General features: G+C 39.3%; 6 protein-coding genes across 17 annotated transcripts in view; 1 reads left to right on the forward strand and 5 right to left on the reverse strand.

Annotated features, from left to right (window-relative positions):
* Positions 1-491, forward strand: part of mest — a 6905-nt gene extending 6414 nt beyond the window's left edge. For both annotated transcript variants that reach the window (XM_044185810.1, XM_044185809.1), the window contains one exon: positions 1-491. This exon is cut by the window's left edge and continues 129 nt beyond it. The gene's annotated coding sequence lies outside the window, so the exon portion shown is untranslated.
* Positions 492-514: 23 nt separating this feature from the next.
* On the reverse strand, positions 515-9631 carry copg2 (COPI coat complex subunit gamma 2). The gene is made up of 24 exons (XM_044185808.1): positions 9486-9631; positions 8811-8863; positions 8607-8687; positions 8418-8489; positions 8181-8260; positions 7774-7849; positions 7512-7604; positions 7255-7341; positions 6949-7106; positions 6616-6749; positions 6425-6492; positions 5945-6133; positions 5330-5425; positions 4622-4865; positions 3825-3900; positions 3504-3607; positions 3169-3294; positions 2979-3047; positions 2661-2842; positions 2371-2500; positions 2056-2153; positions 1759-1897; positions 1371-1469; positions 515-938 (listed from the first exon to the last, which is right to left on the reverse strand). The coding sequence occupies exons 1-24, from the start codon at positions 9520-9522 to the stop codon at positions 808-810; spliced, it is 2622 nt and encodes an 873-aa protein (XP_044041743.1). The 5' UTR covers positions 9523-9631; the 3' UTR covers positions 515-807.
* Positions 9632-10811: 1180 nt separating this feature from the next.
* ucn3l (urocortin 3, like) lies at positions 10812-15668 on the reverse strand. 2 transcript variants are annotated; one of them, XM_044185813.1, is made up of 2 exons: positions 12878-15668; positions 10812-12402 (listed from the first exon to the last, which is right to left on the reverse strand). In XM_044185813.1, the coding sequence occupies exon 2, from the start codon at positions 12383-12385 to the stop codon at positions 11906-11908; it is 480 nt and encodes a 159-aa protein (XP_044041748.1). In that variant the 5' UTR covers positions 12386-12402; positions 12878-15668; the 3' UTR covers positions 10812-11905. The 2 variants fall into 2 exon arrangements, with proteins under 2 accessions (XP_044041748.1, XP_044041747.1); XM_044185812.1 differs by having other exon boundaries at positions 10812-12395; positions 12878-15276.
* A 451-nt stretch (positions 15669-16119) lies between these two features.
* Positions 16120-81629, reverse strand: col7a1l (collagen type VII alpha 1-like). 4 transcript variants are annotated; one of them, XM_044185805.1, is made up of 110 exons: positions 81291-81628; positions 75730-75924; positions 72430-72610; positions 71984-72143; positions 70215-70308; positions 68693-68866; positions 68217-68380; positions 66806-66935; positions 66568-66684; positions 66155-66310; positions 65457-65573; positions 65107-65253; positions 64854-64973; positions 64164-64322; positions 63221-63334; positions 62969-63118; positions 62284-62421; positions 61541-61687; positions 61080-61199; positions 60339-60485; positions 58929-59201; positions 58646-58785; positions 58104-58227; positions 57431-57574; positions 56543-56730; positions 56246-56326; positions 55901-55918; positions 55773-55799; positions 55546-55611; positions 54145-54225; positions 54020-54046; positions 52878-52922; positions 52682-52756; positions 52500-52595; positions 52265-52291; positions 52014-52067; positions 51735-51806; positions 51577-51636; positions 51326-51361; positions 51162-51206; positions 50949-50984; positions 50671-50715; positions 49678-49749; positions 49559-49591; positions 47835-47906; positions 47635-47694; positions 47480-47515; positions 46671-46751; positions 46349-46384; positions 46156-46200; positions 45219-45290; positions 44963-44998; positions 44684-44710; positions 44420-44458; positions 44252-44314; positions 43583-43621; positions 43418-43471; positions 43264-43296; positions 41812-41877; positions 41542-41586; positions 41331-41366; positions 41222-41248; positions 41056-41127; positions 40759-40821; positions 40479-40496; positions 40356-40391; positions 40227-40265; positions 40108-40143; positions 39882-40016; positions 39472-39570; positions 38496-38699; positions 37791-37898; positions 36740-36784; positions 36219-36290; positions 35809-35865; positions 35655-35699; positions 35382-35489; positions 34585-34638; positions 34405-34461; positions 32996-33049; positions 32866-32919; positions 32683-32721; positions 32078-32584; positions 31895-31930; positions 30270-30296; positions 30076-30135; positions 29559-29684; positions 29336-29407; positions 29015-29050; positions 28705-28764; positions 28378-28422; positions 28242-28277; positions 27009-27044; positions 26684-26740; positions 26267-26338; positions 25981-26052; positions 25839-25874; positions 25639-25719; positions 25482-25535; positions 25262-25315; positions 25080-25142; positions 24928-24990; positions 24629-24745; positions 22295-22372; positions 21204-21257; positions 21058-21106; positions 19475-19711; positions 17809-17880; positions 16501-16738; positions 16120-16379 (listed from the first exon to the last, which is right to left on the reverse strand). In XM_044185805.1, exons 2-109 carry the CDS (start codon positions 75803-75805, stop codon positions 16530-16532), a joined length of 9147 nt encoding a protein of 3048 aa, XP_044041740.1. In that variant the 5' UTR covers positions 75806-75924; positions 81291-81628; the 3' UTR covers positions 16120-16379; positions 16501-16529. The 4 variants fall into 4 exon arrangements, with proteins under 4 accessions (XP_044041740.1, XP_044041739.1, XP_044041742.1 ...); XM_044185804.1 differs by having other exon boundaries at positions 16120-16738; XM_044185807.1 differs by lacking the exon at positions 36740-36784 and having other exon boundaries at positions 16120-16738; positions 81291-81629.
* Positions 81630-94530: 12901 nt separating this feature from the next.
* On the reverse strand, positions 94531-111713 carry lrguk (leucine-rich repeats and guanylate kinase domain containing). 7 transcript variants are annotated; one of them, XM_044186674.1, is made up of 21 exons: positions 111442-111713; positions 111188-111196; positions 110763-110864; positions 110480-110561; positions 110199-110299; positions 109843-109924; positions 109484-109608; positions 108065-108208; positions 107369-107449; positions 106955-107041; positions 106620-106726; positions 105324-105446; positions 104969-105065; positions 102621-102734; positions 101163-101364; positions 100282-100395; positions 99456-99619; positions 99062-99150; positions 98648-98716; positions 96762-96880; positions 94531-96391 (listed from the first exon to the last, which is right to left on the reverse strand). In XM_044186674.1, the coding sequence occupies exons 1-21, from the start codon at positions 111568-111570 to the stop codon at positions 96180-96182; spliced, it is 2352 nt and encodes a 783-aa protein (XP_044042609.1). In that variant the 5' UTR covers positions 111571-111713; the 3' UTR covers positions 94531-96179. The 7 variants fall into 7 exon arrangements, with proteins under 7 accessions (XP_044042609.1, XP_044042608.1, XP_044042607.1 ...); XM_044186673.1 differs by having other exon boundaries at positions 105324-105443; positions 111143-111196; XM_044186672.1 differs by having other exon boundaries at positions 111143-111196.
* A 780-nt stretch (positions 111714-112493) lies between these two features.
* exoc4 (exocyst complex component 4) overlaps positions 112494-144179 on the reverse strand; it is a 114722-nt gene continuing 83036 nt past the window's right edge. Inside the window, exons 14-20 of the mRNA XM_044185814.1 lie at positions 141617-141753; positions 140445-140600; positions 138485-138663; positions 129426-129570; positions 127392-127570; positions 126992-127151; positions 112494-114757 (exon numbers count right to left, since the gene is read on the reverse strand). Of these exons, the coding sequence (XP_044041749.1) occupies positions 114520-114757; positions 126992-127151; positions 127392-127570; positions 129426-129570; positions 138485-138663; positions 140445-140600; positions 141617-141753 (1194 nt within the window). The 3' untranslated portion in view covers positions 112494-114519. The remainder of the gene's footprint in view (positions 114758-126991; positions 127152-127391; positions 127571-129425; positions 129571-138484; positions 138664-140444; positions 140601-141616; positions 141754-144179) is intronic.

Genomic DNA, 144179 nt, shown 5'->3' on the forward strand with positions numbered 1-144179 from the left:
ACGCAACGTCCGTGTTCAAGAATGAATTCAGAACCTGTACAAGCTGTATGGTACTTTTGCAACACTTCAAAGTGATAACTGGTGACATGTGGTGCAAAGACCTTTCCCGATGATTGTGACCAGGAGAAATGCAGCATCAGTTAGAGATTTAATCAGGAATGATGGGCTAATTTACTAATTATTGCCACTGGAAGACATCAAATGTGAGCCAGAAACATGATTAATTGTGCTTAATGCCACTGACTAATCTGATGGTGACCGTGTTAATATATGAACCCTCAGAGGAAGCATGATACTTAGTTATGTTTGGGTGTGTGATTATTGAACTTATCTGTGGGACACTATTTTGATTCCCTCCGTTATCTGTTGTTGATTCCTGCAATCAGCTGCACTATGAATGAATTTTGATATGATTTTCTACATTTCTCTATGTCAATGAAAAAACTGTCAACTTTTCTTCAAATAAAACTAGTTTTGTAAAAAAAAAAAAAGTCAAACAATGAAAGAAACCTGATGCACTTTGACAGTCAGAATTTATTGAAGATTTGACAGAAGAATATGCATATGAACTGCAAAGAAAACATGAGAACCAGCAGACGGTAAAATAGTATAAACAGGGAAGAAACACTTTAGTTCTCATACTAGAAGTAATAAAACATTTATTCGTTTTTCAGGTTGGATGGTGTCAGCATAATAATCACATTATTATACTTTTTAGAGCTGTGGAAAAGAACAAAGTGATGTCTCAGACAGTTTGTCGTGCAGAGATGAAAGGTTTTGTTGGCACGAAGCTGCACCGTGAGCACTTTAGCCCACAGACGCCAGGATGACGTCAACGACCGTCTCTTCACTGCTGCGAACCGTCACCTGCATGGTGACGCCGTCAGCCAGTGCCAGGCGAGCACGAACCAGAACGTCATGACCCCCCCGAAACACACCTGAGAGGAATGAAATCACACGTCAGAACCTTGATTCACCAGGCATGTCAAATAAGAAGGTATTTTTTCTATACAATGTGAATAGAGTATGTGTTTAACAGAGTTAAGTTATTTAAGTTTTATAGAAAAGGTATCTAAATGAGAGAGTATGTTCTTAAACACAACTTAAAATGATTCTGGAGGTAAATGATAACATCCTCATTGCGGTATTGTTAATTGAACTTCATACAATATTCTACAAAATTTGGAATCCACTCAAATCTAAACTCTATCTGCTTATTTAAAGTTATGGCATTTGGTGTCCAAAAACATCTTAAAAAGTTATATGAGAGACAACTTAATCTTGCATAAAAGGTTAAATTTCAAGAGATTACATTTATAAAGGAAGCAATCTGTATATTTAAAAAAGACTAAACTGTGACCAAAACCCACCAGCGAGGAAGAGGACATGAGAGTTCTTGTTTTCGGGAACTTTGTCTGAGCGCTCACATGGCTGCATTCCCAGGAAGCTGATGATGTTACCCACTGCCTCTGTACAAGAAAACCACAGATTAGTCACATAACACTGGGTGTCAGTTATTGCATAAACCAAAAATGACATTGTTTAACATATTGTGTAAATCTCTGGAAGCAGATAAGTGCAAAAATATACAAAAAGTAATGTGAACTATTAGTGAGTGCTGAAAATTCACTAAAACTACTAAACTAAAACTAAAAGAAACCTTGCATCTATTTAAAGAAATAAACCTCTGTACTTTCATCTTGATCTTTGCATTTTGAATAAGTACATAAAATGATTTCAGCTTAAATCTCTGCATACCGTCTAGAGTCCGTACTGACGCCAGGGCAAAAGTCTCTTCCTTCTCAAATTCATCTCCCACTTCTTCCCATGCTGCTCCAAAGTTTGGTTTCAAAACCTTCTGGATGTGGTCGGCAACCGTCACCTCCAGATCCTCCAGCTAAGAAAGAGCGAAGGACGAGGAGAGAAGAGTTGGAGGCAAAGAGGGCAAAAACAAAAGATGACAAAGAGGAAACAAAAGATCATTTACGTTGATGAAAATACACAAAACTCATTCTCCTTGTTGTGATAGTTTGTGGATGTGCTGTGTTTACGTACCACATATTCATCATCATAACCGTCATCGTCAGGCTCTCCTGTGTTTGGGTCGCAGTCTCTCACCAGGTACTTCATAGTACAACTGAACGTACAAGATACTGTGGACAGATGGGAGACATCTAAACACAATTTTCTTAAATTGTCTTAAATACAGTCAACGCTGTTTAACTCTCTCTCACAGTTTGCTGCAAGTTATTCTTTTGGACCTTGTACATGCATCAGGTAGTCACAAACTCAGTTTCTTTGACAATCCATTCAAACCCTTCTTTTACTGTCACGGCTCCCATGAGCCCAATAACATCCCAGTGTTCCTACCAGCGGTGGGGTCGTCATCGGGCAGGCGGACCAGAGTGTAGCAGGAACCAGGCTGACTGTAGGCGAGGTTGGGGGCCGGAACGTAGTGTATCACCTCATAGGCCTCTGATGGCTCCATCTGCACTAGAACCTGACACAAAGAGCCACAAGATACATGGTTAAGTTTAACTACTGCTGTATTTGAAATCCTGAAACAATTTTAAATACTGTGTCACTTTATAGAATCTCAAAAAAACAAAAACAAAATCATGAAACAAAATCCCCGCTACAAATCCCCTCTCAGCTGGTACCTTCTGCAGGAGCTGGTCATTCAGAGTGTTTGTGCAGTCGAACTGGAACACCATGTGCCTGGTGAAGGTATGTTTGATGCAGCGCACCACGTATTCTGTCTCAGCCTCCGTCAGCTGCACTGTGTCGGAAGACTTAAAGAGCGGGCCGAGACCCTGGAACTCTGGGATGGATGCCAGTTGTTCTGTCAGAAGGAATGGAAAGCAGAGACAGATTAACACAAAGACAAGACTGGCATTTTATCAATTATATCAGGCCAGACGGTGAATATCAGTGTCTAATAAAATCTGATGATGGACAGACACTGTTTCCAATCGTACCCTGATAAATGTCCTGACGCGATGGGGCCAACTTTTCTGGCAGTTTGCTGGTGGCAACAGGGGCGATTTCTGGTAAGAGGAAAAAACAACATGAACAGAAACTCCTTAACTATCTGATTCCTGACCATGATAGTTTCTCAGTGGAGTATAAAAATAAAGGGTTTCTCCTTCGCAGATGATGTGGTTGTACCTGTTTTCTGTTCTGTGATAGGAGTGGTGGCCAGAGGGACAGACTTCATGTCGAAAGGTTTCTCTGAGGGCTCCAAAGTGTACTGGTGGAGGGACTTCTCCAGGCCGGGAATGGAAACAGACAGACCTGAGAGCAACACACAGAAGAGGAGACGTTAACACTTGACATTTTTGACATCATCTGCTGAGAGTTTGCCCTACGAACTTCCTGGCAGGAGCCCATGCACGGCGCGCTTAGCATATATGGTTTGTACATTTTGACCAGCAGGCAATATGAACCACAGACACACAGTCATTTACTCATCAAAATCCCTGACAGTGTGTGTGTGTCTTTACCGTTGAAGATGTAGGCAGCATTCAGAGCCTTCTGCTTCTGCTGTAGCACGTTCATGTAGAAAGTAGCTCTGTCGCGCACTTCATCATCACTGTCCATCATGCACCTATGAGAACGGACACGCGTGTTAAAGTCACACATCACATATTCATTCAAACACCAATGTATAGTACAGGGTATGTATTACATTTAAGGAGTCTCACAATCATATTACATAAAATTTAACAAGTGCTTTCTTTGTATTTTCCACAGAAAGATGAAATGCGGGGAAACACAATCACACCAGAAAAAAAAAAAACGAACAAATGAAAGTAAATGAGTACCTCTGCATGAGAACCAGGACGCTCGGCAGCAGATCATCATTCTGTGCTCCAAATTTAGCCAAAGCGCTGACTGCAGCTGAGGGTGGAAGAAGAAACAAATGTTTCAGCTGGTTCTAAAATGCCATGAAAATAGTGAATGTTAATCAATAAACTGGATGTCATGTCAAGAGTAGTGCTGACATAAGGTGTTTTTGGACCAGAGGAACTTTTTCATAGTTCTAAGTGGGGGGAGGGATCTCAGTTGGAGATCCCCCTCATTTTTATTGTGTCCACACTGATCGATCGTAGTTCTTAAAACGCTGTTTTGAGGGACTTTTTTAGCTCCTACTTCAGAGTAGGTGACGTAAGTGTACAGTGATTGGTCCAGACGTAAGTGTATGTTGATTGGTCGAATACATGAGCCAATACAGCACTGGCAACCGCCATTTTAAAAAACCTGTGTAAAACGTTAGCCATGTAAACAGCAGCTCATAATGGTAGCCTTAAGAAATTAAACAAAAACACAAACAAATGGACTGACATTGAAGTCACGCAGAAGTGATGTTGCTATACCAACCACCAGCCGTCTTGCATCACTTCAGCGTTCCTATTGGCGGTGCGAATGCAAACAGAAAAAAAAGCCCTTGAACGTATGTAGTATGTAGGCAGTTCCTCTCAGGGAGTCCCCAGAACGGTTTGGTCCGAAAACGCCTTAAGACACATGGCTTGCATGTTAGAGGTCGTCCTCTGGAGTCGTCAAAGGTTGAGATGAAATAAATGCAATTACTAAAAATTCAATGTCTCCCGCTCTGTCTCACCTGCACGAACAGCCTCGCTCTCCAGCACCACTCGGTTGAAGATGAAGCGGATGTACTTGGAGGGTTGGGGGGTGCGTGGGCCCTCTTTGCCCAGTAGGTGCAGGATCTTTGTGGCCAGCACCGTGTGCTCGCAGTCCTCAATGAACTCGCACAAGTGGGCCAAGCCCGTCTCTTTGCTCTCTGGGTTCTCCTCGATGATGCTGATGATGCAGTCCACGATGGCCCGCTTGTACTCAAAACCACCCTGCAGGGAGACGAGAGACTGTCACTGCAAGTCTTTTCTGTGAGCTCAATTTAGAACGTAAACACAACTGCAACATACACTGTAGGCCTTAAGTAAATAACAGGCCTACTAATCTGAACATGGACAGTAGTATGATGTCATCTATGTTACAAATTTCAATCTTATTTATCTGTGACAACTACTCAACATTCATGTATAACTTGATCATCCGTTAAAACATGTCTTGTCTATTGGATATCTGTCTTCTAACATGTCAGCACATATAAACCAGACTTAAGTAATCTCAATACTTATAAAACATATAGAAAAGCATGCAAGCTCCCAAAATACCAACTGTGATGACAACATTAGTTTTTCTAGCAAGTTTTCTGTATAGATGAGGGTATCACTGGTAAGGAAGCTCTCCAGTAAGGCAAAGACCAAAGTGTGAAGGATAGTCAGTGGTCTGTTAATGATCAACTTGCATCATCTCTGAGCATGTTGGACAAGAAGTTCATCATGACGCTGTGCTTCCTTGGATACTTCTGGCACAAAGCGCTAATGGCCTGCACCACCACCACCTGGAGTAAACAAGCATCAGGGAGAGATTTAGGACAATAGAAAATAGAACAAAAATAATAGGATTTAAAAATGGAGGCAAAGCAGCAAATCTCATATTGGGAATTAATCTTTGTGGCCACAGAAGCTGAAATCCTGGGTGATAAGAAACCTCATTATGACACATTCTCACACTTTCAACAAGTATTGTGTTACAATGCCAATTCAACATTCTGGCATTGATGCATTTGCAACTTAAAGTTCTGCCTGGCCTTCATTTCCAAAAGTGTATTTGATAGCTTTTCTGATTTAAAGCAAGATAGATTGTTTATCCGTGGAAAAAATATCTATTTTATCTATCTATTACTCAATTACAGATTACAACTCATAGGGTTTTAATGTCCTACCTGAGGATATTTCAGCAACTTCTAAATGTGATTGCTTAAGTAGACACTCATTATAACACCCCAACACCTTATGTGTATGGATGTAGTGGTACCGCGTTATCAAACACATGATCAAACCAAACAAAAGTGTCTGACCTTGAACTCGTCTGAGATCTCTGAGACAAACGAGGAGATCTGTTTCATGAGTCGGTCCACGCTGCTCTCACTGCCGGTCTTGAGCAGAGTGGTAATGGCCAATGTGGCGATGCTGCGGTTCGAGTCAGTGATCAGGTTCTCCAGGTCCAGGTTGCACGCAGTCACAGCCGACGGATGCTTCATGGCCACCTGGTGGACACAGGAAATGTCATTGTAGTTCAGACAGTATTACGATCTGTTTTTAGCAAACATTTAAGTGTAAACAGTGTGTTGTCAAGAGAGAGAAATAATAAAGTACTGCAATGTATGTATCGAGCTGAGAAATCAAAAAGGACCTACAACCACTTTTATACTGCCATAATACATATGCAATGTCTGAATAGCTCAGCAAAATGACTAACACTTGACTAATTACAGTTTTCTATGCTTAAACATAATAAAACAAGCCATGTGAGGGAGGGATGGCGAGTGAAGCTGTACCTTGTTGAGGGTCCTGACTGCAGCGTATCTCAAGGCTGCTTTGGGAGAGCTGCAGAAGAGCTGCAGCACTGCAGGAAGACAAATACATTCACAACGAGACGGGCAATATCATAAGGACAGCTCATTTTACAGTCAAACTTAACAATACAGATAGAAATGAAAAATGAATGAGGTGTGAGTAAACTACTGACCAGACACAGCAGGGGCCAGCTCCCTGGCTGTACAGTTGGGCATATGGACGATGGCAGAGGCAGCCTCATACACCACCATCTCATTCTTGTTCCTCAGGCAGCTCTCAATGAAGTCGAACAAGGGGCTGTCGTGACTGAAAGCAGAAAGACAGAATACAGTGCTATAAACAACCTGACAACAAGACCCTGCAGTTTGCGCCATGTATTTAGTCCTACACACACACATACCATAGATGACAACTGATAATTTATCAGTGGGGAATCAGCTGTACTTTGTACCCAATGTCCTTATGTGTCTCTACTAGAGCATCAAATTGCTGCAGGTCTACTCACCCTCCTTCTGTCTCGTCCAGCAGTTTGCTGGCAATCCTGATGAGCATGCAGTAGGCGAAGGGAGACTTGAGACCAGACTTGGTGAATTTGTTGAGCATCTTGGTGACAGCAAGACGGTCGTTCTTCCTGAGATGATACAACAGGCCCAGGGCGTGGTACTGGAAGACAGGACACACACAAACAACAGCTCTGAAAATAAACTCCGGTAGAGCCACCCCTACACACACACACACACACACACACACACAATAGATGGTTCAAAATAACATGAATTCCCAAGTCTTCATGCAAGTTGGTACTACCCACCTGGACCATGATATTGTCACTGGAAGCAGCCTCCTGGGCTTCATTCACCCAACGCTTCACCACATCGTAGCTCATCTTCACCATGTGCTGAAACACACACAAACAGACAGGACCGCATTACCCTACAGCAATGATATGATATACAATTACACAACTTTATCTCAATCATACAGAAGCACAAAATACCCAGAGAATAAAATCTGAAATCCAGATCCAACTTAAAGATTTATATGTGAAATATGAAACTGTGCCATTACCAGTGAGGAGACCAGGGCTGAACTGGACACACTGGGCACCTTGTCAACAATAGCCTGCTTCATGTATCTCTCAATGGCCTGCAGCATGGTGGTCTGTGGAAAAGACAGGGAACAAATGATGCTTCAGTTTCTTATTGATAATAATTAAATAATATATACAGGATGTTTAAACAGGATGTTTTCTTTCTTGCGTGAGATGACACGATTAAGGAAGAGATGAGGAGACACGACAAGGAAGAAAACAAAATGAAACAGCACTCACATCGGTAATCCTGCAGAGGGCTCTGATAGCAGGTCCTCGGTATACATCTTCCTTCCCTGTCATGTCTTTGGTCAGGCTGTAAAACACCACACAAGGAATAATTAAAGACTGTGACCTCAAAAGAAAACAAACACATTACAACAGTTACAAAAATACATTTACAAAGAGTTGCTCTCCTCTGTAATAATTTAAATATTCAAACAGATCTCGTCTATTTACCAGATTTCATAACAACATGAGAAAAATCTAGTTTTTGTACATCCAGATCTGTCACTTTATGTATCCTAGTGTTACTGGATAGTAACAGTTGCAAATGTGAACAAACACTGGAAAAACAACACTTGCTGGGGGAGATCATTACCTGCATGCAGGTGATACTCAAAGCCATTTAACATCATGGTACAAACCTGCTAGTGACAATGATGACATCCTCTGAGATGTTGGCCATTTCTTTGATGGTTAGGTAGCACATCCTCCTCAGGGTTTGCTGAGAGACACAGAAAGAGTATAAACTCATATTTCTCTTTGAACACATTACAGACTGATGCCATGTGGCTTGAGCTAAAATGGAATCTAAATTTTAAAGAAATTAAGTATCTAAACCATTTACTAATGAATGAATGAATGAATGGATGATATCTTACATCATTGGACTGAAAGAGCCTGGTCATCGCAAAGAAGGCCTCCGTGGCCTCTGTGGTCCCAAAATGCTCTCCCTAAACAAACAAAGACATGGGAATGAGAGAAAGTTAAGATGTTAAGATGGGTGCAGACACCAACTAAACATTTACCAATAAAGAGCTACTTTATGTGTTTGTGAAACAACTTTTCACCTGGTTGAGGAGGTAGATAATCTTGGTGAGAATGTGGAGGCACCTTCTTGGGTTGATAGGGGTCTCATTGAAGATACGTGCCTGTGAACAAGGAGGGACACCGTATTTCATTGAGGTGGTTCAGGATATTGTTTCTTTTGCTCATACTTTTTGTCTCATATAAGTGCAGAACATGTTTTAAGCAATAACAGGTGTAGACTTTACCTCCTGCAACACGGCACTCTTCTCCAGATGCTGGAAAGGGTTCGACCCACTTCCTAAATGTCAGAACAGTAGAGTCAGACGTGTGCAATTAAACCTTGTCTTATTACTTTATTAAACTTCATTCAAAGCCAACACACGTAAATGACACAGAGCTGACGACAGCTTGTGCTACAAATATTCAATACACATGGATCAAGAACTAAAAAACACATGTACACCTTCAGACAGATCTTTAAATTAAGGCATCACTGCAGCAAGTTTAATTAATCTATATTTTAAGCTCATGTTCAGAGAGGACACGTCTATTAACGAGCAAAACTAACATCATAACACCCAGCTGACACCGCCTAGCTTGAAATGCTAACGCTAAACTTAGGACTGGTATTGATATTATTGTGACATCAAATAATAGCGGTTACAATGTTTAATGCAATTGCAAATCGGTTTATGACTGACATTAAATACATGCTACATAAATATAAATTAACCTGCAAGCCACGATTAACAGCCAGGTTAATTTAACATCACAGCTATCGTTAACTTTAGCTAGTCGGCTAACTATAACAGGCTAGCCTCGCGTTAGCTTCCAAAGCGTCCAACATCTTGTCAGTCCAGACACAATTTAAATTTTTTCAAACGCTGTCACTATTTCGAGAAATAACTCTCCAATCTTACCAGACTCCTCGTCCTTCTTATCAAACTTTTTAATCATTATGTCGGAATGAAGCTGACGGACGAGGGCAAAAGATGCTCTCAGTCTCGATCCTGAGAGAAGCTACTTCCACGTAGCCAAAATGAAAACTCTCTTCCGGTTGAAACGTCCACGTCAACGGAACAAACGTCAAAACCATCCCGCGTCATGGCCAGCAGGGGGCGCTGCTGACAATTGCAGTGCAGTTTACATTAGATTTACCATCACAAATGTTCAGTAAGTCCTTTATTAGAATTGGTGACAATTATTAAAACACAATTTATCAGGAAAGAATTCATCAGGATTTAGAAATAATGATCCCGATATAATATCTGTATATACAGTCTAGTCATTATATTTTTTTTCGAGAGCTCCAGAAATCAACCCCTACTGCTATGCTGCAATACATCCCTTAGTTTGTGGTAATGTGGTCAAACACAAATGTATTTAGGAATATGCAACATGTGAGCACATCCGCTAAAACAATAAGAAGTTTTATAGTTTGACACAAGATAAGGCAGATGGGAGATTTTTTATTTCAACCTTCTGACCCCTGATTTTTTTGGGCCCACTTTGCCTGGTTGGTAATTCAACCTTTTGGAGGACAGTATAGGCATGAGAAGGTTATCAAGACATTCACTGATGTTTATACACCAGATCAGCAGAGTGACCTGTGGGATGCGCGCCTGCAGAGCTGACTCACCAGCCCCCTGGTGTTTTTAGGTCAAATGGCCACAAGATGTCGACATTGTTCTGTGTCTCGAGTCTTGTCTCAGGCAGGTGAACTGCATGCCCCCAGCTATAAACCCAAATAGCTGCTAAAAGTGTTTAGTTTGGTGGAATAACCAAACATCTCATCCACTGCAATTAAACAGCATTTGACTGGTGACATTTCAACTATCTACATTATACGAACTAAAATCAACGTGATTTAAGTTAATGATGACAGATCCCTCGAAGTGCCTTTTAGCACCTTTTCTGAAAATATTTGTTTACATCATAATGTACACAGAGCCTGACTGATGCTGATATTGATATTTGATATAGGCTCACTATTCTGTTTTTCATCATATACACATAACAAACATTTCTGTACTGTAATTTCTTGCTACTTAACGGCGAACATTTACATTCGTACATATATACTGTATATATGACAAGCTTAAATTGGCCAGCAATACTGGACATGCTGATGTGTCAGTCAGGCTTTAGTATTAAATGGACAGTAAAGTAGTAAAGGAATAATAATTCATAGGAATATTTTATGGATCCCATTTTCAAAATGCTGTATATAAAAAAGGCAAATGTAGTTAGTTACATCTGCTTTATTTGAGGAAAAATAATTTTGAGTATAAAAATAACAGACATCTGATGAACACATACATTCCCATGCATCTGCATTTTACTGTATTTCATGATCTTGCAGTTGGTTAGTACAGTGTTTCAGTGTCAGTGTTGTGTTTTTGCCTCTGTCCATGTTTCACGCTAGAATCTGGAATCATTATAGGCTCCATGTGAACTTCTGAACAGCAAACCTCTTAGTAGATAAATACATTAAGCAGCAAAGAGAGAAAAAACATCATAATATCAAATCAAATGTTATGATTATGCAATAGAATTACAAAACATGTCATTGGTCTTTTGCTAAGGATGTAAGAATTGATCATCACAACTGCTTTGTTCTTCTCTTTAGTTCAAGATTTAAAATTTGATGAGTCTGGGGCAAACTAAGCACATTCAACATTAATTTTACTGAAAAAGAAAACCTAAGGGCCAAAGAGTGAGACAATTTCACCTGTTTCCAATGCAAAACATGTTTTCTTGCCTGAAATGACCAATCATCTTGATACAAGTAACATAACTTTGTCCTTATTGTTCATGACTTTGACCTGCTGTCTTGATTTAAGATAGTGACACTGTTGCTACAAAATGTCTGATAGTGCACAAGAAACACATGGATTATTCTCACCACGAAGGCATGATTTTAACTCAAACTGCAGTTTTATTAAATTTATCAGCCATATGTGTCATTTATGAGTTTGAAGCTGAGTTGTGCAAAAACAAAAAATCAAGAATCATCATCCAACTTTTCGTCACAAAGTTTCATTAGTTCACATTTATTGTCCCTAATGGAGGTTTCCCCTGTGTTTTGATTGGAGCAACAACAACAAGAAAAAGAGATTTTGATTCCATGGACCTTTCACATGAGAGCAACCAAATTATATTAGAAATGCTTCTTTTACCTGTAATGTGAGTAGAAAGAAAATAGGCCTACCCTTCCCCTTGAGAAACAAATCAATACAATTACTTTAAAAGTGAATAAGAAGTAAGTCATTACATTTGAGTAACGAGGAGGCCAACACTGGTCATGGCTGTCTGTTAGATCTAAGTTTGTCCAACATGTTCACTTTCTCCGTCCAATCTGAGCCAGCATGCGCGCGTTCTCGGCCGCCTTGGCTCGCAGGTTTTTGGCCTTGGCCACATCAAAGAGGACGTTCATGATGTTGGTCGGGACGTCCAGGGACAGGGTCAGCCTGCTCCTCCGGTCCCCTTTGCTGCTGTTGCGGAGCATCTGCCCTCTGAGCTTCGTCCGGCTCATGAAGCGGTAGTTTGCGGGACTTGAAGTCCTTTTTTCCCGGCTGGACTCGGCAGAAGAGGAGGAGGAGGAAGAGGAGGAGGAGGTGAGATACTCCGCGGACTGCAGGAGGGACCCCCAGCCTTCCATGGGGGAGTAACCCGGCTCGTCCTCGTCGCTCCGGACCCCGATTGCGATCTGGTCGTCGCACAGGAGGTTGGTGCGGGTCTGGTAGAGGCGGAGGCACAGGCTGGAGGTCGGTGTGCACAGGACCGAGAGCAGCAGCAGGGTCTTCAGGGACGGCAGCATGCTGTGTCCTCTGGGACCAACACAGGTGAAGAGGGACAAAAATGTTTACTTCATGCCATTTAGTCTTTACAACATCTCATTGTCTATCTTAACATGATATTTCCTTTTGTACAATCCTTAAGTGTATTAATCTTAACGCAAGTGACGAAAAAAGGGGTTAAGAATGAAGGGGGTCTTAAAATACGGTGTAATTAGTCTTAACATTGCTTACACAAGTACTGTCGTCTCGATGTAGTCAACCAAAAATGTTAATTTACATTGAAAAAGAACGAAATAGACTCCTCCACACTATAATACCTCCCTTCTCTTATTAAAAATAGGACTTTAGATTTTGTTTTAAGATCGATAATTCAGAGCAAGTTCAGCTTGAGTCTTCAGAAAAGTCTTTAAGTCTTTGCACAAGAGCATTGAATATCTATTCTGGACCACAAGGCATTGATTTAAAGGCATTTGGGTCACAAACATGAAAGCAATAATTTTCGCACAACTTACCACTCGTGTCCTTTAATAAAGAATACAGTTAGAGAGATCAACCAACACGTATTTCTACAAAGAAAAAACAAACAGGCAAAAATCGTTACAAATAAAAAATGTATAAGAAATCCTGTTAAATTGATAATGTGTGCGGAGGTCAGCAGTGCGCACTGTCTGACCAGCAGTGTGTCTTGCTCGTCCATTCCCACTGCGTTCATTTAGTAGGAGACATCAAACTGCAGCCCTACGCCAGCAACAACGTCATCCCGTTGACATTTTGGTTTGCTGTGAAGTATCCCATTGGCTGTGATGCAGTGATGTAGAAATAAAAAATAAAAAATAAAGTTGGTAAATGTGACCTCCTGTCGGTGAACACGAGACATCACGACCACAGTAACAAAGGAAACACTTTTTTTCATGCAGTCTTTTGTGTGTTTTACATGCAGTTGAAGTGTTTTTACCCTTCACATGATTATTGACCACAGTACGCCTTAAATTAACACTTTGCCAGCCAATTAAAAACATTTTTAGAATTGAAGACATGTTTCATGGCAGGTCTGTAAGATTGCTAGTTCAGGACCACGGGCAGTTCCCGTTCAGGACCAGGGACAGCCCCCATTCATGTCCAGGGACAGTTCCCATTCAGGTCCAGGGACAGTTCCCATTCAGAACCAGGGACAGCCCCCATTCAGGACCAAGGATAGCTTCATCATTCAAACAACACTTTCTAAAACCAGAAGCATATAACATATAAAGCAGAAGAATGCTACTCAGTGTCATACATAAGTCACTGAAAACTGAATTTCGCTTCTCTGTGAAAGATACATTATTTAATGATATATTGTGACATTTGTTATATAAAGGTCTCCTCAAGTGTAGGTCCCTTTAATACATCACAAGGCCTCTTAATAGCATAATACTCCTGATATTACTCACTCATGCATGGCATTTCAGACAGTGAAATATATAAGATACATTGTCCCCTCTTTCAGTATGTGACACATATAAAAGGTGTTTCCCATCAGATTTCTTCATTGACAACTTGAGGTTATGGACTCAAGTGAATGACACCACGCAAACTGTGTTTGATATTAGTACCCAGTATGTATGATTTAAATGCTTTATATATGGCAATTTAATTTCAAAAGAAGACTGATATCTGAGATCTGGTGAACATTGTGTTTTACATGCAACACACACCGTGGGGACCACCTGCAGTGATGTACATTACCATTTCAAAACAAAGAGAGAGCATAGAAGGAGTGAGAGGAGCTGGTCAGCTTTATTGTAGGATTAATATGACTGTAAATCTTCACAGCTGGAGTAATCAGTCAGTGACACGGTGCAATAAGATGTCCTCCCACTCTCGCTTCTGCCCTGCAATTGATCTCTGAAATAGAGTAACTTGCTCCTCTTCAACTTCAATGGAAAAATCACACTTTCATTACTATGCTGGTTTATGTTGTTGTTAGTCACTTGAAATAGGATGTGTTGAGAACTCATCTGGTTTAAGGCCTTTTGCTCAGCTTAGGTGTGAAGGTCTACTGACCATACATTTTTTAGCCTGGTATTGAGTCTTTATTTTAAATGTCTAAACATTTTCATTGTCCCGAGGCTAGTGAATTTCAAGATATTATCACAGGCAAAAAGAAAGAAAAAGGTGATTTCATGTGTTTCCGTTCACCAATCAAAATTTAGCAACACCCTCACAATCCTCATAAACAGATTAGCAGAGTTTTTGAGTGTTCTTAACTCTTAACAAATAAAAACTAAGAACGTTTTTTTTCTCCACAAATTTTCAATGTTATAAAGAAATACTTAAAGGTATCATGTGGAGTTTCTGACCACTAGTAGCGCTATAGAGCAATGTTTTTATGAGTGGGTTCACATTTTGTTCTTATTTGCAGTTTTATTTTGTAGTAGCCTTATAATTTTTACTTAATGTAATCCTGTTGATCTTGCCTTGAGTTTTCAAGAGAGGTCTTTGTAAGCTTCTAAGCTTTTAACTTCCTAACTCTGCTGCACAGAATTTTGTTATGTATATGTATATCTGAGCAGGTGTAAGTGTGTCTGTATATATGTACGTGAATGTCTTTGTATACACTTTTTTGTGCAAATAAATAAACACGCAGGCGGCATAATTCACATCCTGATGTTAGTTTCACGCCATTCCGCTAATCAACAGTTGATGGCGGTAACGGCCCAAAAAAACGTAACAATGGGTCAACAAAGGTAGTGAAGAAGCCTGCTAGCAAGCAAATATGGATGTAGACAATACAAGATTTAAATCTGACTTTGCAGATGTTTTAGGAGGAAGGAAACACATTTGTTAGACCTCAAAGATAAACACAATGCATTTTGGTGAGTAACACTGACTGTAAGCTTGTAAACTTGTTTACAAGAAAACTCCACAGGGCACTTTTTAAGATCTGAAACCACGTTTTCAGAGAAAATTATTTAATTTCTATTTTATTTGGAAATAAGTGATATTATTTCAATACTATCTTAGGTCTTGACTAGTTGTGGTTGGCAGGGGGTGTGGTTCAGCGAGAACAGCTTGTCACTGTAGACTGTGTTACCATATCTCACAGATCTAAGCATCTTAGCATGTGGGAGTATATTGCAGTGCAGAATCGTGACTAATATGACGAAATTCTCTGGAGGCTTGTTGGTCAAAGACTCATCTGTCACTTTGATGGAATTTCTGCTTTAAATACTGATTATTGTTAGTGAGCAACCCTTTGAGGAACTGATTTCAGTTTAAGAAACCTGGTGGTGGAGCTGGTGCAGCATGTTGCCATGTTGACATGAGAATTCAGCTCCAACTTAAAAACTAACATTACAGTATTCTCTTTAAAATATCAACCAATAACAACCTGAAAATTGTGTCGTGTATTTTCATGTGTCACACTGCCAGAAAAAAAAAACTTTGAACGCGTGCTGCCCCCACATCAACACCCACGCAGGAATCCCCTGCTACTGCTGCGTCGGTCTGATGGAGAGTCCTCTAAAACAGTCCCTGCGTGATCTCCCTCACTGGGCCCCTGTTGGCCCCTCATCTGGCTCCCAGCCTGACCCATAACACCCCCTGCCAAAGGAACATATGTAGTGGTGGAGGTGGCAGCAGGCAATCAGCTACCAGCTTCTTATTTTTCATATCGCACAGGATGCAGGGCAATTGACAAAACATAAGAAAGGTGACTGAACGTTACATAAAGAGACTCGAGAGATGGACAGAAGAGACAAGCACGACAAAGACATATCACAAAAGAAAAGACGGATTTAATTTTTCAGTAGTAAACTCAAGTCTAATCACAGTCTATTTCAGAAATATATATCAAAAATGACAAAATTAACACATTTTTAATAATTAATTTTGATTTGACACTGTCCATAAAACAAATCAAGAAACAGCTGTTAAACTATATAAATAAATACAATATAAAACATTTTAAACAGTTATGTACAAAACTGATCTTTCTTGTTTGGGGTTGCTAGTTTGATCTCCAGGGTTCAGTACCTGTGGAAGTGTAAATCCGTTTTTTATCACTATGATAAAGGTGAACAGAATATTTAACTGCCCCTAGTATCCTCCCATTCATACTGTACAACCAAAACCCTTTTAAAGAAGAATTTCTTACTTATCTGATTAGCTGTTACAATGTGTATTTCATCTGTGATCTGGTTGGTACCTCCTACCACTTCTTTCCATCCCACACCAACTCTGGCACTCTTGTCTTGAGGAGAATCGGTTTCTGTTGCCACCACAGCCCCCATACACAAATGGCCTGCATTCCCCTGAGCGAGGGTGGAAGTACCAGAGCAGAACATATTCTGAACAGGCCCCCTCTGACATCGGCTCCAGGCAGTGGTCTGTTGCTGGAATTGCATGTGAGGTGGCAAAGGGGTTAAAATAAAATGGTTAAAAATACTGTATTTCCCCATATTCCAGGTGTTGGATATGCTGCAAAAATTAGGAAAATGTTTCAGTATGTTTGAAGAGTGGAATCACTGACTTTAATCTACATTATTCTTTCACACTTCAAACAGATGCCACTTGAGGCCACTAGTTTGCAAAATGCCTGGTACAGCTATGGTTAAAAGAGGGGTTGTAAGGACTCCAGGAGATATTAGAGTACGTCTGACAAGATTTCGCAACTTAGATGATAAAAACCTGCTGTACCATTGAGCTGAGTGTATGTGTAAAAGGAATACTTGCTTATTTGCTTTCTTGAATGAGAATAAAACAGCTAGTTTACAATACATAGAATAAATAAGCTGTATTACTGAGTTGTCACACATCGTATTTCTGTATTTAACACATGCCAAAATTAGAAACAAGCAGCCAGCTTATGCATCACAGCCATTTCTTACTACTTACATACAACATACAACATGTAAGATTAGAGTTGCTGAAAACCAGAACGTTGAAACTTTTGACTTCCTGTTTCCCCCAGTTTCCGTCTTTGTGCTAAGCTAGGCTAAGTGCTCGTCATTAACGCCTGAGATTAAACTGATATTGATCTTCTCATGTAACCCTTAGGAAGACAGAAAATAAGTGAACTTCCCAAATTGTCACACTATTCCTTTAATATGAGTGAGTAACTATAAACTGAGTTGCTGGATGCTATCAATGTGTTTATCTTTTCTGACTTACGCACATTACGTCACCACATTCTTCACACTTCAGATCTTCCTTTTCACTGCATATTGTTATTCATAAATTTCCTCATGAAATTTAGCACAGGCTGTCAAACAATCATGGATTAAGTTTTGGTCTTATCATTCTCTCCCACCTTGTGCTTTTAACAATTTCAAGCAACTCATTACTCATAGATCATGAAAATATGAGACACAGACAGAAACATAGATATAAGGAGCAAGTAAACAAGAGAGAACAGAGGGAATGCAGAAAGATAAGAAGAAAATCAGTTGTCTTGGCCACGCACCAGCAGTGTTTGTTCCAAATACCCTTCTTTTCTTCCTCTGTCCCCACTCTGCAGTCCCTCCCTCAAGAGAATCTGAAGGAAAACAACATAAATGAGAAGTCTTACATGTTGGTGGATTCGATCATCAGAAACCATAAAGAGAAGGACCTACTTTGACTGGACCAACACTCAATGAAAGCCAGTGGTGTTTTGACTCATCTTAAATCCAACTGAGAGTGGTCATTGTTTCTCCAAGTAGTTGAGCATCATAGAGGATTCACTGATAGTCTTTTTGATCTCTTTGTGCAAACTTTCTGTAAATCTGCAACACTACAGACTTAGTTTGAGGGTATTACAGTTACACAATCACACAATTCAAATCCTGCTAACGTTAAAACCAGGGATGAAAGAGGAAATCCAAAAATATCATTAAAAAGTCATTGAAAGAGCTGGAAGAAACAAGTTTAGAGGTACACAGCAGCAAGCACAGTTTCTAGTTCTTTGTTCTATTAAGTTTGCTGTGATCTCTTTTCATCTGATTTGATCAAACAACATCACTAACAACAAACTCTCAGTTGAGTCAGAGACACGCGTCAAGGAATTGACCATTTATAGCAAACAATTATACAGTTAGAAAAGACTCTGCACTTCACGGGAGTTCTCTTTGAGTGAGAACTAATCCCATCCTAATATAAAGTAAGTAAAAAGGAACACTAGTCAGCTTCCTTTCTGTGCTGTGAAACAATACAGCAGATTTCTTGCAACAACTTGGAGCCACAGATGGTTAAAAGCAGTAAAGTCTCCAAATGAAAGTGTAAATATTGAACTGTGGCCCATGGTGCTTGTGCACTTTCATTATTTTGTACACAGAATGAGCTAAATGTCACTGTTTTACATCTAATGATTGTAATTTATGAATTAACATGCTGACATTGACTATAGGCAATGACAGGCTCATTCCTTGATTAATTTTCTGGTTATGTTTACCTAAAGCAAGAATTAAAATAAATTGGGATGCAGAAAGCTATTCTTACCGGGGGACTGTATTCGCTAATGAGCTTCATGAAATATTTTTGCTGCTTTTTTATCTTAATGCTGAGGGCCTCAGTAATAGCAGCACTAGAGGAGCTAAACAGTTATGTGCTGTATATTTAAAACAATTTTTTTTGGGATACTAGACAGTGTAGAAATAGACAGAAAGATAGAGATAAACTGACTACAAACAGATGTATAAAAAATGGATGAGACTGATGACAAACACAACCTCTTCTTTTCTTTAGTAAATGACCATGATAGAAGCATGATAATATACTCTGAGGTGTCCCAATATAAGAAAACAATAGATGAGATGGAGGTGATGATTTCGGTGATAATAGTGTCCCAATATTTTCTTTATCTGAACACCTCAGAGTCCATTATTACTGTTGCAAAGTCTCCATAATCTCAACTAACACACCAGAAAAATGGCCTACATCACAGCTGTTACACATAAGTATGACATGCAGTATGTGACCATTTAGCTATGACACACACTTGGTCACACGCTATAAATTTGTTGTGGGTACAACTGAGCAATTTCGAAAATTATGATATCTCAGGCATCTGTGTGTTTGGCCCATGGGCTCAGACAACAATCCGACAGCAAACAGTTTGTGTTGATGTGTAACATTGAAATAATTATTATTACCAGTGTGGTTTGGTAGGATCCATTTTTCCGCGAGGATCTCAGGGGCAGGACTGGTCATTTCTCCCACTTGGTCACCATATTCTTTCTCTTCCACTTCTTCACCTTCTTCTTGCATCCCTTCTTCATGAAGGTCACTGTTGAGGGACACCACTACATCATCTGGCACATTTTTCTTCTCAGTGACTGAGGTTGTTCCATCTGGATCCACAGACTTTACCATGAACTTGTATTCCAGCCCTGTAGTGATGCAAACATGATACACACACAATGACTTACATGCATGAACACCAAATAAGGCTGTTTTTCCTATTTTTTTTATCTTGTTATATACATCAACAAACTTTTGAAATAATAGAATATTCAGTGGCAAAGTTTAAGACCATTAAATCATAATTTCAGATATTTTAAACCTGGGCTTTATGCCCTCCAAACCACGTTGTTTATTATTTCATACTTCACTGTAGAGCTCTTTCTACTTGCAGTTTGCTGGAAGCGCCACTGCCTAATAAAAAGCAACGGCAGTGAAACACAAAAAGTGATTAAAATACATATTTTCACCAAATATATTGTGGTATTAGACATGTGGTTTTAATAAGCAACTATTAGGCGGCAAGCAGAACATTCATGCGCTGATATTTTGTGCTGACATCATATATGTTTTTCTGCAAGTATGAATGCATTTTCACACCAACCTCTTCTAGGTAATTACAAGTATTTGAAAAGCAAAAGTGTGTGGTAAACATAGCAGAGAAGCAAGCCTTGTCAAAGGTGCAAAGGACAGTCATATGAACTCATATATCTATAATATTATGTATTAAGTACATAAATACTTGAGAAATATCTGCTGGAGTTTAACTAGAGATGATTTTAAACACTTAAAGAAACTCTACACTGAATTATAAGCACAGTTGTCATAATAGTAAAAGTAAGAAAGTAAAACTTTATATATAGCACTTTTTAAAATCAGGGCTACTGCTTTACAGTTACAAAAAAAGACATTAAAAAGCATTGAATAAATATTTTCAAAGACAAGCAAAAATTGTTAAAGAATAAGAACAAATCAGGGCAAGGGAGCATCAATAAAATTAATTTAATTTAATAAATCAGTTTTGAGATGAGATTTAAAACACTGTGAAAAAGGTCTATTGCAGAAAGGTTGACAAAACGCAGAATTATCCTTTAAGTTTCTTGTAAGTGTGTAGTGGATTCTTGGTGAGGCGTCCCACTTAATGGCAGTCTCATGTTTGTGAATGGCTCTACTGTTTCTGGCACCATGGTGTGTGTTCCTCTGAGAGAACATAACAGATGGCACAACACACACGGGTGCCATGCTGCTGCCACGGGAGCTCTACAACAAACAACCACACACACACACACACACAAACACACACGATACACACACTCAAACAATATGTAGGCCTATCTAGAGTCACACGTTTATTTGCTCTTGGATAAATGCACAGAAAAGTACAAGCACACATAGAGAGTTCAAAATGTACAAGTGAATAACATGACACCCCCCAATCCACACACACACACACACACACACACACACACACACACCCTCACACAAACAATCTTACCACACTTTTCTACCACTTCCTGGGTCACTAGCTCCTTCACTTCTTCAGCCTTGACACAGAGAATGAAAAGATTCAAAGTAATTTAATTCAGTTATTCATTTTGCTAACTCTATTTATATTCTCTGAATGTTCTGAAAAAAACGTACTGAGAGTCCAGGCTCCCCCTTCTTGCCTTTTCCTCCTTCAATACCCATTGTACCCTATAAAAACAATATATATATATAACAATATAATATTTACAAATGCACAGGATTAATTACATTCTATCAAGCTATAAGTATTTGTACAAAGCATTTGCTTCCCTAGCTATCCACCAGCACCTTTAACCAAGATTAACGCCACATTCATGTTATATTGTACCATAATTACAAACAGTGACAAAACATTCATGTCAGACTGGTAGTTTAGGTCACTAAACTGGTCATTGAGCATTACATCTCCGCCATAATTAATAATAATTGTGCAATATTCTGTTTACTCCTCAAGTGCAATATTAGTTTTCCCTTGTTAGTTTTTCTTATTTATTGTTACGGATATACCTCAATTACTCTCGACAGTACATGCACCTCCGCTTTTACTATTATTTATTACATAATTAGTGACATTGTATTTATACTGTACTTCACCATCTACCAGTAAACCCACTTGGTACTCGACACTTAGTTTATCTTATACTTATACCAACATGTTACTTAATTTATTTATTTCTGACCTGTTTATAGTGTATAATATCGTTTTTTCCTGTGTGCACTGACGTAAAGGCGAGCTACTGTAACAAAGAGTTTCCCTACGGGGATCAATAAAGTATTTCTGATTCTGATTCTGATATTAAAAAGTGGTATTTATGGGGAGTTTCTGATGCCTAAGATATCTCCCACTTAGCAAAAATAAACAAACAAGTGTCAACAAACTGGTGCAAAAATGGTGCAGAAAGTTTGATGTAAAATCCAATACTAACACGAAAACAATTACATGCAGCTATTAAAAAATTAAAACATGCATAAACGACACTGGTATCAAAGCCTCATGGGAGCTCACTGGTGTTGTATCTTTATCATTGTTTTACCTTTGTTAAAATGATTAGGTGCTCAAATTCTACCATCGAGTACAGTAGAGAATGAGAAAACCCATTGAGTTACAGAAGCTAGTGGAACAGAAGCTAGCTAGGAGAGGGTCAAGACTCAGCCCTCTCCACTAGAAGTTTGTTTAGAGAAGTGGGTTCATGTATGGGTCTCACACTCTCTCCTCTTAGTCCTGGAGTCCCGGGCGCTCCCCTCTGACATGGCTTCACTCTGCCCCTTCTGCCCCTTTCCCCCTGTTTGACGAAAATCAAAGTGTGCACAGAGAAAACACATTGTGAGTTTTGAAATTCTTTCACACAGAACCTCTACACTAACAAGGAAAGATCCATGGCAGCACATCTCACAACTAATTTCTAAGCAGTATGAGAAAGACCAATTAGGTACATCCTTGGAATATCCTCATTAGAGGTTTCCAGCCACTCTCTGTCAACACTGAAAGTCTGGTAATTGTAGCTGAAAGGAGCTAATTGAGTAAGATATTACTTGAAAGCTGCAGATGGAAATAGGCCTCTGCGTATGTGTGTGTGCAGCCCAGTATCACGCGAAAGCAGTGTCACGTTTTGCCTTGCCTAGGCGTGAAAAGTACACGTGTGTATGAAGGTGCAGTACCAGCAGGGGGCGATAATGACGGGTGCATAGGGCAAACGTAGTATAAAGAGCGACAAAGTACGCAAAGGGAGGATGTCGGACAGGACTTTCACACGGGAGACTGGGGTTTGTTTCCCATGTGAAACCAATGGTCAACGTTGATTGTTTTAAGGAAGTAGTTGTTTTAACCCAAACCATGATCTTTTCCTAAACCCAACCAAGTAGTTTAGGTGCCTAAACCAAACCAAACTGCGACTGTCACCTGAAATGTTTCTTAGCAAGCTTTATTGTTTTCACACAGGAGACTAGGTGTTGAAAACGCGACACTGCCACGCCTAGGCGAGGCAAAACGTGACACTGCCATGGTGGACCAGTGTGGACCGGTGGGTGTATTACATGCTCTGGTGTGATACAGGGTTGCTGTGAGTATGTGTGTGTGTGTGTGTGTGTGTGTGTGTTAATTAAGGACATGTCTCTGCTGTATCCTCTGCTGCAGTATACATGCTGCCAGTCTCTCTGTTCAAGACACAGACATAGTGATGACTGTAATCAAGCTCAGCTCATCCATTGTGTTCTTCTTCTCTTGTAAGTTAGACTTTTTTTTCCCAGAAATGTATTTTTGAAAGACTGACAGATAGCTGTACCTGCTCTGTACCCATTCAAGGATTAACACTTTAATAGAAGCCTAAAGATAATAATACATACATACATACAACTAATACATTTGTTCTCACAGACATATGTGAATAGGGAGTAAATATGAGAGCACTGAACTGGTATCCAACCAGATTTAGGACTAATGCCAAGAAATCTGTCAGTTGCATCCCTGTTGCTGTATAGTCAGATATAACATCCTATCAGTTGTATCCTTAAAGCAGATTCATTTCAAGACCCTGACACCACATACAATTTATAGATATATCTTACCCTCAGGAGAAATACATTACTGTATATATATGTTAATAGTAGCTTCTGGTTTAGCAGACATGGCTTTTTTGTGCTGCCACACCTCAGTGTTAGTTAAAGAAGTGGCTACAGTGTGACAGCACCATTCAGTTAAAGGCAGTGGTAGTTCTTGGCTAGGCTTGTTCTTGGATGGGTATACTTCATTAAAGTAGTGATTCATAATCTCAACCACACTACTGAGGTGCGCCAGCCAGTGAAAAGGCTGTGGAAGCTTGAGTGGTTAATGTTGCTATTTATAGAAAAAATTATATAGCCTGAGATGGCCCAATACAATTTCTTGTCATTTTGAGTTGTCTACATTCCATATATATATATTTTTTTAATTAAACTTATTTTATTTTTTATTTTTCAAAGTTGAAAAGGCACCGATTTCGTGGAATGACCCATAAATCCTTTGGGTCTATTATTGTGTGCCAACAACTTACTGTTCTTGTCAAACAACTGTATGTCAAGAAAACTAATAAGTTAATCATGTGTATATCTATTTTTTACCCTACCTGTATGATCCCAAGAAAAGGATTTAATTATGTTATTTTCTTGGCATATTAAACATTGTCTCATAAATGAAATCATGACTTAAGTATGACATTATATTGAGATAAAAAAGCATGGCTCCATTGATGGTGCTTACGAGTCTATCCATGTCAGCTCAGACTGACAGATTTGTCAGGAGAGATCACTGATCAACAATTTTTCTGTATGAAGATCTGACACTGGCAGAGATGAGCTACCGAAGTCCTTGTTAAAGGAGAAGAGTTAGACTACTATTAATTTGTTATCTTGAGAAAATGACACAGTGAAGTCGTGATCAAGAGAACAGCTTGATATCTTGATATAATGAGGTAATTAATCTGTAATGTTGATAACAAACCCACATTCTCACACGAGTCAGTATCACATTTCCCCAATACACTAAGACAGTAGGAATACTGTACCTTAAGTCCTGTGTTCCCACGGGGTCCTGGGAGTCCTGGTGGTCCCTCATCTCCATCCCTTCCTGGAATCCCTGCTGACCCCTTAAACCCTGGGAAACCTGGGAAACCTGCTAAACCCTGCATGGAACAAGAATAACGTGAGGAAGTAAATTAAAACACCAACACATGATTTTTGATGGGAAGATAAAAACACATGTTCTTTTACATACCTGAAATATAAAATTAACACAAATTACTTTAAAGTACTTTATAAAATTGTTTGGATATATGACCAGTGACACTGATGTTAATTTACTAACCTTTTCTCCTTTCACTCCTAGATCACCATCAGCACCATTGATGCCTCCCTCTCCCTTATCACCCTGAAGTGATATCACATGATGAAAATAGTGAGTTTGTATATGTTCAGGGGACAAGAGAAAGAGAAATATGTGCACACTTGAATGTTCACCTTGCGCCCTGTGAGTCCATTCAGTCCAGGTATGCCAGGGGTGCCGGAGAACCCCATATCTCCCTGTTTTGCAAAGACACCATGTTGCATACAGAGTTATCAAGATTACTGACAGGATTTCTTCATTGTTAGATAACATATAACTCCCTTTTGGTCTAATCAGATGCTAATTCAGGTCTAACCTTTTCTCCATCCAGGCCTGGACTCCCAATGCGTCCAGGTAAACCTCTGAAACCCTGTAACAGCAGGTAACACTTTAGAACATGACTGCACAAACAGAAATTACAATACAGCAATATCCTGCAAATAGAGAACCTGAAACTCAGAAAGACAACCACAAGGGACCAAGGTGGGGAAAAAAAACAATCAGTGGGACAACTGACAAATAATAACTGCCTCCACCTTATCTCCCTTCTCCCCTCTGTCTCCTGGTAAGCCGGGTTCTCCTGGATCACCCTGTGAAAAAAATAAAACAAACAAAACAAAATAACCTACCATTATGTTGAATCTTTAGAAATTAAACTTACCATCATTGGTTATATATAAATTTTCAGTATACCTGATTGCCCTTCTGGCCCAGCAGTCCTAGATCTCCTTTGTCCCCCTTGGCCCCATCCACTCCATGATCTCCATTGACACCCTTAAATCACATCATGGATATTACTGTATGTGATTCCCAGAATTTAAATTTAAATTTTGGCTCCAAAATGTTTACAATTACTGAATATTTGTTTGTTTATGTTTGTACTATAGCTCTACCATCACTCCATTGAGTCCTGGCTCTCCGGGATCTCCCTGTAGGAAAATATGACGATTTCACACAGAGCAGTACCATAAAAGTATTGAATGGTTAAACTAATGTTGTTGCAGTGACATGATATTAAAACGAACCCCTACTTACCTTCTGGCCTACTGGTCCTCGTGCTCCAAACCGTCCCAATGCACCCTTGGTGCCTGCATCACCCTTTAAGCCCTTTTAAAAACAATTGAAAATACTTTCCATAATTATGTTTTTTTTTTTCTGCAGTCGCATGTATTATAAATTAAAGTATGAAGCAAGCTGGTGATTGTCTATCAGAGACTTAATCATAACCGGTATGACATCACTGTTGAGAACCGCTAAATGTCTTGTGGAAAGTATTCTTCTTCTTTGCATTTATTCAACTGTTTACATCAGGATTTATTACCTTGAGTCCAGGAGGACCGTCCTCACCCTTTTCTCCTTTGTCGCCATCAAAACCCGGTGGACCGCGCTCACCCTGAAACAAAACATCTACTCAATTCTTCAAAGGTTTTTTTAGATGTTTACTTTATGTGTGTTTTTAGATATGTTTGGATATTTATAGTATTTATTAAAGCATTTATTCCTAATTCCACATATAGGTTTTTGAGTTTATAGCCTTTTTTGTTGTTTTAGCTTTTACATTTTTTCTTCTCTTATTTATTGTGTGTGTATTTGTCAAGATGCTTAGTGCAATTGCCCTTGTGGGAATAAATAAAGTCATATTGTACTGAATTGAAACCAGATGGCAAATATCGTCAAAAACTTTCTTTTTACTTTAATTTATTGAGCAATAGGATAAATGACTACAAGAGGATCTCACCGCGTCTCCTTTGGAACCCTTAAATCCACGGGGTCCTTGGATTTGAAGCACACTCCCCTGTAGGAAGGGATTCAATTGTGAATACAAGATACAAATCAATGTAATCTGTAACAAATGATAAATGTAATGTGAATTCCTATGGATACATCAAGCCATGTGTACTTCCTGCGTGTTTGGTCTCGTACGATACGCAATGTGTACTGTCGGCAAACAAACTGTATGTAATTTGTTGTAATTTGCTCTGCACCAAGTCAACTGTAATGAATCAGTGCAAAGGCTAAATACTTTGTGATTTACCTACGAAGAAACATGAAAATCATCATACCCTTTCTCCTCTGACTCCAGGTAACCCACGGTCCCCCTGCAAAGAAAGATACTTTTTAAAATGACTTTCCCAACATTATTATTTCAATTCCAGGTGTCAACAAAAACTTTATACCTCTTGGAGTAAGAAAACTGCTGAGCCCTCACAGCATTTTATTAAATCCCGTCACAATACAATAAAATCCAGTCCAATATGATCTCCTTTGATAAAATGTCATGAATGGTTGTTGCACACAACATTACCAAGGTTTAGTGGTGTTTGAGAGGAATGAGTTGTTCAGTTGTGACACTTCAGTGGAGAAGAAACAAATAAATATAAACTGAAAACTGACATCACTCCTATCTACACAACCTGTACCTGCTGACACTTCAAAATGAATGGGACATTGCTGTCTTAGAAGTGAAAAGGAGTCTGTACAACACCTCACTGTTGACACAAACAACCAGAACAGCGAGTCATATGTAAATAACGATTAAGTACATGCAGGCAGACAAAATCAAAAAGTTAATTGATGCTTTTCGTGCACTGTGGTGTATAGATTTTACAGAAACTGCACTGTACATAGAAAAACATGGAGTTACTAGTTGCAGTCTTTTGGGTGAACACACTTTGGTGATGAAAGAGGTCAGAAATGTTTAAAAGTATGTATGTAGCCTGGTTCCATTACAATATGCTGACACTTTAGTCCAAAATTAGTCCAAAAATCTATAATCTATCCTCCAAGCTGGCAACAGAGCGGGCTCGCACTTGTGATGTAATAATTTAGGAAACCTTTTTAATTCGACATTGAGTCCCTTGGTAAAAAAAAAAAAGCATTCATTCATTTATTGAAACATTGCTGATGGCAAAGGTGCATCCTTTCAGAGTTACAGTCTCTTCCTTAAATGGAAATTTCAGCAGGACAACATGGCAGAAATTACTCCAATGCCCTGTGGGGTCCTCACATCTCAATTTAACTTTTGAGGGTACCTTTGGATGAGGTGGAACAGGAGGTTTGCAGCATGTATTGGGTCCCACTTTAAACAATAAATTCAAGGAATTTTAATAACTTACAAAGTTTTGTTTGCTGAAATTAGAGACTCCAAATTGGTGTCAAACATCATAGTATTCCAGTATCAGTATATGATTAATTAAGTTAGTAGGTTAAGTGAAGGATATATGAAAAGATTCACTTTAAAAGTGCAGCTGTACTGTATCAAACACAATGACAAATCATGTGAAATAACAGCTCACCTTTTCACCTCTGCTGCCTTGCAAGCCTTTTGGACCCTAGTAAAAAAAGGTGTAAGAAAAAGGATTTTTAAGTGAAACTCTAATGGACTTAAATTAAATTTTATACTCAGTTGTATGGTTTTGAAAAGTTGCTTACTATATGCCCAGGGGCCCCTTTAACACCCGGAGTGCCCTTTTCACCCTGAAAAGAAAATAAATATTTTAAATATTTTTTAAGTTTTCTGCATAATTCATCAGCATTACAGGAATGTACTAATACTGTGTGTCAAAAGCCTTAATGGGTAGACCAGCTAAGATTAGACAAGCCTAAACTGTCACACAAACTGGTGAACACAGTGAGTGTGTGATATTTGAGATTAGCTGAGATCAGGTATTTTCTAACCTAAACATAGACTAAACCTGTTCAAAATGTTGTTCACCATCACAGGAGTTGACTGCGATGTACAAGCTGAACTCAACTCACCCTTCTGCCTGTGAAGCCAACCAACCCCCTGCTGCCAGGCTCTCCAGGAATACTGTCACCCTGATGAGGATCAGATAAAGTAATGAGCAATGTTTTTTTACATTGCACTTTTTAGAAGCAACAAAAAACCCACAATTGTAAAATAACCATGATATAGTCACACCTCTTACAACAGATGCAAATGTAATGTAAAATGTAAATAACAGCATGTTGCGGCTACACACACAAAATTAAGTTGTTATAATATTATGTTGGATTCATGGTCCAAGCAAAATAAAAGTAAGTAATGTCATATATACAGTATTTGTACCTTTTCTCCTTTTACTCCAGGTACACCAGGAGGACCCTTTATTAGAGAGATGCAGTGGCAGCAAAAGAAAACATTATTAACCATCATTTCCAGTTGGCAATCAATCAGACATAACAAATAACTAAACTTAAAATTAAAATGTCCCTAATGTTAAATAATGATAAAACGGAGTCAAATAATTTTTTGAGAGAGTTTTATGGGAAACTTAACTATAGTAAGTGTATTAAATGTATTTCTTTTAGAGTAGACAGCTCCATGAAAAATCACTAAAATAAGACGCAGCACTTGCAAACGTCATTTAGATCATTTCTATTTTCTTACGTGAGGTCCTGCTGCTCCTCGAGGTCCAGGAGCTCCAGGTGATCCATTCTTCCCCCTTTTTCCCCGGTCACCCTGCACCAACACACTGGTTGAAACACAACCTTCTCCATCCATTTCTGCATTCATTAGCAATTATAAAGCATCTATTCACACACTTTTATTGTCTTCATTTTCCTTGAAGCGAGCTAAATGGCAACTTGTAAGTTTATATATGATGATGTACCTCTCTGCCCGGCTCTCCTGGGTCCCCTGGGGGACCCCTCGGGCCTGGGGAGCCCTGGATGCCTGCATTACCACGGATACCCTGGATGCCCTGACCACCTGGAGGGCCAGACTCACCTGGTTCACCCTGAGGTAACACAAGGACAGAGAAAGAGGGAAAAGGGAGAGAAAGATAGAGACAAATGAAATGTTTGGAAGACAAACACAGTTAAAGGTCACTTGTTTCATGTAACGTAATTATTCAGTTCTTCTATTACGTTTGAATAATTGCTTTCAAATAAAGTCCCTCTTTCTTTTATTAATTTATATGCTCAGACCCAATTTTAAATGAGTGAGTCACTGAGCCAATTAAATTCCCTAAATTAAAACCACGATGGGAAACAAAGTCAATCAAAGTAAACATGATGGAAAAGACTGGAGGGATTAATTGATTTAGAAAGGACGTTATAAATAAGAGACTGCTTGTGTTTTTCTTGTCTTTCTTTTTTTTTAAGAGTGAGGAATTACGGAAATTTCACCTTCTGTCCTGGAGGACCAGCCTGGCCTTCTGGACCTCTGTGGCCGATGCCTGGCTCTCCCTAAAACAATACAAACAGGTATACGCAATGTTTCACTGTCATTCTTTATAATTAAAATCTCAGCTCCCAGATCTCACTGTTACAAACTATAAGAACTATGTAAATAACAGCTTATGAATAAACATCACATTTACCTTCTGTCCCTTTTCACCAATTTCACCCTGAAAAAGTGGGGACAAAAAGAGCGCATATCAGTTAGAAAGTTGAAGTGCACCTCAGCACATTGTTTTTCACGAGCCAAAATAAACCAGACACAGAGGAATTTGAAATAAAAAAACTTGTCAGCATGTTTAACAAGGAGAATTATTAATGTCTGCTTTAATCTACTGTCTCACTGTCAAACAGAAATAGAGCAGAGGGGACATCAAAGGCCTGGAGTCAACCGGCTATACTGACAGGCGAGACGGGAGAGAAGTTCTCCCTGAGCTCTGATGTCATCTACTGATGCAATGTGGGTAGGTGGGGAGAGCAGCGAGGATATTTTTATGAACTGGTGGCACATTTCGTGTGGCGACTGTCATTCTTGCTCTGTGATCTTAGGGTGATGATAACGATGCTTTAAATCTGCATAATCAGGGGGGACGATATCAGTAAATCCTGACAATAGGAGGATATGTTTCAGTTTAAACGGTGAGTTCACCCAAATTGCAAAACAAAACACATTTTCTCACTCACCTCTAGTGGTTACATTTTATGTGCCCATGTTTCAGTTTCTGAGATTTCAATTGACAAGAATGGAACTTTGTTTGTGGGGCTCGGCATTGAAAAAATACATTTAGAAACTGAAACACGTGTCCTTGTTACTCCACAGACGTCACTCTCAACAGATTTTATAGAGACTATTTCGTCCACATAAAGTAGTTCTAATAAAAGCCATTCACAGTAAGGTGGATTACTCAGAGTAATGGGGATGCAGATTCGCCATGCTAGCGGTGGGTCTGAGGATGGCAATGTCGGTCAGCAGTGGTGGAATGTAACTAAGTACATTTACTGACGTACTATACTTAAGTACAAATTCCAGGTACTTGAGTATTTCCATTTTATGCAACTTCATACTCCACTACATCGCAGAGAAAACTATTGTACTTTTTACTTCATTACATTTGTCTGACAGCTTTAGTGACTGAGTTACTTTTCAGATTACAATTTTTCATACCCTCCCTGGCCAGTGAAAACCATGTATCTCCAAATTGTTAGTTTGCCACTTTCCAAACTTTGGACAGTGTGTAAGACTAACTGCTTCACAAAGAGCTTTTTTCCCTTAGCTATCAGGACTCTGAACTCCTCCCTCTAGGCCCCTCCTCACAGAGCTCATGAAAAGTTAACTTGTTAGAGATACAAACATATGACCTGTGAGTACCACAAACTAAATTTCTGCCTCAACCGAGTTGTGGCAGAAATCTCTAAGAAATTGATCTAAAAATCTGGCCAAATAAAACTAAAATTGCATGGTTAGACTCCTGTAGGTACATTAAGTGAGAAAATGTTTTATGCCATTTGGGTGAACTGACCCTTTAAATCAGGGTTGCCAAAATTTATATACTTTATTTTTTGTTTTTTAAATGGCATTAAGATGGGCTCAATAAAAGTTGTTTAAAATTGTTGTTAAAATTTCACTTATGTCCTGTAATATTAGAGTAACTGAAACCAACAAGGAATGTTTACCTTCATAATGTAACATTTCTGACTGTCTTTGGCTTTAGAAGGGTAGTTATGTTTAATAGAGTTTTATCTTAATGTTTAAAATATATTTAGTCACCTTCTGTCCTGGTTTTCCATTCTCACCTTGTTGTCCCTATTGCATAAGAAATGTATAGTACATTAACAGCATTGCATAATTATACAGACATTTATTCTGCCTACTTCAGAACTGAAAAGACAAGTTGAGTATTTCATAATGATGATCTTGTTATAGGTTAAGGTGAATACTTTGTGCCCTTACCTTCAGGTAAAAATACACTGGAGGGTATGGGTATGGCTGTCCAGTTTCCTCATCATAACCCCCCCCTCTCTGCCTCTCCAGCTCCGCCCTCCTCCTCTCCCACTCCTCCCTCTCCCTCCCCAAGTCTCTCTCCTCCTGCTCTGTCCTCTCCCTCTCCATTTTTTCTCTCTCCAGCTCCAGCTCAGCCTCCCTCTCTCTCTCCAGCTCCTCTCTCTCTCTCTCCATCTCCAATCTTTCCCTCTCTCTCTCCCTCTCCAGGTGCTCCTCCTCTCCTTCCCTCTCTCGATCGACATCCTCCTCTGTCTCCCACTCGTTGTCTCCACTCCTCTCCTCCTCCCCATAGACTGGATCAGGGCCTGTTTGTGTATATCCATCTGTCTCTACTCCTTTCTCTTGTGTTTCTGTATAAATATCTCTTTCTGTATCACTGTATCGCTGTCTCTCCTTCCTATTTTGCCTCTGCCTCCTGGTATGTGTTTGAAGGTCAGGGTTTTCTTGCTTCTTCCTCTAGGGAAACAAATTTCATAACACAAACCAATGTATTTATAAGTCGCACCATCTCAATTTGGATTAATACTTATCTTTATCGCTGATAACAGACTTACATTCCAGCTGTTGTAACCTTGTGCTCCAGAGGACAGAGGCTGAAATTAAAATGAAGGAGCAATCTCATATGTGGTCCACAGACAGTGACCATGAAATTGCATTTTCATATTTTATTTGATGCAAACTGAGTCACATGTATGAAGTTTTAATTTTTAAAGAAATATCTAGTAAAAAAAAATTACTTTTTGTGCCTCCTTGAAACGATTTCTTCCACCTGGGGCACCAGGCATGAACACCTAAAATATAAAAATTATTACTACTGCCGTTTTTATTATCATCAATCCGACTTCTACATAACCAGGTGACACTTACCATAGAAACCGGCCAGGGGGCGCTTTTCTTCACCCTGATGTGGGATCGAGGCACCTGTTAAGCCCCCAAAAACTTCTCATGAGCAAATTTAGTGCAATCATTTTGATGTTTCCTATTAAAGAGTTATAGTAATGTGCGTGCTTTGATGTATATGATGGTAAAAATGTAAGAAAGAAAGACACAGACTTGCTTAGAAAGTTATTTAAACATTTTTACTGAAGGATACATGCACAGAGAGATTAAACAAAGACAAAACAATGTAATAACAGAAAAATTTCACCAGTGAAAAGAGTGTTTGATCTGGCTACAAAATTGCCTATAGTACCACTACATTTTGAATAATATTATTGGTATTCAACGATGTTTAGTGAAGTAAAAACACAAGATATTTTCCATGTTTCAATAAATAAACTTTCAGTACATCTTGAAAGAAATATGTATATAAATTGTTGGCACATGTTTGAGAAAGCTTTATCTGATGTGGTATTTATTTGTTACAGAGAAATATATGTCTTAATAAATAAATTAGGAGTTGTAGACAAGGTAAGTAAAGGCTACACTGCAGTTTACATTAAACAAAGTGAAGAATGAACATAACGTGGACATGAGGAAACAACTGTGATATTTTAAGTGGTGCCTGATTTTCTATAGAGCGCTACTCAAAAAAAGCCCTCATACAAGGTATGAACTTTGGTATGGCCATAGGTTTGGGTGAGTGACATCGTCTCTGTGTGGAAAGAAGTCCTTCCTCATGAAACGTTGGTCAGGTTCAGGGCTCCTCACCAGCAAAACAGTTCACAGTTTATTCACACTCTCCATGCATTGTGTGCTTTCTTATGAATGCTTAACACTCTATAGTCACAGTCTCTTGGGAATTAAGAGACGCCCTGTTTAAAAAAACGAGAGAGAGAAAGTATTAAAAGTAACTCTCTGGAATTTTTTCTTTGCCAGTAAATCATTCCTGAAGAGACGAACTAGGCTACTGTTTCTGCTCATTCCCATTTAGACAAGCTTTAGAGAAATCATGCTAAAAGCATGCTGTTCAAAAATGCTGTCCTGTCTCATGCTTTGGTAATGTTTATGAATTACAAAATATATGATGGTATTCACATTAGCCTTATACAAACATGTGCACCTTTTTGCACTGGTGAAATTTTCATAGGAGGTAGAAACAAGAAAACGTCTTGAAATATGATGCCAAGTGCTTATTCTATATCACTTAAAGCATGGTGTACTTATGGAATACTATATATTATGACAAGAAGAAAGGGAAGGCTATTATTTATTTTATTCAAGCACGTTCTTGTGTTAAGTGTAAATGAAAGAGATTTGCATTCCAAGGCATGCAAGGATCTTCAGAAGCGTTCAGTTAGGATTGAAGCCTGTATGATATAAAATCAAAGCTCTACCTTGTCTGGTTCTTCTGTTGTGATGGGAGGTGTAGGCAGTGACACTTCATCCTGGTCCTAATAAAGGACAGATAATAATGTGACAGTGAAAACACCACTTCAAAAGTGAAGCAACACACTGATTAAAAATCTATATGTGACATTTCCAATAAGCACCGACAAGGTCAGCTGCCCCCCCACCTTTTTTATATCCCCCATGGGTTGAGATAGTGGCCCTGTGTTTGTCAAGGCAACCTAGGGGAAGAAAAATCAAATGAGGGTTACTGCTGTACAATGCTTTAAAAAGGTTTTCCTTTTAAATTTGGTGTCTGAATTGCTTAATGATCAATTTGGAAGTTAAGGCTGATATGACATAATTATCTCCTAAAGATGTAAAGAACCCCTATGAGACCCAACAGGCTTTAATGTTTTGTTTGGTTATAGCTAAAAGGGTTATTTTGAAAGAATGGAAATCAACCTTCGCTCTTTGTTTTAAGAAGTGCCTCAATGATTAGGTACTCTTCGTCTGACTCCTACTGTACATTTTTTAATATCTGGGGTCCTTTTATAGATTATATCAGAAAGTAAATAGACTCGGCTGCAATTTAGTAGTGTACGCTGGTTTATGTGCCCCTCTGAGTGTGGCTCCATGTACAGTTTATCTGAACTTTGAAGTTACCTTTTCTAAATCATACCGCACATCCCCAGACTGTCAGTGTACGAACAATTTCACCCTGTATGGACATTTCCACTTCGGCCGCTATGGCACTGGAGATACAACATTTCTTTTACAGTTATTCCCTATTTTGGTAACTTGTTTTTCCCTTTTCTTTGTCTGACTGTCCTGTACTGTACTGTCAGTGGGTGTATAGGGATCAGGGGTTTTGACCTGTTTTGTGGTTACTTGGACTTCAAATTGATCTGATTACTAAAATAACTGTTGACAAACCAAATACTTAAATTTTTGTGTTTCAGATTCATTTCACAATACATCATACATTAAGTGTAGTGTCTGTTTCTCTGGCTGAGGAGGATGTCAGAGGATGACTGGAGGTTTCCGCCAATGTTTCTAACTGGGCAGGTCTGTGTTTGGGTAATTGTTCCTCCTACAAAGATAAAAGCAGAAGAAATATGTTATTATTATTCTTCTTCAGGTACAGCAGAGCAGCACATAACTGAGCTCAGTTGTCTCTGCTCCCTTTCTATCAGAGTACAGTCTTGCAACAGTGAATGAGTTTTATTATCTGGGCTACAGATTTATTAATGCTCACCTTTTTATCCACTGCATGAGGGAATTCATCGGTTTGGACTTCAAGCTGCATATGATAAAAACATGGAACACAGTTTACATTAAAAATGAATCATAACATTTTAACTCCAACTCAGCTGAAACAGATAAGAGCGTGCTGTTTGAAGAAAATTTACATGTCTGTTGTCTCTCCTCTCCTGAGAGACAGAGGGGTCATCTGTGGAAACTTCTTCCTGTTTAGAAATAAATAAATAAAAATAAATTCATCATAACTTTTAAACACTACAGACACTCCAGTGGATGATGTGCATAGCAGATGCAGTGGGCTGTAATGACAAACTCATTTCTTCTTAATAATTCATTCAGGTAGTGGGTGTGTCATTAATCAACTCTCTCCAGTGGGCACAAATGAGCTTCTATAAAAAAATAAAACCGGCGATATAAATATGAGTTTGACAGGTCTCTTAACAAGGCACCCACTACGACAACGCTCCAAATCTGTAACAACCCCACGTCATCAATCATCATGTTAAATCGAAGTTTCCTACAGTTTATGAATTAGTCATTCACTGCAGCAGCTGCCCACCTCGTATTCATAGCTGTATTCTTCAGTGTTATAAAACTCCTCCTCTTCGTCTTGCTTGTCCTCCTCACTTGTCTTTAGAGAAATGAGACACAACAATAATTACAGGAAGATAATGTTAGAGATCATAATTTATCATGTGTGTCAATGGCTGGAAAACAACAATGCCAAGCGACTACAAAGCATCCCATTAATCAAAATGTTCAAATCTGTTATCAATATAATGAGAAGCACATGGATGCTGACACAAATGCATGCTTTTAGTTTTATTAGACACACCATGTACACAATAACTGGTTAATTCTGTTCATTATATTTTAAAAATGTTAGTTTATTATGATTATTCTTTATTAAATCTTAGTACTAAAGCTGTTATTTCTACACAAATAATGTTATGTTAATGTCATGTTATGTGTTTAAATTTTGCAAGGTGAACGCTGTGTTAGTTGGTTTCTTTTTGTTTAGTTGGGGGCAAAGGTGAAGTTAAGTTTTCAGGTTTAGTTTGACCCTTCAAGGACATTTACCAGGCGTTGTCTCTGCCTCTTATGTCGTCCTTTATTTCCTTTGCCCTGGTTAAGAAGTTCACAGTCAGAGAGAAAAAAGATAAAGGTTTCTCATGCTTCAGACGTTGATGATCAAGTATGAAACTATGAGTTGATACTGTAAGTTGAAGGAGATATTTAAGAAGGGAATAAGAAGTTAATGAATATCAATACCTTTACATAAAAGATATTTAGCAGCCCATAGTGTTAAAGTTACCAAATGGTTTGCATCTATTTGTTTAGGACCACACCGGCAGTTTTGCATGTTTCAGCCCATTTATTACTAATCAAATATACTTTACATTACTGATGACCATTTTTGGAGTCATTCCCTAAATTCATTAGATTATCTCATTAGATTCTAATCTATTCTCATGTCACATGTTTCTGTCTGCTCTTTAATGTAAAGCAAACTTAGTTTACTTGTAATAAAATGTGCTATATAAATAAAATTGCCTCGCCTTGCCTAGATTGATGTCCTTCCTTCCAGGTAGCCACTGATTTTGGGTCATGGCAGTATTTATCTGTTTTTTGATGTTTTATGAAATTGTTGAACTGGTGCAATGTAATTAATTACAATGCAGTTTCTATACACAAGGAACAAATGCATAATGAAACATAAAGAGACACGTTTTTTGAGGTAGGTAATCCTGCTGCTTCAACTCCTGGATGTCTGTGTGTCCTTAAAAAACGCCTCAGACATTTTCAAAAAAGCCCCTGCTCCCATTTGCATTACCAAGCAACAATACCTTAACACTGTCTAAAATAAAAGTCTCTGTAAGTTGATTTTCAATCAGTAAATACTTGGAAGGTAGGAAGGGTGAGCTAAAACATGCAATACTAGTATGCTCCTTATATAATGATATACCTTTAAGTTATCAAAGTCAATCAAGAAACATAATTAAACTTGTTAAAAAAAGGATCCCAGGAGTATTTTATGTTTTATATTGAATATAATAGATGAAACAATACTTGTTTTTGATCAGTCAGGGACAAAGCCAGTCATCCAGTAACATTTCCATGGTAACTTTACCTTCCCACGTTCCCTGTTCTTCTTCTTTTGTCCTAAGTTCTTCTTCAGAGAGTCTTCCTGAGTGAGGAGAACAGTCTCCACCACAGTTTCTGGTAACCCTGAAACCGTCTGACATGCACATTTTAATTTTTATTGTTCTGCAATCAGCAACAAACTGTGTCTGACACGTGCTTTGTCAGGTTTTCAATACTTCAATAATTTTTTACTGAAAATATGGCTAGCACAAATTTTCCCCATTTCCCCCCCCCTCACATCATGTGAAAGCCAGCCACAGGTTAGAGACCACAGGCTGCCATGACATAATTATGTTTGGTTTTAAGGATAGGTAAAGGTAAGGATAATAATAATAATAATAATAATAATAATAATAATAATAATAATATAATAATAACTATTATTAATTATTCTTGTGCTTAATTATTCTTTTTCTGTACTGTAAAGAGTCCAAGTAAAATGGGAGAGAATATGATTGGAAACCAGGCACTAAGCTGCTTTTGAACCCAGATCCCACTGTGTTCACATTTAAAAGCTGGCAGTTGTGAATGTGTACAACTCAGTTTAATTTCAAATGTTGCTGAAAAATCTTAACCCATCTCTATATAAACAGTAAAATTATTAACATGTCTAATGTGCTCAGCATGTTTTCAACAGTTCATTAAAATTATACATTTAAAAATGGCATACTTTATTGTAAAATGTCCTTACCTCCTGGGACGTAGTAGAATTGAAAGTAGAATTGACTACAGTCAGATTAATTTTGAGTGAAGATGCTCCGTCACTGTCCCCATCTACTACCTCCTTCCCTCTGGATCCCTTTAACTTGGTCTCAATCCTGTCGAGCTCCTGCTCTCCGTTCAGTGTGGTGACAGTCCATAAAGTAGGACCCTCTCCGGTTTCATTTAAAGGGTCCTTCACATGAAAAGACAGAATTAGTGGAAGTGAGAGAATATGCAGTTTTGGACCAGTAGCATCTATTTGAGGTAGAAGCATATTAGTGACAATATACAGTACACAGTGGGTGAAAATCTGAGTTTAATGACAGCTGATGACAGCAGATGATATTATAGAGTACAGATATGATTAGAGTAGGAATTTTTTGGCCCAACTTCACCTACTTCCATGCTGCATGGAGAAAGGAAATAGTCTGAAGAGGTCAAAACAACAACACTCCAACAACACTTGTAGTATAAAGAACAACTTTATTGTGAGACCAACACGTTTTGGCTTCTTGCCTTCATCAGGGTCATTACACAATTATTTGCAAGAAAAGAAAGAAAAAAATAATAAAAAGGTTAAAAACATATAAAAACCCAATCATATACATACGCGAACTTATCAGCCAAGGGGTTTTCGCTTATAGATGGGTTTGGTACATGGACATGTAGTTTCAGGTCAATCATAAACTGGTCAAGAGGGTTTGTCTAATGATGGATATGGGAGACACCATATTTGTGTCTCCCATAGGAATTTTCTCTCACTGTCAGTACGATTCAGCAGATTGCTGAACTAGTAAAATAGCAAAAATAACCTCAAAAAACGCACTTTTGATTCGAGAAAATCCTGGAGACAATTTGATTTGTCTTGGAAACTGGTATAACAGTCTCATCCTACAGGTAGATTTTTCCCTTGTTTTAGGAAAATAATTTTAAAGACTCAGGATGGAGATTTTGAGCTTACTTACAGCTGACAAAGACTCTGGAAGCTGTCCATCTAAATCAGGGTCCTCAATGGTGTCCAACTCTGACAGCGACTGGTCAGTGAGGTCAAACTTCACTGAACTCTGTTCAGGCAACACAAACAGAAAACAAGCATCACTTTATTTTTCACTGCCCTTTGTTTTGGAAATGTTGTGATCTTCTGTTTAATGACACAAGGGATACCAGTGAGTTGATGAATACAAATGACTCATGACTGAAATGGTTGTTTGAAAAATAGACCATGAAATTGATTATTGAAAGATGAAAGCATTGAAAGAATTGAAAGTTATTCAGTGAATGCATTTGATAACATATATGGACTTATATATATAGAAATATATGGCAATTATTTTTTAAGAAACTCTCACAGACTTATTTCCTAGAGTTTACGTACTGTGTACTCAGTGATGACGTTGGAGGTGTGAGTTTGTGTGTTTTCTTTTGTTTTCTTGGAGGTGCCGAGCACATGAAGCAGCTCCTCTATTCCGTCCTGCAGCAGCCTGTCAATCAAAGCCTTCAGCAAAGGCAGCTGAGAGAAAGGTTTTATTAAGGTCAAACTGGGATACTTTTACAAATTCTATCAGCCTCAAATTTTGTACATTGTCATGCTCAGTGCTCACCCGTATACCGTAGGCTTCAAACATCACTTCAATGTCCTAATGAAGAGGAAAACATAATGCTCAAAGGGCTAAATGAAAGCATGTATCCCAGAGGAGGAATTACTACATCCTGTATTCACCTTCATCTCAACAGATTTCCCAGGAGCTCCAGCATCACCCTGCAGAAGCATTAAATTAAGTGCGGTGAAAATAATGTCATTTTCATTTCCATATACATATGTTTTTGAGGGCTAACACTGGAGCACTACCTTGTTTCCTTTCAGGCCATATTCTCCTTTATCACCCTGCAAAAAAAAGACAAATAAGCTACAGAGCCAATATTTCTGTTTTTTTATGACTGAGCTTCAGTATAAACCCCATTACCATCTTACCTTTATTCCTGGTGAACCCTAAACACACAGAAACAGAGGAGCAAGACATTGGAACATGCATCTACAATGCATGACTTCAAGCTTGCCATATCTGTTCAAAGATACTCACTTCAAACTCATTGCAACCCACAATAAAAGCCCTATAGTCATCACTGAATGATGACTCAGATGCCATGCAGACAAAATATGAATTATGCCATGCAACAGCTGAAATAACATATTCATGCTAAGCTGAGCTAAAAATATCTAGAGACATGTTGTGTGTAAGCATCAAACTCACAGTAGCTCCTGGAGGACCCATTGGGATTGGAAATGCTTGTCGGATTTCGTCAATGGTGGCGCCCTGAAAATTCACAAAAAAATCAGTAAAGTTTAAGCTGCCAGACAGGTCTAGGTGGACCTGCTTAATGTTTTTCTGAATCACCAGCAAACAGCAATGAGCCATGGTGATAATGATTATAGGTACAACCCTGAATACATTGCTTAATCTACTGTTATGCTTTTTGAAAGAGATCTGAAATAAGAAATCGCCTTCCCTGTTAAATAAATCACTAACAATGCAGGTGATTATTTTTACCTCTGGAGTGACAAGCACCTGCCTACCAGGCAAACCTGGAGGTCCTGGTTCCCCCTTACTACCATCTTTACCCTGTGAAGGAAGAAAGAAGCTCTAAAGTTGCAACCTCAGTTTTCTCACAAAGATAACTTGTTAAAAAAAAATGTTTTATCTCGAAACCGCTTACATTTGCACCCGCATCTCCCTTGTCCCCCTGGAATGAGAGGAAAGTTAACATGTGTATTAAAAATATAACTTCATAGATGTTTTAGTTGGTTGCAATACATTTTAAGGACCTTTTTGCCGTCATCTCCTTTTGGTCCACTTGCTCCCTGTAAAAAGAAAATACATTTTCAAATTTTAATAATTCATCCAAAAATAGTAACACATTTTGAAAATATCAACAATTTAGTTAATGTCAGAATAGTGTAGACGTCAAGCATGAAAGTCATCCAGTTGGTATTACACAGCATAGTGCTGTAATCATTAGATGAAAATGTTCCTTACATCTTTTGCTGGCAGGCCCCTCTTCCCATCAATGCCAGGTCTCCCCTGTAGAGCACAGGAAATGAAACAATCATAATCTCTGGAGATATTTTTCTGATTAATTATTATGGTGGAAAAACAGAACGCTCATGACAATTACACACCTGGCACAACAATACATGTTTTTGTTAAATTGGCTTGAATGCAGACTCCAGTACTGACTGTCACCATTAGAAACGTATAAAGGATGGATAGCCAGCCACAGGCGTCCTGAGTTAGAGTGATACTCACTGGAGTTCCCGGTAAACCAGGCATTCCAGCAATCCCAACCCGGCCTTGGTCTCCTTTATCTCCCCTCTGTTCATATGCACACACACAAAGCAAACCCTTTATTTATTAAACTCTCGACATTATTTATTATTCATTATTTTAAAGTACAAACACTGGTACAAAACACTAACAAATAAATAGCGGCAAAAAAGGAACCCAGCATACAGATTACATAGTGACTAAGTTAACTGTCCTTGGGTTATGTGAAAGGACTTTAAAATAAAATTTCTTATCAAATAATTAAATTATTGGCATGACATGGATGGACAATATGTGTAATATTTCAGACAAGTATATCCTCCTCTTCTCCACAACAATTCTGGTTTTACATCTACTCCCAACCAGTGCTGCCAAATTGGGTGGTTTTCCAACAAATTGGGCTACTTTTTATTTAATTGGGTTGGTAAAAATAGTTTTGGAGGAGGGACTTCTGTCATTCTGGATTTGACGTTGTCGCTGTGTGTCGCGTTGAGAGTGACGCAAAAGATGCTTTGAAATCCGGAGTGGCCAGAGCGTCCAGATTGAGACGCATCTATAGAAATCCGATTGGAATTGCTTTTCAAACAACCTCCAAAGGTGGCTTGGATCCGATTTCAGAAATTGCATTTCATGTGGTTTTTTGCTGTCCAGACTTCCTAAAATCAATCTGGATTTTCCAAAAAACATATTTGGGCTGGCAGTCTGAACAAGGCCTAAGAGAAGCCAGAGTCTTGCAAAATTCATGGTGCCAAATATACCTCTGACTTGGGGAAGGAGCCATATATGTGATCAGACTAAGTTTATTTTGTTTGCCCTATAGTACCCTCCCAGGAACCAAATATTCTTAGTAATTATTGCCATACTTAATGAGCATCATCCCCCATTTCTGCATTTACATAGAAGGGCATTTTATCTACTTATGGAATACCTTTATCTTTTAAGCAGGCTATAAAGGGGGTTAACTACACTCTATGAAACTCTCAATAGAACTGAATTACTTGACATTTGTGTTTGTCCAAAGACATCATCATAGCTTTAGCACACAGTTTCTTCACTGTTTGAGTTTTGAGCTTAAGTTTATAAACCATGTCAACTTATAGTTTCTTCAGAATCAGAGTGTAAAGCTGACAAAAACATCAGACAAAACATAAAAGGATCACGACAAAAACATAAAACATCTGAAGTGCAAAGGTGCATGAAAATTAAAATGCAATAAAAGAGTTTGAATGCATAAAGATTCAAAGAACGTGACAGCATGTTTGCTTTTCCTTTCATAAAGGTATTTGTGTAGGTGAGATAATGTACTGTAATTCACATGACTAAGCTTTTATGTTCTGTCAACATCATAATCTCTGTCTTTTGATTCAGTACATCATGTATGAACAGTATAACTGCATACACTATAATGTTACAAAAAAACATTGGTGCACTCACCGGACCGGGCTCTCCTTTTTGTCCCTGGTCACCCTGCAGTTATTATAAAACATCTTGTGAGTAAGCTCATACTGTAAATGGCCAATGCTCAATACAATTCACATAGACAGCTTTTAAAAATACAAGAAAATCTGTGTGCACAAGTTTGTGTAACCTTCATTCCTGGTTTCCCTGGTAAACCATCAAGTCCATCTCTTCCAGAACCACCCTGCAGAGCAAATGGTTTCATATTTCAACACATACACATCTTTAAACAAATGTAGGTCTGATAAAAACAGTATCACAATAAAAGCAATTCAAAAATGATGTATACATGTACCAGAGATGGTCCTGGTAATCCAGGTTTCCCATCTGGACCCTGTGGAGAGAGATAAATATTCAAATACTGAGATGATTCAAGAGATTCAAGAAAGCTGAATTATTATTGTGTCCTACAAAAGTTTGAACTCCAATCAGATGTCAAGTCAGTTAGGAGATTAGAAACATACCAACTACAAAAATACCAACTATAACATAGAAAGTTCTCCAATAAAGGCTATTATTATGACTATTGTCAACTAACCATTATTTTTATTATCAATTAATCTGCTGATTACTTTTTCGATTAAACAATTTAGCATTTAATTGTTTAGTCTATGAAATCTCAAAAAATAACTCTAGGTAATGTCTTCAAATGACTTATTTTATTTGACCAACAGTCCAAATCCCAAAGATATTTAAATGACTATTGTATAAAACAGAGAAAACCAGCAAATCACATTTGAGAAGCTGGAACCAGAGAATGTTTGGCATTTTTGCTTGAAAAATGACTTTAACAAAAAATTGTTGCAGAAATATTTTTCGGTCAATTAACTAATTAATTAATGGACTAAATGTTTCAGCTCTATGTTATACTCTGTGGGGATTGCACTACTATTGATGGTAGTCGTGATCAGCGAACAACAGTATATATGTTCGTGACATGTGAAGCAAGCAATAGGATACTCACTCTTGGTCCAGGCAGACCCGTTTCTCCTCTCAAACCAGGCTGACCAGGCTCTCCTGGTTCACCCTGAAGGAAAGTAAAGGAAAAAAGAGAAATTTAAATTCCCCCATGAAAAAACAAACAAACAAATTGAATAAAATACAGCATGTTGCGTGTTATATTTCAAGCTACCTTAATCACTCTGGTCAGTACGTTGTTGTCTGCAACAATCTGGTAGGACAAAATGAGAAATCCATAGTTAACTTGCTGATTGACACACAATTTCAGCTGACTGAGAACAGACATTCATTTTCCAAGATCTTATGGGAGTGGTGTTTTGTCTTTTGTCCTTTATGAGCGTCGTTACAACTAATGCCTTTGTCAAACATGGCTAAACTGATGAGAAGCTGTCACAAATCATAATAGAGGTTTGTATGATAATAGAGGTTTGTTTACTTGCGCTCCCGGAGGTCCAGGTTTTCCCTTTGTGACAACAGCAGCACGATGAAAAGAAGAGCACAAGAAAACGTAGGTGCACTGAAGGCTGGCGCACACAATAAGTCAAACTTAATTACTGAACATATCAAAATAGAAATCATGAAGTCACAGGACAATAGCAGGTTGTGAAGATGTGACATGGTGACTGACACAGAAGAATGATCAGAAGGCGTCAACCAGGAGAAACAATAAACATGCTCATCAATAATAGAGAGATGGTGGTGGATACAAACATACCGGCTCCCCTTTGTCGCCCTTCTTTCCATCAGTACCCTTCAAAAAAATAGAAAATCAAAGGCTATCTTCAAGCATTGCAGTTTAAGCTGAATTATTTCAGTGATTTATGGTGACGTTCACTCCACAAAAAAAACTGAACAGTAAGGTTTTGGTCAATAGAGACATAACTTCCACAGAGAACAAAGTAAAATAAATAGCTTAAGTCTATTTCTTTCAAGGTAGGTCATCTTCTTTTAATGAAATTCTACTAACTTACAAGCAGGCCAGGCTTCCCAGTATCTCCTTTGTCTCCTGGGTCCCCTGGTCGCCCTGGTAACCCCAGTGGACCCTGCTCAACACAAAGAAATGAAAAGGAGCATATAGCCTTGCATTGCTGTTTAGATCAACAGCCTTAAAGTTACATTACAGTAGATGCAAAATTATGCATGTAAAATGTAAAAATGTAAATGCTGCTGTGAGCAAATAGCCTGGCAGACAGTGGAGCTTGTACATTTTTGGTTAACTAAAGATATAAAGTGGCATCCTTCAGCATAAGAGTCCTAAAACTGGAGGTTGGAAATGAAGAGAAAGAGAAATGCAATATGCACAAAGCAAATCCAACAGAAACACACTGTGCATTACATAAACCTTTAAATGTCCAGTATGTAACATTTAGGAGGGGCTATTGGCAAAAATGCAATATAATATTTATAAGTATGTTTTCATTAGTGTATAATTGCCTGAAAATAAGAATTGTTGTGTTTTCATTACCTTAGAATAAGCCGTTTTTATCTACAGAGGGAGCGGGCAAACTGCAGTGAACAAAGCCAATGTCTTTGACCAAACTGAACATCTGGCCCATGCAATGTGCAGGCTTCCATTAGTTTTTACTATATTATTGACTTGTTAGTCCATTATGGGCCAGAGTGCACTCTAAAATCTGTTGATGAGGCCCTGCTGATTGTTTCTATGACACGGATGGTAAGTGGAAAGGTAATTAGTTCTTTAGTCAGACTTCACAAATCACAGCGCTCAGCCACACAATTTTTGTAACTTCTTTTAAATAACTTTTCAACATGTGTTTTTTATAAGACAGCTTTTGTCTTTGTTGTTGTTTCTGGGGGTATTTTATGTATGTTTATATGTGTATTATTTTTACTTTTTTATTTTCATTATATTTCTGCCTTTAGTCTTGGAAAACACTAAAGACATACTCTAATTCCTCTGTCACCAGGCTCTCCAGGTGGTCCTTGTTCACCCTGTAAAAGACAAAAAGCCTTTAGTTAGTTAGTAAAGTTAGTACATGACTGTATTGATTATAAATCATGATTGAACTAACTAACCTCCTGGGCAACATCGCTGACCAACAAAACAAACAAAAGCATAAAGTAAACATGCTGACAGTACCTTAATTCCTAGGTCTCCTTTAGTTCCAGGTGCCCCCTACACACAAAGTCAACAGTAATTGTCACCAATATTACAATGTTGTGTATATACAACAGTATTATTACAATACTGTGCAAACATATACAGTATATATCTGAAAAAGGGAACAAGCAGAACTTTATCATATTCTACTTATGTCTTTATGTTTTAATTAATACTGTGAGCTTTCTCCTGACATAATGTTTTCTAACTAAACCCTCATTAAGGAAAATACATCTGAATTGTGCTGTATTGTAGGAACACCTTGTATTATTGCTGTAAAAGCCGCTCAGGATTTACTTACATCTTTACCTCTTAATCCTGGTTCTCCAGGATTGCCAGGTAACCCAATACTCCCTTTGTCACCTTTAGAGCCATCATGCCCCTGGACAAACACATGACTTCTGTTTTAGCAACATTAAACACCTTAGTAAATTTACACATGTTTTTAAAGTAAATTTTAGTTGTTTTAATAGTTGCAATGGAAGCTTGTAGTGGACTTTCACCAAAATACACAAAATCCTTTACATTAAAACTATTTTTTTAGCCACTTGGGGGCAGCAGCACAAGCTGTGCAAACATGTTAGCCATCAGTTGCCTACAGTATTTACACATTGAGCAGACATGGAGCAACATTAGCATTCATTTGGAGTCATGTGTCTGGCCACCTGACAAATATAAGTCTAATTTATAATCTTGCATTAGCTTTGGTTTGGTCTTCACCAACCACTGAGAAAAATATCTTACTCTTGACTCTGCTAAATGCTCCACTGCGATCACCAGCTAGTTTCTAACTTTGTCAGTCTGCTGTACAGTGGGTTTTTAGAGCTTTTTTTTTTTACAGCTTCCTGCTGTGACTGGAAATGAGGTTAATGACAGCGGTGAAAGTGAACCATAACAGAAATGGTGCAGGCTACAAAGCCAAAACAACGAGATGAAAGATACTTAAAAAACTCTTTAGAGTTCAGGGTAACTGCAAAGTCAGGTGATAATTCTCTGTGGGTTTGTCACCAGTAGTGACCACTTTCACATCACCCATAGTCATTTGACCCTTTATTAATACAAAAATATTGATTAGAGCAGCTTTAAGCTAAATAGTCAGTTCTCACTTACTTTTGGTCCTGGTTTTCCAGACAAACCAACATTTCCCTTTGAATGAAGGAAAGGATAAAACATAAATATAATAGCAATTAGCAGCTGTTTTCTGCTTCAGTATGACATGATGACAACAAGGTTTAAGTGTTATTTCACTTTGTCAGGTGACTCACCCTCTCGCCATTTTCTCCCTTTGGTCCTTGCTGTCCTGGAATCCCAAAACCAGGACTACCCTGCACACATCAAAACAAACCATACCCATATCTTTAGATACAATTATTCTACACTAACAGCTATTCACTCTATTGTCATATTAGTGAATCAGAAAAATGACAAAATGCAAACATGATGTACAGTATTTCTCATTATTAACCTTCTCTCCTTTGTCTCCTCGTTCACCCTTTATTCCCTGGGGACCTGTGAGGCCAACTGGACCAGTGTCTCCCTGACAAACAGAAAATATGCACATACACGCACACATACACAGAATCCATCAACATGATTCTGGTCCTCAGAGCAAATTATGCACAACAGTTTCAAAACAAAACTCTTCACTTTAAACGGTAGATGAAAGAGCATTCAATGGAGCATTCAGTCCCACTGCAAAAGCTAATGAGAGAAAATCTTAATTGTGTTTGATAAGTGGACCCAGAGGACTAAGTCTGAGTGTGCAAGAATACCCCGAAAAATTAATTAATAATGTCTTGACAGAATAAAACATTAAGAGAATCACTTCCCTCTGGCTGACTGACTAATTTTAAGCCAGTTAAGGTAAATATAGACAAACAACTCAAGCTTTAAACAACAAGTTTAAATCTTTGGACTTATTGGGAAAACCTAACCAGGGACTTTCCTCCCCCTCAACAACTTCTCAAACCCCAAATGTGTAGTCAAGCAGCTCAGTGACCAAAAGATGAAGACCATTGCAAGTTTAAATTATAAAAAATATTTCTTGGAGACACAGCTTCTCTGGAGGCATGAGTAATCTTATTGGTTGAGCCAAACCTCAGTAGGTGGATCCAAAATACAAAGAAATACAAAACATCCAGAGCTCGTAGCTGACTGGAACTGATGTCACTTAAAGGGCATTTTGACGCGTAAAAATTTATATAAGTATGTAAGGGTAAGTATATATTTTGAATTATCACTCTTAACTGGCCAGGTTGCACAGAGCCCTACAGGAATCAGGGGCAACATTTTGTGCACACGAAGTGTGTGACATTTCAATGTCAACTGGGAAAATTCCATCTGCTGATGATTATCATGTGAGATGATCGAAAGCTGAAAGCTGTTAAACTGACCTTCAGGTGAGATTGTTTCATCAGCTGCTGTTTCCAAGGTCAAGAATGAACTTAGTGAGCTGAACTCAAACTCAGTTTTTAATGTGTTAACAGTTTGTAATAGGCACTAATTATCATTGGATGTTCAGCAGATAGGTCCAGGCCCTTTTCAACTTCAAGGATCCGTCACACTAAATTAGTTAATCTAGGTTATTAAGTATTGAGAGCTTACACTTTTTAATCTTGTAGAGAAATATGTCCCATAATATTAGGTACCTCTTCTCTTAAAGGCCCTAAAATTGGGTTTTTTGATTTCAAATTAGGGATTTCTGTATTTGTGTTTTGTCTGTGCTCATCTCACTGGTTTGAAGTGGGTGGGGCTCATCTGGAAAAGTGTGAGGTCACATATTTTCATGCACCAATCAGAGTTTAGCAATGTATTTATTTATGTTACCAGGCCACTGTCAATCAAATCTGATCAAATTGCGCGCGCACACACACACACACACACACACACACACACACACACACACACACACACAGTCCTGATGTTTGAGTGTTATATTCTTAATAATAATAACTTATTTAATAAGTGACATTTCTAATATTTAACGTGATAAGAAATACTTTTAACATTTGCCTTATTCTCTGCTTACCTTAGTTGCAACTAAGAATTGTGTGTAAAACAAAAATTGGGATCTGCAAGAATGTAGATGTGCTACATAGCTCAGAGGTGTGTAAAAATATGGGAATCACAGTGATGGAAAACTTTTTCCTGGATAAATAAAAGTAAAAAAATCTGACTTTGGTTACTTACCCTGGCACCCTTTTTTCCAGTTGGGCCAATTATCTGTTGTGACGGGGAAAAAGAAGACTGAGTGTGAGTATCAAATGCTTCTATGTCTAAAGTTAAAATGAGTGAAATCGTTTTCTTACACCCTTGGCAGGATCTCCTGGGGCTCCTCTTGGACCCTCCTCTCCTTTTAACCCCAATGGCCCCGTCAGGCCCTAGAAAAATCAAAGTAACACAAATACTTCTGAATTCTATATTGATGTTTCTGTTATGATTGATAGTTAACTCTAAGCCTTTCTGCCAACAGCTGTTACTTTATATTTTTTGCCAACTGACAAATCAAAACAAATTTCTATAGTGTTATTTTTCAATTTACTTTCAGCTATCATAAATTCTAAAATACCCTATAAACAATATCCATCACTCTCTGCTATCTTCTGTTAACCAGCACTTTATTAGCTGTTCTGTTCAAAGCTAAACCTTTTGATCTGAAAAACGCAAACTGTATAACAAAAGACAGGAAGATGGTCCTCATGACGGCATTTTTTGTGATAGTCTCTTCCAAAGGGCTACGCTGCCTCAAATTAAAAATCCGTGATGCAGGACAAAATAGCACATTTGCAAAAGATACCCACTGAGGTTTGACAATTTGGCTCATGATCATATGTAATCATAACCATCTCTGATAGAGCCTAATCTTGAAAACCCAGAACAAAACAGTTTCCTCATTTGTTCATTCATCAATATAAATGTCTGTTTGGAGACATTAGAAAACAGTTATTAAATAGTGTCTCACCAGCTTTTGGGAGTTTTCAGAGTTGTTCCCAAATAAATATATTGCATCTGCCTCTGGCTTTCTTTGTAATCAAAAATGAATTGATGAAAGCAGTTTTTAATATGCTCAGGTGAGTAAGTGAAAGCTATTAGGATTATGTTGGTTTAGTGGGACATTCTAATGCGTTCCAGTGTGCAGGCAGAATGCAAATATATATATATTTCTATATATATTTACATTTTTGTAAGGACTATTTAGATTCAGTACATCAAAATGTCATCCTGAAGAAGATAAAATGTGTACAATATATATGTGTATTCTCAATTTAGGCCACATTCTGTAAAATGTAATCCTCACTCACTGAGGGTCCTTGTGGTCCTATTGGTCCCATCTCTCCTCGCTCTCCCTAAGAAGACAAAAATGTGTTTGTTAATTTAACACTGAAAACTGCATGCATATGCATGCACACACTCACATACACACATTTTTATTCTGGTGTGACGCCAATGTTATTCAAACATCTATTATCCTGACTCTTGACTGAATTAAATTGATTCTTTCACTTTATCATATTAATTATAAAGCAAATATTTTCAGCCTAATGAAGACAGTGTGGACATGTGTGTGGGATGAACTCACCTTGTCCCCTTGCTCCCCTTTGAATCCCTTCTTTCCCTGCAGGTAAAAAGAAATTCTTTCATCACTGATTCTTACACAATATTCACCCCTAATCAAACAGGTTTGGTTTCATCTCATTAAACTAAGCTGGAATTAAGTCATATGTATTTGAGGGAAAAATATACAGAAAGTCATCAATAGCTATTGAACAGAAGATAATGATGAAGTTCACACCCGAGGTCCGATGGTTCCTTGGATGCCCTGCTCTCCAAGATCACCCTTAAAAGATAAATTATATAGCAAATATTATTCTAAAAATCAGGTTTTATGATTTTAACATAACACATTAAGAGTAAGCAGACTACCTCATGTTCAAATGTATTTTTCACGTTTGTTACCTTTGGGCCAACTGGTCCCGTTAAGCCAATATTTCCCTGCAAAACAACAGTTCAAACACTGAAACAAAAATGGGATTTCATGAATCCAGAGCAATCCTGTTCCACATTAACAATTTGTCCCACAAGACAACTACCTTATTGTTCTCACTATGCTAGACATCTTAGATGGCTTTTTAATTTCAGAAATGTGACTGAAGTTTGTATTCTACTCTAAATAAAATGATAATACTCTATACTTATGGTTGATTTACCTTCTCTCCCGGATCTCCACGAGGACCTTGAATACCTTGTATGCCAATTCCTTCTTCACCCTGCAAAACAGGAATATGACCATTACTTAAATTCATGTATTTTTAGTAGAGTGGTCAAGTGCAAAAGTTGTGATTTCTTGATTTATTAACACTTGTACCTTCTCTCCTTTCTGACCCGGTAAACCTGGCACCCCATCAATGCCAATGGGACCAGGCAACCCTGCAGTACCCTACAATAGTTTGCATATGTGTGCATGTATATCAGAGTTTGTGTGTGAGAGACAGCAAGAAAGAAACAAAGAAGAGAGAAAATAACTTTTTAGTAATAAAACAAATTATGCAAATTACTTTTTCAGAAGGCAACCCCGAATAAACTTTCATTTGTGTTTTGCAATGTATTTTGCCACTTCTAATAATTTTATCAACTACACACTTACATCTTTTCCCGACTCTCCTTTGTCTCCTTTCACACCCTGCTTCCCACGTAAACCCTTTCAAAAATGATGAAAGTATTAGATAAAAATGAAGCAATGCATATTTCACAACTAATAACATCTAATTCTGAGTCATTACAACTAGGTTTAATAGACAAACTTCATGATGCATGATATATATGCTGTAAATTTAATTTTCCTGTGCAACCTTTTAAAAAGGCTATAAAGGGATGCAAAGCAGCCTTCATACTTACCTTTACTCCCGGCTCCCCACGATCTCCCTACAAAGTGCAAACAGTAAAAACATGTGTGGTCGGTCTGACATTACATGACGTAATGCCGTGAAACTTATACTGTGAAACAATCCTCATTGCAATACGGGGTTAAGGCCCAAAAGTATGCATTACCTTATATATTACATATCATAAACAGTGAGACATCATTAACCTGTTACAGAGTTCTTTTTACTTTAAATATGATCCATGTTACCTTGACAGATATCCCTGGTGACCCTGGTGGTCCTGACTGGCCAGGTAGGCCCGGAGCTCCATTGACCCCTGGTACACCAGAAGGTCCCTGGGGACCCTATAACATCAAGTGAATAATATTTGAGTTGTCCTGAAATTAACTGTCGAAAAAACTCTAAAATATTTTTTTTTTTGAGGACTCACTGAAGATCCTGGCTCTCCTTTTCGTCCAGGAACGAAATTTGCATCCGTGCCAGCTATGACATATCCAGGCTCTCCCTAAGAAACACAAAAAAAATCCCATTGACAAAAGTAGATTAATCCAGTAGTCAACTGTGTCATGAGCTCAAATTTCAGCAGAAAACAATCAGTCTAAATTAAATGCACATGTTAGACTTACTCTCTCTCCCCTCTGTCCCTTTGGACCAGTGAGTCCAGGCAGACCCTGCCATGGAAAGAAACGTGAAGAGTGATTATTAGATTCACGTATAAACAATATTGACCAATTCATTATTCTGATAGAAGCATAGAACATTGAAAAGTTTAATGGTGAGGCATCCTGGTGGCCTTGGGGTTTAATGTTGACCATGTAAAGTAATCGCAATTCTGGGAATCTTTGTTGCATGTCACCCCCATTTTTCTCTCAAGTCAAGTTAATGTCATAAATAAATATACGTAGCCTAAAATCACAGATTTGCTTGTAAAAGGGCTTTAGAATCTGTACAGCATACAACACCCTATATCCTTAGACCTTTTCCCCTCATTTTCTGTCCCCTCTCTACTGTCTTCTATCTAGTGAAGGCAAAAATGCCCAAATTAAAAAAAAAAAGAAAGTTTAATGGTGAATATAAAATTCTGTCTGACGTTAAAAGGACAAAATAAAAGTTGCTAAATGCAGATGAATAACACTCCAAATATCAATTGACTACGTTATTTTGGCTACCGTTTCTCTCCCTTGAACTACAGGTCCAGTGTGTAGGATTTAGTGGCTTCTAGTGATGAAACTGCAGTTTGCAATTTGAATACCGCTCGCCTCACCCTCCCCTGTAGGGTAGTGCGTGTGCGTGTAGGAGAAACTATGGTGGCTGCAAAACTCACGAAAAACGCAAACAGCCCTATCTAGAGTCAGTGTTTGGTTTGTCCATTCTGGGCTACTGTAGAAACATGGCGGTGCAACGTGGCGACCTCCATGAAAGGGGACCCGCTCCCTCTCTAGATATAAACGGCTTATTCTAAGGTAATGAAAATACAACAATTCTTATTTTCAGGTGATTATACACTAATGAAATCATACTTAATAAATATTATATTACATTTTTGCCAATAGCTCCTCCTAAATGTTACATACTGGACCTTTAAGCTGAAGTTTTGACTTATTAAGTCCACAGTGGAAAGCAAAGGGAACAGGTGATACATGGTAAAGGTCCAGGGCCACATTCAAAGACAGGACATCACATTTATATCATCTGTTTATATCATCTGAGTTTTAGCCAGCTAATCCAACGTAATGCTCCATACTTTTACTTATCATTTTGATCTTACCATATCACCTGGAATACCTGTAGGGCCCTGAAAAAACAAAAACAAATATAATTTTCAGAGTCATGCCAAAATGAAATAAACTAACCAGGTCAGTGTGAGGTTTTGTTTTTTCTGAATTTAGTTACCCGTTGGCCGGCAGAACCTGGGGGTCCAGTTCTCCCTGGTCGTCCTGGCAACCCAGGCACACCATCTGTTCCGGGGGGTCCCTGTCATATTAAAACACTATGGTCTGTGCTGGAAAATAAAATTATAGACATACACAGCAAAGCAACACTCACCCATACAGCCACAGCAGGGATATGAGATTGGATACAGTGAAAATGAAAATGTAATTACAACAATGACAATTTGTTTGTCTATTTGATGCACTGGACCTGGACAGTGCATCAAATAGACATTAACATTAACATTTACTGTAACTGACTCAAGGAATGAATAACAGTAAACAGACTATAGGTCACCTCTTATTTTAACCAATCTGTACATATTTCTGAAGATGTTCTTCCACCTGAAAACTGAACAGCTCAATAATGCACATCTGCTCTCTAAATCAGATACACCCAACATAGTTTGTAGATCTCCAAACATCTGTTCACCTGTGAATCTGTCAATACCAAAGACAGGGTAGAGATTTGTGTTTCAACATGATGAAGATGTTGTAGCCTTCGCTTTATATATAATGCCATCCTGGGTTGCTTCCATTTCGCATAACGTTTGTGTCTTTATGGCTCTAATCTGCAGATTAAGACATTAAGACATTAATTCCCAAATATTTTTTACACAGTTTTTTTTATTTTATTGCAATACTCGTTACTACGACGACCTGCAACTGTTAGCTGTCATGTCATTAGCTGCGGCATTACCTGCATATTTAACAGGGTTTTTAATTTTTATGTTTATTGTTTCTTGCTTCTGTTTTGATAAAAATTTAATACAGTATAAAAATGTACTTGTTAGAAAATGGAAATAAACCAATCTTGCAGCACCCTTGGCCCATGCAGAATGAACGTGTGAATGAATGGAACAATCTTCTTCAAAAAGTAAAAGGAAAAAAAAGACACACCTTAAGATGGATGATGAAAATCACTGGACTAATTTTAAGAAACTGACTTACTGCCTCGCCATCTTGTTTTATTATTGTTCATGTTTGTGTGATATACTTTAGCCTTCCTGTCAGTGACTGTGACTAATGCCGTTGTACTGGCCAAGTCTCCCTTGATTTGTAATTACAGCTACTGCTCATCAATGACCCCACTACAGTAGAAACTTGTAGTAGTGGCAGTGCACAAAGTCCCCCATTTAAAAAAAAACAAACTCTTTTATGTTTTTGCGTGTATGACATAGTGCCTTCATCCTGTGTGTATAATAAAATGTACAACAGATACAGCCAAACAGATGGGTAAGGTAATTTTGACAAAAAATGATTATCAATGATGATGACAATGGTGGTAGTGTGTGTGTTGTGTGTGTGTGTGTGTGTGTGTGTGTGTGTGTGTGTGTGTGTGTGTGTGTATGTTTATTCTTACCCTTTCTCCCTTCTCTCCTTTGGAAGACGTGAAAGGATCATACTCTCCAGGGCTTTGCCTAAATCTCTACATAAACAAACAAAGACTACTGGTTATTCCAAAAGTTAATATTAAAGATAATAAAGTTTAATTATATATAGAGAATGTATGAAAATGCCCTAGTGGGAACAAAGTATTAGCTTTTCACTTAACAGGTGCCATAATGTAGAGAAGGAAATTTAACATACCAGACCTCCAAGACCCAAACCATCGCCCTGAAAGAATGAAAGAATGAAAGAATACTGAAAATAAGTAACACTGCTTTTGCATACATTTTTAAATCAAGTTAATCTTTAACACATTTCAGTTAACTCACCTTTTCCCCTTTCTGGCCCTGAGTAAACAAACAATTAATATGATTAATATGATTAATAGTTGATGATTAATAAAGAGCTCAGTAATCAAAACATTGTTAATGTGAGAAGTTCAGATTAATGTCAGCACCTATCAGTGGAATTTAAACCAGTATGCAAATATGCTGTCTAAGAAAAAAAGCAATAACAATATTTATGTGTATTTATATTAAATTGCCATGTCATGTGGTGATTTGTACCCTCTCACACATTTGATTGCGCTATGACTAATATGATAATGACAGTGATGATGACAGTGATGAGTGGCGGGGGGAGGAGAAGGAGGATTTTGTGTCTGAAGTACCAACCTTCACACACTCGGAGGGGCAGGGACCCTGAGGCTTTAGCAGCCCCTTCGGGTCTTCAGTCGGGGTGTCCAACTGAGCACTCTGAAAATGGAAACGAGGAAAAGTCTTTTTGTGAGTTTTCATTAAAAAAGTGCTTACATTTACATTTATGTAATACGGGGTCACCATGCATGCCCAACCAACTTTAGTATAGTGAGTATGAGAGCTATCTGATTACAATTCAATACATATCTCAATGTAATAACAAAGAAAGAAAATAATGAGACAGCCAATAGTTTTGCTTTGTTTTTGTCTTGCCTCATCATGTAGTTTGAACTCAGAGAGGAGTTCCTCACTACAGATGCTATTGATAAATTCTCTCTCAATGGAAGGGAAGTCATCAAAGGTTGGTGAGTAGAAGATATTTTTGTAGCTGGTGGGTGCTGCTATTTTATTCAGCTCCTCAATGTCTGCATTAGAAACTCCAACTGCCAGGACACTGACACCTAGAGAGAAACAGATTCAAAACATGATAACCCAGGCGAAACCTTCAGGTATTAAAGGCAGAATAAGTAGGATTTTCCTAAAAAAACAATGTATAGACTCACACAAAAACAATCCCTCTCAATCACCACTTACTAGAAGTGTGTGGCGGTGTCTGTATCTGCAGAGGCCCTGCTCTCTGCCTGTATTTTCTTAGTTTCTTATTAGTTTGCTCTGTTCGGGATGTTTCTGGGCGTCAACCTTTGGGCAGTGTTGTGTAGCCCCCAGCCAATAACAGCGTGCAAGGTGTGAGGTCGGGACTTGCATCGCTGTCTCTGTCTCTGTCTCTGTGGTCTCCGAGAGACAGGATGAAGCCTGGCTTCAGCTGCATTCAATGCGGGTCTTTCCCACAGGGTTGTGCGGAGGTGTGGGCGATTTCATTTGTGCTTTAGAACGTAACCTCCGTGAAGCAATTAGAAAATAACGTTTTATTTATCTGATTCACTGCTTTGCTCCCTCTCTTCATTCATTCTCTAGCTCTCTCTCTCTCTCTCGCCCGTTGAGACAGGGAGGAGGGGCCAACTTTGAATCGTGTGTTTGCAAACAGCAAACAAAAACTCCTACTTATTCTGCCCAGTCTTGCTTATCACATATTCATAAAAAATATGATTTGCTACAGTAAAACTTGTCATAAGCAACACCATTTTGCAGACTTTTACTGACCCAGAGCACGTGCAATTCTGGATGGTGGCACCACATTATCCTGGGCCCTGCCATCTGTAATCAGAACCAGAACATGGGCCACATCCTGCCTCATCCCCAGAGACTCCTTGAACAGTTCCTGCAGAACGTAGCTGATGCCTTTTCCTGAGGGTGCACAAACGTATTAAGACAAAATGATTTTTGTGGACTGTGAACTTTTGGGAGAGTTTTGCTCTGATAAATGCTGGTAGACTATATTTACTTGTCTGAAAAGCACTGTTTTGAGGTCCGGCAGTGATGTCGCTAGGGACGTGCACTATCTAGAGGAGTGTAAGTAATGCATGCCTTCTATCAATATATCAAAGTTTAATATAATCAAATTTTAAATATAAACAGCAAAACAATTTGAGACTAATGTAAACCAGAAATAGAAATAGAAAGATTAAAATAATAAACCAATAAAATAGATTAAAAAAAAAACTGTTGAAGGTGCTATTGATAACATTGATCAGCAATCAGTATAAATACATTAGGACCAAGAATAGCATATTTTCTGTCCACCAGCATGACAGCTGTCATGAGTCTGTGATGTCAACAGCAGGACCTAAAAAGTGTTATAGGAATAATCTGACATCTGATGACAGGTGGCAAACAGAAGCAAAGAAGCGTGCACATTTGTCTGAGTGTCACTAACCTGTTCTGGTGTTGCCCCCTCCATAACGTAGTGCTCTGAGTGCCCTGAGCACAGAGCTTCTGTCTTTGAAGTCATTTAGACGGAATTCAATTCGAGGCTCATCACTGTAATGAACCACGGCTATCTGAGAGAAGATGGAGAAAATACACATCATCATAACAACATCATCTTGGCTAAATTGAATGTGATGCAACTTTGAGCTATAATTCTGCTTTACTTAGTCAAACACAAGCCTTGTGGCATTGTGCCTTATTTATCCTTTCTGCCCATGTTTGAGACAGATTCTGCCCACTTGGTGAAAGAATTGCACATTGTCTGCTAATGGTACTGGCCAGCACAAGAGACTCGCTCGAGCAGTTTGCTACCTTGCAGCACTATTATCATTTTAAATCACTGCAATCCAGTCCAGCTTGTAATTGTCCTACTACACTAAACAAACTTATGGGCAAAGAGGCCAAAGTACAGTATAAACCTCAAGCCATATCATCACCATAATATCAAGCTGGAATAAGAATAAAGAAAGCTTTTTCTGAGAGACCAACCTGTGTGGCCTGAGAACCAATGACAGGGAAGTAAGTGGCCACCCGGAATATGAAGTCCTTTATCTTGATAAAGTTGTTAGCGCCGATGCTGGAGGACTCATCCACTAAGAATACTATGTCTGCTTTGGCCTTACCACACACTGACAAAACACAAAAACACACAAACCTTAATTACATTTTCACCATTTAATGTGTATAATAAGCCAATACTCTGTTTGATCATGTAGAAGCTATGCACACACTTTATTTCTTATTTAAGCTGCAGGTCATCTCACTGAAATACCTGGTCTTGGTGGCGTTGTTGTCTCTGCACTGAATATGGTTAATCGAAGGGAGGTGACTCCTGTCTCTTTGGCTTCAGTGACACTTGGCTGACCTGGAGGCTTCTTGGTGGTTATGGATTTAGTTGGTGGAACAGCAATGGGGTGCCGGGTGGTCCTGGTGGCTGCGTAAGTGATGGTAGTGTTGTTGATGGTGGCAGTCGTGATATGAAGAGAATGGGGGGTGACTGTGGCTGGCACAGACCGGACTGTTACCACCGGAGGATCCTGTCCCACTGAGATGCACAGAGCCATAACATATCTGATTAAAAAACCTAAATCAAACTCTAAAGGTCTCAAGGGGAAACAGAGCCATTGCTGCTTGCTACAAATGGGATACAGCAAAAGGATTTTAAGGAGTGACTCATCGCTGAATCACACAGGATAGAAAACTGCAGGTGCAATGCTCTCTGTGTTTAAAACTTTGAAACTCGATGTACTAAACTAGTGATTCAATCAAAAGCAATCATGTAAACAGGAAGTCTCTGTAGCATCATGAGCTGAAAAATCTGCCAAACATAGTTTTACAGGGCCAAGTGATTTGTTAAACTTAAGTGCCAATCTTTTTAAATGCAGGCATTACTTTATTTTATTAATGCATGTGAGTTAGTAGTATTCATGCAGTTTAGAATGAGAGGGAAATATCTCATTATGCTAACCTAACTGATGCTATTTTGCCATTTAGTCTAATGTTATTTGCTTAACATTTTGTAATTCAAGCTATATTATCTTATTTTAGTGAAATGTAATTTAAAATCTTCTTGATCTTGATCAAGTGTCAGGTCTGCTATCTTGCCCATATTTCATATTAGTCAAAATAGCTTTTTAACTCAATCTAACAGGTCATATATTAGCAAGCTAATATTAGTTTTGCAAATTGATTTGGTCTGGTATGCAACAGTTACACTTGGGAGTTAGAGGGTGTAACAAAACATTTAGTAACAACGAAACTCTATAGTACATAAGAACTAGTTTGTGTGGTTAGATTTAGAGATGTGTAAATCTCCACTTAAACACTAACGTTATAACTAGGCTAAGTTTGAACTTACGAAGAGCTGGTAACTGATTCGAGCACCACACCCCAGTCAACTGGCTGCCCCATTTCTCATTGGGGTTAAAATTATAGTGCAACATACAGTTGTTCAAACCTCAAACCCACAGAAAGCAGTGCATTGACACTGTGTAATTCAGTGTGGATTTACCCTGTAGTAAGAATAGATTAAAGAAGAGCATTTACAATACAATCAATGTATTAAACTAGAATACATTCATTATGAAGAGAAGAAAAATATAAATACATATTAAGTGTACGTATGTCCTGTGCAATAAATAAGCAAATTGTAGCATGCCACATTATTTAAGTAATGTCTTACATATTCTCTGATATATCGTGCTTATAGGGCCCTCCACTTCTCCATACAAAGGTCTGATGGTAAAAATATAGGTTCTTCCATACAGCAAATCATTGATCTTATAAGAGGTGAAACCAGGGCCCAGGGTCTCTGTTTTAATCTCCAACACTGAAAAAGCACACAAAGAAGAACGTATTGTTGCAGAGTAATCATTTCAGTTGATTTAGTTTGCAGGAATAATAGGAATAGGAAACATGCCTCCCTATTGAAATACTCATGTCACTAAATGGCATGTATAAAATACATTATGTCTATGTACTGTATTTCATAGTGGACACAAACATAACAAGTTATTATATCTATCCAACACAGCACTGTCACTCACTCATGTCAGATTGTTACTTGTTTCCTGTCAAAGGAAAACTGAAACTCACATTTATGATAAAACATGAATATTGGTTTTGTGTTTTTCTTAATATTTCCCTTTTCAACAAAAGGGTGCTTATGCTAAGACTCAACACACAATGCAATAACATGCTACATATCCACTGCAGACCCTGGGGGACAAGCAACAAATGTTATTACTATTATAGTCACACTGTACTTGGAATTTATTCAAATAAGTATTGATTTTTCAAACCAGTGACACTTTTAAACAAAACAATGCTTATGACAGGGCTCTATACGCGCTCTTTGGGTTAACTATTTGAGTGAAAATTGCATTAATGTTAACATGATGCTAAATTAAGGGTGGCCACTGACCTGAGATGTGCCTCCAGGAAAGAAGGTATCCAGAGACACCAGCCACACGTGTCCAGTTCAGAATAGTGCTGCTGTCTGTAGTGTTCAGAGCTGCAAAGCCATTCACTTTAGGAAGATCCACTGAAACAGAAAAAAACAAACAGATAATGAAACAAACAAACAAACAAAAAACAAGTCAAGGGCCATATTTGATGGATTTACTCATACAGTATGTTGAAGAACAGAACCATTCAAGATTATTACTTTTGCTGAATATAGTGCAACATGTCAATCTAAGGCTTAATTAATGTTTATAGAGAAACATGGACACTAGGGATGCACCGTTCCAACTTTTTCCGATATCTCAACTCAGGATATCTACCATGCAGATCTAGTGTCCTTTCTGATACCACTGTATAAATATCTCCCATTGAGAGCACATGTCATACTGTTCCTCACTGTTTGGGGCAGGCAGGACTCACAGGTGCGTGCAGTGACCAGGACTGGGCTTCCCTCCCTATTGCCCACCACAGAGGACACCTGGATCTTATAAGCTGAGCTCTCCCGCAGGTTGTGGATGGTGAAGGTGGTGGAAGCAGCAGATACCACGTGGGACTTCTCATCACCCCCTAGAACAGGAAATAATAAAATCCCAGCATGTAGAGATAATGAGAGTGTGAAACAAAACTGTTGTGTATAGGCCTGTTGCGATAAATATGTTATCGACTTATTGTACGATATATGGACATGACCTTGATCATTTTTGCTGACCTCGATGTTGCCCGTTGTGTTTACATGCGTGTTTGTTGACATAAGAATGTCACCATGATTTTAGCCAACATGGTGCCAGAATAAACAGCAGGGGTTTCCCTACAATTATAAGACTTGGGCGCAGTGTTATTGGCCAGAGATGTATTTGTTGAAGTGGAGTTAAATTAAGTCACTGCTTAGCAACACTTAAGTAAGTAGTAGTAGTAGGTATTGAATTTAACTGTTAAATGGTTATAAGCGTCCATTTAGCAGGTTTTAACAGGCTTTGGCTTTAAACTCAACCAGTCAGAACCAAGTGTGGGAACAATACATTCTGCAGTAAACTGTTCTTTAAGTGTGCATTAATCTGTGCAAACATAGGTACATGCATGTGTCCACATGTGTGCATAAATGCACATGTATGTGAGTATCAGGGTGTTAACACACATGGTTGACTGTATATGAGGTCCCTCACCCAGAAAGGGGATCCAGGTGATTTTGTATCCAGATGCCCCTTGTGTTTTCCTCCAGGACAGGGTGAAGGAGTTCACTCCAATGTCCACAACCTTCACCTCCCTCACTGCCTGGATAGGCCCTGAGTCTGAGACAGCACCTGAAAAATAACACCATATAACACAATTTTTTTTATTTTACAACTGTGAATCACAACAAATATCACATTAAATCTTTTTTTCTTCAAAATTCTAATCAATTCCAACCATAATGCATAAAATGTATATAGAAACATCATTAAATTTAGAGCAATCCAAAATCTCTGAGCTGAATCAGCTGGTGTGGCTTTATTCACACACCCTATCATTTGTCAGTGTAATACATTGGCACTTGGAGCTTGGTGTAACACACTAACTTTGACAGTGACAGTGACAGTGATAAAATGATAGCAGCTCTGCTGACTTGGACTCAATGACACATACTACAAGTGACAACGACAGGAACTGTGGTTAAAATAGGAAGACCAAAGTACATGACTTGTCAGTCAAACAAAGACACCACAAGGGTGCCGTGGCACGGGATGAAGAACTTCGCTGTCCCTACCCATTTAATTACAATGGGGTACACAGCTGCACAGAGCTATTTAGATCTAAAGATGAATCATGATCAATTAAAATAAACTGTAAGATCTCACTTCCGTTCTGTACCTGTGGGCTGAGATAAGGAGATTTCTGGTCCATCTGAGTTGCCGTACACTGCACAGATGGTGATTGTGTAGGTGGACTGTGGGTTCAGGTTTTCTATACGATGGAAGAGAACACTGCGGTCCAGGTAACGGGACTGAAGGCTGCTATCATCTGTAAACAGGCAGGTACATACACACAGATAACATAATACATAAAACATAAATAGTCCCCATATTCAGCTGGAGCAGAGAAAAACATGGGTAAATATATCACCTGTGTTCCAAGAGATTTTGTATTCAGTAGCTCCAACAATGGGACTCCACTCTACATCTATGGAGGTACTGGTGTAGGATGTCACTTTGAAGTTGGACACATAGCCCAACGGAGCTGAGAAAGAGGACGATGGAACATGAATAATCTGTATTTGTTCTTGTACATACATTGTTAATGACATTATTTCATCTATAATATGCAACAGAAAGATTCATGACAAATGAAACAGGTGAATTTCTTTCTTTCTAATCTTTCTCTAACGTAGGCCCTGTCATTTAGCAGTGCTAGCCACAAGAACTAGCCACTAGCTTCTGTGATAGTGTTTAAGTTGTTATTTTTTTTCTCTTACAGGTGCAACAGAGCACACTTCTGGCCACAACCAACCACACCCAGCTTTGAAACTTCAAACCAAAGAGGGCAGTGCAACACTTTTTTTCAGCCTGGTGTTAATTTACTCTTTGAAGACTGTGAACGGATCTCCAGGCACTTTTAATACAAATAATATTAATTTAATTGATGTTTTATGAATGGAAAGGACACACAATGTTACACTACTAGTTTTGTGGTGGGGAAAAAGCCAAAATAAAAAAAAAGTAAAAATAAAATCCCTTTGGACTTTGGTGTGAAGTCTTCAACTTGCAGCCCTTCTGACTCAGGCTGACTGACATATACTACAAGTGACAATGACAGGGATGGTGGTTAAAATGGGCATAAGACTTGTCAATCAAACAAAGACACCACAAATGTGTGAAACACTACAATTTCACTCGTGTATCATTATATTTTGACTTTCTGGACGACTGAGACGACTCTACACAGAAAGAAGAAGAAAATGTTTCGGCACAACTGCGCAGTCAACCAATTGTGGAAGTCCAATCTAATAAGTCCTAAACCTCAGTGATATTACAGGTGGGTGGGAGACATACTGAATACTGGTACTCACAAGTTTTGAAGGTAGCAGAGATACCAGGCCCCACCACAGATCCAAACAGCACATAGAGAGTCAGGACGTACTCTGTATCATGGGCTACATTTTTCAGCTGGTACTCTGTGGTGCTTCCATTCAGAGCCAACTGCCTGGGACGGTCCCGACCAACAAACTCTGAAAATAATATTAACATTGACAGTACAGTCACATCACTCTTTCTTACAATTGATTATTCCTCGCTGTGCTGGTATTCCTCTCAACTCTGTCTCAGCATCAGAGCCACCTTCTCTGGAAACAACATCCTCCTCCTTTTTTCCCCAAAATTTGTATTTCATCAAAGTGAGTCCCCATGCCTGTCACATCCTCCTGGCAGACTGGCAGGGTGGATGTGTCCATTGTAAAAGCAGTGGCATTTCAAAAGCTCTTGTCAGAGTGAGTCTGTCACTGGGAGAAAGGGAGCAAGCCAACATCAGAAGAAAGCCTGGGCACACATGCTTACATGCATACAAAAGCAAATGCCCTTTAACCGCCATTTGCTGTAGAAGGACATCATTGTATGGTGTTTCTTAAGAATGTATAGAAATCTTATATGTACAAGATTATACAAGAGTCATGAGATGTATCACTAGAAGAACCAGATCTTGTCACTGTATGGACATACATTTATGATGTAAACAAAACAGGAAGTTAATCAGAGTAAATCACCTGGGGTGGGTCCCCAGGCCAGTCTGTATCCTGTGGCTCCTGGGACACTGTTCCACGAAACGACAGCAGCACTGGTGCTCACGGCAGACACCTTCAAAGTTTGTACTGCACTGCTTTCCACTGACACACACACAGAGACAGAGAGAAAGACAGATGGCTGCTGTTCATCTTCAAATCTAATCTCACCTATCTCTATAATACTGTAACCACTCATTCCTGTATTTTTGTACTTCCTAGAAAGCATCCTACTTACATGTCTTGATTTTGGTGGTGGTGACAGGCCCCTCAGTGTCTCCAAAGATGGGGTTGATGGTGATGGTGTACTCAGAGCCTGGGTGGAGGCCCTGGATCATGTAGAAGTTGAAGGTGTCCCCAAGGTTTATGTTCTCTATGTGGCCATCTGAAAGACACAAAGAGGCACTGAATAGTTGAATGCCATAAAATAAGATCTGGTCTGGTCTCATTTGGAGCAACTTTAGTTGGTGGTACCTTGATTTACTATATCTAATATCACACTTTTTGGCTTTATTTCACAAATCAAGGATACTTCTTCTTTACTACACACCTCTGTACATTTACATAGCAAAGAGTAAACAACAGTACCTGGGGATGCCCATGTCAGACGGTATCCTGTGGCACCCTTAACTGACGCCCACCTCGCCTGGACAGTGTCTGTGGTGGCGTTTTGGACTTGGAACTGCTTAACTTGGACCAGCTTTACTATGGAACACACCCACATCCACACAAACACGCACACACACACAAATCAATATTTTATTTTAGTTTATTCAAGTGATCCCCAAAATCGTAGTGATGACAGAAAGTAAGGTTATTTAATCTGATTTTTGGTACAGAAAAAAGTTATGTAAAGTAATGTAGTAAAATATAAGAAACTAGATACTAATCTAAATCAAAACACAGCCTCCAGAGGTATTTCTCTAGCGTACCATGAAATAGAGATGAATTAGAGTCTACTGTATGTAATAGACCTAATTCTGATATTTTTTTATAGGACAACATCACCCTAGTGTGGATATATTATGGTACTGCACCTTGGCATTTGCTACCCTGTGTTGTATCTTGTTTCATACTGTATTACATGACTTTGTCCTCCAATTGTTGATTGGTTGCAGCTATCCAGGCTGTTTATTCTAGTTGTTTGGAGTAATTAATGAGTAAAAGTGTTACATATGGTAAATAAATTAACTTGAGTGTGACAAAGTTCTTCTGATCTTTTGACTTTTCTGTTTAGGTAAATTAATATAATTATGGTGTTATGGTGTCAAAGCCAACAAACTTACATGTCTTGCCCACTATTGAAACCGGTTCACTTGGTCCCTGGGGGTAAACAGCATAAATACTGATAATGTACTTCTTATCCTCCTCCAGGCTGTCAATCACATGAGAAGAGGTGTCTCCAGGAAGCAGATGCTCGTAAATAAATCCTGGTCGGTTGGCTGCAGAGTAAAAATCCAGAAGAATCAATACACAAGAAATATACTTCCCAAACAAGTTGTCCCTGTGATACTTGATGCCTTATGTTCAACATTGTCAAATACATTTAAATGATAGTTTTGAATTTAATTCAAAGTAGGTATCTCTAAAGTATATCATTATAGAGATAAATGGCGCAAAGACAAACAACAATTTTACACTGGTCTGCAATGTCTCTGGTGTCAAATAATAATAAATGCATGGTGTAATGTTAGCATACATCTTGGGATGAAGATCTTGAATCCATTGAGCTTCCCTAGAGGAGGCGTCCAGCCCAGGCGCAGAGAGAACAGACCCTCCTCAATAACACGGAAGTTTGACACCTGAGGCAAAGGGGCTAAAAGACAGAAGCTTGTTGCTCAGTGAAGCAAGGTACAGTGAAATCCAAAACAGATGCACAGAAGTATTTGTATATTATCTAAAAGGTGCATGAGCATGCAGTGATGTGTGACACCCACTTGTCTGGACATTGATTGTTGCAGAGTCTCCTATGAGGCTGGGGTAGATTGCATAGAGAGTGAGGGAATAGTCTGTTTTAGGACTCAGCTCTGTCACTATTGCTGTGCTCACATCCGCCTTCAGATCAATCTGTTGCATACACAGAAGACAGCAGAACGAGAACAAGCTTAATGTGTGTGTTTGTGTGAAAAAGAGCAAGACAGACTGAAGTGAAGAGAAAGATGATTGTTCAAGAAAGCGTTGAAGTCAGAGTAGAAGAGAGAAATACACAGAGACAGTGCAATGACACAGAGATACACTTCTGAATTGTGGACTTAAATAAATATCTTGTCTTAAATAAAAATACATTAAATCTTAACTTTCCATAAAAATGTCTACCTCAGTAAACCACCAGCATCCTAATGCTTTGTTTACACTTCTGTCCAATACCTTCTTCTCCATTATATTCAAATTAGGTGGCATGTTGTGCCTTAGAACATAGTGCAGAAACTAAAATATTCCTCTTCTAGTACTGTAACATAATTCTCTGTCTCTGTTGCAGTATTATCATGAAAACACACATACACAAGCAAAAACACAGGAGCATGGATATTGTTGGAGAAATGGACATCAATGCCAACACCACTGTTCATGTTGATGCCAGTAATGCAATATTGTTGCGAGCTTTGGAGAGTTTCACAGATGGAATTGCACAAATAACTGCAATGAGAGATAACTCACTACATTTTAGTTGTGCTGGTCACAGAGGTGACCTGCAGTTTTGGTAATAAGCAGTCCTGAGGATGATTTGGAGCTCCCTGAAGAATTGAGGGATGTACTGCAGTGGATGTTTTGTTTATTAAAATGGATGGAAACATGTTCCCACTATAGAAGGATTGATAGATGAGTCAGCTGTTTAATGGGCCCCTAAAGTTCCATATTATTCCCACTTGTGTATCCTCAAACCACTGCCCAACCTTCCCCATCATGCTTGAAAATGTGAATATCGTGTAAGATTTTGCACAACTTACAAACATTGCTGAGGAGCATCTGGTTATTGAGTTTTTAGTTTTCACAAAACTCATTTCAGGAGACATCTGATCTCTTCAGAGCGATGTAGGTTTATTTTATAAGATCTAAGATATACACTAAAAAGAAGATTCTTTTAAGTGTATATCAAAGTAATTGAGCTTTGAGTTGATTGAGAACTTAGCATTCCACCATGAGTTAATCGGCAGGAAACAGATTGTGATGTGCAACAACTACAAGGTCCCAAATGGGTTTACTGTCTATGTGAAAGTCATATCTAAAGTACGCTACTGTTAACAGTTACAACAATAGGACCTCTGATATTATAATACGGTCTATGCTCTGTTACAGTCCAGCTCAACAGCAACAAAACTATGATCATGCACATGCATAATCCATCACCTGTTTCTGCTGTAGGGGGAGGAGGTGTCCCTTGGAGCTGAGAGGGGTAACCAGGAGACGATATCCTGTGACATCACTTGTTGCCTGGCTCCATGTCAGTCTGAGGGAACTGTGGGCCAATTCACTAACCTGCAGGTCTCTGGGACCCACCACAGGCTCTTGAACTAGGATTGGGAGAACGTACAGAAAGAGGGATGAGATGAAGAAAATAAATGAGAGAAAAGGAGGAGAGGAACATAAAACATGCAAGTTGGTCTGAATGTATAATCTGTCAGCAAGATAGATCCATTTCCGTGAGAAAGCTGCAGGGCAGAGTGAAATAAGAGAAAACTGTTATTCATTTTCATTACACTTTTCAAGCTCTAGTTTGAAATACAATTCATCACTATAAAAATGCAAACTGCTGTCAGTATTAGGGCAGCTTTTTGAGGAAAAAGTTTGTTATGAAGAACTTTGCTTTCATACTGCTAGCCTACCAGGCTGGGAAGTTTTCACAGGACGTGGTGGTTCAGATGCCGTAAAACACACTCTGCGGGACAGTTTGGGAAGGATGGTTTCAAGGAGAGAGTAGTCAGTGCCTAGCAATAGGTGCTCCTCAAGTGGCTCTGACACAATCCTCCTCAGCTCTGACTCATCAGCTCCCCTAACACCTGGTCACAGGTTACACAAAGAGACAAAGTGTGTGACAAAGTAGATACAGCAACAGTATGCTTAGTCCACTGATTTGCCAAGGCAAAAAAAACAACTGTTGAAAACAACAATCAATGGCCTGCTGTACATATATGACAGGACTTTTGATATCTGAAGGATTTTACTTGATTAATGCACAATAAAAACAAGTGAATACCAATTACAGAGAAATATTTATGTGGCGTCATTCCTATGTTTGACATCTTTGCATTTTCTCCACATACTTTCCTACAGACACCACCAGGGGGAGCTGTGGCATTTTTAATGATTCATTTTAAACCATGAAAAGATGTACACACCCATACACATGCATACTGAGGACATACACAGGCTTAATCAAACGCTTTCTGGCCCCTACCTCAAGTTATGGCATTATGTGTGTTTGTCAGGACCCAATTTGTGGGAGTGGGCCCTGACAAACACCCAATTGGGGCTTGAAAAGTTCTACTGTCTTAATGTAATAATGAAGAAATTTTAAGAGAAGTGGATGACCATATTGCAAGCCTTTTGGGAGAATTAATACACAGTTGCAGTTACTTGAAATCAGTACCTGGAATAGATAAATGTGCATTTGTTTTCTTACTAGTTGTTTATATGTACAGAACATGCATTTCGATGCATATATCTGTACATATGTGTTATCCATGCTACACAGGCTCTACAGGCATATAGGTTTTGCACTAGTACACAAGATGCATGTGGAGCTTCTCCGTGGGGGTGATGAATGAGGGGAGCAGGCCTCAGTGTCAGAGGTGCAGCTGGGGGACACTGAATCGCCTAATGAAAAATGGCTGCGATTAGCACACCATCGGCTAATGAGCAGTAATTATTGCACCACTCCTAGCTGAAAGGAGTGGGCTTGTGTGCTTATGCATGTGTGTAGGAGAAAGAGGGTAAGATATGTGTAAGTAAACTTGTGGATAAACAGCAGTGTGTATTCATGAGCAGGGAAAAGCTCTAGGATAAAGTAGCTTTGCTGATGCAACACACAGTATCAGAAAGTGCACTTTTACATATACAGTATAGGAGATGAATTAATCAATCACGTATACTTGCATACATATTTAGTAGATATTGTTATGTTTGCGCATACATATACAGTGCGTACACCTGCATAAGTGCACCCAGACACTCAGTAACAACAATCTCACACACACTCACAAATACCCACACTGAATCCAATGAATTCAAATGTACAGGACATGAATTTCTAACTGCAAACACTGCAGATAAGAGCTCGGATAAAATCTGAGGAGCCGCTGCAGTGAGGATGTTGAAGGAATTCACAATACCAAGTTCCACACTCACCTACTGCAAAGAGAGAAATCCCATTGTCAGCTACTGCTCTGGCTGCGGCATCGACCTGGTCGTCTGAACGTCCATTTGTGATCATTACAGCAATCTGTATGGCAGTGAGACAGAAAAAAACCCATATGGAAAGTCATTAAACATAATATAACAATATCTTACTCACATGCTGCCATTTTTCATGGATTAAATCTACATACACATACATTAAGGTCAGTAACTAATAATTTAGATAATGAAAGATCAAAGTGAATCAATAATCTTTTTAAGATAACTGGAATTCTGCAATGATTTATATTAAACTATCACCTGATAATCTGCATAAAAATGACTACCAGTATGGTTAGTTTTAGTAGCTCAGTTTCTACCTTTAATTTTATGAAAATGTGTTGGGTTTTGCTAAATCTATGGTTTGCCTCAACGGAGGTTTATCCACCCTCCAAACAACATTTTGTTTGGGTAATAAGAACATCCTTGCAAACAGTATTATGCTCACAAAGCCCCCATGGACTTCTGACATGGTTTAACTCATAATTGAATACATAATTAAATAAATCAAACAAAGTGGAATTCAAGGATGCTGGCTTGCAACTGAGACTGCTAATTTGCCCATTAAGGAAAAATGACTCAGTTCATTCAAAGTTCATCCCTCAGTCAATGAAGAAGGAGGCTGGAAAACATCAATATGAGAATGTAGCTGCTTTGCTGCATATGCGCTGGCTGTACAATTCCACATATCAGCCTAATCCTCAATTCTCTGTCTTCCCACGTCAAGTGCTGCTGCTACAAGATGATTCACACGTACACTCAGAGATTAAGAGATGATTGGAATGCTAACCAGCTGTGTTACACTGAGACTACACTACAGTGTTAGGCTGTCAGAGAAATTTAGCTGACAGAAATGGAGAGCTGTTGTAAGGGCATTTGGATATTTGACAAGGCACTTATGAGACAAGTTTAGTTAAGTTGCTGACTATTGCATTTGGGACCCCGTGACAAAGCAGGTCAGTCTCTGTCATTAGGCATTTTTGTATGACCATCAATTGTACTTTTCGCGGTGTGTCTGGGACTGTTGGCACAAGTCGTTCTTTTTCAACAGACATTCAGCCAACTGAGCATGCTGAATCTGCGGCAGAGGCAAAATGTATTGCCTCCACCTTTTCTTTTTCTTCTTCCACAAGCAAAAGACAAACCAAAGCAAATAAAAATCTGTTGACAGTTGTAACCTTCTATCAGACATACTCTCAGTTTGTATTCCAAGCATAAAGCAAGACCATTTTATCAGATTCACAGTGGTGTGAAAATGGTCGACCAGTTTGTTTTGTTTGTTTCCACAATGTTCTTTGAAGTACAAATACAGAATTCTGACTAGTCATTTCCTTTCACACAAGGCCAGAACATACATTATATGCATGTTGATGGCCAGCTGGAAGCAGTAGTCTTTGCAGTGTGGGTTGTAATCTTAAATCAATCATTTCTCTGTTGCTTGTTTGTCCACACTTTGTCATACATTTCACATGATTCTAGCCCTTCAGTTTTTATTGTGTGCAGAAGAAGTTTAAGGAACTTTATTTTAAAGTAATGTGACCTCTCAGTAAGTGTAGTCAGTTTGTGGGACTGTTTCAAGGGTACAAGATAGTTTTTTCTATGCTTTGTTCCAAGTCTGTGGGTGTGCTAGACACTCGCTGGATGCAAAACAATCCCAATATGGCAGACAGATGCAGACATCCTGGATTGGTTTTCACATCTCCCCGGTTGAGGCATTGTACCTTTGGGGCATGGTCTCGACTGATGACAGTGCTGAACACAGGGTCAACCAGAAACTGGAGGGCATCACCAATCCTCCTGGATCCACCCTGATAGGGTAGTTCTCTGATGGCTCTGAGCACCTCCTCCAGTGAGCTGTAGTCTGTCAAAGCAATCCGCATCCTGCAAGGAAGGGATTACAGGGAAAGCAAAACTGGATCATGTATAATTAATGGAACAGCTAATACAGACATGAGTATGTGTGTATATCTAGATTGTTTTCTCTGATTAGTGATCCTTGGACTCTTAACTTGAAAATGCTCAGTATAATACACACAAAGAAATTTTGTTTGAAATGTAGTTATTAATTATTGAAGTTAAATAAGTCTGACCTGATGGCTATTAGTTAAATAGGTCTGTTCTGTGTGTTACTCTTTGGTATGTTGTGGTGTTTGTATACGGGTTTTACCTCGGGACATCCCCAAAGACAGTGACTCCAAAGCGAACCCCCTCACTTCCCACCACACTGTCCTGGAAGGAAGAGATGATGGCTGAGATGAAGTCTTTGACACTGGAGAAGCTGGTCTGACCCACACTCCATGACTCATCCACCAGAAACACTATGTCTGCCTGCACCACCGTCCTGCATGCTAAGGGGAAAAAAAATGGATGAATTAGTGTGTGGACAAATATCAAGAAGTGAGGAGCAGGGGAACGCATGTTTGAACAATTCAAGGTAGCTGTATGATCTTGCCCTAACCTTTTATAATCAAAAGAATTTGGGCAAAAAAGTAAATCTTTCTTAAGGTTAAAGGATAAGGCCGGTAATTAAGCCATATAACTCATGTTTTATTCCTACACTGACCACCAGATAGCAGTCCTGTTCCATCATGTTGAGATTTTTTCCTTTCACTTGTTTCATGCAGCCAGAGCACCACACAAATCCCCATGAATTTTTAATGAGACACAAGTGAGCCAAAGAGACTATCAATATTCTGAGCACTCCAGCAATAAAACTTTAGTACAGCGATGAGGAACGCCTAGAATAATAAGGTAAACACACCCAAAATCAGGGTCAGTCCCCTCGCTCAAGCAAACAATCGCATTTAACATAAGGATCTGCTGTGTTTGGGAGGATAAAGATGTGTTTTAATGTGGAGTTAAAAAGCCAGACACACACAAAAGTTACACTGATGCATTGACTACTTGCACACACTCACACATACATTAGCTCTGTCTCAGATGCACACGCCTGCACACGTTCCCACATATACATAGAAATCTGCTGCGTGTGCAAATGCCCTCTCAGTCAATACTCTGGCATTACATATGCAATAAACCACAGTGACGACAGCATTGATTAGGCTAGTGAATAAGAGATAGGCACCACTGATTGTTCTGTAAGTGATAACTCAGCTTCTCTGCTATCCTCTATTTCATTACCGAGCTTTCTCCCCTCTATTATCTCACCCTTCTTCCTTTGGCTGCAATCCCAGGATTCACTGGGGGTGACATATGTCTCCAGCCCATGGCAGCCTAACATTATGTTCTCCCTCACACACCTATACATCTCTGGCAACACACCAAGGAAACAACAGTAAGGAAGCAACTGGAGGCTGGTCTCTGTCAGACAGACACAGACTGAGGTTGAAAACAAGATTAAGTATCCAGAAGTTTGTCTGTCTGGGCTGGCAGGTGAGAACCACATGCCAAGGATAAGGAGACAACACATGCTGAGGGATAAGAAATGGTTTTCTTGAAGTTTATCTATGCTGATATCTCAAAGGTTATATACACCTTTGTGTTAGACCACCGTTGATTTACGCATTAGATGTAGCTCAGTGGCTGCAGCATACGCTGCAGAAAATTCTGCCAGGATATAGTCTAAAAAATAATGAAGCACTACTGCAATCAGCTCCAACAAGATCAAGAGAAAAGATGCAAACCATCAGAGAGCACAAGTCTCAGAAACTCAAAGGGCCATCAGGTTCAGATTTTATCCAGACAAATGAATGTAAAAGTTGCTCTAAAAAGGAGAAGAAACTGCAGTAATTTGCAGAGAAGCTACAGTGTAGGACAGAAATATTAAATGAAAGAAATAGGCCTACCAAATTTCTCACAGTCGATGTGACAAATGTACTAATAATTCCCCCAGTATCTGCTTCTAGTGCCATGTACCTGTCTCACATGATTCTGAGCCAACTAAAAATATAATTTTGTTGAATCTTTTGTAGATTTGTAGCCTTGTGTGTATTGCATTATTAATCCCTATAATACATAAAATAGCATGTTGATTGTGACAGTTAAATGGTCTGGCTCTCCTAATTGCAGTTTTATATAATGTTTGATTGTAGGGTGTGGACACCACAGCAGGTTCCATTTGCATACACATAATAAAATCTAGAGGTGTAGAGCAATTGATGTAAATATTACAAACTCAACCCACAAAACACATGCATGCACTAATGTTACTGCTAACAATCTGATCCTAGTTTATCTTCCTAATCTCTTGATTATGGAGAAACAAACATTATCCAGTTTCTTGAGTTTGGAAACTACTTGCTCCAAATTTCACCTGTTTCCTGTTTTGAGTGCAAATTAACTTTAGACTTTGACTATGAGAAAGGGGTCGCTTGTAGTGACAAACCACACAGAGAATTACCACCCAACTCTAGACCCCACATCAGCTCTACTGAGCATTTTTGCGTCTTTCTAGGCTAATGTTAGCTGTCCAGCACCAAACGGCAGAATAAGAATTCATTTGTAGTCGTGTTTATGGCCACTTGGCAGTAAATTTGTGGGCTGTAAAACTAAAACACTGACTTAAAAGAGGCTAAAAGCAGAGTTGGATGATAAATGTCTGTGAGTTCCTCACTGTGAGAAACCCACATTGCACACAGTCATTTGATTCATTGTTAATATAAAAAATATTGATTAATGGAGTGTCAGTTGGCTCATTGACTTGAAATCGACCACATGCCCCCTTCTGTGTGTAATACTAAACACTACGCCCTTAGGGTTGCTACAGACAGTCACATGATGTGATATGATGGTATGTGAATTAACCATAGGAATTAACTGTCAAGAATAAACACTGATAACAGTTACAAAGGAGCAGTAGCTTTAAATATGGCTTGGGCTATTTATATCCTTCCATAATTCTGCCCAACAACTTTACCAATCACTTTCAGCCAACCACATTCCAGGTGCAGGAAATCTAACTTTTGATTGGCTGATTGACCTTTCGGTGACATCCAATAGCACCTGAGGCCAAGGTTCTGTATCTAAGGGATGGGTTTGACAGGCTGGCAGACAGACTGCTGTACTGTACATGAGGCTAGCAGATGTTTAAATTCCCTGACTAGACACAGTCTGGAGAGAAACTGGAGCTGGGTTAGTGTCTGCCCCGTGTACCAATCCACGTGTGGAGATTGATTAATGATGGAGCACTCGCACAGATCGTGTTCATTGAGCACCTGCCCTTTCTTTGGCCTAAGCATCCAAGTCATCTAATTCATAGATCTGTGCACACTGCTTTGCTGAAAATCAGACATATGGCTTTGACTCAGAAAAGCAACTGATGGTACCATAAGGCACTGAATGAAATTTTTAATAAATTAATGAATGAATAAGTGAGAGTAAAAACAGTAAAGAAAAAAGCTTGTTAGGTGTAGCTGAAAACAATAGCAGTAGGAACATTATGGGCATGGGCAATTAATGAATTGTCTGTTTGAGTTTGTTTTTTGGGTGTAGGAATGTCAACCATTACCTTCAGCTTGTGCTGTGATGCTTTGATGGGAGAAAGAAAGGGACAGTAGAAAGATCCACATAGAGGACCCGCCCATACTCTTCCTCTCCTCTTCCTCCTTAAATCACCTGCTCCTCCTCCCAGTTCTTCTCTTCACAAATCACCTTCCTAAATTCCACTCCACAATCATCAATTCCAACTCTTTTTTCCTCTTATCTGAAAGTATACAGATGAATAGAGAGTGGGAAAAAGTCATTAGAGGCACTCAAAGATAAAACATAATCAGCCATTTTTAATTAATAATAATTTAATTTAATTTTTAAAAATAAAGACTCATGACTCTTATGTAGAGTCGCAGTAGTAGTCAAGTTTTTCTTGCATACCTTCAGTGACACAGTGTTAAATAAAAGTATGTACAAGGAAGGATGTCTTGGTAAGGACCAGAACCAAATTTTGACATATGCTGCAGGCTTTCAGACAGACTTACAACACATAATACATTTTACATGTCATGAAACTTGGCCGTGTGCATCTTAATCTCATCAAAATTACACCGTACAGTAAATAATCAAAATAAATCAAATTATTTTCTTGTTTATTTATTATCGTAATAATTTAAGCCAATGTACATTAGGTTAGCATAATGTTGTACTCACTCCCATTATTGTATGTGTACATTTGCAGACAGGAGTGTTTCCTGTAAACAGTTCTACAGCAGATTTATATGACACCATGGAAATAAAAGCATCAAAAGGGCTTTTAAACTGTCCAATATTAACCAAGCTTTAAAAAGCAGTTATTGGGAAGTCTAAACATTATGACATGAACATTAAAAGTTATTACCCCAATAATCCATTGTGATTGTCTTACATGGCAGAGTTTCTTCCAAACTCAACCTGCAGCTTGACCTGATGTTGTTGACATCAATGAAAGAAATCCCATGGCATCTCTTAAATTGAAATGTCTTACCAGTGAAGGTTCCTTAAGTGTTTTGTCTCATTTTTGTTGATAGGGACTTTAATGTTACATGAACCTCATGCAACGTGCAACTCACCATTGCAAGCAAGTTGCATTTGTAATCTCGTAACCACGGTTTCATTTTCATACAGACAAATGCATACCTGGTCAATCCTCTAGATGTTTACTGGCATTTGCTTTGAGGGTTAGGCTATGCATACAAAATGATAAAACAATAATGAATAAGTATAATATAAGATTGTTTTAAGAAATGGTAATTTTATGGGAATTTTTTTTTCTTCTTAAAACTGTAACATAAAATTCTCATTATTTTTGTGAGGCCATACCATGTCTGCTTTTAATGCCATTTTGACAGTACAAATGGCTGTTGATTACAACATGTCATATATAGATATAAAAGGGATCAAACCTGTGAGTGTTTAGTTGTACTTTACAAGCTCAAGGAAGTAAGATAAAGTGTCTCATCATATATCATATTACTGAAAGAGAAGAACCCTTCATGACTTGAACATGACAGTTCATGAGGGCTGCCACGCTTTGATTTAGGCTACGTTCAAGTCAAACTTTGTGTTGCTTGGTGAACATGAAGACAATGATGTCAAAATATGATTGATCAATCTGTCGAATCTCTATTGCTGATATGATATGAAAATCATAGCAGTTGTTACTGGAAAGCTTTCAGTTAAAGCAGCTCGAAGAGGAGAGATGCACAGTCCTGATCAGTACATTCAAGCAGAGTGACAGGGAGCTCTTGTATGATTCCACAGGTGCAAAAGATGTTTGGATTGATCAAACCTCTGGACTATGTGCACCTGTCCCAGACTGAGGATTACCCAAACTCCCTGAGGGCCTGCAATGCCCTGGAACTCACACTGCGGAGGTGATTATCTACAGAAGGCCGACACAGCATGGCTAATCGCTTCCAATGTGTGTGCGTACTACCTTGCACTTAGTCAAAAAAATTTAGCTCCATGGCAAATCTTCAATAACAGGCAACAAGTGTGTCTAATTACAGTTTCCACCTGCCTTGTGTTATGTTTTGTGTATGTGTGTGTGTTTTAGTGTTTCATGTTTGACCACAACATGGCGACACCATAGCAAATTTGTGGAAAAAAGGCACCATGTGAATAAAATTCTTATCTCAACTTGCATGTGGGCAAATCATATACAGTTACAAAGACAGAGATGGATGAAAACACAACCACACACATACAAATACCTGACTCCGTCTTATCTGCAATCCAAAATGTGGTGGTTTAAAATGTCTGCTTCACTGTGATGTCTTTGAAGCATTTTTTTTTCTAAGCTACATGTAAGGCGCAAGACACTCACACTATAGTTCAGCTTTCTTTTTACCAATACTTTAGAAATCAACATTATCAAAGTTCCGCTGTGGTTGTGTGGGAGACAGGTGAATGGAGATGGTCTTTGGCAGTGTTTCTAAGAAATGACAGCAGGATAGGTACATTTAGACAGATGAGCCTCACTGGTGAAAGCTTCTTCACAGCATCAAGATGGAGGGAGAGTTTAGCTGTCCATGAGATTAAACGGAGGTACAGTAACGCTCTGGGATACAGAAAATCCTCCTCTTTTTCTTACTTGACAGATAGAGGAAACTTCAGGTTAGCATGAAAGAGATTATCCCCAAGGCTACAGCTTTTGACTTGGAATAATACACTGAGTGGAGGCAATTCAGTCCCTTTGAAACGTTGCAGCTGCTTTACTGGCATATTATCTCCCATTGAGACGTGTACTTTGAAAGGTGAAAGTTAAAAGCAAGTATGGAAGTATGTGTACTGCAATTATAGTAACTCATTGTAGAATCTTTACTGCATTCGTACAGCTCAACGGTCCACTTTGAATTTAACTCAAGAATCCTGCAGCCAAAATGTGTTGAGTGTTAAAGCCTTAAATGTGTACTGAGGACCACAGAAATGTATCAACAGAAAGAGCTACAACAACATTCAGTTAAGTGAGCATAATCAGTGCCTAAGTAGAGTAAATCCAACACTTAAATCAGCACACGATGCACTGGCAAAGGAATCATGCAGCAGTAACAGATTATCCCATTTGAAATGAATGAACCCCCATCAGAGAGCAACACGTTCAACGCATTAACTGTGATCTAGGAAATGCTTCGTGCTGTTATGTTTTACATTAGCTTGCTAACCCCCACAGTCTCCACATAAAGTGTGTATGTGTGTGTGTGTGTGTGTGTACTGTATGGGCATGTGCTTTTGCAAATTCATAAGCATAACATCAAAGAGAGATCTGCCTTCACTCAACTACTATAGATGAGATAAAAAATAAAACAGATTTCTTTTGGCTTTACAGACTCACATTCCATCCTTCAAACTATCCACCAATACATCACTTCCAGTGTTTCCTCATGAGAGCATATTACAACTATAAATTAATATGATAGTGATATAAAAAATAAATCAGATCAATGTGAAACAATCTGAATTCCAGAAAATGCCCAGTGTGATTTGACCACCTGGTCTAACAAAGCCAGAATGGCTTAAGGCTGACTAGTTTACAACCTCTGCATTTGGAAGTGAGAGCTTGCAGGGCTTGAACTCTAATGTAACACAGCCAAAAAACTACACTCTCCCCCTCACATACCAATGCAGATCTAAGATCTGTCTCTGCATGTATCTCCTTATTACTGAAGTGCATAGAGGACAAACATGTGTGAATGACTGCAAGTGCAGAGGTACACAGTTACTGTCTTGTATCTATCCTGTGATTTTTAAATAGGTTTGCATGGGTGTTCAGCAAAGCAAGCAGAGACTCTGAGTTTTATGATGGCTTAAATTTTATTAAACAACTTTGAAAGCTTTTTCTTTTCATCTTGTCATAGGCCTAAGGTGTCAGAAGTTTCCTGAAGCAAGTAGCAAATCCCAATGTTCAACAATGTGCAAAAATACATCAGAAAATCTAGGAGCCTTGGTTTTAGCTTGACATAAATGTGTTTCTGAGTTCATCCAAATGATTTTGAAAAGATTCATTGAAGTTAAAACATGGCCCAACTCTACAGAAACTACAATAAGACATAAGAGTCACGCTAGCAGCTCTGAGGCACAGCAGTGTTTTGAGGTAAATGCTAATGTCAGCATGCTAACATGCTCACAATTACACAATTGCTAACATGCTGATGTTTAGATGGTATAATGTATAATGTTACCATCTTAGTTTAGCCTGTTGCTAGCATTTGCTAAGTAGCACTAAACAGAAAGAACAACTAAGGATGATGGGAATTAGTCTTGTAGGTATTTGGTCATAAACCAAACTATTGGGCAAATAAGAAAATTGGCGTGATGGTGGCGCTAGAGGAAAAGTTGTTGCAATTCATCCACTGGGGACCATGAATGTCTGTACAAAATGACATGGCAATCAATACATTAGGTGTTGAGATATTTCAGTCTGGACCAAAGTGGTGGACCTGACAGAAAGACACTGCCATAGTCATGCTAAAAATCCCAGCTCATTCCAACAATACCTCAAGACATTCCTGTCAATCATAAGCATGAGTCAGATACTCAGACAACATGCTTACAATGATCCCACATCAAAAAACACTTGCACAAGACTGCATCCATCACTCACACCACGCTGGGATCACAAGCACTTAGTACAGTCTTACCGAGGAGAAAGTGTGTGTATTGTGTCCGAGGCCTTTAGTTTATCACTGCCCTGGGGGGATTAAATAATGTTACAAAATGAACTTTACTGTCTCTGGCCCTTATACTCCCTCTCTGTTCCCTATCTCCTTTTCTCACACACACTCACACACACACACACTTGCTCACACATCATGTGCCCTGCAAGTCTAACTACACGTCAGCTATTTCTACATAATGGCATTTTCCACCTCACCACTTCACAGGATGGATTATCCCTGTAGGTGGGAAACTGGTAACAGTGAAATGGCACACACAGACACACAGCTCAGAACTACAATGTATGATAGCAGATGTCTTTGGTTCAATAAAATTCAGATCTACAGCTGAAACACACACTAACAAATAAAAATACACACACTTATAAACAGCTCACATGCTGTCTTAATAACCCTTTGCATTTGCAGTCAGCCAACAGAGACAAGTCTATGCATGGGATTCATGCACTTCATTCTACATAGTTTCATCTCCTGACAATGCTCTTACAAACAACCTGGTATGTTCTTATTATTCATGAATATACTAGAGCTGACATGACATCTTGTTTTTATGTTCCTATTGAGTTTGGAGGTGTAAAATCTTTGCATTAACTTCTGCAGAGAAGCAGAGTGCTCATGCCAAAGACAAACAGTGTGTGTATTTGTAAGTGCATATTCTTAGACTGATTACAATGGCACATTTCCAGCAATTACTGTACCTTATCACATAAAGGCAATTCAGACAACAAGAAAAGAGGCAAACAGCAAGCAGTAAAGACTCAGTATAAAAAGTGTTGGCCTTAGTCCAGACACTTAGCCTGTAACAAAGGGTATCTGGGCGGTTAAGAATTCAAAACTACTCCATAAAGCATCACATTAAAGTGCAGTAAAAGTAATGGGTTTTGACTATGGCCCTAAAATGGGCCCACACATTATCACTTACCACTGCAGACAAGTGAATCATCATTATCTTCCAAATCCAGGTGACCCCTTGATGGTCGACAGGGGAAAAATATCCCCTAAAATGCAAATGCAAGAAAATACTTTCATCCAAGTCAGGAAAAAAAAGTCTGGAATTGATATTGCATTCCTTCAGAGGGTGTTATCAGAGATAATCGGATGAATGGCACATGAGAATCAATGTGTGTATCTGTGTGTCTGTATCTGAGTGAAAGAGGAGGTAGGTGTGTTTGAATGTATGTAAGGGGATGGATGATAGTATTTCTTTCCTGGTCTCCACTGAAGCACAGAAAAGTTTGGGAAGAGGGGTGGGCGTGAGGCTGCTGCAACCTGTTGGCTCAGAGAGAGAGAGAGAGAGAGAGAGAGAGAGAGAGAGAGAGAGAGAGAGAGAAATAAGAGAAATAGACATAAAGCCAGAATAGATTTAAAGCAAGAAGTGGGGGCACCTGATGAGCTTTGACCCTGCTCAGAATGCATTGCTACTGTTCTACAGTGCATGTGTGTGCATGTGTGTAGTGCATGGAGGGGTGGACACAGACAGCCAAGCTTTCACCTCAGGGTGACAGAACAAGTTATGTAAAATGATGTTAAGGACTTGGAGGTAAAGTCTGCCATCAGCCACAATCATACTGTAAGTTGAATCTTCCTTGAATAGGGAATGTGAAAATTCACGTAAAACTGTCTTGGCTAAACATATACTTACAGACAGAAGTCAACCCTTGAAATACTGGCGCAAATAATATTCAAGATTTGAGACCTTACCGACCCAGTCTTTTAATGCTTGTTTCATTTGTCTATGGCTGTTTCACATGGCAATGAAATATTTTTTGATTTTTAAAAACAATCCCTGGTGTGATTTAAACCACATTTGCATCCTGGCTTTACACAATATTCTATCTATCCTGACAATAGATGATGTAACATCAAATAAGCAAAATACCAGATGATAAAAGCACCAAACACAGCCAAGGTCATTTTGTTGAAGCATGAGCTCTTGTATTCACCATACACCTCTGCATTCAAGGTCTGTACACTCACACATAAACCCAACCAAAATAGCTTGTAGAGCAAACACCTTCTTTAAACAGAAAGGAGAGGAAAGAGGATACATTTATCATGTTCTATAAGCCCCTCTTAGTTGGTGTGTGTGTGTTTTGTGTATGTTGAGGGGCATTGGGTCACCTTTAATGGTGGACCCCAGGAATGTGGTGACCAGTTTAATAGGGTTTAGCCAGCTGTCAGTCTTGACATACTATAACTCAACACACACACACACACACACACACACACACACACACACACACACACACACACACTCTTAAGCACATCTTAAGGAAGTTTAGGAGGGCGCATCAATCAGGATCACTCTCACTGGACAGTCAAAGTTGAGTGTGTCTCTGTGCGTGTATCTCTCTTTACATCAGTGTCTTCTACTGATACCGGGCCTCAGTGTGAAGAGAAGCTACTAGTGTCAATAGCTACTGATTTCACTTTTTTTGAGGAGAATATAACCTTGATAGCTTCCCTGGCTCAGTTACATCATGGGTGAACGAGCCTAACTGTCTTTCAGCAGCAGGTGTGATTAGAAATAAAAGGTGTTGTGGACCTGTTGGGGGTATTCAGATGGGGAAGATTAACTAGCCTTGTCTTAGCTAATTGCACTCCTTCTCCAAGTGGGCCTAAATCCTCCCTCATCACGAGAGGTGCCGGCACGAAAGTGAGCTTTGATTAAATTCATGCTGTAGGCTAACCAGCAAACAATCATGTGCATTGGGAGTCAAGATAAAGAAGAAAAGAAAGAAAAAGAGGCAAAAAAAAACCAAAACAAGCAAAAGCACAGTAAATTAGCAAAGCCATCGGGAGCACAGAAGGAAGGGTGTGTGAGTTGGGTTATTATGGCTGAGTGGGTGAAATGGGAGTAAATATGGAAGCCAAATAAATATAAAAATGTGTGCACACAGGTACATATGTGTTTCATTAGGAATCCCACAGGCTGGCGAACTTTATTGACAGCCCAATAAAAATATCAATCACAGGTAATTACATCCTTGGTTATACAATAGCTTCTTCTAAGTGGGAATTAAACTCTTCTCACCATCCTTTCTCCTCCCAAAATGCAGATGGGAAAAAGGTAAAAATAAAAAACTATGTAGAATCCTTTGTGACAGTTCCCTTTTCTTAAAACCCATATCAATTCCATAACTACTGTTACTGCCAAGGCCACTGATGATGTACGCAATAGAGGTACAAGTGAGTATAATTACCTATTAATATTCTGTTTGGAAGAGCCTTTCAATGGTCATTCGCCATTCATGCCTCGTGGCAGCTTTTCAAGGAGCTTCTACTTCTAATTTGATGAAATACAGATTAAATGCATTTCTGAAATCTTCATTTCTCCACCTCCTTTTTTTTGCTCCACTGGTTCCATCACAGAGGTTATGAGAATCAAACATTACTTTCGCCGCTGGTTGTAAGGCACTCTGTTAATTGTGCAATTTCTCACATGGCACTTTAATTATGTAAAGTTGAAGCTTTCAGTTGAAATTCAAAATTGATTATTTCTTTATACAGTGTTCCGTATAATTGGTGGGCATATTACAGTAATATCATCATGAGCTACAACAGAGATGGTACAGTGTTTTTGTCTGAAATGTGTTAGTAACTCGGAGCTGAACTTTGATCACCTACACTTTGGAACATTTTACAATTAAACTTTCAGAATCAGGACACATCACCTGCTGCTGTAGCGTGAAATCAGCCTCGGAGGCTTGTTTTCCCATGCTGGTATTTCATTTGCGCTCCTGCCTCCTTTTGTGTGGTGTTCATCTAACTATTGATAGACTGACATTATGAGATGTGTGGCAGACAGCTGTGATGCTTGTGTCAGTTTCTGTTTAATGCTGTCAGTGTTGGCACATTTGTTGGAGATTCACACCAGGAAGATGGGCAGTCTTTCTCTGGCAGGAGGCTAATGCAATTCTGACTCACATCCATAAACCATAGAAGCTGGGCAGAGTGCCCACTGCTGCCAACTACAAAAGGTCTGCTCTGCGCCAAGCCTTTTTGCAGTACAAACATACGCACAAACACATGCACGTATGCACACAGACACAGCAGATGCACATAGACAGGATAAACCACAGTGTGCACAAAACAGAAACAGACAAAAGCACACACACACATACATCGATACCCTTGTTGTATATACACTTGCCTCTTGCAGACAATTTTTGTCATGATAAATTAATTTCATACACCATGCGACCTCCCCGTCTCCGACTGAGATACGAGCTGTCATGGCAACAGAAGAAAACAGCGGTTGCTGCATGAGGGCTGGTTTGTTGGGACAAGCTGCACCAGAGCAGAGAATTGAGATGCAGCAGAATTCTGGGCTAAAAGAATTAGTCATGAGTGTGTGTCCAATTACCACTCTGAAGCCGACAAAGGATATCAAAATAATGAACAACACCAGTTCTCTTCACTGTGCTTAAGAAAACACAGTGTCACAGTAAATCCGATAATCAACACAAAGTGAAAACTAATGATACACATGTAGAAATGTGAGTCAATAACTTCACAGAAACAACTACTACCTGTTCTAGATGTTTAGCCTACAATTGAGACTTCTCCCTTAATATGACAACAAATGCTTCTTTTCATGTTTGCAAATTGAAGATTAGATTAAAATCAGTGAATGATCATCATATTGTACAGATTGCATGTTATTTAGCTGTAATACATAATGTCATGATTATACAGATAAAGAAATGTAAGGCAGCAATTACGTTAATTATAACCACATAGAATTATGACTGGATGACTTAAAAGGCCATCCAATCGGTTAAAATGCTGTGACTGTAGATTATGTAGCTACAGTATGTCATGAATACACTGTAGCTCACGCAGTTCTAAGAGATCACGTTTGTTGATAACAAAAGACAACCCTTTGTATCTCAGGAGTGATGAGCATGTGTCTGACCAGGAGAGATGGTTTACATGCATGTGGGATTTTTAGGCACTAGATAATCCCTGAAGGTCAAAGGGCAGCAGCTGTCCACACTTCCCTTTTGAACCTTTCAGAGACCACAGAGACAGCAATAGAGGGAGACAGGGAATGAGTTCAAAAGAGAAGACATGCGACTGAGCAACTTTTTGAATTCTTCAGGAGTAGACATATGTTTCCGCCTGCATGACAGAAAAAGTCTACTACTGATGGAAATGTTGTTATCACCTTCACAGCTCAATGCAGAGCAAGAATCTTCAAGAATCAAGTTGCATGAAGTCATGCCTAGCTTTCAAACATCCCTTTCTGTCGGTATACTCCAACATGAAGCAGCTTCTAGAGAGAATTTGAACTGTGCATATATGATGATGCTTTGCTCAAGGAAACAAAAACCTTCAATAGTTTAAAAAAAGATTAACCACATTTGTGTGTGTGTGTGTGTGTGTGTGTGTGTGTGTGTGTGGGTGTGGGTGCACCTTCATTCATTTATCTAAGTGTTTAGTTATTTTGCATGATTTATTAATAGGGTGCCTGCCTGCCTGCATGCTGCACTCCATCCTACAGACTTGTACAGACTCCTCTCACTTGGCAGTCCAAACGTTTGGCTGCAAAGCGCAAACAACAGAGAGGTTAAGCTACTGACTTGTAAATCCAGGTGTTTCTGTGAAATGATACTGATAAAAGCATGGGAATTTAGACCAAACTCTGCCAATTAAACTTGACCTCATCTCAGAGAGTAGATGGGTAAAGTAGACAGAATTGACAGTGTGTTGAGGTGAATGCTTAAAACAGGCAACCTCTGTACAACTCATCTGGCAGAAAATGACATAAAACTTTTGTTTGTGGTAACTGTTGAATACTCAGTATCTGAATTTAGCATTTATGTTTATGTTGATAAACACAGATAAGCATAAAATGTATGTTTATGTTGATAAACACAGATAAGCACAAACATTTAGAAAATTGTTGCAGCTCTGTATCTTAAACAATTTGCATGTTTTTGCCCACTTGTGTGCCACCCAGCTAGTCCAGAGGTCGACTGTTCGTACTGATCCCTTGTAAAAACACACAATATTTATTGAAACCAAAGACAGTTCAGTTATAAAGGTTACCGTGTTAAAGGTGTTTGCTGCAAGACTTATGGTTCTGTGCTTTTTCTGCACAGCTAAACCTAATCCAGCTTTAGTGAGCAGAGCAGAACTGGATTTAAGTGAGTTCACTGAGCAGGACTGTGAAGGACAGTACAGAGTTTATTCAGGTATGCAGTATAGTCACATTAGTACTGGAATAGAACCATTTTACAGTGAAAGTAGCCCGAAATGTAACTTCTAGAATGTATTTACTTTGATTGAAAAGAGAAACAATGTTGTTCAGTATACTGAAGAAGACTTTGGCTGCATGTGAACATCACCATCTATCTATGTAAACTAGATATGAGTTCATACTCTGATTATCAAAACCACAAAGTTATGCTAGCCTTAAGGATAAGGCTGGTTACTGTCAACAAATCCCATGAAAAGACAGGGCGTTAGGGCGTCTCTCATTACTTTCCTTCTGGGATCTCCGCCCCAAGCCTATAATTTTTTCAATGGAGGTGTGTGTGGCACAGAGAAATAAGCTATGTCAGGTTTTGGCTACACAAGCAAACATTCACTGTTTGTTTTGGTCTTTTCAGGGATTTGTTGACAATATGAAATACATGGAATATCATCAGACTTATCCTTTAATGGTAATATCATCTTCGTGGGTTGTGTTTTTGTTTGAAATTCAGAATATTTTGTTACTTAATGGGTGAGAGTTTACCATGCCTTCACCCGCTCCTGACTTTGACCTTAACCAGAATATGAGATCAAATCTGAAGACTCTGTGTATACTGAATAAATATAAACGCTCTCCCTCCATCAGTCAGGCAGTGAACTCAGTGGAATGTGTCTTCTTGTGTTGTACAATATTGCATGTTGGCCATGGCTGAGAGAAGAGAGAAGACACACACACACACAAACACACACCCACAAGCAGAGACAAGTCTGGTGTATGTCTGCTGAGAGCAGGTCACTGGAGCTCTGCAGCAGTACTCAATGGAATGGAAAAATGTCCGGGGTTGGAACTCAAGCTGCTGCTTCATGTGCATTATACAAAAGTAAGTGTTCACATAAAAATTCAGGAGAGTAGTTTTTTGAATATAAACATGCAACCAACAGAGATGTGGAGAGGTAAATGTGGTTTAACAATGTAGAAAAAAATGGAAGCATAATTCCTGGCATTATCTACGACCTGGCGTGTGTTTTCATTAACTGCAGGTGGGTTGCCATTTACTGACCTTCACTGATTTTATGGAAACAAAAACAAAATTAAGGTAAACACAAACACATGTACACATGCCTTCTCTCATTCCCCTGAAAAGAGCTGCTTCTACATCAAACCCTGCTCACTGAACTTCACAAACCCTGACTTGCCAGGAGTAAATAGATCACAAATTCATTAGAGCTTGAGCATATGGCGGGGTGAAGGATTTCAATACCGGGACACCTGGGGGTTTTCACAACCATCACATAACCTTTGTCCTCATAATCCACCTCTGCTTCTCCTCCCTCTGCTGCAATCGTCTCTTTTGACTCTTCTCTCCCATCATGTGGCCTTTGAAATGTCCCTCTAATTTAATATGCATGGAACAGTTGGGGGGACAAGGACGGTAATTTGTTGAGAAGTCGGAGGCTCTTCCTCCTTTTTGGGGATGCTATGAAGAGGAAATATTCAGTGGATCACTCGATTTGATGGGAAGTGGACTGTGGGTGTACAAGGCAACAACTTTTAGGAAATGAGAGGCTGGGGAAAAGAGGCAGTAAAAGCAGGAGATACAGTGACAGAGGAAGAGAGAGAGAGGGTAATGAGAATAGCATAGAGAGGCTTGAGTGGCACGGAAATGGAGTAGGCTTGAGGAAAATAGCTGAAAAGTAATGCTTTCTGAATGACAGCATGAAATACAAAGATCCTTAACAGAGAGAAAAGGGAGCATGAAAGAGGGAGAAAGAAAGAATGACCAAAAATGGAAGGTTATTGCTAACACATGTCTGTGACATGATCTTGCCTTTTTGGCTAATACTGTATAGTTTAGCACTTCTCACAGGGAGAGGAAAGAGTGGGAGACAGAGACATGAAGTGATAGAGACAACATGTAGGAGCAGCAGACTGAAGAGACTAACATCTGCAGAAAGAGAGAAACACATGGAGATGGAGGAGGAGGAGAGAAAAATGGTGAGACATGCAGGGAGATGATATGATAGGAGAAAGAGAGAGTTGGAGGGAGAGGAGATAAAAAGGTTTGTGAAAACTGCTGTCATCACTCTTTGGAGAGCCAATGTCAAGGCAAAGGTAAAATGTATGATCAAAGGTCAAAACCAGACAGATGTTTATTCCACTATCCCCGTGGGGGACAGTCATTGACATCATGCTTTCCCTAGCCCCTTACGCTAACCTTAACTATCACAACTAAATGCCTAATCTTAACCCTTACCCTAATCTAATTGTAACTTGTACAATTAAACCAAGTCTTAACCCTCAAAAAGCCGTCTCTACCTATGGGGACCTAAATTTTTGTCCCCATGGTGACACAAGTGCCCATGGGTTAGTGTGCATTCAGGTTAAAGTCCCCACAGGGATATAAGAACATGAAACACACACACACACACACACTCGCACAGTCTGTGAAATCCCACCTGACTAGAAACCCACAAATACAGTCAAGCTATCTCTTTTTCCTTCCCCTCCTCAGCCCAGCTGTGGCTCTGCCCCCCTGAGGCGGCCATTCCCTGGCTCCCAGGTGAGGTCAGCCCACCCTGGAGGGGGCAGTATTGTTCCAGTAAGGGTATTTGTCTGGGCATGTCCACCTCCACCTATTGAGATCTCCCTCCACCTGACCCACAGCCTGAGGGGACCAGCCAGATGTGGCATGAGAGGTAGAAAGACAGACACATATGTGTGTCTGTGTGTTTTTTCTTCCTCTGTCAGGTTAAGTCGCCTTTCTGTTGACCTTTTGGACATTATTGCTGTGCTGGCTTGTCACCTCTAATGTGTGCAAGCAAGCTAACAACAGCTGAAAGCTTTCAGTACAAAACCCCCCTGTGTTATGTAATTTTGCGGCTTAGTTTGTGTTCTTATGTAAGAAACAGTCTGAAAAGTTTGTTTCAACTGTAGGCAAGTGTCTTTGATGTAGTAAAAGTAAATCACTGAGTAAAATCATTATCAACAAAGGTCTGTGAAACCAGTGTATAAAGAGATGAATTATTGGTTGAGCTCTTGAAAGAAGGAATCCCATATAGAGTCAGCCTATATTTAAAATTAATACTCTCTACATACAGTACAAATCTAAAGTTTTAATAATATACTTTACAAAAGTATCTCCTATGTTGACAAACATGTTGAAGCCCATCTCTTAGTGCATACTGTATGAATAAAGCGAATAAGGGCATTTCCCAAAAATGTCAAACTCTTCCCTTACGGCTAAGATATTATAGTGCTAATATATAGTCACTGTTACGTACTCTACAAGTACATAAAAAACACATTATATTTGTTTTTATGTTTGCTACTTAAAGACAAACACAATATGACCAATTACAGCATAAGTCATATGTAAATGAATGAGGGCCAAGTATGCGTTTGCTCTGTGAGATATCCTGCTTCCTCTCTGTATATTGATGAATGGTGAGTTCCTTAGTATGCACTGTGTATTGATTATTGCAATTACACACTATTACGGTTCTATTATCTGCACTGACTCTCTTTAATTACACTAGAGAGCAAGAGGAAGAATGAAGGAGGAGAGAGAGAGAGAGACACTATATAGATAGACAGATGAAGCGAGACACTGCACAGAAACTAATTAAAACAGAAACTTTTTGTTTCAGCAAGTTGACAAGAAATGAATCTGGCAGGGAATTAATCTGTCCACAGGGAACACAGTGAGGAGTTACACACACACACACACACACACACACACACAAACACACACAAACACACACACATATAGGGAGGTGCAGTGCAGAGTGCCGTTGCCATAGTTACTGAGTGTGGCGCCACATCATGCGGCAGAGTTAATGCAGAGGTGTATGTTTTGTGTGTGTGTCTTATTTAAGCTTTCATTATATCACCACCCTGACCTATTCCAACATCCTCTACACAAGCACAGAGAGAGAAAGGTTGCAGAGATAAATCCAGAGACTTGCTGTTGAAATAGCTAAGTCTTTGCCGTTGGTAACAGCTTCCAATCTGTAGCTTCTACCCCTGAGGTGAAGCATCATTTATGCTTATGGTGGGTGATGACATACTGAAAGAAAATATTTGGCAAGGAAAGATAAGCACTTCAAGTCAAGGCCTAAAGAAAGTGTTCCTTTGGTTATAAAGAGGGACATATACAGAAGATGGGTGACAAATTAAAGGAAAACCCAACATGAAGCATCTTAGTATGGAATCAGGCCACCATGAGCCTCCAGAACAGCTTCAGTGCTCCTTGCCAAGTCTGTGGAACTCTATTGGAGGGATGAACACCATTCCTCCACAAGATATTCCCTCATTTATACTGTATAGACAACCTTTATTTAATCATGTCATCTAATTGACCTCAAGATCTCTTTTGCAAGAGAGACCTGAGTACAGCAGATAGAAAGAAAAACAAACATAGCCAGACATAACAAAAGGACATATAGCATGAGAGACAGTCACAGACATCATTAAATAGATTTGACGATGAAAGTTTATATTATATTATTTGGTTTTATGGAGATGGTGGTGTAGAGCATCCGTAGGTGTTCAACTGGGTTGAGATCTGGAGACTTTAAAGGCTGTAGCATTTTATTTATGTCAATTTCAAACTCACCAAACTATTCAGAGAGCCCTGGTGCACAGAAGCATCTGCATTTGACATGTTTCTCCACTCTTTTATTCAGGTTTTTTCTTTAATTTGTCCCCCGTCTGTATATAACCTGATTAACTAATTCTTACAGGGCTATACGTCATGAACACTGCCTTGTGTCTGTCTATGAAGAATTAGCAACTAATTGTATATGTGGTTAAAAGCATGTGTTTGTGACGTGAGAGCTGAGATGGAAGAAGTATTCATATCCTTTACTTGAGTAAAAGCAGCAACACCACACTGTAAAAAACACTCAAGCCCTGCATTCAAAATGTACTTAAGTGAAAGTACAAACGTATGATCAGCAAAATGCGGCAATGTATCAAACGCAAAAGTTCTCATTACACAGAATGGTCTTTTTTACTGTGTGTTACTGTATATTATGACACATATTTTACTTTTTGATTATTATAACTGATGAATTAACATGTAATCAGCGTTTAAATGTTGGGAGCCGAGGTGATTTTATCTAAAGATGCAAACATTTTTACAACATGTTTTGTGTGCAAAATCTGAATATGTAAATCAACTAGTAACTATAGCTGTCAGATAAATGTAGTAGAGTATAAAGGTCTTAGTTACTCTGAAATGTAATCGCAGTAGAATCCAAGTACAAAGTAGCAAGCACCTTGAAACTGTATTTAAAAACAGTACTTGAGTAAATGTACTTAGTAACTGTGAGTCACAGAAAGAATGAAATAGAGGGATGAAGTTAAGTAAGAGCAAGGTGGAATCCAGCACATGAAGGTCAGTGCTGCAGTAAGTCATCCATGCTGCTCCAACCTACATTACTGCTAGCAAATGTCCAGTAATCAAAAAAGCAGGTTCAGCACAAATCCAAAACACGTGGGACCTGTCCGATCTCATTGTCCTTTACCTAACCAATCTCTCTGTTCAAGGAACTGTCAAAACAGATTACTGATGCAAGCTTACAAATAAAAACAGTTTTCAGTTTCAAGTGCTATGGATTCACTGTGTTCCTTAAACCACATGTCCTTTCCTCACATAGAGAAAACAGGTATACAGCCTGCAAACTGCTGTTATCAGAATATCATTTCATCTCTGTAGGAGAACACTGAAGGATGAGTATGCTTGAGCTTGAAGTGAGTAGGTGTGTCCTTGCTCCTCCCTCACACTGCGCTCTCCACATGTGCGAAGGTTAGTCACCACGTTTACAGCTGCGCCTGTAACATATTATTGTACTTTCATAGACTATTTTCCAAGTCCATTGTCAGCCTCATAACCCTCCCTCTCTCCACCTGTCTTTTCACAAGACATTTTAAAAGGAAAACCCAGAGTATGGGAAACTAGCTGTAACTGCTGGCCCTGCATCTAGTAACAAATCACAGTCACTGTAAAGCAGGGGTATAATTGAAAGCTGTTTGAAATACTGTGGCAGCTCATAAGGCTCAATGATGGCTGTGTCCACCACATCACAAGGCCTGGTGTCTGAAAAAGAGTGCAGGAACAGGCAAGGAGGATCCTTGTCAAATTAGGTAGAGAATGGAGAAATTAAGCTCTAAGTTAAGTCTATGTTTGACTTCCAAAAACAGCACTACATTTAAACCTTTAAGTACCTGTGAGCATAGCACAGTTTAGGCCCACCATTGACTGGTTTTAATAATTTTAAATTCAAACAACCCTGATTGTTTTTTCAACTATCCCAGAATGACAGCAAGTTCAGCAAGAGCTTTATCCTGTGTTGGCACAGTGGAGTGTGGAAGTAGCTCTGGAAATGTAAGAGTATCATTATGTCAAACTGACGCATGACTGACATACATTAGCTGTCTAAAGACCATTTCTTACAGTACAAACTAGTAACATTTCAGGAGATTTATTTTTGTCTTTCAAACACTACTTTAAAATCACACTTACTTAGTATACTTGTGTTTCTTTTTAAAAATAATTTTTCACATTTGTATGTAAGGAGTTTCAGAAATCAATAGTTGCAATAAGAACCATGACTCCGTCCAAAATCATTCCCTCATTCACTATTCCGTTTATAATTTACACTCGACAGTTTACTCTATAGTGAGCAGCAGTAAACTGAGACTTCACACACTTAATCATTCCTCACTGACAAGTGTAGTGTCCCACGACTGTAATTTATATAATAATGGATTGCATTTATGGGATTCTTAGCAGAAAGTAGTATACATACAATGAATACTATTTTCTTTGCTCCATTGTGGAAATTTTTGAGGGCACTATACAGTATATTGCACAGAATTCATACTCAGAATTTGAAGACTCAAATAAAACGGCGGACAGAATATAGGAATGGGGAGAGATTTCAGACACAGCCCCTGAATATGCAGGGATTTTTCTGTGGGAATGCAAACAGTTTGATGCATCAGTACTGTTTGTGTGCAATGTCAGATCTGGGTTCAGATTTTGATGCCTTACTCATTGCTTCTGTCTTCTGACCTTAAGACTAGAGAAGAGGCAGAAAAAACTTGTTTCTCGGTAGGCTGAGCAGAAACATGATATAGTATGAAAAAAGCTAGTATAGTTTAGTATAGCATAGCATAGTATAGTACAGTTTAGTGTAATATGGTATACTATAGTATACTGTATGTTTGTATAGTATTGTGTAGTATAATATAGTACAGTTTAGTATAGTGAAGCACAGTACAGTTTAGAGCAATACAATATACTTTAGTACAATATAGTATCACTTTAAAATCACATGACTGATATATGTTTTAGACATACATTTCCTTGATGGGAATTAAACCTCGGGGTCTTGCAGTGTTATTTCCATCCTCTTCTGATTCACACAGAGACATAACTATTCCAGACCATACTTCTGTATTAGAACCAAGGGCGATATCCGGTCAGTCAAACTGATGTAGAACTGTTTCCAATTTCTGCTATTTCTTACCATTTCTGTTATTTCTGTCCGCCCATCCTCTCTGGAATGAAAATATACATTAATGCTCTTTCCTTCCGTAGCTCAAGTCTTACAAAGATAATAAAATGATAACGTGCTTCTGCATATGTCCCATAACAACTCTTTTCTGCTGATATAAATCTTAGATGCAAGCAAGTCTTTGTTTCTCCCAGAAAATGTGTTCTCCTTTTCTCTTTAGTGAAAAGTGCTGTCTTGAGAAGTTATGTCTAGATGAAAGTGTGTGACATGTTTATTTTTTAGCAGCTGGTGAAGTGAGGCAAGACGAGTAGGTTCAGTAGACAGTGTGGTGCGTTGTACATGCATACTGTATGCTGTTTAAACTATCTTTTTTAGAAACAATGTTTTGCAATGGTTTATGATGCATAGAAACCAGCAGAGAGAGAGAAATACAGCTGTTGCTATTACAGATAACTTTACTGCACCAGTTAAACATTTTCTAACAAATAGGCTGCAGTAGTCATGGAATCTAACACTGCAAACAGGTAGGCACAAAGAGAAAGACAGACAGCAACAGATGCATGAAAAACAGATTAACATGCAGAGACAATGCATGTAGATCATCAGAGGGTAAATATGATTACACATCCAGAATGACAAGAAGTAAAGTTCCCAGTCTCTCATCTGTACCTCATGTTATACTAGACCTAAAGGCTTTTGCAAACCTTCATGCACATTGCTGTATCCAGTGTAAAGTCAATCCACAGGAAGACAACATGTTAGTCCATGATAAGCTATAGAACGAGTTGCAGACTACGGTGTAAGTAGGTTAGACCCCAGGGGCCCTAAAGACACTGTCTGGTTTCAAACTGCCAAAGAATTATGACAGGGTTGCAACATCTGCTGCCTGAGAGGAAGACAGACAGTGATGGATGGCCAGGTGTGTTTTGTGTGTGTGTAGAAGCCCAGGAAACAGAACATGCATACTGTATGTGCACATTCACATACACCTACAAGCACCCTGGCTGTTAAATAAGCATACATCTATGACAAATGACAATTGCAATTTACAACAAATCATGAATGGACATTGCAAATTCACAAACATACGAGTGCACCAGTATGCATGGCTGTGTGCAACACACACACACACACACCCACACACACACACACACACAGTGACGGCTCACTGTTTAATACCTGCCAACAACTTACATATGAATGCATTTCCAGTTGAATAAATATCCCATCCGAAGAGATAAAGATTAATGATGTATTTATCATACAATGACAAGAGCTCCACGCTGCACATAAAAGATCAGTATCTAGATGTCAATGGCAAATCATATTTGATGAGATTACTGAACAGTAGGAAATATAATGCCACTTCACTGTCATTAAATACTACATTCATAAAACATGACGTGTACCGCATACTTTGTAGACATAAACTTTTCCAAGATGAACAGATACCTCCTTTAGTTACGAATCTGAACATATTAATATGAAAAGACAAAAAGAGCTGTTTTCTTCAACGTGCTACTATATTTATGCATAAGACATGCTTGTCAATCTGTGTGTGAGCCTGAATCATAATGTGTGTCAACACTGTATACCTTTAGGCCACTGAGCCAGTAAATACTACAAAGAGGAAAAGCGCATCTTTGCAAATAATTATACTGTAGTCACCTTATATATGGTCATTAATGCCATCACTTGTCATGTATACAGTATATAGCAAGTGCAAATGATCCAGACGGGTTGTGGCATGAGTAACAGATCACAGGAAAAGGCAAGTGCTGACAGTGAAATCTAACCTCAAGTGTTTGGCTAGGGCGTATCACATCACAGTCTGTGTAGTTTGTGGTAAGATAGCAACAAATGTGTGGTTTTGCAGTTGACTGTTAACTTTTGCAGGTACAGATTTTTGATGTTCTTTTATTAAACAGGCCAAGCTTATATTTTAAGTTATGTACTTTTATGTATTTACTGATTGATTGACTTCATCTCATTTTCTTCGAATGTTAATAACATGTATTGTTCAAAAAGCAGTTAGTTTGAATATTTACAATTGTGTTAGATGTCAGACACCCTAAAACCTTAAAAGCTACCCCTCCCTGTCCGCATCTCCTCCCTCTTCTGCTGGGTTTGGGCTGGGTCTGGGTGAAGGAGCCGGGCTGGGTGCTGCGGGGGTCTTGCGCCCAGTGGGGATTGGTGGCAGGATGGCCTTGACGTTGGATCCAGGACGTCTATCAGAAGAGGGAGACACGTCCACAGCTAGCTGATCTGTGCCTGGACGGGGGGCTTCTGGAGTTTGGCCTGATGGTATGAAATGGGAATATTTTACTTGACACAAGCACAGATATGGAAATACATCAACAAATCTTTAGAACTTAATACAGTCAGCTTGATTGTCTTATAATCAGGTATACAGTTTTGGTGATTTGCAGACAGTAAAGAGAGAGTTTCTAAACTATAAAATGAGTGACTAAAGTACACATGAAAAATATAGTTTGCATAGTTTGGAACAGTGTTGAAACTTAAAGCATAATAAGTGTACAACAAATTACTTGTAACTGTCTATTTCCTTGGCCTTTAGCACCTCAAAAATCCCTCCTCTCTTTGCGTTCTATATTTAACAACATAAAAACAACCTAAAATGATTTTAAAAAACAAAAACAATAATAACCTTTGAGTGTTTCCAAGGCGTGTCCCGGGACAGAGATATCCAGCGGCTCCACTAAGCCAGACAAGGCCCCGGCTGAACTGGGTCCAGACAGTGCTGAACTGGCACGAGACTCATCCGAGCTGCTCATCAAAGGAGGAAAAGAAGGGATGGAGGAAAAGAAAAGTTTCAAGTTCTTTATTGTCATATGCACAACAATTACAGTGAAGCAGTCATTGATAAAGAAATTCTTAATTCTTAGGCTCCCTCCAACAATGCTCCACAAAAGAAAATCACGCAAGTAAAAGAGAATCTAAGACATAAAATAGTGCATAAATTAAAATATAGGAATATAATATAATGTATATAGAATAAAATAAAATATAATACTGTGGTGGACAGGTAAGAACAGGACTTTTAGACAGGCAGTGCACTCATAAATATATATACTGTGATGGTTACACAGCTGTAAACAGGTGGTAAAAATAAATAAATAAATATACATATATAGACAAACTGTGATGTATACATGTATAAACAGTAGTAATAAATATATATAAATGGAGTTGTAAACAGTAACTAAGTAATAGTAGTATAAAGTAAAGTGACAACTGTCAAAAACCACAGAGGGTGAGGGAAAAAGACAGAAAAGGAGAGAAAAGGGAGGAAGACCTTCAAGTAGTGAGAGGTGTAATGTGTGCAGTGAAACAAAAAGTAGGTTGTTAAAGGAACGAGTGACAAAAGTGAGAAAAACACAAAATACATAGAGACTGAAGAGCTTCTACAAAAAGAAAATTTTGCAGAATGTGCTTTTGGAATTTTTACCATTATAAAACTGAGAACACCAAGAGGGAGATATTAACACTGTTATAGGCTGCATGCCATGATATTGATAATGTGACCATTGGTACTCAGTAAACAAACAGGTGCAGATTTTTGTCATTTAATTTACTCATATAGACAAGTCTATGACACACACACAACACTATGCAAAATTCCTATTAGAGGAATACAAAAGGATCCTCTGTTACAATAAGTGAGACAGACACACACAAGTAAAGACACATCCCTATTAAGAGTGGTGTAGACAGATGTCTGGAATCCTCTATAGAAATACTGAAGGGCTGAGTAATGCTAACAGCACATACTGGGGGCATGTATTGCTCAGACCGCGCTGACAGAACTTTCGTTGAAAGATTTTCAACACGTTTGGTAAAACTTGCATTCTGAGAACATGAACCCAAAGGCAACAAATTAATTTTTACTTAACATGCGCTGTATCTCTGCATGTATCTTAAATGCCCTCTTCTGAAAAAAGTAGAGAAAGCTGTGTGTGATGCTGCAAGCACAGAACACGCACATAACCACACATACCATGGCAATGCCTGACTGATTAAATCCATATTTGTGCAGTAAGCCTGTTTATTGAGTGTAAGTGTACACACAGGGGAGTCGAAAAGCAGCGAAAGCAATAAAATCAGAATTTATGAGCAAGTGTATTTGTGTGCAAGCAAGTGTGTGTCTGTGCATGTGGGATGTATGTTCAGATTTGTCCCCACATGGCTTGTACCAGTAGAATGAGCTCTATAAAAGTGAACATACAGTATGTTGTAAAAAAACAGGCCTAGGGAATAAAGAATACTACTACAAAAGCAGCTTTCCTGTTCCTAAATCTTCAGCTTCAGATTGTTTTTTATGAAACCACAAGACTTCCTCTGGATTCTGTTACCTCACCTCACCTGTTAAATCAAAATGCTACTATTATGAATTTAGAAACCATATACAGAGTGAAATATTATAAATTTATTCTCACACAGCAACATCTGGCCTTACTTGTGACTTTCGACTGCATTTGTAGAGTATGAGCACCTGTACGTGTGTATGCATCATGTATTTGTGTGTATTCTTACCTGCTGTCCTCACTGAAATGGGTACCAAGATCATGATTTTGCAGTGATGATGGTGGTGTTAGAGCAGAGCTAAGGTAAAGAAAAAATAGGACTAAATTCAATAATTCTTCTTCACAAGTATAAATCATATGTAAAAGCAATATCACATTCAGATTTGGTGTAGTTGGTGACAGGTACATTTTAAGACAACGGAGAGGAGAGTGCCACTACACAAGCCAATCATATTAACAAACAATTTGATTCAAATAACTTGGGCACCTGCCACTTCACCCTCAAGGTCAAACAATAATCCAAAACAAACCATCAAAACGCAATTAGGACAAGTGCACGAATTAAAACAATTTAGAAAGCTGAGAGTGCCCACTTGAAATTACGCATTGGAGTGCAGTGGAGTGCGTGGTACTTATAATGAACCTTTTGAAGAGCTGGCTGTACACCCCTGGACTCTTCCCCACTATAGCCTCTCTCACCAGCTGCTCACGCCTCCTGATGGAAGCTAGCTCCTGCAGAGGAGAGAGATGGAGAGAAGGAGGAGGAGCAGTTGAGAAGAAGTAGGAAGGTGAGAGGAAGGGGAGACATACAGGAGAGGGAGGTTGATGTGGAGGGTGAATAAAGGGGAGAGGAGAAGGGGGAAAAGGGGAGGAAAGTGGGGCAGGGGAGTGATGATGTATGGCAGTGAGGAAGAGAAAGCATCTTGTAAGAAGAGTGAGTTATTTTCCATACATTTGATACAGTCTAGATGTCTATTTAACATTCACTTACAGGCTTCATTAGCAATACATTTTTCATCAGACATCTTGTAACTCACAGCGGGGCTCTTCTGAGGGCTGAGCTCTGCCTGGATCTTGGTAAAATAGTTTCTGTAAGACAGATCTGAGGGGTCAAGAGCTGTGGCAGAGTGTGACATGAGTGTGCCTGATCCTGACCTCGACAGGGGTGAGGGTGGCTTCACCTCTGGCTCGTTACCTGAGACTGAGAGAGAAAGAGACAGATACTGTATATCAATACTGTCTAATACTGTATATGATGGTTACAGCATACATACATATAGGCACAAGATGCATAAACTGTGTATGCATGCACAAACATAAACAGAGAATACACTATGTAGAGAATGAAAAAAGATTTGCAGACATTATTTTTTTATTTAGACGACCAAATCTAATTTATAGCAATCTTTAAAGGGGCACTTCAGCGATTTAGTATTGCACTTCCATAAAGTTGAGTGACAGATTAAAAAAGAATGGTCAAAACTGATGTAGCATAGGACAAGATATGCTGATTTTTAGTTCCTAGCATAGGTCAAGTTCCAAAAACACAGATTTTTAAACTTCACACCTCCAGTTTGTAACACAAGGGATGTCACTTGAGTAATTTTTTCAGACTTAACAATGCTTCTCCAGAGCCAATGAAGATATTATACGTCTGTTTTCACAGGCTGAATAATACTTCCTGTTACTAGTAAATTGACTTTGACATGTAAAAAAGATTGCCCCTTTAAATAAAAATAAATAAAAAGTTAAAACTGTACAAGACACACTTGACTGCATTTTGCAGTGTCTTGCTGCAAAGGATTAGTGCCCTGATGCTCTGAGTCAGCTAATGATGATCTGAACAAACAAACAAATATACACCTGTGGAGGTGTTAGGGGATGCTCTGTTGTTGTTATCTCCTTCTTCCTCCTCCTCTAGCAACAGGTACTCCTTCACTACCTGCTTCAGTGTCTGATAGGCATCTTCCCAGTCATCTGCTCACACATCCAAGAGCACAAGAGCACACACACAGCACCACACAGAAAATTCTGGTTGTGAACAGAGCCAATGCATCTCCCATCAAACAGTAATGAATCAAAGATATGGGAATGATGACCTTAGTTTAATGAGGTGCTAGCTAGCAGTGCATAAAAGTGATGAGGTTCTGCGCTCCCTGTATGTTCATCTCATTAAGAAAACAGCTAACATGTCAGACTGCTTTCATGAGGGAATGATAAACACAGCTATTCTGTGGCTACGTGCCCTTAATACATGTGGTAATTAGATTGAAAGTGTAGTGTATGGATTTTAGTGAAGTGTGTTAATTTATCTAAGGCTATACCAATGACACTTGGACCAGGATAAGGCAGGGTATTTCTTTGGTCTGTGAGGCACTACAATGACAAACTGCCTGTGAACAGAGCAAGACTTCCAAATGTCTTTCTTACTAACATCATATCCAAGGTTGAATAAGCAGAAAGGAAAAATAATTCTCCCCCTGGGAATCAATTAAGTGTTTTCTTAGCTTAAATAGATTTTTGTTTAAAATGAATTGTGAACATTTATAATTACACTCTGTACTACAATTAAACTTCATTAACTAATAGTTAAATGGATCTGATTAGCCACTAGAAGATATTAAATTACCATTATTATTCTTTGTAATGCATTTAAATTAACAAATACAGCATCAAACAATGTGAATGAATACATTCCATGTCATAACAAAATACATCAATGACAAAGTGCTTCCTTGCCGTACCACAAGGGATAACATTATCGAAGAATCCCAGTCGTTGCCTGTTGGTATTGGTGTAGAGCTCTATACGTGACACCGCCATGTCAATCTGTGCCGGGGTATAGAGATCACGGCTTTTCAGGTGGCCCATGTACTTCTCTACCTGGGTGGGGATGAGCAGGATGTATCGAGGCTCAAAGTAGCTGTTCTTCAGACTGAACACACCCTGTGAGGATAGACAGACAGTTTTCAGCTCTGTTTATTGCAACATGGAATTCTATTTGAACTGTTCGAACTGTACAGACTTTGCTCTAGCGACTTTGGAGATAAAAATTAACTATATAACAACCCAAATCCACTGGCAACACACTCCCTCACACAGACAGGTAAAAGCAATTTAGTATTCCACACAGTATGTGTGAGTCTTATCCTGAATCATTGAAAATGTTATTTATTAGCTTTCATTCCAATAAAGCACACTATTGATACAGAGAAAGAAGCTTCACTCTCTGCCCCAGGGGTTTAAAACAAAACTGATGCTCTTGGAAGTAAAACTTTTGTATTACTTAAATATCACTTTAACGGAACAAAACAAATATGGTTTGCAGTTGCTTTATGTAATAGTTTTAAAACAAAAATTCATATTTGCTGGGTTTTCAAGAAATAACTTGAAAGCACAAGTGCTTCTCATCACGTGAGATGGACATCAGCACTTTCTGAGGGTTTCTGCTAAGGAGATGGGGAGGGTTGGTGGATTAGAGCACAGAAATTAAGTTAAAATTCTTTCCAGTGGAGTAGGTTTGCAAAAAAGTTTACGCTACTGGATGAACAGATCACTTCACCCAAATTATTCAAAAAACGATAACACTTTACTTTAATCCCCCCATTTAGCTTTTATAAGCAGAATATACACATTTAATAAGTTGTTTATAACCCACTGTAATGTAGTAGTAAGCAGATAGAAGTATTTACTAATGTACAGTATTTGTAAACAACTATAACTTCTCCTATGAAGATATATTTTATATTACTACAACTGTGTTTTACTATATTGTCATTTATCGGTTTATACACCAGCAGAGTTTTAGTTGTTGACCTTAATAAACACTTATACCTGCTTACAACTACATTATAGTGTGTTATAAGCCATTTATTAAATGTTTATGTACTACTTAAAGTAAACACATTTTCACATTTATTGTAAATGTAATAACTGTATAACTGTAAGACCTTTTAAGGATTAGAGGTTAGACAATGTGCTGTTTCAGGACCTTGTGAGGAATGCTTATTTTAGTTTTTATTTCACTGGTTGTGCTTTAGAAAATGTGTCTAGCATATAGTAACATATTGTATAGAACATGGCACATACTATATACAGTATATCCCATGTTGCTGGTAGATCCTCCATCTCTAATTCATGTCAGTCTACTGGCTTTATTGACCACATATGGTATTAGCCTACTTGATGTACTCCATACGCACCTCTAGCTCCATATGCACACAGCAGGCTAGTCCTTCTCTGGCTACATCCTCTATGGCATCTCTGGTCAGACCGTACCTGTGACCCCCGTACTGCATGGTCTGGATAAACTTACCCTAAAAGGAAGTTTCCAGTTATGAGGGGAAAGAATGAGAGAACATTTTAGCGCAGCACTTTATTGCCCCAATACTCATCATGTTACCACACTTATGAGCACCATTCATCTCCTAAAGTGGACATAATACTTGACATAGATACACAACCCCAGCATGTTCTGTCATGATTAACAACCTAAAGGTAATATGCCCACCTGTGAACTGAACTTTTGACCTGGTGGTCACTGCAATAATCTCTCTTTGTTACTTCTCAAAAAACGCCCCCTGACCTTTTGTCTGCCAGCTTTTGGGGCAGTTTTATTTGAACAGCATAATTTATAACTCTCAACAAGCTTATGGCTAACTAAAACAAGTCATTCTTGTTCTTTGGTTTGTGGTAACAAAAGGGAATTTATATATATATAAATAAAACTGAAACTATTTGTTATTTGTTATTGATTCCAAATAAATGATCTTGTATGAATTCTATTAATGTAATTTCGTAGCTGTTTGTGCAAATGTAATTTTTGAGTATTGTTTTCAAAGTGTTGTTTTGTTTTGTATTGTTTTACTGAAGTGTATTTGACTGTATTACTGTGGGTTACTATATTTAAAACACAGCACAGACTTGGTCAAATCAACAATAAAACTGACCTGTCAATTAAATGGCCACATGTGGAGCCAGTAGCAGTAAACAGTATGCCAACAAATAACGGGTAATCTAACTTGGCTTTATTTTGTTTTGTGTTATTTTTCCTAAATAAAAATAGCCTCAACTCTGTCCTCTCTGCCTTTTAGAACAGCATACAGCATGAAAGACTGTATGATAAGAGAAAACTCATTAACTGTGAGTCACTACATTTTAAATTGAGGTAATTTTTACTGATAATTTACATAAGATATACTATGTGTTTCCAGAAGATACTAAGTCAAACAATAAAAATTCAGTTACAAACGTGTGATTCCATACTACCAGCCTTGGATGCTATTCAGACAAAATTGCACAGCAGGTGTTCCTTGTGTTTACAACACAGTAATGAGTATAATAAGTACCAAAGACTGCTGATTGGGGTTCATTTTGTATAAGAACAGCCACAAGAAGTGGGTTCAATAGGTTATGATTGCATAGTTACTGAAAAGCACATCTGAGGGAAATAGGAGTGAAGAGGAAGAGGGCAGCTGACACATGAAAGGTGAGAGCATGAAGAGTAAGAAAAGGGAGGACAGGACAGCGATAAACCAAGTAACTGGTAACAGAAGAATGGAGGGTGAAGGAGAAGAATGGACAAATCAAGTTGAGGGAGGGACAGACTGTAAAGGTAACCTGATCCACTTCCTCTGTTGGAGTAGACAAAAGGCATAAATTCCAGCATCAAAGCCCTTGCTGTGTAAATCACTACATGACCCAGACCCCTTTCCATCATCCCCCACCACTCTTACATAACAGGCAGCTTGACAAGAGGGACAAGATGGAAAACAAATGTGTCAAAGACCTCCGACCTCAGCACCCACTTTTCTGACTCTAAGTAAACTGTTAAGTCCACTCATTTGATAATTTTGTTATCTTCAAAGCATATGAGCACACACTTGGTGTAATGAATGAGATCCAGCTGCTGTTGATGAACACAAATACAAACTGATCATGAAAATAAAATCAGAGCCTGGCAGTAGCTGACCCGCTAAGAAAAGAGGTATATTATATGGAAGTATGACCAATGTCTGCATGTTGATGATATTAAAACCCATTAGCTCTTGGTATCCTTGTGCAGTTTTCTCGGACTAATAATCATCACTAGCATGGCAAGCGTTTTAGGAGATGCTTTGATAGGTCATCCTTAAGCGAAATTTAATTAATGTAGCCATTACACCTTATCAAAAAAGCTCAATTCAACTAAATGTATCTTTGTTAAATGAAATATCAGCCAGTTAAAGTAAAATCAATCCATTCAAGTAAAACTAATTATCTCAACTACTCAACTCATTATAGCTAGTGAGTGAATTAAATCTGAAACTCGCTGAAGGAGCTATATGAATCAAGGACACGTAAAAAAAAAGCTTTTAAAAACCCAGTGTACATTTAATTAACTTGTGGTGAGTACTAATCTGTTTGCATGATTTATGACACTGAGTGCATAAGAATATTTTGAGTGCAGAACTCAAAATAACCTTGAAACACGTATTTTGTTCTCATGTAGTCACTTCACATCTACATCTGTGATGTACAAAAAAGCTTAATGGCAACAAAGCTAACGCACCATGTGAATCATGTTCTGAAAACCTTCCTCACTGACAAAATGGTAATCAATTCCATTCTCCTCTCCAAAGTAGGGCCCCCTTGTGGTGTGACAGGTTCTGTGGAGACATACACACACGCACGCGCACACACACACACACACACGCATGCACGCACGCCACACACACACACACACACACACAAGGTAGAGAAACATATCCAGCCATATGATTTATGAGGTCTAAGTATGTGAAAAATCTCTAAAAATGTAGTCATTGATTTTAGTATCAGCGCAAGTACTATTAACTGACACTACCTCTGAGGAGTCAGCATGTGACCGTGACATGTGATATGTGTACAGAAAGTACGAGACTGACCCATAGGCAAAGTATTCGCTGAACTCCTGACACAGTCTGTGAGCCAACTCTCTCTTCCCACAGCCTTGAGGACCGGTCAGAACCAGCATAGGATATGGAGAGTCTGTACTGGGCAAAGTACTGCTTGGAGACACACACACACACACACACACACACACACACACACACAAACACAGGTTTCTGATAAACTTTAGAGGTACGTTCTATCTAACCAAAGATGAGCAAGACTTAAGTTTATTAAACCAAGAAGCCAGAGCATAAACTTCTCCAGTCGTGAAAGCCACACCTACAGTCAATATAAACGGGAGCCTTGTGGGCAATATGGCTGTGCTCTTTCTAGGAAGCACAGAGGAGAATGGTAAATTGACTGTAGCTGCAGCATTTTATTTGCTGATGATGGATGTTTTCAAAAAAAGTGCTGATGCATGAAGACATTTTTTTTAGGGAGTAGATAATTTGAGCAATACAAAAACACTGCAGATAAAATGCTGCTCATGTTTGAAAACAACTTTCTTAATAGTTGATTTTACAAGATTTTTATGATTATGACATTTGACTGTAAACCTTCATATTCTGAGCACACTTCCTAAACAGTGTTTCAGTGTTTCCTGTCACCTCAGTCAACATTTTGTATTATCCTTAATATCTTTTTTGTATTTTCCTTAATATTACATTAAAGGAATTTAAAAGTTTTATCTTAAAGGTTCTGTATATGAGATTCAGAACATTAATATAGCAGCAAACAACTATTTAATATGTAAAGATATAGTGGAGTAATGGCATCCTGAGCAGAGAATGACATCACATTCCCTCTAACTGTGTTGTTATTCCAACTTCTCTGTGCTTTGTTTATACAGCTGCACCGGCCACGCATGCATGTTAGTGCATGTGAGTCCCTCCGTGTGAAACTGTTCATCTGTGAGGAGAGTGACATAACAGCTGTTTTTTTCTCATCTAACGCCGGGAATTAAGGATTTATTTCGACCAGAGTTGGTGATTGTTGGAACAGTGGAAAGACTAACAAATATGGTTTAGGTGAATTATATTTTGTTTCTGTCGAGTTTGAGTGAAGTGTGTTTAATGATGGTCTGCGAGGAAAAATTATTGGGTTTTTTTTCCAATGGAGTTTGGTGCACCGTAGCACCCATTTGTTTTGGTCTGAGATGCTGGTGCTCTAGTGCGACATTTAGTGGCAGCACGTGTCGCTTACAGCTCCTATAAGCTTTATGTTCAGGAACAAGGCAGAGGACTATTCAGAAGTTAGGATAGGAAACAATACTGTATATTTGTACCAACCTGTCATAGACCACCTGGGGCTGCATCAGCTGATACACCATGTGGGTCATGTGATCCCTGGCTGCCACCACATCCAAAGGAGGGTCATACTTGTTTACTGATGACACCTGGGATTTAAGGTTAGTAATCAAGTGTCATATACTGTAAGCAATTCCACATCTATGACAGCTGACGTAAGTTGGTGGCATTCATTCTAGCTTTGTAAAAAAGGGATCAGTGTAGTATCTTGATTAAACATGGAGGTCAGGTGTGTTGAGACACTATATTTGTGCTGTTAAATTGCAACATTTCTCTGGTCATGAAATTACCAAAATGATTATTATGTTTATGTATACCTTTTCTTCAGCAGTGACTTTCTCTTGATCCAGCACTGTCAAATGTTGAAGTAGGAAGACGACTGCCAGCCTGTAATCAGGTTGCTCCTACCAATTACATATACATCGCATATATTACAAAAACATAATGATGAATCTGTACTTAAAGCACAAACTTTTTCTCTGTTGTCAATAAAGTAAAAGTATGTACAGTGTGAATACAGTAAACAAAGGTGCCTGGGTAAAACACTATCAACTTTGAAAAGGCATATACAGATGGAAGTCATCATAGAAGCGTGAGTGCTTACAGGCTGGGTACAGAACACATGATGACTAGATGCTGGAGAGTGGACCTCTGTTATACACAGTATATCTCCGCACATTAAATAAATGTTCTCATAGTAGAACGCTGTGGTCAGTAAAGGGTTGGGTTACCTGTATATGGTTTCCCAGCAGGTTCAGGTCCCTCAATAGGAAAAGATCATGAATGTGTTTGCACTCCTGAATTTCACTAATCTGAAACAAAGTGTAATAGTTTATTTGTAGTTTTCAAAATTAGAAACCTGTTGAGCGTGAAAGTTCATTCTTGACCTTGTCTACGACTACTATTTTGTCAAACTAGAATTTTGTTGTTGTATTAAAGTGTACTCATATTGGAGTCTGCTCATCATTTTGTGGATATTTCCTAATCTGTTGAAACTCTGTACTGTATGTGTGATTACTTCATCCACCTGAACCAGGACTTCCAAACTGGCCGGTCTACAGAAATGTATGACAGGGAGACCTAAAATGGTGACAGGTTTTGATCCTAAAACAGTCATGCATCCTATTGAAATGTCCTCAAACAACACCTAGCTATTCACACACTGTGACAATATAAAACAGCGAAACTAACATTTTTATACGCGTTTAAAGAGAATTTCCGGTACCAGAACTCAATATTTCCTACATGGTACATGTACTTTGTTTGTTCACAGGATAAATTATTCATATTTTCAGTAAACGTGTGGTGCAAATCTACATTTTTTCTTTCATTTTAATCTCATAAATTAGTTTAATCGCTTGTAAAATTTAGGCCGACATATTTGTGCTGTTAACCAACTCTTTCTGAAGGTTCTCTCAGATCAATACCAGATTTTTCTCCAGATTGATGGAGCCCAGTAGGTGGAGATTCTGGAGGCCAGAAAGACTGGTGATGCGGTTCAGAGACAAGTCAAGAACCTGCAGACTCTTCAGATTTTCCAACCCTTCGATCCCCTCCAGCTGGTTCCCCCTCTGGACACAGACAGTATACAGGACACATTTAAAGAGGCAAATATGTAATATTCATAAATATGCATGCGTACACGCTTCCATCCCACAGTTCTATTTCATATACAGTCAGTGATTCCCATTAATAAATATTAAGGACGTGCCATGGTCACTCTGCAGGGTGCCTGAACCTTCTTTCCCCTCAGTAGTGAGTTGAGTGGCAGGCCTGCCTCTCTCTGCTAAATCCTGACAGGTGAGGACTGACAGCCAAACAGCTGGTGAGGTGCTAGCGCAGCACGCTAACCAACTACAGAACCAGACCTCGACACTCCTCCCTTGTCAGGGTCCCCAGCCTGATTCTCACTCCATTCCACTGACTAAAGTTGTTATCTAGCCGTCTGGCCACACCTCACCCTGCTCTTGCCAAGCATGTTGCCTGGCAGAGGACTGCTGTCAGTGGGGGTGGGTGACTGCGCTGGTCCCCTGAAGCTCTAGGTCGGTACTGTGATGGGCTGTGAAACAGGCTGGCTGACAGGGCTGTGCTGTTTAGGGAGGCAGCATGTGAGGAAGAGGGGTCAGGGATGGGATTAGATGGATGCTGGATGAACAAGGTATGTGTGAGTGTGAGTGTGTGTGTGTGTGTGTGTGCTGAACTTGGTCCAGGCTCACTCAAACACCAGCAGCTGGTCCCAAAGCAAAGCTACAGACAGGGGCAGACACAGCCAGACCGATGGCTGCTGACAATGAGGAAACACTGATAAAGGACAGAACACGCATCTGCGCACATGCACACACGCGAGCAGAAAGAGAGAGAGAGGGGGAGAGAGAAAAGGCCTGCTGTTGGACCATATGGTGATTCTTGAACAGGGGGCCAAGGTTTTACTGAAGGTAAAAATGCGGCCAAAAACAGAGACATAAAGAGAAAGACAAAAGGGAGAGAATAGAGAGACACACAAATAGGTGAAATTTATCATACATGAGGTAAAATACACACAATAAGAAAGACAACTCTGAAATAACTCCTACTGTGCGCGTGTGTGTGTGTGTGTGTGTGTGTGTGTGTGTGTGTGTGTAGTGTGTAGATACTAGACAACACATGGAGGGAAACAACCTCCTGAGAAGCAATGCCATACATGTAAATGGAAGTCTTGCCAAGCAATGGCAAAGAAAGACAAATGAGATCTTTGTTTAAAATTCATGTTTGTAAGTATGTGCTTCAATGCACTGTATGTATGAATGTTTGTGTGTGAATGTGCACTCTGTTTATCATATTTCTGACTGTAATAGAGTAGGACCTACAAGGCAGAGGTGTGTGAGAGGCAGACCGTCCAGGCCGCTGATCCTCGAGATCTTGTTGTGTGCCAGGCTGAGATGGGTGAGCCTGCAACACTGCTCAAGACCACTGATCTCACTGAAACTGTTGTCTGAGTATGGGCATGTTAAGAATAATACACAAGGGAAAAATGCAGTTCAACATAATGCTGTTAAGTATATTTTCATAGACATTATCATATATGGGTAAAGAATGAAGCCTATAGGGTTTTGAAAAAAATGTTTTTTGAGTGTGTCACTGACAGAGAAAGAAGCAAAGACAAAGAAAGTGTGTGTGTGAGTTCATGTGCACATGGATGAATATAAATGTCTCTCAGTAAGGATACAGCCCAGATCCAGTTCACTAAGAGATGAATAGGCTGACAAATCCTTCATTTTTGTCATACGGTTGTGGGAGAAATTGACTTCCTGAAAAAAAAAAAAGCAGCACACTATTTACCAAAGTCATGAAAGTCTCACTGAAGAAATTCTTCGACTAAATCCATAGAGTATGGGAAAGAATTTTCAATTTGCTAAAGTTCACTGTCATTCAAGGGCAGTTAATGCCTTGTAAGCATATTCAAAGTGACTACAGATGGGGTATGGAAATCCAGGCCTATCTTGAGGGAATAGCACGAGAGAGTGAAGCCCAAGCCAACAATCAAATGTGGTCTTATCCTGTCAGCTCAAGGTCCTGTGTTACCTTTAGATTCTTGGGTGGCTGGAATCCAAAGAAGATGGAGATTTCATTGTGAGAAGCGTCCAGGATGACGAGGTAGGGCATGTGGCTCACACAGGATAAATCTAGCAGTTGAGAAAATAAGAGTATTGATCAAAGGAAAAAGACAGCCACAGAAAAATAAAATATTCAAATGTAAATAAATCATGTCTTAATTACATCTTGCTATATCTTTTTTTCAGAGTAGTCATAGGCTTATATAAATAGCAGGATGCTTAATTAATCTGAGAATAGCAAAAAGTCACCTTTAATTTTGTTGTGTGGCAGTTCCAGCTTTTGAAGATGGACATAACTGCATAAAACGGAGATGTCACTGAGATTGTGATTCTAGAGTAGAGAAAAACACAAACTAAATTTGCCTCAAAATTAAACTGCAAAGAGAACTGTCAACATAACAGTAACATGACACTATGTGAATGTAAATGGATTCATCGGGGACTGCCTTGTCTTGATAAATCAGACAGTCAACGTACTCGAAAGCCATATAATGCCATTTACAAATGCTGTCAGTGTAGATAAGTGTCTTACAGGCAGAGACAGGTGGTGGTACAAGTGTTGCAGCCCAGGGCCAAAGCGTCCAAGGTTGGACACATAGCTGGCGACTACCTCAGCAGTTAAAACACCATCCTTCTGTAAACATAAAAAAATAAAATGTAGTATTTTATTATAATAGTGAAGCTAGCATGTGTAGCCCTCGCTGGATTTACAACTATAGGCATCCCTGCAATAACAATGCAGATACAGAATTATAAAAGCATCACCTAGTGCTCACAGCTTCCTGCCCCCAAAAGTACACATGCACCTACCCATGCAGTACACACACAAACATTATGCTTAAGAAGGATGCACACCACTCTTAATTGCTCTTAATGCGGCTATCGCAAATAGAAAATAATCAACCATTTGACCTTGCTGTGTTGTTTTACTTCCCCAGACCTCTTGCACAAGGTTACCTGCTTCACCTGTTGCACAACAACAAATATGGAGGTTTATTCAAACTGCTCCATTAATATGCAGTCACTCAGCCTTTGTTTTTTTTTTTACCCTGATTCCACTTTGGTACAATGCGACATTATAGATTACATTTTTGTATTTGTGAAAACAATAAAATGAAAGAAACTGAAACAAAAAAATTAAATTCTAAGAAATGTAAAGACACACTACATGTAGTTTACAAAGTTTTACCAGCTAAGGAGCTATTCCTTACCTCCATCTCTCCGTTGTCTTCTAGATCATCGCAGCTGGGAGCCTCTGCAAAGGCAGCGTCATTGTGAGACCCTGGGGGGCAGCAGCTAGGCGACGCTGAGGAAAACTGTTGACTCGTTGTTTCCTTCATTATTTCATGATGAAAACTCCGCGACGAGGGACTAAAGACTGACTGATAAGCAGTCAAAGTGAGGACTTTGTCATTAAAGTGTCTAAATATCCGTGTTTCAGCTAACTCTAACTAGTAAGTTAGCTTCACACCGTCGTTGCTGGGCAACGCTAAGACAAGTGAGAGGTGAAAGGAACTCTGGGTCATGTAGTTTGCTTGCTACCAAAAGCGACAGTGGCACTGACAGAACCCCTCGATACCTTTATTTCCACAGGTGTTTAAGGAGAAGGGAAAAACGTACAACTCTGCAAAGAGCCCACCTTACATCATTTACTTGACATGGATCCCCAAAAGCAACTAACTGCACAAAACCTAGGTGATTCTAATGGAGTGATGACTACTAAAGTTTTTTTAGCATTATTTTTGTATTGTGTTCAGAACTTTTAGGCACTTTTACATACACAATTTAGGAGTTTGACTTATAGCTGTAAAATGAGAAATCTGTTTCTCAGTTAAAAGAATAAAATGTTAAAATGTAGGCCTCTGCCACTACAATGTTTTACAAACATTACTGACGCATCCAAAGATTTAGAAAACACTAATAACTTCAATTTATTTTTTGCCCACAACAACACAAGCCTTCAGGTGGTGTGTTGTTTGTGTTAATTTTTCTGTTTCCAATACGCTGCACCTTTGCACTTTTTGGTCATGTCACACAGCACATCACACCTGTCAGGTAAAGTACATCCTCTAGTGTTGGTTTTGGATCCATCTCGCTCATATAAGGCGGTAACATCCCGGGTGCATCAAAACAGTGATGGACTGTGCTGTCACGTGTGGAAGAGGTGTTACTGCATGCATGAACTCTTGTTAGTTGTACTACCCCCAATGGAAAATATGACTGTTATGCAACCACACAAGGAAAAACACTGTACAAAACAACATTGGAATTTGAAGATTTAATATTTTCTGTGCATTAGTGTATGCAATGACAAATCATGTGTGCTTAATTTAGAGCAGACAAACATTTCAGAGCATTTATAAGATGACACTCAGCAACCAGAGGAACAATGAGGATGTCTAAACTTGTTCAAGGCTAACACAGATTGATGTCTAGAATCCAATACATTCTGACGTGAAACATATAAATTACTCTAATTGAACAGATATATATATGCAAAATAAAGGTCCATAGCAAAGAAAAAGAAACATAGAAGTAGCTGAACTGAGTTCTGCCTCCAAGTAAATGGAAATGTACTTTTATTACATTTTACATATTTCATTCATCAATAAAAAGCATGGACAACAGGATTGGTTCGTACTTACATATACGGAGTACGCCCAATACATAAGCCTTCTGGACTTTTATGGGTTGTGTGTGCAGTGTGATAATAGTATAATACTATCTGTGTGTGACATGAAAATCATTTAACATTGTATTAAAGTTTCCCATGTATAACATTACAAAAGTAGCTCTGAAGTGAACAGCTGAATGAGCGGATTTTAGATTTTACACCAAGTGTACGTTTCAGAGTGGTAGGCACCCCTCAGCAGCTCCATGGTTGTTTTCCCATCGATCCCAGCCTATGTGTCATTATGATGGATTGCTCTGTGGGCTTCAGGGAGACCAGCGCTGGGCCCGCTGTATTGACAAGGCTCCCCTTCCCCTCTCCTCCTCTCGTTAAGTACTTCTCTCCCAAGTTAATGAACTAAAAACAGGCAGGGTTGCAGGGAGCGGAATGATTTGCGATCGTCTCGTTTATATGTTTAGTTCACTTTAAAAGACTTGAGCACATGTAGTGGGGACAGCAATATAAAGATTCAGAATTGCATCGATTTGGTTTATAGAGATAGTATGACTGATGAAATGTTTTCCCACACATGAATTAACACAAAAAGCGCAAGTCATTCCACTGTAGTGTGCTGGACTTGAAATATAACATTTGAAATAAACCTTGTCCCTGTTTCACGGAAGGATGAAACTGAAATCAGCAAAAATATCTTCATTACGGTGTCTCTTTTATCCAATTTGTAAAAAACGTTAATCAACTCGCACAAGTTTATGGCACAAACTATAAAAAGGCAGGTAAACAGATTTATAACAGCCATAGATGATATAGTTCTCAGCTAGAGAAATCTTTGGGGACCAACCCAATTTGGCAGCAGGCAGAAGATGTGGCCTCATTCAGACAGTCTAATCTGGCATCTGTTATTGCAGACAGAAACAGTGGGCCCATGGGGCTGCCAGAAGAGGAGAGACAGAGGTGTAATTGAGAGCAGCAGTTTAGATCTAATAGGAAAATGAGATGAGATGGGGCCTAAGTTTGGGTGAGTGTCCAAGACAATCGCCTTTTATCTGGAGCTGGAGTCATGGTGAGCCGGGGACTGCTGGAGTCGGAGCGCAAGTGCTGCATTTATTGTGTCTTTTAAAAAGTGGAAATTGACAATATAGGTTACCTTATGACATAGATACATAGGGAACGACTTGCAAAGTTGTGTTAGTTGTCACCTCGCTTCCCAATTAGTGAGTCAGTGCTGCATAGGCTGATATATATATATATATTATCTACATGCCCAGAGTTGGAAGAAAGTATATCTGTGTCAACCCTCGACTACAATGCATTTCAGCACATCAGGCAAGATGAAATGAAGAAGACACACTTTCCATCAACAGATTTCACACACATTATGATCTAGGTCTAAAGCAAGCCTCTATTTAAGTGTTTTCTAACCCAATTCTTAAATATGCCCTGTCCTGCAAGTTTTTGCTCTATCATTCTTTACTCTTGCCTACATGACCCACTTTATCTGCTGCACATGTTCCTGCTAGACAGATCTAAAGGAGTTGAAACTAAAATTTGTAGGAGAGACGTTGAGATTGGGAAACACACCGTTATTCTCTTTCACTAGTCATCTTTATCTGATGTCCAGTCAACTCAACCCTCGTCTGGACACTGTCCTGTTTTATCATTACACTGTAGTGATCTTCTTGTCCTTGGTGGCCTGTTTGATGGCGGCCTGCTCACAGATGATCTCCTTCAGCCTCTGCAGCCGGATGTTTTGGGTGCTCAGGTCCCCTACACCTGTCTGGCTGCGATGGAGTAAGGACAGGGCATTGATGTACTCCAGCTCAGTGTAGCGAACACCCTGGTCCACCACCAGATTCAGCAGCTCATCTGCAGTGTTGTACAGCATTTCATAGTATTGCCTGAATGTAGAGATATGAGGAATGAAGTGGGAGAGAAAAAATGACAGGTAGTTATGGATGAAGAAAATGAGTAGAGAGAGAAACAGCGTAAAGAAAAGGACAGAAAATAGAGGTGAAGCAGGGGAGAGAAAGAAAAAAAATTAATAACACTTTGTATTCCTCTGTTTTGCATTATGCCAGTGCAGAATCAAAAGGAGCAACAACAACAAAGGGAAAACACAAAAGCCAAACTAACTGCTGTTGCTGTCAAGCCCAATTTCCTTAAAAAGGACTTCAAGGATCTCACCCTGCCGCCACTGGGAGCTGAAGGAAGAGGGAAAACATTCACCGGCTACAAACTACTGAGACCGTTTTAATGAAACACTGCTGACAGAGCCAAAAGAGGAAGGAGGTGTGTGTAGAATTAATAGCTCTTTAACCAGGACCTAATGCCACAATGGGCTATTTGAAAAAGACCATAAAGTACACACTGATAAAGAAGGAGCACAAAGGGAGAATGAGTATTAGCGAATAACACACACTAAAACATCAGACATAAAGGTCAAATATGCCAGACAGAAGTGAGGACAGACTGTGTGTGTATTTGTTTTTATATATGCTGTCTGTATTCATTTTTACTGAATATTTAGAGGTAGACCTTTTGTGTATGTGAGCACAGGATGTAATGCTCATTAGAATCAATTCACAGAGCAGTAGAAAATATTTGGCCATAAATATGGATTCTAGTAGGAAGGTAACTTGTCATAAACACAATTTACACATTTCTGTGCAGAAAGCACTGCTGGAGGTAAGGTAATGCACAGGAGAGTGTAGGGATGCAGGATAGACAATTTTCTTTGCTGGGGGGCAAAACAGGTCAAATACCTCGGAGAATGTGTGAGTGTGAGAGAGAGAGATAGGTATTGTGTCAGCCAGACAACTATGCTCTCAAACACATACAGGAACAGCAAAATCCAGGCACACACTAGAATAGATTTCACCACTATCTGCCCCCCTGGCTATGGGACAAATCCCATTATCTAAAGATACACTAAATGTTACACTTCCATACAGTAGTTGTCGATAAAGTCAGAGCAAGAGGACAAGAGGTGAGCTACATACATACTGTACAATGAATTATGGGAGAACATTAAAGAACCTAGTTTTTGTTCTTTATGTACAAATGATGTGTATTTTAGTTTACAAATAATCTCACCTCAAGGTCCATGTATCAGCTCTTCTGGAGCTTTTTATCATATCACAATGTTCTTTACATTTTTGCTGACCATTTTTGAATGCATGTTGTACAAATTGCTATATTTTTTGATGTATTTCTCCTACTGTCCTAAGCAGCTATTGGTTTCCATTAATTTCTGTATGATATGAAAATCAATAAGGTGACTCTTGAAACTTGCTTGAGTTGTGTAATTCATCACGATGCAGATCAAGTCTGTGTTCGTTTTTGTCAATATTACATTGTTGTTGCGTGGTAATTCAGTAAATTGAATCCTCCTGTATAGAAATGGATGGGAACCAATGGAGGCCTGGAGCGGTAGGAAAAAAAAAACAAAAATCTAATTTCTAAAACACAGAAGCATTGGTTGCAAAATGCTTAGCCATGACGTAAAGTAAATGTGATTTAAAGTAGAACAAGCTAAAACATGTAAAACCGCTGGTATAATACTTCTCCTTCCTTTCACTTTGGTGCAAGATTTAATATTGAAGTTGTTTTTTACAGCATGTCTACATGGGAGGCGTGTCAGCTGCATTTTTCAGTCGTCCGTCTCATGTGCGGAAGAGATATGCTTCTATTTTAATCAATCCAGCTGTCTGCAAAGGCTGCGTAACGGCTCGCGTTTCACTTTTGCTAAATGCGCATGAATTATTTTTACACTTCAAATCTATTTTCTTGCATTTTACACGCGTAACTACAATGATTGTGTGTTGGGCTCTGATTCACTGCCAAAACACGGGTGACATACACTCAATACTGGGCCTGAATGCATCCTGCGCAGACAGGGGTGGACTGAAGCTGCTGCTACTGCTCTGCTAACGTGCTGCTCACGCTACGCCTCCTGTGTAGATACAATGCCATGGCTCCCCATATAACAAGAGTGGCAATATATGTATTTTAATGAGCTTGTCTCCGTGTGACACTGAAAATACTCTGAATGTTGTGCTGAAACAGTTTTAACTTTCAGGCAAAAGAAGCTTCCTTTACAAGCATAAACTGGCCACCTTGGCCAAGGGCAGATGCCAGTCACTCAACAGCAGTGGTTCCTGCTGCTTTGTGAGTGCACAGCCGTTCAGTGAAGAGAGTTAGCCTAATTGTAGTTCTGACGTTGATAGGCTGAAGAAAAGCCTTGGAGGTGTTGTGGTTGAGAAAAAAAATGTTAGGTCCAACTCTTTTCAAATCTTTCTTTGTGTGACAGCAGAGAAAAAGAGTGATTTATAATTATGTCCATCAAAGCATCTGGAGAGAGAGAAGGTTAAGTTCTCTATTGTGCCAGAGGAAGATGAAAGTAAATGGATTCAAATCTTTAGTGATTTCTGATATGGTGCAGTAAAAAGACACTTTGGTAAGAAAAGATATTTTTATCTCATTTATTTGGCTCCTCCACCTATCCAAGACCCATTCCCTTCTAGAGATGATCATTTTCGGTGCTAACGAGGCGATAATGAGCACTCAGGGAGCTTCTGTTCCAAGGTGTTTTATGTGCTGTCATTTTGAAGATTCAACAGTAGAAAAAGACCTGGAAAGAATAATGGAGGGGTACAATGAATGAGATGGAGATGTACAAAGAGAGGAAGAAAACTGTGATGGCTGAAGAGATGAGTGAGGAATAGAGGTGAATGATATCTGTTTTTTGGTCTTCCCTTTACAAGTTATTCCCTTGGTCATTGAAGCATTTGCATTCTGTCTCACTCTCCATACTGCTCTCAATTTCTCTCCAAGGTCTTGTTCATTTTTCCATCCCTGAGTTCATTTCATGAAAAAGCTTGTCAATATTGATGAGGGTCACAGTGGTTCACTCCTTAACCAGGGGCAAGACTTGTGGTTTTATCTCACACTGAAATGTGCTGTGTAATTTGCATGTTTGTCTTTCTAGCTGATACTGTGAATGTCTAAATGTTAGTGCCGTCGAATATTTCTCTGTTTTGTATCTGTTTGTATCTACACAGTTTGTGTTTAAGTGTTGGCACATTTACCTCAAAAACAGCAAAACGCCAGCTCGAAAGCATCATTCCCTAGACCCAGCGATTACTTGCACGCTTGACGCAAATCACCTCTTTATATGATCTAATAGGAAAAACACACCCAAAAAGATAAACACACATTTCTTTTGTTGAGAGAAGAACCTTTGAACAGAAGGCTTCCCTCTTTCAAATATCCATCCTCGGCTCTCAATGGGAAACAGCTTAGCAGAGGAAAGAAATTGTTGATTTTGAACAGAGCAATAAACAGGAGTAGAAACTGCACCTGACTACCTCAGACTGATTTACTCTAACTCTCTAAAGAGGCATAATTATTGCAAACCTCTGTACAGTAGATGTGTGTAAAGCATTTTTGTAAACAGTTTAGTTAGTTTTTTTAGTTCTACAGTTATTTGTTACGGTACGTGGGTCTAAATTGCCTGTTGCTGTGAATGTGAGTGTATTTGTCTGTATGCGTCAGCCCTGTAATAGCTTGGCGATCTGTTCAAGGTGCATTTGCGTGTTGCCCAGTGTGCTGGCACAGGCTGTGGATATTGTGTATAAATAATAATGGATAGACACTTAAAACCTAAAAAAGTAACTGTTGCCAGTATAACTTATCTCCAAGTTCTTGCTGTTAAATTTGTGTAGGCTGACTGACTGACAAGTCTTTAGGCTCAGCTCCCTATTTCAATTAAGAAAACCCTTCTGGTAGACTAGTAAGTTATGCACACAGTGGGAAATTAACAACAAACATCCCTGCTGAAAACTGACTTTGACAGGCACCAAATTCTGTTTGGACATATTTCTCCAGTCTAAAAAACAAATTGTCTGATAAAATAGTAAAAGTAGCTGTAAAGCTTTGGAATCAATCTGTTGATGCAGCAGCCGGCAAGTGAAAATAAAAAAAAACAACCTCATCAGTGCTATAAAACATGGCTTAACTACAGTATAATAGCAACTATAATTCACTTGGCAGTGATGCATTTAGGAAAAGTCCCACACAGGATTTGTTAAAAGCAGATCTACTGATTCTCATTTATAACTGATGACAGGGTACTAAATCCACTGTGCAGTTTCTTTCTGTAGCATCTTATATCAAAACAGAAAAGCTGCATCCACAGGAAGACAGGGTGCTAGACTGTCAGCTGGTTGTTGGTGTGTGTGTGTGTTTGCGTGTCTGAGTCGTGAGGACAGCTGGCAATCCGGCCCCTGTTCAGTACAAAGGGGAGGGGGCTGGTTCAGAAAGAGAAAGTGTAAGGTGTGTAACTGTGTGTGTGTGTGTGTGTGTGTGTGTGTGTGTGTCTATCTATCTATGTGTCTGAGTGATGCATGTTAGTGCGTGCTGAAAACACTTTCAAACAGTTCATTACCCAAGCAGTTGGAAAGCCATTTGCCAAACAGGGTAAGGGCTGTTAATAAGATTAAAATCTCTCGGCACCCCACCATCAACAAAGAACCCCCAGTGACACACACATACTAACATACACGCACACACACTTTTTTTTATCCGTTAAAGATACAGCTAGTTAATGAAACCTTCTTTTTTCCCACAAAACCAAAGTGAATTGCTGTCTCAATTGCCCATCTTCCTTAAAGTCTTTCTCTATTTTTGGTCTCTGTGTCTCCCTCTCTCTCTACACACACACACACACACACACACACTAATTTTACCAATTTCCACCTGCTTCCACCACAAATCCCATCTATAAAAGCACTGCTTTAGTAATCAGCCCGTGTGTGTGTGCGCGTCAACATGCCTCCATGGTGCGCTTTCTATTAAATTTTAATTAGCCGACCCCCTCCCTTTCCTCGTATACAAAGAATATTAAGTAAATTTATGATGCGTGGATGCAGCACAGGACAGACAGATATGTATGTCAATGGCACGAGAGAGAGAGAGAGAGAGAGAGAAACATGGAGGAAAAGAGGGAGGAAACAGACAACGACATAGAGAGAGAAGAAAAGCGAGAGAAAGACAAGATTCAGCACAATTCATTCCCCCTCATTTCCAGTGTGTACAATATTAAGGCCATTACAGGCTGGTGTCAGCGTATTCGGAACAACACATTAGTTAGTGGGGGAGAGATGAGATGAGGATGGAGGAGGAGGAGGAGAAAGGATGAGAGACTATGTGGATGAACCTCTCCATCAGCTAGAACCAAGACTTGTTGCTGCAGTAACAGATAGCAGGGCTGCTGACACCAACAACAGGGCTTTTGAATTCCTTCCTCTCTCTCTCTCTCTCTCTCTCTCTCTCTCTATATATATATATATATATATATATCAATACACCCACATTAATTTTGAAAATTCATCTCACTCTCTCTCCACATTAAACTGATGTTTTTGACACCCCAAAACAGTGTTTTTCTAAAACGGTCCCCAAAGTGGATACATTTCAAAACCCTGGCCTCTCATTTTAGTGTGGACGAGGGAAACTATTCTTTTGGAAAACAATTACTTATGCTTGGTTGGGAGCCGTGTGGCAGTAAGTTCTGTTGCCTCTAACCCTCTATGTGATCACTCATTTTAAATGTCAGTATAGCCCATCACACGATACATGTGTTGTCATTAAGCTGGATGTTTTTTTGGACATAGAATTTCGTGATCATAAAATAGCAGTGATTGGTTAACAGGTAGCATTTATGACCCACGATCCAATCACTTTTTTATGCTGTTCAGTTGTCTGAAAACAGAAAAACAAAAAGGTTTAACCAGCTGAGTCTCAGAGTCGCAGAATAACAGGCTGTGTCTGTACCACTCCTCCCCAGATGTTGGCTGTGACAGATAAAGATATAGCCGTTATCCTTTTTTCACTAGTAGGTCCAAAACGTTTAAGCCACGGCACCCCTTCATAGTGATTTTTACCCCATGGCAAGCTGTAAGCCAAGTAGCTTTCACTGTACAGTCGGTTTTGCTTCTTTCACATTTCTTTGAGCTCAATTTACACTAACAAATCTTTTCATCACTGCTCTGACAGTCGCTATTTCTGACTGCTGTGCATCTGGAAAACTTGTGTGGCGGAAAGCGTGTTGTGTTATTATGACAACCAGTTACCGTGAGCTGTCCTGACCAGTCTTCACGTAGCTGCTGCATAACTGCACGTTTAAGATTAAGATGTTAATTCTTCTGTTTTGATATGTTTGAAAATGTAATGTGAAAATTTAGTTCATGTAAATGTTCCCTCTTTTTTTGTGTGATGAAACTTGCTATAAATTTAGTTTAAAAAAAGGAAATAAATCTTGCAGCACCTTTGAAAGAAGACGGATCTTTACAAAAATGACGTGAAAATGTTAGTGTGGATGTCATTTTAAGTGGTGTTTTCAAAATTAGCCAACTTAGTGTGGATGTATTCTCTATCTAGTCTATACATCCTTCTGCCTTTTTCAGTCTCTCTCTAAAGTATCCGTCCTCCCCACCTTCTGTCTCTCTCTCCCTCCAAAGCAGTGCAATTGTCTCTCCTCTGGTAATGAGGAAAGGTCTGCAGAGACTCTGAGACTGAAGCTTCATCAGCAAAGACCAGTCCCATCATGCTGGGCCGCGCACAACAAACACACACAGATACAAACACACACATACACACAATCTCACTGGCTTCATCAGCAAAGACCAGCGTTATCATGCTGTGAGGTGCACATACATAAACACACACACACACACACACACACACACACACACACAGAATAGATAGACAGGCTTCATCAGCAAAGACCAGTCTCATCATACTGCATCATGCACACGCACACACAGAAAGCAGGAGCAGAGGAAGGGATGGGCTTGAAGAAGAAGGAACGAGAGAGAATAACAATTCAGCAGAGGGACTGCAGGTGGCAAAGAAAAAAAAGAAGACTGAGAGAAAAATGAAGAAAAAGGGACAGAGAGAGGAAGAAGAGAGAGATAAAGAGAGAGACACAAGGTGACAGGAAGGGAGACAGAAGCCGAGCGAAGTGACAGTGTACCGAAGCCAGGCCTAAATACAAACAGTTTTATCTGTTGACACCCACTACCTCCTGACACGGCCGTCAACTGTACTTATTACCACATTCTCTGCAGACACACCAGCCTGTCACCTCGACACACACACTGGGGTTTAGACACACACACACACACACACACACACACACACTAAAACCAAAGACAGTTTATTTGCCGATGCACACAGATCAGATCTTAGAGACACGCAAAGGCTGGGGCGGTACACTTCGGGACGACACATAGTACACAAGGCTCTTGTACAATTCACACACATACCCCTGCATACTGTAGTAATTCCCAGTAGCAGGCAGGTGGGGGCGATGGGCTGAACTCTGGGGCATCTCTGCAGTGAGCCTGTCAGACTGGTGTTTAGCCTAGCTATGGGCTAAGGGGCTTGCGAGTTAGCTAGGGATGTTATGACAGCCCTGCAACCTGCCTAAACGGGTCACCGGGCAGCTCAGAGCTCCACCGTATGTGTGTTTGTGTGTTATGAGTTTGTCGTGTCTCAGTGTGTGTCTGGAAAAACACACCGTGAAGGCTGCTGCGCCAGACATAGAAGATATTTACACAGACAAACAGGCAGACATTTATTTACATTTACCTTTGCTGTAAGACATTCTTGTGTACACACATTGTTGTGCAAAACATGTCTGTGGTGTGAAGTGCCAGTACTTTCAGAAGCCTTGTCTACTGGTGTGCTGCAGTAAAAAAGCTTATTCTAACAGAATGGTAATTTGAGGCTGAATCCACCGGCCTGTGGATTTGAATGCAGTCACGCACAAGTTATCTAATGATCCTATGCTTTGGCAGCCAGTGGAGATGGTTCAAATCCTCAGCTTCATGACATTAAGCCAGACAGTCCCTAAGCTCACCTGATTTGAAACAACTAGTGCTGAAACAATTAGTCCATTAGCCGATCAACAGAAAACTAATCAATAACAATTTCGCATCCGGACATGTGCAGAGCAGAATGGAACTTGATGACAGAAGAAAACCAAAAAAAGTTGCAACTGACATCTTTAAGTTTTGGTTTTAAAGTCACTTGCTAACCAAGCTGTGCAGCAAACGATATGTGCTTCGATTTCAAATCTCAGTGAAAGCTAATTATTCGATTATGTCTTTTTAAAGAGTAAACCCCAAAGTTTTGACTGAAGTGCATCCACCCTGGAAATTCAAAAAATGCCTCTAGAACGTGAAAAAGTATCAACATGGGCAGCGCTGGGAGGGAGCGCAATTAGATAGACCTACAACTGATCAGAGCACCGTGACGTGACGTTACAGCGCTGAGGGACAGGGTGGTGCTTGGTCCGTTTTCAAGCAGGAAAAAAATGGCAGCCTGGTCACAAAATGTGTTTCTGAAAACATTTGAGGAGGGAAATAGGCAGTAACAGAATCTTGCCTCATATTTGATCAGCACTAGTTTGACAGTTTGATCTGAGTTTCGTAAGCCTGGTGCATTACGCTGAATGGACCGGCAGACTGGACGCAGGCCCAGACCTACAACCAATCAGACCAGCGAAATGTGTGGACATGTGACGTTTCAAATAGGAGGGGGCGGGGAGGCGGGGGGTTGGTTGGTGACGAAAGCTGCCAACATATATGTCACCTGCCTCCAGATCAGTCAATAGCAAAATTCAATTGCAATAGCCGGGTTTCAACCTGTAGAGGGCGGTTGCTATGCATATTTATAACATATTATGTAGAATTCAAATAGTTTGCACTAAAATGTCAAGATTTGGACTTGAATTCATGAACAACACTACTAAATACCCATATACATTGGTTTTCAGCTGAAAAAAAAGTGGTTTGGGGTTTAGCTACTCTTTAAGGTTACTGAACCTGTTGCCAAGCAAAATAAGTCCACAATTTCTCCACAGGCTAGAGTGGACTGTCACCAGGCAACACTAAGTTTTGTTGTTGTGTTTTCTTGAAAACTATTTAGGCTTCTGGTCTTTTTAAGATAAAAGACTCACCAGCAACATCACCTTTATCTCATCTCTGCTTCTGTCAACAAACCAGAAATCAGTATACAGAGAGAGAGAGACACACACAGAGAGAGAGGTGGACACATAGGACAATGAGAGGAGATCAATCGAGTGACAAGGTTGAGGGTGCAGTCAATACACAAACACACAGAGTACACACTGATGTGACATTGCAGTGACACACAGTTTTTCAGAATAGGTCTGAGCCCCAGAACTGTTTCTGAACAGATGGTCTGTGTGTGTCCAATTGTGTGTCAGTGTTAAGGTGTGTGTGTGTGTGTGTGTGTGTTTGACCTTGACCCACGAGCTGATATCACTGCCAAACTTCTGACTGAGAGACAAGAGACCACCATAGGACCTTTCCATACAAACACACATGCTCACACACACACACACACACACACACACACACACACACACACATTTGAGATTTAACAACCTGTGCAACCTTAACAATTGACATACTGCAGGTTTACACAGTATTATACTGTATATAAACATGGATTCAGCCACAAAGTGGCACTGTTTCCCCATTCTTCACAATCTATGAGAGAGAGAGGAATGAGAGTGTATGTGTCTTCATGAGTTCTGCAGTGCTGGTTACCGGGCCTCTCCTTAGTTTTAACTCAGATCAATGGTTATTACCGTGCCCTTGTCCAGGTCTCTCTCGTCTCTCCCTTTCCCATACAAGTACACAGATGCAGAAAAACAGCCAAAACACACACACGCACACTCACACTCACACACACTAACATGCACACACGCACAGGAACACAAAAGTACAAGGGTTCACAGCCAAGCATCTGCAGCCTTTCTCAAAAGCAGGCTTCCTGCTGTGAACATTTCCTCTCCTCATTTCACTCGTTTCTCCAGAGGTGGTAATAAAATACTGATGAATATTCTGCTTTTAGTCTCTCTTCTACAGACTGCTTTTTCACTGCTGATTCTGGTCGGCCAATATTAGTTTTCTCAACATCTTTACAACAAAACTATTATATGTTTCAAAATGCTACGTATACAGTATGTATGTACGCAACTTAAAAAACAATCATCGTCTGGATCTCTGCATCTTTCAATATCTATGACATATAGAGGATTCAGTTGCTAAATGATTCAATTTGTCAATCAGGGGTGTTTGTTGCTTATATTCTTTGAAACGCAAGAGAAATTCTTTATATTTGTGTTACTTGTTTTAAACTGTAGGTACCACTTCATTAAAAAGGCATGATTTGTTGGGGTCTGAAACACTTACACGATATTTCTTCTAGATCATTTCTTTTTTCCCTTAAAAAAAAAACAATTTTCCATTCAATTAGCTCATGTAACTTCAGCCAAATAGAATATAAATAGAATAAAACTAAAAATAAAAATATATTAGAACCTCAGATTTTAAGACCAACCTTTGACCACAAGTGCATCATTTTATCTTATTCCCATCATCATACTTTCTCAAACAGTCCGTATAGTCACTTCCAGTCGCAGGTGTGAGCTACGTAGCACACTTTATGAATATTCATGTCCTAAACACAAATATGGTGATTTCAAAATGTTGATTCGCTTGACTGAGTGGGAGTGTGGGATGCATATTACATGTGTGTATGCGACTGTGTGTGTGGGTTTATGTATGTGTGTGATGTGTGTGCATTTGGAAGAGTTGGTGTGTCTTGGAGCCGGAGGCCGGCCAATCCAAAAAGCCATGAATGTGTAAACAATGTGCCCTGCAATTCCCAATCAACACCTCCATACCACCCACGCCTCGTAATCAGAGAGAGTGGGAGAAAGAGAGAAAAGACAGAAAAGCCATCGCTGGCATTTGTCCATTATCAAAGTTAACAGAGGGTAGAAATAACATACTAATCAATGGTCCTCTGCATCAAGTACAGTTCAGGTCACTTTGTTTTTTTCCTGGAGGGAAACATGGCTTGCAATACCAGCATATTACAGATGTCCAAACACAAATAGCACAAGGACACCCATCCACTCAAACATATGACACACTCATGAAGATTCCAGGGGCCGTGAAAAGAAGCCAATTAACCCTATAACATAACATGATACCATGGCAGATGCAGGTAAACACGTTTTACAACAACAAATATTAGATGCAGGAAGACTGAGAAGGTTAGGAAAGGTGCGGAAAGAGATAGTCGAGAAGGAACCAAAAACGAGAAACAATCACTCTGTTCATTGTTTTCAAAACCTGAATGTTGGCTTTCAGCAGGTCTTTACAGTCAAAACCTTCATCAGGTCATGTAAAAAGCATGTTACAGCCAAAACTTTGTTTTTGGAAAAATTTAAAGTTTATTTCTTTTTCTAACATATGAATATGAATACTACGAATCACCCTTCTCTTTGTGTCTTCTTCTCTCTTTATACCCTCCTGCTCCCTCCCTCCTTCTTTATCACAAAGATATCTGAGCGCTGGTTTCCCCCATGCCTGTCACGGCTGGACAGCACTGGGCAACAGCAGGTAGACTCACAAAATATAAACGTATGAATAAGAAATAAACACCAGACACACGGTGTGGTTGACAATCTGTTTGACCATCTGTCTGCCTCGTGCATTGACATAGGTGCTGTCTGAACTTGATGACATTGTGACGTCTGTGCGTGTCTGTGCAGAAAAACTGATAATCAGCCAGTAGGTATTGTCCATTTCTGATTTGATGGGTTCATAATATAGTTTGATTTTATATTTAGAAATATTATACTCATTATCCCCTTTAGGCATTAAAATTACATTGATTGTAGTACAGATTCCAACACATGAATATGTGTTAATGTGAGTATTTCTAAGATTATTATCATCTTGGGTTTCAAGGGAGAGTCCTTGGCTTTTTCACCATGACAACAGCAAAACTCAAGGTCAAAAACAGCAAGCGCCTATAAAGTATTGGCAAGAAAGTGACATGACAATTTAGAAACACCGGCTATCTGCACAAAATATATTCTGCCAGCTTCTTCAGTCCAAGGTTATGAGCCTTTACAAACCCATACTTACCGAGTGCATATACAAGTAAAGAGTTTCTGGTTGAGGTGTATTCCTGTTGTGAACTGGACTGTGGCTAACCGTGTGAAAACGTGAAAAGACTCTTACCTGGCGAAGTCGAGGTCTGCCTCCCTGGACATGGTGATGTTGGTGAGGTTTTGTTGGAGGACAAAGATGTTCCTGCACATCTTCTTGATACCAGACTCACTGATCCTCTTAAAGTACTGGGCCCCGTTGATTAGAATACAGGAGATCAGATGACCCAGACCTAGCAAGAAGGAAGAAGACAAAGAGAAAATAATGATTGTCAGATCAGCACAGAGAAGAATCACAAAAAAACAGAAGTGAATATAAAGAGGAAGGGAAATGAGGGACCAATAATGAGTTGTCTGTCAACAACATTTTAACTCTGGACTGGACACTGGACAAATGAACTTCCGCTTTACAAAGGTAGGTAAACGGTATTTCTCAGGCAGCTGTTTGAACTTCACCCCAGGTCCATGCTGACCTTCAAAGATGTACTGGAACTTGTGCTGCTGAAGGGCGGCCCCCATGGCCTCCTCTATGGCTGAGATGTCCTTGTTCAGTTTGACCACCAGTGGGTCGTAGTCCATGCTCTCCACATTAGCCACGATGGCATAATTGCCTTGCTTAGCCAGGGGGATAAGGTAATGGAAACAGTGCACCCTGGATTGAGACATGGGAGGATAGTGAAGTTGAGGGAAAGAAAAGAGAAAGTGGAAAATTAGATGTCGAAGAATGTTTATGTCTTTGTTGTCTTTCCATTTCAAGCCTTTTCATTAAATGTACACCTGCTGATTATGCTAAAATGCCCCCTAAATTCTCTCACTGTTCCCTGTTGAAATGTTGAAATCAATTGTGACCTGTGATGACTTTCAAAACATTACAGGGAACGAGAAGGAAAAGAAAGAAAAGAGGTAAAGAAGTGAGTATGTCTGAGGTGTATTATTCTCAAAAACAATGGTGAATTGTGCCTTCAAAAGGATTTAATTAAATTTGTATGACAGAGAAGCTCATTTTGTTTTTATGCCTAAAATACTGTATTTTAGATGTTTTAGAATTCATTTTATCTAGATTTTTTTTTAGGGAAACTTGAATGAAGATGTGGTAAAAACAATGATTCGTGCTTTTGGCCAGTAAGCAGCTCCAGTTGAGTAATTGTGGGTTAAGACCCTGCTGAAGGGTTTTTCCTATTCACTTGTCTTGGCCAGATTTTTCTTGGCTGGTAGAATTACACATATTTTTTTGTAAATGGGTTCATAACCAACTGCTATGAACAAGGCTGATTTAACTTTACAAAAGACCTAATATCAGAAAATGTCAATATTCAAATAACATTTTTTACTGTATTTACTTTTTGATCAATGAAGCATACCAGGCTCTAAATGAAAATAACCATAATCTTGAGAAGGAAAACAATCCTATCTCTAGTTTGTCCATGTTAACATTTTACGCCCATGGTAACATATGTCTTTAATATTACTTTTAAGACTGTAATGGGTAGAGGAGGTGAATTTTAACCTCTCCTTTAACAATATCCTACTTCTCTCTGTCCATTTAAACACCGACATCTTACTCTGAGGTCCTTTAGGTCCACAGAAGGCTCATTTTTGTCTAGACTTAAGGAGTCAATACTCTCATAAGTCCATAATCACAGTGCCCTGAGCAGAAAGGTATAAAATGATATGGGTGAATGTCTCTTTCCCCTTAAGGCAAAGCCAACAACTACACCACATTTTCAATGCCTCCATCTCACTTCCTTCTCTCTCTATTCAATCATTTCTTGCACTTAGCTACTGTATCACCCTTCTTTAACCCCCACACTCATTTCTTTCCCATCTCTTCCTCCCTCCCCTCTTGCTCTCTTCCTCATGGCTTCATTTAGCTGGTACCACTATCAGGGGAAATTCACTTGATGGGGAGAGTCAATGGAGTGTAGCATATAGCTAGACATCAGCCTCAGGGAGGGTTTTCTACTGAAATCATAAACAATACTGCATAAGCTACACAATAGTCTACAGGGAAATAGTGGTACATGGAGGGATGGAAAGAAGGGGAGAGGGATGATGGAGGACTATTAGTGGTTGTGGGGGGAGAAAGTATATGATGTGGTAAATTAACTTGGATATTGACATTCAAAGCATATACTCAAGACATGGTATAAATTCCTGAACTGGTACAATTACAGTAGGGTAGAATGATGCCACTGATTTTTGTCCATATGATTTAATGGCATGTCCTCTTAGCTTGTGATGATCATGGTAAGTGGGTGGTAAATGATTTAAAGTCATATTGTAACAATCTGTGTTTCATTCAGCGGGGAAGTGGCACAAATGAGTTATATCAATGCACTGATTTCAGATTTCTTGGGAAGAAAAAGAGAGTAAAGTGCAAGCACACACCGGCAGCTCGCGTCATTTGACGTGCGATAAACACAATAAGATAAATGTAACAATACGACATAAAACCCCTGTGTGTGTTTTCATTTCTGCGTGTGTGTCAGTTTCTCTCTTCTGCATACCTGACCTCCAGGTGCAACGCCAGGAGACAGCGGTCGGCAATGTCCTGGAAGCCCCTGGACAGGTCACTTAGGGTTTGGAGAATCTGCTCCCTGCTCCGTTCGCTCTCACCAACTACATGGCTGTCTGCTGAGCATGGAGACACATCTAGGTGGAGAGAATAGATAGGAAGACACACAAAGAAACCATTAACAAACAATTTTACCGAACAGGGGAAGTAGTAGTGAGTAGAAGGACCACCCTTTAACAAGGGGAACTAGGATGAAGTTTCAGTGCTTGAGCAAGCTGCTAAAAGCCCTACCAGTTAGAGAGGTGCTGCTCTATAGTTGACCCTGACCTCTGACCCCCACAAATGTGTCATACCATCATTACTGTGACCTGTCTGTGCTCACACACACTGTACTGTGCTCCTAGATAATATGCACGTCATTTCATGTTGACATAATCAGGTACTGAAAATGAAACCAGCTCATATATTACACACAAAAGAAAACGTCACACACTTCCTGAGTCCCTCAGCATGTTTTTGTACTTTCTACTCGCCACTTGTGCTGAGGCAGCAGGAGCATGTGTCAGTGCGCTGCATTGTAAACCACACAAAAGACCTATGTGTATGTGTGTGTGTGAAAAGAGAGAGAGAGCCAGAGAGTATGAGAGCATGATGAGTGTATATAAATTCAGCCCGGTGTAGATCAATGGCCATAAATTAGCAAGGGGAGGAAAGGGAGAGAAATTGGCCCCGTCACTCATATGTAAGTCTATTTGGTCAATGAGGCGAGTGTTTGTGTGTGTGTATGAAGAGTGACTGTTGAGTAGGAGAATGCAGGGGTCCACGATCGATGTGCCGCAGTCAAAGCCAGCTCCCCAGTTACTCTTCCTGCCCTTCTGAAGGTCACACATACATGCACGCAGGCACCAAAAGCGGTTTGGCAAAGGTCTGGTGGAACAGTACATGTACAGTCCTGTAAACTGGAAATATGACTTCCCTAATCATAAGTTAGCTTGTAAATGCAATTTACATTTTGCAGCTATCTCTGAGGTTTTGAATGTATCAGAGCTTTCAAGCTGACTAGGAAACAGTACATCAGCTGTTATGCTAGGAAACCAGGGGATCCACCGATATTTAAAAAACATGTTCTGGAGTAAAGATACTCCAGAACAGGAGAGAGGCAGAACTGTGTTCAGAAAAAACTTCTAGTAACACCAAGACTGTCTGTTGCCATACAATATGGATACATTTACTGGAAAAATTGTAGAACACATCCTAAAAAGTTCTCTGTCAAAAAGTAGGAAGAATCTAAGTAAAGAGGTCAAGTTCATAACAATATGGGACTACAAGAAGACCTCATATTTCATACCCACTAAAGATACTACACTAAAACTTCGGTTGCATATCACTTCAAATGCCCTGGTGCTGTGTAGGAACAGTTAACATCATGTAATTAATTCAAACATCTAACTGATATTATGAAATCTATTATTATTATGAAACCTCCTGGTTAAACAGACTTGACACCTGGAACAAACTTGGAGACAACTCAAGAAAAAAGACATTTATTTAGGGACAATAATAATTGACCAAAGTAAATACTGGGACATTCTACTTCTTAAAGAAGCATTGGCCATCAGCAGATACAAACCTTCCTTGAACAGTGGTCTTAGAGCTTCTAAGGAACTTAAGTTGTTTACATGATATTGAGAGTGTTTAGCTTTATTGATGCAATCAGCTGGCACACCTAGTATTTATTCGCTGTTGTTTCCTGTCACCAAACTGCTCCTGATGTAAAACTGAAAGCTTGAAACTGCAACAATGTCTCGGTCCTTTTTGGATTAGAAGGTATTTATTTAAAGGGGAATAACTTTGCATATCCCCACCATTTATAAAGTCAGCTTAAGTTCAACACCTTACTGTACACATATTTCTACACTGTTTGAAATCACAACACTCATCAAATCAAAGTCATTCTTTGCTGCTTTACATAGTAAGTACTTCTGTGTGCTCATGTTTGCACATTTTGTATGTGCTGGTGAATATGTGCTTCTGGTTCCATTACAGTTACTTGAAATTAACCCCTGATAAGATGAGAGACCATTGGCTTAGGCAAACAGCAGTGAGGGGGTGTGATGTGACATCAGTGTGACAGCTGCTCTTACAGCCTGTGGGTCTGACATATAAAGGCTGGAGATTGTATTTCTTATTAAAGGTGTGCATGTGATGTGTGGGGGTGTGTATGTAGAAGTGCTAAATGTATGCTCTGTATGTATAAACTTACTTGCTAATTAACTGCCTTCTTGAATAAACCTCTTGATAATGTGTGTGGGAGGACACTACAGTGAAGAGTCATTTGCAGCAGTTACAGGCAGTTTCTACTGTAACAAGGAACTTCAAGTCCTGCAATGGAAAGACTTTGACTCTGGCTTCAATCTAACAAATAAACAGTCAGATAAATTCCTAAGTTTACTGTTTGCAATAAAATGTCTAATTGCGGATAAAAACAACATAAAACTACTAAGCACTATTCTCTTCAACAGAAAGAGTATCAAAATTAGCCATCCTTTCTCACTTCTCACTCTACAAAGTTGTAAGTAAACCACAAATAATGAGCCTTCTTCCTCTTTTTAATCAGTTTCATTGTTGCCACAACTAGAACCACTGCTGTGAGTTCTGAGATAATTAGGGGATAGGATGACTAACATTTTAGGCTTATAATCACCCATTATTTTTGTTAATATGACGATTTCACATTAAACCAGTGTGAGAGCAAAACTAAGACTGGCTTAACTCAACAGACCAGTCTAACATTGCACAGACTCTCAAGGGAGAAACAGAGACTGGAGCACACTGATTGATTTGCAGCCTTTATTTGTGCAAACAGAGACATGACGTGTTTGGTTGTATGTTTGGATTTTTTAAGAAAAAGTCAATCAACAGTCGTCAGTGTTACTTTATAAAATCAGTATGATATCTAAACTAGTTACTGCCTCCTCCACCAGCCGAAAACAGAGAGCCAACAACAAGATTGGTCTTAACAGAAAAATTCCACAATGATTTCTCAAGGGAGCGGAGCATAATGATATTAATTGACTTCTTTTGATTGCATTTAGCAGATGTTGTTTATTCTCCCTGGTCATCTTATCAGATCATTAATAGTTACAGAATGCAGCATTGAAACACAATACTGCTACTCAAACTAAAAGCCACAATTACAAGAATATTACCTATACAGCTGAGGAACCTGAAAGCTGTGTTAAATGATCTATGACATTATTAAGGTCTATTGACAGCAAAGAAATGGTAACAACATCAACATGTATTTGGTGCAGCTAGAGGTGCGCTGACTGTTTATACCACAAATATATGGTATGTTTGTATCTGTTTATATCATAAAACTGTCACTTTGTGCTTCCATAAAGTCTTAGTTAAAGCACCTGACAAAAGGTGCATGTATATTTGTCTGATATACACCATTTTGCTCTCAGTGTGTCTCTTTGCTTCTCTTAGCTTGTCGATGTGTGTGTGGGAGCGTGAGAGCATTTCACTTGCTCTGCCTATGGGAGTGTCTTCCCTCCAAGTGTGTGTGTATGTGCACATAGACGTCGTGTGTGAAAGTGACTCGAAGGCTTCTGCTTCCTCTCATGTGCATTACACTCACTCACTTTGGCAGCAGAAAGGAAAAAAAGGGCTCGCTGTGGCACACACTGCTGGAGGTCTTTCCAGGGGGGTGTCCGTGAAACACACACACACGTCCAAAAACACACGCGCACAAACACACACAGAAAAACGGATTCCTGCAGTCCTCAAGCCTGTGCTGCTTTGATGATGCGAGGGAGGCGTCGCAGCATGGCGGGCACCATTAGAGTCAGGGACAGACGGGCAAAAGGAGACGACTCATTGGTCCTGACTGACAACTTTCCTGCTCTCTTTTTTCTCTTTCTGCTGAATAGATGTGAAGATATGTATGTGTGTGTTGTGTATGTATTTATGCGCTCATGTGTAGTCATGTGTGTATGTGTGTGTGTGTGTGATACACTTATCCAATTATTTTAGAATCCCATCTAAGAGAAACGTCTGTTGCTTGCCATCTGCAGAAGATGAGGGTGGCAGACATTGAGAGAGAAGATCTATGATGGAATTCACATTCTTACACACATACAGCAGATGCAGACAAACACAGCCAGTTCATATTAACACAAAACCCAATCTTGCACTCTTTGACCTGTCCGCCATTAAGGGGATAAACAATACATTAAGAAAACAATATGACTTGACATTTTCTGTGGAATGAAGAGAAATTGGAGAAAGATAAGCTAAGGACAGTGTCCTGCAGGGGTGGAGTTATGAATGATTCATAAATGACTGACTGAGTAAGAGAGGAGAGGAGTTATTAATTATTTTGCTGCCTCTGGTAGAGGATGAACATCTGCACACGGGGATCTGACTTTCTGTCCAGAGAGAAAGAGAGAAAGCAAGGGGGAAAGAGAGAGATAAAAGTTGAGAATGAGATTGAAAGAGTTCGATATCTGAAGATCCCATATTGCTTAATTGTGTCTAATAATGAGAGAGAATCAAAATATGCTAGAGATGTTGGACAGAAATGAAACCCGAATGGATGAAACAAAAGATAATATTTTGACTACTGAAAAAACAACACCATCATCTCCCACTGCAACTAGTCCCCCAGGCCTCTGCAGTGAATAAGAATGTGTTCTTAGTCAACTTTCCTTGTTAAATGGAGTCAGAAAATACAATCATTGCTAAAGGGAAGAGACCTACACTCACCAGTCAAGGTTAGAAAAGTGTTTTCCATAAACCCATTGAAGAGGGAAGGAACTTATTCCCCATATGGTTATTATCCAGAAACCCTGCAGCACAGATTAGAGGCCTGTTTAAATGCAATTTATGACAGTCAGGCCTCCAACATGAACACACACATTTGCATACAAGCACATAAATTGTTGGTAGGCAGCAAAAAGTCTGTCCTTTAAGATGTCCCTTCATACTGTTCATGATCTCCTGTTTGCAAGTTCATGTTCAGTACACAAAGATCCAACAAGGCTGCCAGACACACTGGCAAATATTATTAAAAATGTCTTAAATTCATACATACACACACTGCAGTCAACAAAAAAATGTCTGTCATGCTGACATTGCCCCTCAGGCGTTTTTGTGTGTGTGTTGTCAGGTAAATATTGTCAGAGTGGATTAGAAGTCCAGTACTGTGACCAGATGGGTGATAAGACCCTTTCTGCAGCCACCTTCACGGCCACTCACCATCAGTGGTCTGTCTGCACACACACACACGCAGTCCACACACACGCAGTCCACACACACACACACACACACACACACACACCCCCTTTAGACATTCCGAACAATCTGACACACACAGATATCCAAACAGAGATGCACAAAACTGTATGTGCACACACACCCAAACTGAATTAGATTTAGCAGCTGAAGGGGTCAAATGTGAATGCTATTTTCATGTTATCTTTTATACTTCAGAGCATAGCAATGTGTGTAACTACACATCCAGCAGAATTCAATCACACAGGAAGATGACCAAACCAAACGTCCACTGCAGCGATCACCCAGCCATGGACAGAATGTACCAGATCCTTACCACTCGAAGAAAAGTAAAAACTATGTTCACAGTACCCGGATAAGGAAGGGGCAGAAGGAAGGAAAGAAAGAAAGAAGAAAAAAAGGAAGACAAAAGAAAGGGAGAAAGAAAGAAATACCAAGAAAGAAAGAAATACCAAGACAGAAAGAAAGAAATACTAAGAAAGAAGGAAGCATGAAAGTAAGAAAGAGAAATGAAAGGAAAAAAAGCAAAAAGAGGGAGAGGAAAATGAGTTGTTCATACCTGACTGCTTCTGTAATATAAAATCCAATTTGGAGAGGCATAGACGTGAGGCGGGGGGTGGAGGATGAGATAAGGTGGGGTCCTTTTTCCCTGCCGTACCCTTGTCCCATCTTACACAGTGTATGCTTATGTACACACACATACGCACGCACGCACACACGCACGCACGCACGCACGCACGCACGCACGCACGCACGCACGCACGCACGCACGCACACACACACACACACACACACACACACACACACACACACACACACTATTACCCATACCAACACACACGGAGTCCATCATCAGCTCAGCAAACACTAAATAATGAACAATACGGAGGCTGTCCCAGCATGATAAGTGACTGCCCTATCCTTCCCATTAGTGCCACCCGCCAGAATTAATGATAATTATGTCACATCCCTTCCCGTACTTTTATTGAATTCTTATCTATGAATAAACGAAGAAAGCAAGCATCAGAGTGAGAGGGAAGGAAAGAGTTTAAAAAGAGATAGTGACAAAGTCAAGCCCAAATAAGAATATCTGAAAATTCTCATTTAATTATTTTATGTCTAAAAGAAAAGTTGCGATATGGAACAGCAAAATAGTACAAGTTCAATGAGCAATCAGAGGTCTGAAGCTAGAGAGTTGTGACAATTGCTGATAAGAGTTGAAGCCCTCTCTCTATCCCTCTAGGAAAGGTGCATAATTTACCAGAGCTGTGCCAGAGGACCAAGATACTGGTTAAGTTTCTCCAGAGTCCTGTGACACAATAACTACAGAGGTGAATGAAAGAGCTGTATAAATAGGTGGCGAAAACATCTACATATATTTTACAATCAAGTGTGGTGATTACTGCAGGTTTTGATGTGTTGAAAGTGAATCCAGTGCAGTATAAAGCTTATTAATAACAAAAGGAATATAACAAATATTCCAGTGGAATGGAACTAAATGGATGTTAAATATCTCAATGCAGATTTCTGTCTGCAAAATAAACACAACAGTACTCTGACATTTGAGCCTTTTTCAAGACACACAGAATCTTCAAGAGCATCATCTTGTCAAAATTGATAATATATTACCCATTCAGCTCTAGAAATTCAGCTTGATGACTGATTTTTAAATATGTTAAATATTGAATAAGCTTATTAGAAAGACATAAACAACACATTAAAGAAACATGACTTTTGCATGAGACCGAAAAAATGAAGTCTGACATCTGTTTATGCTGCATGAATTTGGGTGAGAGCTTTTATACTGCACATTTATACTCTTGTTTTGATGGAATAAGGACGATAAAATTAAAAAATAAGAGACTACAAGTTACAGTACAAAAACAAACCTGACCCTACTATAAGAGTCATTAATGGGTGTAATAACTGCTTGATTGCTATCATATGATGTTAATAAAAAAATGGACTTGAAGAAGAATATTACAAGATACTAGAATCTTTATTAGGAGATTAAACATGTTCTCAAAGTGATAATGAGGATAAAAAATAGTACTGTAATTAACAAGACGAACATGAAGACTGTGTTGGATGGAAACACACAAAGACACGCACATACACGTTTGTTTACGTTTGTTTGTCATTGGCATAATGCACAACTAAATGCCTAACCTTAACCCTAACCTAATTGTAACCTGTACCCTACAACCAAGTCTTAACCCCCAAAACTCCCTATGGGGACCTCAATTTTTTTGTCCCCATAGTGACACAAGTCCCCATGGGTTAGTGTGCATTCAGGTTAAAGTCCCCACCGGGATATAAGAACATGAAACACACACACAGACACACACCTCATTTTGATTAGTGATTAATGATACAAAAGTGATGACTGAGCAGGGAATGTATGAAATGCTTTAAGAGTCCTGATTAGGGTAGGCATTAATGCGCACACACTCACAGAGGAAGAGCCAAGGATAATAAGTGTATGTGTAAAGTGCTCTTTGACAACTCCAGTGGAGAAGGTAATGAGTGTGTGATAATACACTCAAACAAGAACTTAATGAGGCACAGGTTGAGAAGTATTGCAACAAAAGCACTGCAGCTAAGGATGAGAAAACTTCATATACCCCTGACTGTGACCCTCCATAAACCATCCAGACAATGTTTTTAATCTGTAGTGTATTCTGATCAATAACTGCTTAACGACCTGAGAGACTTGGTGGAAAAATGTCCATGATGTAATATGGCACTATACTATAATATACCAGTCAGTAGTGAATGTATGGTTTCACAGAGGCTTGTCCTGAGGTGCTTCCAGGGTTTAAATTTCACTAAACCATCGAACTCCTGAAATGTGTTGGATGTCATGTGAACTCACACATTTTACACATACACATATACTCAGTATTTTCCCCAAATAGTTACATTTTTGGCAGCAATGAAAGCCTCTCTGTCTGTGCCAAAGTGGACAAACAAGAAACGGAGGAAAGAAAATGACAGCAAGGATATTCTAATCTTTGGTGCAACGCAACCATCCGAAAAGCAGGACTCATGTGTCAAAGACAATATTCAGTTTTTCAGTATGTAGAATAAACAGCAACAGATGTCTGCGTTGGCGTCAGTGTACCGGTTATAGGCGCAAAATTGACTGCATATGTCAATGTTTGTGTCAAAAATAGAGAAAATAGAGTTTTGCTTAATTTAATTTCATCAACAGAATAACACCTTTGGAGACATCCAGTTAGTAGGAACAGGGTTTTGGGTAGGTCTGAGAGAATCCATTTATTTAGGCGCTAAATATCAGCATACAGTCTGTCATTCACTTTGTATTTATTATCTAGTGATGTTACAGCTTCTTGCCTACTATATGCATAGATAAAAGATAGATATGAGTACTTAATTATTCAAAGAAGTATCAAATATATCAAGTGTCTGTTTTTGCCAAGAGAGAAGGAAGACGTTATTCTCATATTTAAATGGCTATTGTGTCTTGCCCTTCTCTATGAGGGCTGGCTTTAGACCCCGCCTTTAAGTGTGGCCGTTTGGAACAGCTATTAACACTCCAATGAGGTTGGACAACACATTGAACGGACTAGTTATTTTATAGCATAACCGCCCTTAGGCATGATTTGGCAATGATGCAAACTGACTGTGGGTCCAAACTTATCGAACTGATGACTCCAAAGACACCCCCCCCCCAAAAAAAAAACCCAAAAACAAACAAACAAACAAAAAAACGATGCTTCCTTTACTTACTGGAGGCATGAGGCAGGTTGGCGAAGAACGTCTTGAGGCGACTGGAAAGCCACTCCATGCTCTCATGAAGGTTGGCCAGAGCCTTCAGGTCACTGACGTCACGCAGGATCTCATTCTGGGGGATTAACTTGTCTCCTAGGTTCCCAGTCAGCACCTCCGACTCCTTAGCAAAAGCCGCCCTGAATGATACAGAGAGCAAGGGATGTCAGAGTTTGTGTGGTTAGAAGGATAGACACAATATATTGTTGGCAAAGAAAAACATAATTTGACCATCACTCAACCAGAAAACACCCTTTATCAAAAATGAATGCTATCAAAAAAGTGCTAAGACAAATGTATGCCTGATGACTAAGAGACTATAAAAACCCTATAATCAGTCTACAGCATTAAGTTATTTGAAGGAAATTACAAGTTACTGGTTTGCTGGTTGGATTCAAGATGTCTGGTCTGCAGAGGCAGTCAGTGAGTGGCTGGCTTACATTAATGCTATAATAGAAGCCAATTTTCAAAAGTTAAAACATAATGGATTGCTGAATGGAATGGTTGCGCAAATGTATGTGTTTATCTATTTATAAAGTGTGTTTATACAGTGTGTGTTTTTATTTCAAGAAGGTTTAATTCAAATTTTATAATAATGAATGAATAATGTTTATGTGCACAATGATGTGGGAGTGAATTAGGACCATGACCTTTACAGTGATGCACAAATGTACAAACTCTGTAAATAGAAACAAGTCACACAGTCAAGGGATAAAGGGCAGATAACTAGATAGATACAAAGACAGATAAAGAGAGAGGGATGGGAGGAGCACAAGAAAGTTTGACACAGTATTAAGAGAGTTTTGTAGACATAGTCACTTTATAAGGAGGGAGTTGCTAGTAGCTAAACAGTTGGTGGGAGAGAAAAACAACAGGTGATCGAGAACATTTAGAAATGGAAGATAAACAGAAGGCAGAGATTTACAGGGTGGAAAAACAAAGACATAGAGATCAAAACGTCTTTTTCACTATATTTACAAGCACTTGTGGTTTTGGAAGGACAACTGACTTTGGTGACTGGCCAGAAAGATGTGGAGAGAGCGGGGAAGTTGGATAACTAAATCTCAACACCACAGTGCTGCAAACATATGCCGTGTGGACCGGCCTCCAGAGTCACCAGGATGCCCACAAGATCAAGATCCTTTGAACAACAAATGGGTAAAAGAAACTACCAGACACACAAACACATATTCTCTCACTCACATTATTAATGAGGTTTTATTAAAGCACTGGGTTACCAATCGTGCAGAAGCTAATCCCCCTTTCATATGATGAAAACATCTACGGCTCTCAAATCAAACAGCCTTATGGTCTCCCTCTTACTATCTCTGAGCTCTCACAGTGTGTGTGAGTGTGTGTTTGTCTGCATGTGTGTCTGAGAAAGGGAGTGTGAGAGAGGGAGGGAGCGTGCACACAACAGCTTGACTTTCTTTGGCCACATAACCAATTTATTTATTTACATTACTATTCCGCTCTGATGAGCTCCAGTGTTCCCTGAAGAGTGCGCACATTCAAAGGCAATTTCGATAAGACTGACCCCCCCTCCCCTGCCTCCGTCTGCTCTCCTTATATTTTCCTATTTTGTTCTTCCCTCGTTTCCTCACTTCCTTCAGATAGAGGGTGTTTAAAAGAGCAATCATGACTTATTTTACGGGTGCATCTTAGTCAACGAGAGAGGGTTCAATATTTTGTAAAAATAAGGAGCAAAGACGAGAGGGAGGGATTACTTTAGTGATTGCTCAAGTGTGGTTGTGTATGTCTACTTCTGTTTGTGTGTGTATAGTGTGCACGAGTATGTGTATTTGTTAACCTACTTGTTTGAGTATAGGTTCTTCATGACAGAATTGTGAATGTGCACACACATGGACATATGTACATATGTTATATGAACTAGTACATATGTGTGTATTTGGGTCTATACCGGGTAAAGTCCTCTTCATCCTCTCTCTTCTGTCGGGTCTGTCTGGGTTGGGCCATATTTGCCCAGTTAGGGAGCGACTGCAGCAGACGACTGATGTCCTCGTCTTTAGACCAGGAAGCACTGATGGTGAGCTTCTCCTCACACTGGACTATACCCCTGAGGACACAAAGACACATAAAAATTGCAGACAACTTTTAGACTTACTAAAATTGCTACATGCTACTACTATTAATATATAACTGAGGCTGAAGGGAATTCATTCTTTAGTTTTAGAGGTATCCGGTCATGAACTGAGGTGATAGAAAAATGGTAATGCTGACCTGCTGGTGGCACTAGATGAAAAGTTAATTGGATTAACCCTCTACAGACCAAGGATGTCTGTACCAAATTTCAGAGGAATCCATCCAAAGGTTAAGAAATTTCACTTGAAAATGTTCACCGACTACCACTGCCCTAGAGCCACACAGCAAGTGTAGCTAAAAATTAGTTAACTGCATAATACTAATAGTCATACAAACAGTCTAGTATCAATAATAGTTGGGTAGTTAAACATGAGTATCTGTACTGACATATAAAATAGTATTACAGCAGCTCTTGGTGTTTAGAGAAATTGGGGCAGACTGCCAACATGCATTTGCTTTGTGTGCATATGTCTGGATTGGAGAAACTGCTTGGTACTGCAATTAATATCATACTAATACCTTGTACAGGAGACACAAGCACTCTAGTGTTTCACATCCACACACACACACACACACACACACACACACACACACACACAGAGGAAAACAAATGTACACAACACACACACAAATACAAACACAAATACGCACCTACATTTTGGAAGCCTCTGTTGGGCTTGTCTTTATCACCCGGAGGCCCCAGTGAGACTAGGCTGACCTGTGACAGAGTCCAGATGGACTCCCAGCAATCTGTCAGTCCTTTCCTGCGTCTCCCGGCCCGTTCATCACTCCCTCTCTTATCCCTCCATATTCTCTGGCACCCCCTTTACCTGACCAGGTGTTACATGGTCCCATGGGAGCACAGATGGATGGCCTTTCATAACAGCAATGTGTGAGCGATTTGTGTGTGTGTGTGTGTGTGTGTGTGTGTGTGTGTGTAAAAGGATTTCAGCTCCTGTTGCAGGTGAGCTGGCCTCTCCCTTTCTTTACCTGTAGGCTGTGTTGCAGATTTCTTTGTACTCTTTGAGCTTGTCACAGACCATCTCAAGGAACTGGTTGGAGTAGGCACTCAGGTCTTGCATTAGGCTCATTAGATCCTGGATGGACTTCTCTACTACCACTGTGCTCTGGAGGCAGACAAAGTGAAAACAGACAAAGTAAGAGACAGAAAAGTAAAGGAGCACTAGATTGTATGCATTCAGATCCAGTCTGCCAGAGTGCCAATATGACAGGATGGCTCCAACTTGACTTGTCTATCCGTCATCTGCGGCTGGACTGATGACTGGTACCGGAGAGCTTGTCAAAAGTTGTAACACTGTATTGGTGGAATGGATGATTCTTTGTGTGTAAGTAAATCAGTGGGAGTGCACATATTTGTGTGTGTTTTGAACTTCTGTGTTGTGTGTGTTCTCAGGCTGAAAGTGAGTGCGTGTGCATTTGTCACAGCGCACCCATCACCAGGAGCCACGGCAGGCCTGTGACAGCAGCCATTACAGATTAGCAACTCCTGCGTGACTAATAGCTGGCCCGGGAACAGCAGTGCAGCTCCATATCCCCAGACACACTCGCACATACACACAGAGAGCTAACTTTTCAAAACACACACCTTTGAGCAATTCAAGAGCTGTTAAATGAGATTACAACTCAGTATATTCCAGTTTGCCTCCTCCTAGCACTTAACCAATCTATCCTACATCTCTAATAATAGTGATAACTTGCTATTAGTTGGCAATAGCCTTGCCGCACTCACTCTGAAACTCCCTAAGACTGCGAAAGCAGTACTGTGTGTGAAGCAGAGTAACCCCACACAAAGATACACAGGGAGAGAATCTTAAACAAATGATTTCTATTCATCGTTCATAGGTTCTTAATATTCATCTCACTATTCTTCCAATATAAACTTAATATGGAGTTCCGTTCTTTAGGTATGAAATGGAAAAATGAATAGCTTTATCAAAGATGAATAAAATGGAAAAGATCGATGGTAGGTGCAAGCAACTGCAGGAGTAGAAGGTATTGGCAACCAGAGGCTAGTACATGCTTCTTAATCCTGCCTGCCAAATCCAGGCAGAAAACACAGGCAACCAGATGATCTATTCCAGAGACAACATCTTGTTTACTAGAACAAATGGTTAAGAGTGAAAATATAATATGTAGTTGGGAATTATATCAATTATATTCCTAAATCCTAAAGAAGTAAAATTAACATGTACAAGTCCCAGATCTGCATGATATAATGGTAAGTATGATCTCTGTTATTTTAGTGGTAATAAAAACGTCTATAATATTCAAGGCCTATAGCTAGCTGCCAAATTGGCTGAAAGGACTGTAGGGGGCAGTAGTGACTGTAATTGATCATCAACAAATATGGAGAGGCCCCTGATGTCATAGAATGACATTAATATTAATAGCTCTTTCTGTGTTTCAGTTTCCCCCTCGCTCATTCTGTCACAAGCAAGCATACACGTACGTGCGCGTGCGCACACACACACACACGCACACACACACACGCACGCGCATGCACACACACACACACACACACACACACACACACACACACACACACACACACACACACACACACACACACACACACACACACACACACACACACACACACACACAGAGGGAAGTAATGATCCATAGCAGTGCCCATGCCCATGGAGTGCTAATCAAGGCCTTGTCTGTGCCAAGGGAGCACCCTTTACTGTCCATGCCTGACTCCCTGTCAGCCCGCCAGGGTAGGAAGAAATACATATACCCTGCAGGAGGGCTAGCTGTTAGTGTAGCTCTGGCAGCAGCTACCACCACGTCTTAGTGTAGGCTGGTGGTACTGTAAACCACTTAAGTAACACTGTAAAATTGCATTGGCAATTACAACACTGCCAGTTTCTGATACTGTGACTATGTTGATAATGCAGTGATAATATGCTACATTTGTGATACCTTGCCCACTTCAGGGTTGTGGGGTCAGCACCGCTGATGCTGCAAGGGATTCAGTGGGTAGCTATGGGAAACTTCACTCTCTCTGACTTCCACAGTGAGAATAAATGGAGTGTATTATGGTCCTACAGTTTTTATGACCCATTTGACTTAGAATTAGATTATTTAGAAATATCAAACTGGATTGATTTAGTAGTTTCACAACAACAATCCTTTTGGAGAAACTGGACGGCTGCAACAGCATAAGCTATTATGATACATCAAGAAAAAAAATTAAGTACTGACTTTACAAAGTAAATGGCATACATAAGTATAGGGCAAATGTGGAATATCCAAACAACTGATAATTTCAATTAAATTCCAGTATTATCAGGAGGTATTCAATATTGTAGCTTCCCTCAAATGTGCAGCAGCTGGATTTTTATATGTTAAAATATGTGCGATTCATTCAAATGTGGGCAAATATGAGAAATCCAGCATTACAGAATTTTTGAAAATCCCTAAAAAAGTAAATGAAAAGCAAGATTTGGAAATTTAGAGATAATAATAATATGCTATTGTCAAAAGGTTCATGTGTAGTCAGAATCATAACAGTGGCCCTCCACTCTTG

Source organism: Siniperca chuatsi, linkage group LG23 (assembly GCF_020085105.1).
Source record: "Siniperca chuatsi isolate FFG_IHB_CAS linkage group LG23, ASM2008510v1, whole genome shotgun sequence".
NCBI classification, from domain to species: domain Eukaryota; kingdom Metazoa; phylum Chordata; class Actinopteri; order Centrarchiformes; family Sinipercidae; genus Siniperca; species Siniperca chuatsi.

Bases quoted from the DNA above. Each gene is read 5' to 3' on its own strand.
- copg2 (XM_044185808.1), bottom strand. From the start codon at position 9,522: ATGATTAAAAAGTTTGATAAGAAGGACGAGGAGTCTG. The intron at 3,295-3,503 runs GTAAAGACACAC...TGTTGCTCTCAG, and splicing joins TGCTGCCTACATCTTCAACG to GTCTGTCTGTTTCCATTCCC. The intron at 1,470-1,758 runs GTATGCAGAGAT...TTTCTTGTACAG, and splicing joins GTCAGTACGGACTCTAGACG to AGGCAGTGGGTAACATCATC.
- ucn3l (XM_044185813.1), bottom strand. From the start codon at position 12,385: ATGCTGCCGTCCCTGAAGACCCTGCTGCTGCTCTCGGTCCTGTGCACA.
- col7a1l (XM_044185805.1), bottom strand. From the start codon at position 75,805: ATGGGCGGGTCCTCTATGTGGATCTTTCTACTGTCCCTTTCTTTCTCC. The intron at 52,923-54,019 runs GTAAGATCAAAA...TTTCCATGGCAG, and splicing joins CAGGTATTCCAGGTGATATG to GGTCTGCCTGGACTCACTGG. The intron at 43,297-43,417 runs GTTACACAAACT...TAATAACTGCAG, and splicing joins CAGGGAAACCAGGAATGAAG to GGTGACCAGGGACAAAAAGG.
- lrguk (XM_044186672.1), bottom strand. From the start codon at position 111,570: ATGAAGGAAACAACGAGTCAACAGTTTTCCTCAGCGTCGCCTAGCTGC. The intron at 107,042-107,368 runs GTAACCCAACCC...TGTAATTGGTAG, and splicing joins TGCTGGGAAACCATATACAG to GAGCAACCTGATTACAGGCT. The intron at 102,735-104,968 runs GTGCGTTAGCTT...ACTTCCTTTTAG, and splicing joins TTCAGAACATGATTCACATG to GGTAAGTTTATCCAGACCAT.